Below are 144,179 nucleotides of genomic sequence, written 5' to 3'. Positions count from 1 at the left end.
AAGTTGTCTGGGGCGGGAAGGTGTTGGGGGGCTTGCCCTGTTAGAAGGAGGAGGATATAATGCCATTCTGTTGCAGCAAAACAAAATACTTTATGGTTCTCAAAGTTCCCAGGGGGATCACCATTAAACCCTGGAAATTATGTTTTATCTACATCACGAGAGGGGAGTAAGGGCAGGATGGTGTTTAATGCTTTCCCTTTCAGGAAATTTTGTAGCATTTCAAAGCCTTTGGTGTCTCCAGCTTAAACTAAATCAGTACAGCCATAAAAGTGTACCTCCTCCCCCACAAACCTTCACACTGCCTATTTTAAAACCTACTGCAGTGTGTAACATGGAGAATTTAAGACATTTTATGTGTTTGGACAATGAGCTTGAATGCAGAGCTTTGTAAGACTAGAAAGGTACATGAATTAATAACCTTATAGTTTTATCGACTAGGTAAAGAAGGTGGAGGTATGGACCATGGCAAGAAAATTCATGACTGAACTTTAAATCACTGATTAAGGGCTGTCGCTCTCATGTGAAAGCAAAGCACAGACATAACCTATGGAGAAAAGAATACGTTGGTGTTATTTGTGGATTGACCTCAGCAAAAAATTCCTAAAATACTGTTATCTTAAACAGATAACACAGTTCCCCCTGAGTTACTTCACACCAGTGACACAAGAGATAAGTTTGAAGGAATAGTGAAATGTGGTCTTTCCTTTTAATTAGGAAATATTTCCAACATCTCTGAAAAAAAGGGTTCTGTCTGAGAGAAGCTAAGCTGCTTTCTGTTTTCCCTCCTGACAACCTGCCTTGCTGTCCCATTTAGGTGTGTCTACCCTTCTCTTACCCTGCCCTGCCATGCAACACACTCCGTGATCAAATACTATGTCTGAGTTCTCACCTTATCTTCTCATACACTCCTTACATTGGTTCCCCTCCATGGAAATCCCTTCTTCCTTAAATTCAACTCACCCTTCACTTCTCTCTGAGGTTTTCTTAATCATAATCAAAGGTGCACATATCCAATATCCATTGACTACATTCTATATGTAAGCCACAAGTGTTTATGGTATAATAATAATATAGCTCTTGTAAAACAAAACTTCAAATACATATTATGTATGTATATTATACATATATACATTATGCATAATATAGGATAGATATACATACAGAAAGAAAGAGACAGCCAGAAAGACAATTCTTCCTTTGTATTCTTCATAGCACTAAGTCTAAGAAAGACCATGCTATTATACAAGTAATGCCCCTGTTTCCAAGCCAGGGGCTCCTCATAATTAAGGATTAAAGGCATTGGTATATTTAGATGACCCAAAAAATGAAACAAAAATCTAGCAAATTCAAGCACACATACACACGCACATACACACACACACACACACACCAAACATATTTTCTGTGATACATTATTATTTGAAAATTGAAATAGGAAGAGTATTTAAGGTTAAATTATATTGAAATTATGTTGTTAATGTATTGTTTCAAACATTAGAAGGCTATAGTATTATATGTACTGGTCATCACCACTAAATCACAATGGCAAGAAGTTACTAGGAGGAGGGAAACATTGTGAGTATGGGTGTGAGCCTTTCTTTGTATGTAGCTCAGCTGATGCCACAAAATGATAGAAAAGGTATACATGCTGACATTTATAAATCGGTTAGTTTTTCTATCACCATTGTATCAAATAACACAATAGTGCTTCTCGTGTTGCAACATCCATACCAAAGGAAGTATGTAGCTAATAAATATGCTTATCTTCCTCTTTACCCTGCACTAGATGGTGTGCATATGTGTGTGTGTGTGTGTGTGTGTGTGTGTGTGTGTGTGCATGTGTATATGCATGTGTTTGTGGTGGGGAGTGAATTTTTATTTCTAAAATTTTTATTTAAACAAACTTGAATTTACCCAAAAACAAACAAAGCAAAACCTCATTGTGCAGTATCTTAGACTGCTAATCTTATTGGCAAGAAAAGAAGCCATGTAGAATTGGAATAATCTTGGGGGGAAGTATGGAGCTTGAAAATTATCAAGCTGGTCTGTGACTCAAAGCAGAGGAAGACAACGTAAGCAGCGCTTCTGTCAGATGATATCTTCCACTTCATGGAACATGTTATTTAGTTCAATTTTTTGAAGCAAATTATGGAGAAATTGTCAAATATGCCATTTGCCTTCATTTTGTAACAGTATAAAACCACTGTGAGATCAGATGGTTTCTATTCACATGCTTTAGTCACCACCACAAATATCCTAAGAGAAAAATATCCATTTCCTTTTGAAAAAGATGCTTTACTGGAAGGGTATATTGGAAGTGGAATTCTAATGGAACAGTGTTAGAAAAGTGTTTCTTTTTATTTTCTCTGCAGGCAGGAAATCCAGACACCTGTCAACACTGAAGAACATTTGGGCATTTCTGTTCAGACGACCCTAATGGCGTTCTTTGACATCGACCTAGCCTCATTTTGCAAAGTGAGATATGAGGACTCTTTCTTACCTTAGTTTTGTAAATCCTGAATTTACCAAATCAGTTCATCAAAATGTGCTGTCATCAAAGGTAAGGTTGGCATGAATTGTCTAAGGTGACATGTCAATTTGTATGTCAAAGATAATATAAAAATTTCAACTTTTTTATTTTGGCAAATTTAAAAGTAATTTAAATTCACTTTTAGTGTAATTGCATCTGAAATTTTATTTTATTTGCATAATTTTGTCATATGCCTTTCTTCAAAAACTTTCCATTTTTTTTTTACAAAAATAAGAGTGAGAGAGAATATATGTACAAAACCAAAAGTAAAAAAGATAACATTTATAACATAAAATAAGTTTGAGTGCATACTCACTCATATCATGTCATAAGTTCATATCATATCATAAATGCAGGCTCCAGGCTCAGAGCTGTCAGCACAGAGCCCGACGTGGGGCTCAAACTCACAAACCGTGAGATCATGACCTGAGCCGAAGTCGGTTGCTCAAATGACTGAGCCACCCAGACACCCCTGTATTATTATTTTTTAATTTTTTTTTTAATTTATGTATTTTTGAGAGAGAGAGATAGCATGAACAGGGGGGCGGGAAGACAGAGAGAGGGATGGACAGAGGATCTGAAACAGGCTCTGTGCTGACAACAGACAGCCCAATGCGAGGCTCGAACTCACAAACCTTGAGATCATGATCTGAGCTGAAATCAGGCACTTAACCAACTGAGCCACCCAGGTGACCCCCACCCTCCATTTGGTATTCTTAAAGACAAACTAAGTCAGGCACAGAATTAATTAAGGATGAAAAGAATTTCTAATCACTCTTCAGGTACATTTGGCAATGTTTGGTTGACTGAAAGAGGACAAGCAAGCAGTATGAGAATATGTCAAAAGAGGAAGGATGTTTAACTTCAGGGTTAAGTTTTCCGTGGCCAATCTGTTCCTACAACAAGTAGGGGTGATTTGAGTGCTTTGATGTGGCCAAAGTGTCGTAATGACCCTTATGGAAATGGCTGCCATGGCAGGTAGTGTCTTAAAAGAAACTTAAAAAGACCCTTTTGGTCTTTTTCTATATAAGAATCAAGAAACTGACCTAGACTCAGGCTATAATGTCATCATCACTAGATCATCATCACTAAATCTGTTGGGTGTTATCACTGGTAGTCTCCTTGAAGATTTTATCCTTATAGGCTACTTTGTTGTCTGGCCAAGTAGTAGATGATCATCTATTATACAGTCCATTAAGACTGCCCTATGGCATTTAACACGCTGCAAATACAAACTTGATGACTTATACAGGCTCTTCCAGTGAGGTTTAAGAGCAGCCTTTCTTTGACGTCTTTTCCAGTACACAAAATCTCCTGTTCGAAGATCATGAAAAGGCTATTCAGGAAGATGTTGTGGGAGGGTAGCTTTGACCTTTCAGTGATAATACTGGTATAATGCATGATTCTTTTGCATTATTTTGCCATGTCTGCATGTAAAAAGTACAATCTAGGATAAGAGGTGAAATACCCACATGCATCTATCTTCTAGTCGCAGATTCAAAGGGAGGTAACTCACATGCCTCCAAAGGGGTGGGCTGGGTGGCCGTTACAACAGCTAGGGGCCATGTTTTTGTCCAGAGTAGTTCAAGAGTTTCTGAGTTTTGCTGGTCTTAACTCAAGAATGTCACTGGTTCTTATTAGTCTTTCTAGAATATTGTGGGCAGTAAGGGTTTTGAGTGTAGATTTTGAGTAACAAGTAAAACTACAAATTTATTATATAGTAGTTCCTCAATAATATGTGCCTCCATTAGTTTAATAATAGTTTGTATGTACCAAGTTGAATTACAAAAGGAAGCAGCAATTTAGTGTTGGTGAGGGCTATAGCTTTTCAGCAAGGAAATGCTTCAACTTGGCCACAGCTTGGCATTTGAGGTTCTTACTAATATGTGGATTATGATAAAAGTCAGGTAAGCCAAAGTCATAGACCCTGTGGAGGAGTTTAAGTTTTCCACTGACTAGTTGTCTGTCTTTCTGAGGCTTAGGAAAATCCCCAAAAATGGTTCTTAACTATTTCTAGGACCAACGTTTAAATTCAATTGTGAGGACATTCTAGGCTCATGACCTGAGTGGATCTATCCATAAAGGGAATTGGCAGATGGAAGTGGTAGGAAGCTTGTGAGAGAAATTCTCAGGAAACAGAAAGGGAAACTATAGTCCTGAGGGGTTAAGAACAAGCACAGGGTACAAGGAAGTTTGAGGTATACAAAGGCGTGTGGTTTTAATGGGGAAAGCTATCCCTTATTTAATATCATCAAAATCTTTTCTAGGGGCGCCTGGGTGGCGCAGTCGGTTAAGCGTCCGACTTCAGCCAGGTCACGATCTCGCGGTCCGTGAGTTCGAGCCCCGCGTCAGGCTCTGGGCTGATGGCTCAGAGCCTGGAGCCTGTTTCCGATTCTGTGTCTCCCTCTCTCTCTGCCCCTCCCCTGTTCATGCTCTGTCTCTCTCTGTTCCAAAAATAAATAAACGTTGGAAAAAAATTAAAAAAAAATCTTTTCTAACATCAGCCAACGAATATTATAGGGAAGCTAATTTGGAGTTGGGATTTTACTTAGAAGCTTCAATATACCAATTAATAATTAGGCCACTGGGCCACCTAAGCAACTTGATTCCCCTTCTCCTAGGACATCTCTCAAATGAATAATATTTGCTCAATCAAATGCTCCCCAAAGTGGCATTGAAGATCCACTTCACTGGCATTCTCTAAATGGCACAGGTGAAATTGTGCCATTTAGAGAAATAGGCACAAGAGTTAGCATTGCAATATTGCATATAGAAAGCAGGAGTTTTCTCAGAGGTGGAGGAGGTTTACATTAAGAAGAACCCATGACAGCTGTTCATAGTCAGTGGGAAGTAGTTGCTTGGTGTGTTTTTCCTCTCAAGCCCCTGAACTAAAAGTTAGTTGCCTCTAAACACAGATTTGGCAATTTATATCTCACCATACCCCCACCAGGGGAAAATCAAAGAGAACACTCTCTGTGGATTGACACTAAGCTCCTGGGATGAATAGTCAGAATCTCATCCAGTTTTATCAGTATTCAACAGCAAAGTGGTGTTTGTATGTTTGTTTGTTTTTTCCCTCAGAGGACACAGATGTGGAGAAAAATCACAAAACCCTCAGCCTGGAAGTTGGTTGGAACAACAGACTCAGACCTTGAGACTCTCTCCTCCTTATGACTGTACAACATTTAAAGATATAGCAAACAGAGGCAAGTTACCAAGGATGTAAATGAAAACAGGAAACTTCCAACAAATGCAAATACCCAGGAAGGAACAAAGAAATAAAACAGCAGAGGAACTCTTATTCAAAGAGAGTGGACCCAGTGAAGAAGACTTACTGTTTTGGGTGACAAGCAGCAGTTGCAGCTTAAGGGACCTGGGTGGGACTGCTCCTGCTTAAGAGCCCCCAAGTCTGCAGCACAGGTAGATCTGGCAGGATCTAAGTGTGGCACTGAGACAACTGTCAAAGACAAAAGTAAGACAGCAACAAAATTAACAAAGGCTATATACTTATGAACTTACTGCCAGAGTACCTGTCTCCATCATTTTCATTTCAGCAGGGATTCCAAAGTGTTAGAAGGGACCGTAAGTTTTTCAAAGCCAAAAAGAAGAAATACTGAGATGATCTCTGATTGGCAAGTGCTCTTGGCAGTTGGATTTTTAGAAGTGGGCAGATTTTTTGATTAGTGTTCTGGAATACCTAGTTGCCAGGTTGCCATGGTTGGCTGCAAGAGGGCAAGTAAACAGTTTGGGAACATCTCAAAAGAAGAAACATGGTTCAGTGTTAGGGCAGAGGGTTTTCTGTAGCCAACCATTTCTCGGAACTAGTAGGGGTTGATGGGATGCTTTTTAGCACTGTCATAATTGTCTTTATGGGGTGGGAGGTGGTTGTGATGCCTTGTAGTTTCTCCATATCCTATTACTGTAATATATATAGTTACAGAGGAGAAGTACACATTCATAATCTCAACTCCTTCACTGAGGATAATTAGAAAATACATATTTCTCCTTCTTTTGGCCATATTCTTTTTATCTGATGAACTTTTACATCCTCCCTAAATTAAAGTTGTCCTTTGGATTAGATTTTATATGAAAAGAAAATGCTGATCTGATTTTTAAGACATCTGATTAGATCTTGCCCATATCTAGGAGTTTGTACAGACTTTTCAAAGAGCAATATTACAGAGTTCTAAGAAATTCAATGGCCACAGCTACTTGCCTGGATGCCTTCCAGCCCACTTCCAATTAAAACCAACCCGATCATAAATAAGAGACTAAGCTTTGCTAATGTGCTCACTAAATACTCCATCTTAAAATGATGTACTCTGGGGGCTATATTTCTTGGACAGCATATGCCTTTCCTGAATGATGAAGCCCCCAAGTATAATGTCACAAAATGATTTATTCATAATACTATTTTACATTTATTATCATTTTACATATCTCCTTCCCCCCCCACTGTTTTCCTAAATAAACTGAGACTTGCTTAAACCACTTCCTTTCACAGTGTTTTACATAATACCATCTATCCCTGGAAAAGAACAATATATGAGGAGAAAAACAGTATTGTTTAAATTTTTTTCTTATTTTTTTCCCATACAAATTTGATGTGATAATTGGCTTTTTTTTTTTCTCTTATTCAACCTGGCAAAACAGATGACTACCTTTAGGATTATTTGTTTTCTTCTTTTCTTTTCTTTCCTTTTCTTTTCTCTCTTTTCTTTTGTTCTCTTTTATTTTTCCTCCCTCCCTTCCTTCCTTCCTTCCTTCCTTTCTGTTCTTTCTTCCTTTCTTTTCTTTCTTTCCTTTTCTTTCTTTCTTCCTTTCTTTTCTTTCTTTCTCTTTTTCTATTTCTTTCTTCCTTTCTTTTTCTTTATTTCTGATTATTTGTTTTATTTAACATATTCCAATACATCATGCTTTTTATATTTTAACAGTTGAATTCTATTTTTCTATTCTGTGTCTGGGAACTAAGTTTTACAACCAAGATTGAGCAGAAACTTCCTCTGTGGCAGGATTTTATTGAAAATTGGCAGGTGCTTATAGCCATCATATTTTTCCTCACAGAGAACCACAACTTTCTATTTGCTAGCATTTAATTTTTTTTTTTTAGTTTAAGGTTTTGTTTCCTTTTAAAATACAAATACTACTTGGAGAAGTAACGGTTTAAGAGTAGTCATAATTAAGGGATACACTCTGCAGCCATATTGTCTAGGAACATAATCAATTTTCTCTTTGCACTAGTAGAACACTATTCAATATCTCTTTAAGTTTCCTCATCTGGAGAGAGTGCACACAATTTGTCCTTATGTAAAAGAATGGCTGTGCTAATTGATGCATGTAAATATACATGATTCACATGAGTTTCTTACAACAGTGGCTGACATGTAATAAGTGTTAATGGTGGACATGAATACAATTCACCAGTATATTTCTAGTTCTCCTTCTTCTTCTAGTAAGATTGTACTTCCCCTCCTTGAATTTAGGTGTGGCTGCATAACTTTCTTTGGCTAATGAAATATAAATTCAAGTGGAGTGTGTCTTTTACGAGCAGATATATCTTTCTTTTTAATTTTTTTTAACGTTTATTCATTTTTGAGAGACAGAGACAGAGCGTGAGCGGGGAAGGGGCAGAGAGAGAGGGAGACACAGAATCTGAAGCAGGCTCCAGGCTCTAAGCTGTCAGCACAGAGCCTGACGCAGGGCTCGAACTCATGGACTGTGAGATCATGACCTGAGCTGAAGTTGGATGCTCAACCGACCGAGCCACCTAGGTGCCCCACAAGCAGACATATCTTAGAGCCAATCTAAGAATCTCTCTTTTCAGAGTAATAATTGGAATATATATATATATATATATACATATATATATATATGTGTGTGTGTGTGTGTGTATGTGTGTGTGTATATATATGTATATGTATGTATATATACATGTATATACACATATATGTATGTGTATATATATATGTATATACACATACATATGTATATATACATATGTATGTATATATAGGCATACACTATGCTATAGGACCAAAGTAACCTGGAATGCTGGGGCAAGATCTGGTTGTTGGCTACCCTAAAGAGTTACACAGTCCCACAGCAAAATTGGAGTGATGAAGAATTTTTTTTTTTTTTAGTTAGGTCACTAATATTCAGGATTATTTGTTACCACAGCATAACCCAGTCTGTCATAACTAATATTCTAACAAGTATAAGCTACTATTTTTATTTATATAATAAGTCTTGGAAGGAGAGAGTAAATAGAAAGGGAAGGACTTGTGGATAAGAAAAAATAACAAAAGGAGAATTTAAAGTCTAGGACTTCAAACATGAATCTCCTTGATATCAAAATAGTTTCAAATGCTTACGTCACTTCTCTTTTTAAATTATGTCATTTAGTTATAAATCAATCAATCAATCAACAGAAATTACTGGTTTTGCTATGTGCAGCAGTTTCCTCTATCCTTACTAGATTTTTTTTTCCTCTACTATGTTCACTAAAATTTACTTCTTCTATCAGATTATTTCACTGCTTCCTCTCTATCCTTTCTTCACCAAAATCGTATTTGTAGGGTAAATCTACATTTATTTGCAGTTGAATAAAATAATGTCCTATTCATAAAACAGTAATAGCTTAGTAGTAACAATAACACAAATTCCACACTCTTTAACCTGTTACATAAAGTCTTGCAAAATCAGACTCCCCACCCCCCGCGCCCGGCTTGCCTTTCAAACCCTATTTCCAATTCCACCCATTCCAAGTATTTTCACTAGAAATCACAACACTTGGTGCATCTTATCAATGATAGCCAAGTATATTCCACTTTGTGCTGTCACTTGTACTAACACTTTATGTGGCCACATATTTAATTTTACTATCCAAGTCAACTGTATTACTATAATATCATTTTCCATGTCTCATCATGCCTAACACACTGTTTGGTATTTAATAATTTTTCTTTAATTTAAAAATATATGCTATACATTAACTAATTGAGTGAACACATGAATATTAATTTATAAATAAGAGAATGAACGGATTTAAAGTTTTTAAGAAAGTCTTCTGATCACGATTAAAATAGCCATACATTGTTACCAAGTTTTCTCTCAGTTTTGAAATTTAAAACATCATATTCCTCCCTTTTCAAATCATAAATGATTATGGGGCAATATTTAAATAAAAGACACTGCTGAGATGGCCTAAGGTAGGGAGATTAATAAGTAAAAAAAAAAAATCACCTTAAGTTTCAACTACTAAAATCGCAGTGATTCAAAGTGAGTCAAATACTTGTGTGTTCAGTAGCACGGCACGTAGAGTCTAAGGGTTTTTACCCCAGGCTTGTGTTCTCTCAGTGATATAATATCTTCTTCTGTAATTGTTTTTCCTTAAATTTGTGGTATGGATTATATTTGACAAAGCCAATAACTCCTTTGATTTAAAACAGCCCTGAGCAGTTAACAGGGAAGAATTTTATTCCCATTCTACAGATAAAGAAATAGACACAAAGAGATCAAAGCTACTTATCTAAATATTCACAGGCAATTTCCATCAAATATCTTAATAGATGCTACCATTCTTCTGCAACTGGCCCATTTTGTGTTCTAAACTGTCATTTTGCTTGACTTTCCATGAGGAATTATAACTATTTCAGGGCCAAAGAGAAAAGATTCAGCTAATAGAAGAGCAAAAACTAAGCATGAAGGTTGTCTTCATGACCATTGTTACACTATTTCAGAAATTAACTAGAGGAAAGGTAAAAGTTAAAGTATTATATTTTATGTTTGTAGTCCTTTTGGTTTATTTGTGAAAAATGTTTAATTTCCAGCTTAGGTCACCTAGCAGAACCACCATAAATGCCCCCCCACCCACCCACCCACCTCACAATGAACCAGTGTAAGCTCACTGAATAACTGGAGCAAGACAGAATGAGTAAGGCAATTCTGCTGCAGCAAAAAGTGATAAAATACAATCTGAAGACAATTGTGAATAATCTCTTTTTCTTTGAATCAATCATGCAACTGTTCCTCTCTATTAGCTCATGTAATTGAGAGTCAAATGTATATGCAAAGAATGACTATTTCAACACTGAAATTCAGATTTTCTCAAGTCACACTGTTTTGGATCGAATAAAATAACCACATATAGTCACCAACACATGCATAATAAAAAACGGTCAAATACCAATTAGACTTAATGACTTAACTTGGCCTTCCAGCAACCTTTCAATCCAAAGTATTTAATCACTGTTTCCAAAATCACATGAAGGAGCTAGAAGTATCCAGTCCATAATAGTATTACAAACTAAAGAAGAAAACATTTTACGCTGAATGTGTTCTAAAAATATGAACTTCAGGCCAGAAGCATTTAAAAATATTTATGATCATGGGGTGCCTGGGTGGCTCAGTTGGTTGAGCGTCTATCTTCAGCTCAGGTCATGATCTCACACTCCGTGAGTTCAAGCCCTGCATCGGGCTCTGTGCTGACAGCTCAGAGCCTGGAGCCCACTTCAGATTCTGTGTCTCCCCCTCTCTCTGCCCCTCCCCTGCCCATGCTCTGTCTCCCTCTGTATCAAAAATAATAATAAAAACATTTTTAAAAAATTTAAAAATATTTATTGACCCATTTTTTTTCACAACTTTTCTAGCCCTCTATCTGGTCCCTTATCTTCAGGTTATGGGAGTTCAACTTCCTGTTTTTTTTTTTTTTAATTTATTAAGACCAGGTTAATACTCTTTTAGTCAAGCACATTGTGGGTAAAAACAATAAAAACCCTCATAATACATGAAAATGATTAACTATAATTTAGTCAAGAGAACTATGCCTTCAACAAAGATTCTTCTATCTGTTTCAAATTCAGAGAGATTTATTTATGCTTTCTTGATTTAATTGGCAAGTTCCATAGTGCTTCAAAAGTTTAAAAATGAAAGGAGGAAAAAAAAGAAAAAGCAACAGCTCAAGGATGATTTTGCATAACTTCACACAACAAGCAGGTGTTTGTAAGATCAATTTACAACAGGGACCACAGTACCCACCTAGCTTGGATGACTTCCAACCTATTTCCAATTAAAACTTACCTGATCATAAATAAGAGATAAAAGCTTGCTAACCAGTACAGTAAATAATAGATCTTAAAATAATGTATTTGGGGCTATGTTTAGAGATAGTAAATTAATTCCCTTTAGGTCAGAAAATGTTAGAAGGGGATTTGAGGTCAGGATTCCCAGGAAGGCAACAGAGTATTGTCTTTTTCAGCATTGACTCTGATATTTTACAATGTGAACTGCTGAATCACTAACAAGTTTACAGTGTGGGCTGTACCTGCCAGACACTGCAATGAGGTGGCTATTTTTCAGCCACTATGAAAGGTTCAATAAATGTAGTTGCCTGGCAGTAAACAGGTTTGGAGTGGGCAGTATGATACAGTATGGTCAAGCTGGGCAGGAGGGCTGCTCGCATTGACTGCTATAGGCCAGGGTGTCCTTGTATTTTTGATTCCCTATTCAAAATACCAGTTCTTACAATTTTCATGGAGGAATTTCAGGGAGTGCTTATTAATGACAAAGACCTAGAGAAGAAATATAGGGGAAAACCTGCCTTCTTCCATACACTGGACAATAGTTTTGGAAGCTGGAAGACCAAGGAGTATCGCAAGGAAGGAACAGAAGGAAAGGAAGCTCTTACAACATCCACATCCTTCCTCTTATAGATTGAATTGTATTCTCCCAAAAGACAGGTTGAAATCTTCTTTAGAATCTAGAAAGACTGGTGTCAAGACCCACTCTATTTGGCTGGAACATTTCAAACCATATTTCAGACCATAAGACTTGGTTCGTTCACATGGTGACACACTTTAGAAGCATTGTAATAACAGGTCAGCATCAAACAACATTCCCACACTGATATCTTTACTGAAAGACTTGTTGCTCTTTCATCTCTTTTCCAACAGAACTTGACAACTGAAGGCAAAGAACCCAGTATTCCTGTATCAGCCAGAGTGTTATCTCGGAGACAAACTTGTATGTGTTTCAAATCAAGGGAATTTAAGATGAGAAACATGTTAGGAGAGCTCACATGCAAATCACATGCAAATCAGAGGACAGCAGGGCAATCCAGAGACTGGCAACAGGTGGAAAACTGCTATGTACTCTAGCCCAGAGGAGTCAGTTGATGAGCTGGTGTTACTGAAGCTGATGCTATCCAGTTGAAGCCAGAACCACTAAGTAGAGCAGATTACTTGCTCTAATGTGGGTGAGCCTCATCCCATCACTTGAAAGTTTGAATAGAACAAAACGCTGCCCCTCCCCTGAATAAAAGGAAATTCCTCCTGGTTACTTACCTTGGAGCTGGGATGGCAGTTTGCTCCTGCCCATCAGACTTAAGTGGGAACAGTGGCTCCTCCTGGGTTTCAAGCTTGCTGGCCTTCAGATGGAACTTACACCATTAGTTTTCCTAGCCTCCAACTTGCTGACTGCGGATGTTGGGAATTCTCATCCCCCATAATCATGTGGGCCAATTCATTATTTTACATATATGAAGCCAGCAGCATGGCTTAAGTGTGTGACAAAAGCACTCAGAGGCACAAGATGATACTGATGCAGTAAGTAGGGCCAAATCATGCAGGATCTGTGGGTGGTGGTTGGCAGTCTGGATTATATTCTACCTGTAACGGGGAAATAATTTAATAATGTAAGCAGGGGAGTGAGGTGACCTGAAATCAATTTTTAAGAAACAATTCTGGATGCATTAAGGAAAGAGAATTATACAGGAAGGAGGTAGGAGTTGAAACAAACAAATCAAATAAGAAGTATTGCAATTGCCCAGGTAGAAAAGGATGGTGAGTAAAACCAAATGGACTTCATATAATTAAATTCATATAGTCAGAGTCAATATATACTAAAATTTTTCACATTTCTGCAAAGATTCTTGGATTACCAGCTCCCCAGTTGATCCAGTCTACTTAATCAAATCATTAGTCTTAGCAGTTGCTTTTCTTGGATCAACCACCCATTTGACTGCAGTTAGTTTGCAAAAAGGAGACTTTTAAATAAATATTTACTGAATATCAGTTTTTGATATAAATCATGGTATTTAAAGTAATATATTTTACATGTAATGAAATTCTCTGTTCCACTGTTATATGAGGAAATACACATTCCCATGTAACTTGACCTGAGAGGTAATAGAAAATATACACTTCTATAGTTCAATGGAAAAAAAAAATTAAGATTAGTATAGTCTACATAAGAAAAAATAAAAGTTGGGGCACCTGGGTGGGTCAGTCAGGTAAGCATCTGACTCTTGATCTTGGCTCAGGTCATGATCTCATGGTTCGTGAGATTGAGTCCTGCATGGGTCTCAGGGCTGACAGAGTGGAGCTTTTTGGAGATTCTCTCTCCCTCTCTCTCTGCCCCTCTCCTCCTCATGTTCTCTCACTTTCTCTCTCTCTCAAAATAAACAAATAAACATGAGAAAGAACTTAAAAATAAATAAGTAAAACTTTAGAATTCCTGTTAGACAAATTACCCTTAATTTTTTTAACCTTCTTATATTGATTGATATATTTTCAATTGGATGTCTTTTTAAAATCTATCATTTTGCTAAATATTTTCTATTCCATCTATTTTTGTTTCAATTTTCTTCTTTACTATATTTTCTGAGGTCAATTGAACATTCTTTATATTATTAAGTTTTACGTTTTTATTGACATTTATTTATGTTTGTATGTATGTATGTAGTATGTATGTATTTTACTCTAGGGCTTACACATTTTTAAATTAATCTAAGATTGGGGCACCTGGGTGGCTCAGTCAGTTAAGCGTCTGACTCGGTTTTGACTCAGGTCATGATTTCACAGTTTCGTGAGTTTGAGCCCCAGTGAGCTCTGTGCTGACAGTGAAGAAAGAGCCTGCCTGGGTTTCTCTCTCTCTCTCTCTCCCTCTCTCTGCCTCTTCCTCCCTCACACTGTCTCTATCTCTCAGTATAAATAAATAAATAAATTAAACAATTTATCTCTCAGAATAAATACATTAAATTAAAAAAATTAATCTAAAATTACCTTCAAGTAATATGGTTTCATGTGTAATGTAAGGATTTTGGGACAGTGTATTCCGAATTCCAACTTTCAGTTTCAGGTACTATAGCTGTCACATATTTTGCTTTTCCATAGGCTCAAACAATAATACTTATTATTTTTGCCTTAGATGGTTAAGTTTTAGGGTATTTATGTAAGAAAATGAATTTTATTCCACTTCCAATGCTCTTTATTTTATTTGTGTGTAGTTCTCTTTCATATTTCATCTTCTTGAGGAACTTAGTTTAACATTTCTGACAGAGTAAGACTCTTGGCAATGAACTCCCTCAGTTTTTGTTTCTCTGAGCAAGTTTGCATTTCTTCTTTACTTTTGATAGATACTTACTTTTGATATTTTTGCTGTGCTTAGAATTCTGGGTTGATGGGTTTTTGTTGTGTTTTCCTTTTCATTTCAACATTTTAATACGTTGCTTCATCATCTTCATATTTGCGTGGTTTCTGATGAATTTCTGACAATTCTTTGTGTGGTTCCTCTGCAATGTGACCTTTTCCCTTGGTTTTCTTTTAAGATTTTCTTTCCATGTTTGGATTTTAGCAATTTGAACATGACATGTCTAGTAACGTGTGGAAGAGAGAGGAAACATTTACTCTGCTTGTAGGTCTCTGAATTCTTGGATCTGTGGTTTGGTTTGATATAGTCATTAGTTTTAGAAAACTTTTTGGTCATTATTTATTCAAATATTTCTCTGTTTTCTACCTCTCCCTCCTATAGAATTATATATATATATATATATATATATATATATATATATATTAGACAATTTGATATTGAACCACAATTCTGGGATGATTTCTTCTATTTGTTTTTATTCTCCCCCCACCCCCACCCCCCCACCTTCTGTGTTTCAGTTTGGGTAGTTTATAGTGACTCATCTTCAAATTCATTAGTTCTTTCATTAGCTGTGTTGAATCTACTGATAAAGCCACCAAACATATTCTTTGTCTCTGTTAATATGGTTTTCATTTTAAGTTAATTAATTTATTCTGAGAGAAAGACAGAGCATGAGTGGGGTAGGGGCAGAGACAGAGGGAGAGAGATAATCCCAAGCAGGCTCTGCACTGTCAGTGTAGAGCCCAATGCAGGGTTTGAACTCCCCCAACTGTGAGATCATGACCTGAGTCGAAATTAAGAGTTGGACACAACTAACTGAGCCACCCAGGTGCCCCAATATGGTTTTCATTCTTAGCACGATCATTTGATTCTTTCTTAAAGTTTCCATCTCTCTGCTGTAGTCACCCACCTGATGTTGTATGTTATCTACCTTCTGCATTAGAACTTTTTTAAAAAAAAATTATAACATTTACTTAAAATGTGCCTGTCTGATTATTTTAACATCTGAGACATATCTGATTCTGGTTCTGGTGATTATTTTGTCTCTTGAGATTGTTTTTATTTTCTGCTTCTTTGTATGGATTACGTGTTTTTGTTTTTGTTTTTTTATTGAAAGTCAGAGATCTTATGTAAGATAGAAGACACTCAGGTAAATCTTTTTCTAATGTTTGGAGATGAGCATGACTTTCCTAGTGTTACATCTTTTGTGTGGGGGTTTATTTTAATATAGTCAGGAGTTATGTTGTGTTTGAGTTGTGCTGGTCTTATTAGTACCCTCAGAGACCATGGATTTTATATATCTCTAGCAATTACTTATGTTTTAGGGTGCTGAATGCATTCCCAAAGGTTATTTTCTCAATGTCTGAACCCTACTTTTGCTTTGTGTGTTATCCTTTGTGCTTTGACCCTGAGATAGTTTGTATCTTGTATCTCTCCCAACTGTATTCTACTGCTGTCTTTATTCTATGCTTGTTAGTCTGGTAGAGGAGTGTGGGAGAGGGGGATGTTCTATAATGTTCTGATTAAGCACTGGTCTTAGACAAACACTATGTCAGGGTGAGGCTCTCACAATTTTTCCTGCCCCTTCATCCCTGTGGAGCTAAGCTAACACATATCCTTGTTCACTCTCTAGGAGCAGAGTTTTTCTCTCATTCCTCTTCTACAGCTCTTGCGAGTTTCCACCAATGTCTTGAGACTTTTTCCGTCAGGAGAGATAGGAATGATGGTCCAGGCAGTGTTTCCTCAGTGGCTGCTGTTCCTCTTCCCCAGCCAACCTCACAAATTCCAGGAGAGCTATCTCCATATTCTTCCTGGTGCTCCTGGTGACTTCCTGGTTGGATACATGGAATAAAAAGTCTTCAAAATGAAACAAAACACCCCTATGTATGTAATCCACAGGGACTTCATACTCTCACTCTCTCTCACACCCAGTCTTCCACAATTCACTAAAAGTTGTTAGCTGAATTGGCCTATTTCATCCCAAGTAAGCAAATACTCAAGATCTGTCTCTCCTGAGGCACCTGTCTTTCTTAGATTTAGGGTTAGTGAGGTGCCCTACCACTGAATTGTCCAATGGATTCAGAAAAGCTGTTACTTTGCACTTTGCTCAGCTTTTTTCTTGTGTGAGGGTGGGAATGAGGATCTTTCTAACTTTCCATACCTTCAAACTAAAACCAGAATACCAGATACGTGTTTTAATATCAATTTAGAGGACAAATGAAAGGGTCTGTAGGGTCTATTTTCAAATAAAGAATTGTTGGTACCCAAAAGATTCATGTTTCTAGCATTTTTCCCACACCCCTTCTTTGTGTTCATATTTGAGAAAGCCAGAAATCACACAGCCAGGTACTAAAATCTTCCCCAAACACTTGCTTTTTCCCTGATCCCTGATTGCTTATCTCTCTCCTCTCTGAGATGATGCAATGCTTGTCAGTCACTATAATGGGGAAGAGAGGAACTGAGGAAGATTGTTTATCTAATGAGGGCAGAACTGCTTTTGCTTTGGCATCTTTCTTCTCTCAGATACTGTTTTGCTTTCTGTCACTGCCTGATGACCTTGCATTTTCCTCTGATTTTCATTCATGTGCCACACACACAATTCTGAAGTGAAGGCCAGAAAGCGTCAAGAGGTCAAGAGCAGTTTTAGTAATAAAAAAAAATTATTTCTACTAATAGTTTTCTCGCTTAGTCACAGACTGGAACTCAAGGGATACTGTAGATTTGCCCAAATAAGCATAAAGGGCTTTGTTTTATATTATTTCTCATGAATAGGAAGTGGAGACACTGATTCTGTATGGGTATGGGCTTTGAGAGCTTTGTCTAGTAGTGAGGACAGACTGACTCTCTGTCTCTACATTTTCTCAACTTCTCTGCTATTGGATCTCTGAAAACTCAGGGGTTCAGGTAATATTTTGGTTTGTATTTCTGAAAGAGACTGGACTCTGGCTATTACTTAATTAGGCTCATTACAAGTTTCTCTAAAAATGGTTATTGAAATAGAAACATTTTCTTTAATGCAAAATGCAAATCTGGTCAGAGTTGAAGGCAATTTACCCAGACCCTGATTTTACCTTTGGTTTAGCCAGCTATATGACCTCAGAAATTAAATTTAATCTTTCATTAACTCTGCTTCAAAACTTATCAAATGAAAAGAAAATATTTATCCTCTCTTTTATGTCTCATACATCTTATTTCCATGATGCTAGAAATCTGGTTGAAGAGTAAAATGTGAAAAACACATCCACTTTACACACAGACACTCCCTGATTTGCCAATCCAAATGTCTATTCAGTGAATCTTTAAGCTATGGGATTTTTTTGGTGTGTGTGTGGTATAGGGACACAATTTGTACTGGATTATCAGACTGAATTCCCAGTTTGTTTCTTAAAATTTTTTTTTTCAACGTTTATTTTTGGGACAGAGAGAGACAGAGCATGAACAGGGGAGGGGCAGAGAGAGAGGGAGACACAGAATCGGAAACAGGCTCCAGGCTCTGAGCCATCAGCCCAGAGCCCGACGCGGGGCTCGAACTCACGGACCGCGAGATCGTGACCTGGCTGAAGTCGGACGCTTAACCGACTGCGCCACCCAGGCGCCCCTCCCAGTTTGTTTCTTAAAAATTTTAGAGACTAATAGTAAGGAAACTTAACTACTTGTTGAACATCGTAATCCAAGCCAAAGGAAAAGAGAGAAAAGTAATATAAATGCACAAAAGGCGGGGCGCCTGTGTGGCTCAGTCGGTTAAGCGTCCGACTTCGGCTCAGGTCACGATCTCGCGATATGTGAGTTCGAGCCCCGCGTCGGGCTCTGGGCTGATGGCTCAGAGCCTGGAGCCTGTTTCAGATTCTGTGTCTCCCTCTCTCTCTGACCCTCCCCCGTTCATGCTTTGTCTCTCTCTGTCTCAAAAATAAATAAACGTTAAAAAAATTTTTTTTAAATGCACAAAAGGCAATTCTCTTATTATCAAAAAATAGAAGTTTGGAAAAACTCAATGAAAACTTATAGTTGGAAATACAAATTGCTACACTGTGGTATTTCACACCTATACTGAATTTTCATAAGCAATTCAGAAACAAAGGCCAATTAACCCTAAAATAATCCCGCCATATTGAACACAATCATTCCAAAAGTATTATCAGGATGATTACCTTCTGGTCTAAAACCTAGTTGTACCACTTAATATTTTGTTATCTTCGATGGAGCAAACTAACATTCAGAAGAAAGAAAAGTGAATAACGGGTGGAAGTCATTTACGTTCACAGTATTAAGGACTGGCATTTACAGATAAACTTACCGAGATAACTATGTTTTCCCTCTCCCCTCTCGTACATCCACCATAAAGAACCACCTCCCTTTCACTTTGTACCCAAGCTATGATTGACGGGCAGTGTCAATCACTTCATGGAGCTTGTTGATGTTTGCTGTCAGGGCTGAAGCTCCATGAAGTTTGTAATAAAGTGACAGGAAGAATTTCAGTTTGTTGGTGGTTTTCCTTAAATAAGGTGGGATCTAGAGACAAATGGGACTTAAACTAGAGAAACCACCATAAACTCCAATAGGAATCCCTTCAAAACAAACTATACTAAGGCCAAGTTCTTAGGATAAGGAAAATTTTGGCGTCTTTGGCCAAGGTGAAATATTTTCTTTGTATTTTAAGAAATTTGATTCAGAAGCAAGTACCCTATGACCTTTTTGTATTCCAGGAGACTTATTTACTTGACTGCCCATGCCCATTACCTATTGTACCAACATTAAATTAAAAAGTTATTTATACTTACTTATCAACCCATTCTTAACTGAATATTTGCAATCTATCAGGGACGATGACAGGTACCTTGGTAAATGCAAATAAGACATTATCATGTTGTATTTACTTTCCAATAGTTATAACTTGTATACAAATATGTGATATGATACAAACACACTTCTCTGAGACTATACAACAGGATCCATTATTCTTCCAAGGCAAGTATAAAAGTTTCCATGATTGGTCAATATTTGAGATAAACTGTAAAGGTTTGGGAGAGTTTTCTATATAGCACAGGAGTGTGTATATTTGACCTGAAAAAAAATCATAACTTAAAATGTGGAGGCCAAAATTTGCATGAGTGAGGAATGGGAAGCCCGATGTGATAGGTACATATGGAACATAAAGGTTTACTGATCATACATAACTATGCTTTTCTAGATTTAAGTGTTAAATTTCATTGTCAAGTCAAATGTCACATTCTTTGTTCAGAGTGGGGTATGAAAAAATAATAGGATGAGCAATGAGGATGAAAATATAGTCTAGAATTAGACTGTGACACATCTTGATGCTAATCCCAGTAAGTTTTTAACATAATTCTTCAGTTACAGGCAGAATCATTGAAGAAACATTTTCATCTTAATTGCTACTCTTTCCTAATATGAACTCCCTGCTCTTGTAAGTACCATCAATGAAAAACAAACAAACAAAAAACAAACAAACAAACAAAAAAACCCAGCACCTACAACTCCAACATCTAATATAATTTCTTTCCCCAGGGGTTTGATTATTTTTTGTCCTGTTTACAATGGACTTTACCTCTTCCCAGCAAATCTCAAGTGCTATTCAAATCTGGGGCCCAGTTCACCATCTGGTTCAGCTAGGAAGCTGGTATCTTCTTACATTCCCGGACATGTGGACGAGGTAACCCCATGCCTGCAGGAGACGTGTCACTTGCAGCACAGTCCAGGGCCAGAGGTGCACAGGAAAAGGAGCAGGCTGCTATTAAAGATGGGCTGGTGTGGGCTCTCTCTGAGACTAGTATTCCAGCACAACAACAGGGACTCTGAGAATCCTAAACTCAAACTCACCCTTTCAGTCTCTTATAAATGCTTAAAACTTCTAAATACTTAGATACATGATACATGGGTCTTCATTTACATGATTGTTCTAGGTCCTGAAAATATTAGGTTGTTTCTGTGCACAACTAATAATGTATAACATTTATTCTTACCCTGTTTATATGATAATTTAGCTGATTCTATTATAATGTCTATTTTCCTCAGATAGAGTTGATGTTCTTTGAAGATGGAAACTATACTGCTCAGAACCCAGCAAAATAGTATGCACACGATTCTTAATCAATAACTATTTTTACTGAACTGAGAAAAGTATTTTACTAGTCAAGAGCCTAAATTGTACAATTGTAGACTATGTGGATGCTCTATTGTACTGGGAATTTTCCTTCTGTTTCATAAATATTTTGGAACATTTCCTATACAGACTGCATCCAGAAAAATTACCTATTTGTTCAAAAAATAAACACAGCTTCTCTATTATCTTAGGGCACTGCAAGAGTGGAGAAGAATCTTAATAGAATGAATCAAGGCTTCTAAGTGTCAGGAGAATAGCACTTAGATTAACATTCTTTTCATTTTGATGGAATGAACATTTAGATTAGTAAAGACATGGTTTTTATTAAAATTCAGCCTCATTATTCATAATACATCCTCAGTTTCTATTAGTTCCATTTTATATAAAATAAGAGGAGCTAGGTACCTTTGTGGGGTCATTTCAGGAGCATTTTGAAGGACTCTTTTCAGCAATATGCCATGCAGTCTAAAACTTTACCATTACATTCTTCAGTCAGTCTTTACCTTTTCTCTGCTGTCTTCCTTAAAAATACAAACAGAACAGAGAAAAATACACCCTGATGTTATTCTTCACTTGTCTTGGGGGTGCTTATCATATGTTCTCAGTATATTGAGGAAATTGGAGAGCAGTGTGCTTGAGTTGTGGTATACAAATGCATTGGCATCACAGGATATAAGCAAATGTCGTGGTTAAGTCCAGTTCATCACGGTGTGTCTGGTTTCAATATCTGAGACATAAATGAATAAGTGATTTATATGTCAACAATCAGCGGTAATTTTCTACAGCTATGACACAAACCCTATCATATGTGGATGATGATATTGTAGCAACTCAAAATAAAGATAGTGTCTTACAATTAATACAACTAAAATATTTCACAAGTGTGAACAAAATAGAGCAGTTGCCTTTGTTGTTCTAGGGCATACACTTCTGCTCCTGCAGTAAGGTCAGAATTCTCTTTTTTCATCTTGTCTCCTTGCTACCATAATTACCTGACCCTCCAGTTTTTTTCACCAATGCATCCAAGTAAAGATTGGCTCTGCTCCAGTTCCTAAGATAACTGTGTTTAAGTCAGTTTTTCAGTGATTTTTCTGCTTCTCATTTGTCCAAAAAGGCTTCATGTGGTCTCTCTTTCATATCTAGGATTATAAGTGATCAACTATAAAGGATTTTCAAGTTTAAGACAAAATCACATACACATATATTTTATTCTCTCACATACATTATATTCCATTCCTTTTTAATGATGATTCTTTAATGTTTCACTTAAAATTCATTGACATATTTTGATCGGCATTATGATGGCTAATTTTATATGTGAATTTGTATAGGTGGTGAAGCCCATGTTCCCTGGAATAGTAATGTTTTTCACCATGGTTGATAGTTTTATAGTAAAGTCTGTAAGCCTTGATACACATGTACTCAGCCAGTTATCCTAGATGGCTTCAAACACTGGAAATTTACTACAAGTACCCCTGAGTGATAAGGAGACTTGCCATTCTGACTTATTTTGCCCATCATTCTAGCTTGAGGACTTTTTCATATGCTCTTCTTAATGGTTTGGAGATAAGGGGTATGTTGTTTCTCTAAGAAGATATTTGCATAATCCCATCTCCTGATTCAAACTGCTGCCTGGAGCATCATTTCCATGACCAGAGACCTACATGTTGACTCTTTCCTGAATCATGTTTCACGTTCATCTTTTCCATGTTAATAGTAGACCTCTCCTACCCAGATGTGTCACTATAGTTAGTTTCAAAATTTGACTCATTGCCTATATCACTACCTTGTCCCAGGTGGCAGGTACCATGTCAGGTCTTAACTACATTCCCATACTTCCCTGACCTATCCTCTGAGAAACAAGTTTAGAATCAAGCATAATGCTTTGTGGGTAAATCTAGAGAGCAGTATATATGTGTTTTTAGACTTTATTTTTTTTAAAAGAAGTTTTAAGTTCACAACAAAATTAAGAGGAAGGTACTGAGATTTCCCATTTACTCCTTGCCCCCGCACATGCATAGCTCTTCCCCTTATCACCAGCCCCTACCAGATGGTATATTTTTTACCAAAGATGAGCCTACATTGACACATCATAATTATCCAAAGTCCATAGTTTGCATTACAGTTCACTCTTGGTGTTGTACATTTTATGGGTTTGAACAAATATATAATGACATGTATCTATCATTACAGTATCATACAGAGTATTTTCAGTGCCCTAAAAATCATCTGTACTCTGTCCATTCATCCCTCTACACACAATCCCTGGCAATCACTGATCTTTTTACTGTCTCCATAGTTTTACGTTCTTTAGAATGTCATAGAAATTGAAATGATATAGTATGTAGCCTTTCCAATTGGCTTCATATTCTTAAGTTTCCTTCATGTCTTCATGGCTTGATAGCTCATTTTGTTTTACTGCTTAATAATATTCCATTGTCTGGATGTATCATTGTTTATCCATTCACCTACTGAAGGGCCTCTTGATTCCTTCTAAGTTTTGGCAATTATAAATAAAGCTACTATAAACAAACATGTGGGGGTTTTGGTGTGGACATACATTTTCCAGCTCTTTGAGTAAATTACTCAATTACTGGATTATATAGTAAGAGTATGTTTAGCTTGTAAGAAAGTGCCATATTGTCTTCCAAAGTTTCATTTTTCATTCTGACCAAAAATGAATGAGAGAGTTCCTGTGGTTCCACATCCTTTCCAGTGTTTGATGTTGTCAACATTTCTGATTTTGGCTATTCTGATGGGGATAGCTGTATACTTTCTGATAAGTATGTTTTATAAGTCATGTTACACATTTGGCATTATAAGGCATGTACACATTGTACACATTGAGCATGTAGTAAACTAAAGGCTTTTTTTTGACACATTGGCTTTATGATGTGTTTTTATAATTTATATTTGTATTTTAACTAAACACATTTGCTGTGGCTATGTTTTGGCCAAGAGTTCCCACCCCTCAAGAAGTTTTCTTTACCTGCGCTTCTACTTATCCCTCCTAGCAGGGCCCACACCTGGAGAAAGAATACAATACTTGGACTTAGACTCGAGTTACATGTTTGCCATTGTGAGCTGTGAGCCTTCAAGAAGTTACTTCTCTGTTAAATGGGTTTTCTTTTATGTAAAAGAGGACTAATCCCACAAACTCCACAGGGCCTGTATCAAGGGTCTTATGAGACAACATATTGATAACACTGAACAGAATCCCTACTTAATGACCATAAAAAGAATAATGAACCAACAAAGTTTTAACAATCAAAATAGCCTGTTTCCAAAACTACACAATCCTACAAAATATGCATTATTCTCTTGATTTTATACATATAACTTTATGCTTCAGAATGAAGGGGACCATAATAGGCCACCCCAAATCATACCACTTTTGCATAGGATTAATTTGAGCTGAAAGTAACTGAGAAACAGCAGACATAGGAAAAGCTCTCGAGCCTCTCCTAAATGCCTAAAAATAGGGCATTAATTTCCATTTCGTAAAGGAATTTTCCATTTATAAAGGTGTCCTCTGCTCCTGTTTCAGGAAAAGAAGAATGAGCAGAAGACAACTTTCATCTCCTGGGAAGATGCAATCTGCATGATGAACTTAACTGAACTACCCTATTTATCATCAATCTACTATTACCATCTACTTCTTACAGCTTCTTCCTTTTCTACAGTTTGTTCAACTGGTATATATTTCTCTGGGTCAATGGCCTCTTTGGGTTTTCAATCACTTTATTTATTTATTTATTTATTTATTTATTTATTTAATTTATGAAGCTCCTGTATGCAGATGTAATAAATCATTTTCTCCTATTAATCTTTCACAAGTTTGATTCATGGAGCCCACCCACTGAACCAAAGACGGATAAGAGTGCTTTCAGTTTCCTATAGTCACTAGGACTTGTTCTTTTCTTTATGAGCTGTGTGGTTTCTGTTTCCTTCCCAATATCCAGGCTCTCTCCTTGGACTTCAGTGCTTGCCTTTAACTACTCAACCACTGTTATCCAGAAAATTCCTGTGCTTTTCAGAATAAATAGCAGGCCTTGTCCACTCTGGATTTCTTCCCCCATTAGTCTGGACTTAGTTAGGTACCCTTCATCTAGTATTAGAACACAAGGTTACTAATTTATGCAAGGAGGGAAAAGAGTTGGGAACGGGTGCCAAAGGGGTCTCAGAAAGAAGATTTCAGGGCCGTAAAACCATAGATTAGGTACCTTATTTTTATGAAAGTCTGGTCTTATTTTGAGTCTTCTTATGACTTCTCTAATAAACACTAAGTTTACAGTATCAACATTTCCCATATTTTTGATTCTTAATGTACTTTCTAGCACTCATTATTGAGAATCCTACATGACACCTGTCTGTAATAAACAGATATAGGTGTGTCTGTAAGAAATATGAACCTGACTCTTCCTCCACCCTGCCTTGTCATCATTCAGAGGTTTTGATCAATTCTGCATAAATGGCTTTGTCTTTTCCTCATGTATATCTTTTTTTCTTTTGTTAAGAGTATACAGTGTGCCTACTCAGCCTTTGAAGATTAAGAATTATTTTCTTAAGTGAGCATTAATGAAAGGAGAATGCATCATTCTTCATCAGCCGATGGGCTGAAAATTGCTGATGGCAAATGTGGTTAATAAAAACATATTAAATGGAAGGAATGAATTTGGCAGTTAAGTGAATGATTCTTAGTGGAAGGGAGGACTTATTTGTTGGATGATTGGAGAAATTAACATTTATCATATACAGACTGGCATTAGAAATGAACCCAAAGAGAGCTGCTTTTTTTATCCCCCTTCATTATACTTATAGATGGAGAACAAACATATCACCTGGGAAACAGCTAACTCAAATCTCATTTTTTGTCATTGTTGTAGCTATTTGTTTCAAAATGTTTTCCCCAGGAGAGCCAGCAATCCCTCCCTACCCTGAACTATCAAGTTGCAGACTACAAGTTTTCAATGGCAGCCAATCTGGAGAGTTGCATATATCTACCCCTAGACAGCTGCATTATGGAACTAAAAGAACTGCATCTAAATTCATGAGCCGATAAAAAGTAATCTGGCTAAAGTCTTTTTTTATACCAGAATATACAATGATAATCACACCCCCTTGAATTACAAATGTTCCATAACCATTCAAACTGGTACTGAGTTACTGACATTATTTGAAGTAATGACATAATAAAACACATTTTAAAAGACAAACCCATAATTTACTTACTTCTCACTTAAAAAATGTTTCAGAAGTCTTTTGAGATCATAATTGATAGAATACCATGATTTCATAGACCATCAAAGACTTGAATAGGTTTTAATAAACCAGAATTAAAGTAGCTTTAGCTTGCTTGCTAGCTATATTTATTCTCTACCTTCTTCTAGCCTTTTTAACAATCTGAAATTACAGCTAAAAATTAATTAAAATGTATAGTGACCTGAAGCTTTTTTAATTAACTACGTTTTTTTTCTAGAGGCAATTCAATAAATCACAAATATCTCTATTCTATATTTAAAGTATTTTTTTAGAGTAACATTGTAGAGGGTACCTAGTCTAGACAAATTAAGCATCACAGTACACAGAAGCATGCATTCAATAAATTGGAATGCAAGAGAGCTGACAAAATGCATTTATAATTCCTCTTATGTTCGTATTTTCATAGTTAGAAATTCAAACTTCAGTGTTAAATCATCTTTGGAAATGGTAAGTTATGATTTTGTATCACTTGCCAAAGATTGTTTGGGGAATCTTTCAATGGCTACGTCGATTTCACTCTCAGGTTGAGATAGTTAATTCTGTTTAAATATACTTAATAATTGTGATTTCCAGGGATTTATTTTATAGTTTTGAGCTGATAATTTAATTTCAAACATTTATTTTCTGTCATTTCAAATAAACCCAACTGAGCAAAATTATCTTCACAAAGTTTTTAATCTTTGAAGCATAGATATGGTTGTAGTGAATATGAGTCATGTTCATGCAGTGGAAGGTAAGCACTTGCCATAGATGAACCTCCAAATTAAAACCAATGATGTTAGAACTCCAGAATCAAAGATAAGTCATTAAAAAATAATAGATATATATGAACAAAATAAATATATTGGGAAAGGCAGCAGGTCTTTTGAGCACGGACAATTCACATATGAAAGACCAAATTTCTGCTTAAGCTCTTCTTTGAGTAGTGCCAAAGGAATAACTAACACTTAAGAATGCTCAAAGGCACCTGGTTAAATATGCCCTTAGAGAGGAAGGAAATGGGAATCAAGATAAAGAAACAAGGAGTAAGGAATTTAGAGCCAAATGAAATGAATGAAATATGAACTTAATGGGGAGCAAGAAAACAGGCAAGATATAGCACAGACCTCAGAAGGGGCAACTATCAATGGTGTCATTTACTTTAAGGAAGATAAGCTTTCAACTTCCAAGGATTATATATTAACTTCCTTCCCAAGGATTATATGTTCTATGGACTGGACAAAGACCATTTGAAAGAGCCAAGCAGAAAACTGACCCTTTTCACCTAAGTAAGTAATTAGAAAAGATTAATTTCAGCCATAAAGTAGTAGACCATTTACTCTAGATTTCTTTGAGGAATACCACTTTACCAAGAATATTTAAGCATTACTTACCATAAGTAATGTAAGTAATATAACTGAAGAATGGAGGCCTCTAAGATCTAACCAAAACTGGAAGGCATAGGTATATATACTAGGAAGAGGTCTTAGAGACAAACCAGTCCAACTCTCCCATTTTACAAATAGAGTACTTGAATCTCAGCCAGTGAAGTGTGTCTCAATATCAGAGATAGGACTAGAAGTCATTTGGGTCACTAACAATCATGGACTTTACAAATAACATCACACTCAAGTTTTCATACCATAATGCAACTGCCCTCTTGTGCAAGTTTCTCCCTATAAATAAATCATAAAATTTGTGAATTTCTTAAGCACCTGTTTCTTATTTATTTTGCATTCATCATAGCTAGTAGTGAGTAAAGTGATGGGCATACAATGGAATTATTAATTTCATTTCTGTTAATGATTCAAAGGAAGATAGAGGACACCAAGAGATAGGTGAAAACAGACCTAGGATGTACTGAGCAGGAAACAAAACACCAATTGAGAAAGAATAAGGAGAATAAATGTGCTCGTTAAATATAAACATCAGTCTCTGGTCTAGTGTCCCAATGTTCCAAGCAGAGGTTTTTTTTGTTGTTGTTGTTTGTTTGTTTGTTTTTGTTTTGTTTTGTTTTGTTTTTAAATCAACCACATTGATTTTAAACCAAACACTTTGCATCACAACCTTCTACCTTCCAACCCACCTTCTAGCTCTATATTTATCAATTGGAACATGTTCTTACATTGCAATTGTTTTTCTTCATGTGGGAGTAGAAGTTTGTAGGTCTCCCTGATCTCCTTTTGCTGGCATGAACACATGGGCTCTATGGAGACTGTCCCTGAGAGACAGAAGCAATAGTTAAGAGCACAGGCTTAGGAATCTGAATCTGCCTGCAAAGCACAGCTTGTAGCAAGCTTGCTGTGCACTCTGGGACATGTTACTTTAAACCCAGTGCTTCAGATCTGTCACCTATAAAATGGGCATAATAACGGTGCTTACCTCATAGAACTGTTGTGCAAAATAAGCAATTTAATACTGATGAAGCTCACAATACATTGTGAGCCTTCAACAAACGTTAGCTGTTATCTTCCAAGAAGTCTTAAAATCTTCTGGCCCTCTAATGGCAACATTAATCCCTGAAAGCTTAGATTTACAAAATAGCTTTTCTATACTTGATAATTTAAAATATATTATAAATAAATTTATATAATAAATTACATAAATATTTAAATTATATGTAAATGTATAATTAAATATAATAAATTATTATAGTTTTATAATTTATAATCATAATTTTCAAAAATTTAATCAATTGAAAAGGCAAACTCATATATCTTCCAATATCTTGGTCCACTTATCAAAAGAGAGAAAGAGCAGAAATCATTTAATCAAATACTTTTGCTTCTATGTATTCATTTGTTTTTGCCAGATGAAGGAACAATTCCAAGGACATTCAGGACTTGGTTAAAACCACCTAGTGGATCAGTGGCAGTGCTTCCTCCCGTAATATACAGTTTCTTCTCGTGATCATAGTAATTGTTGAATCCAGTATCCAGTCTTATTAAACAAGAGGGATCAAGTAAAGCAAAATTCACAAATCAAGCCAAAATCAGGTCTCTAGATTTTTAGGAGTCACAGATATTAAGTTTTAATTTTATGGTACTCATATAGGTGAGTTCTGGCTAACAAGTGCATTGACATGCTATAGATATTTCAGACTTTACCACGGACTTCCCTTTATAAAGAGTCATAATATTTCTTGTATAGGATTTTGCATATGGAATACAGAAAATAAGAATTCTTTACACGTAAGCAGAAAACATTGGGTAGGGATAAATTGAAACTCCAACCCAATCCTACACAGATTGAGAGTTCTGTGGAATATAGATCTGGCATGCACAGACTCCAGAAAACCTTACAGGGCAGGAGGCAGGGTTTTTTTCCCCCCCCTACAAATAGAGTATTCCCAAATATATCCATTTTATTTTTATTTTATTTTATTTTTTATGTGAAATTTATTGTCAAATTGGTTTCCATACAACACCCAAATATATCCATTTTTATACACAATTCTCCTAAAATAGAATGTTATACAGAAAAAGACTAATGAGAAAGGCCAGAGTCAAACTTTGAAATTTATTATTTCTCAATTTCCATTGAAATGCCAGATTCCAGGGTTCTGTATTGGAGATATTTATATTTTTGTGTATAAAGCTTAACAGACGCTTAATAGTTATTTACTCTGTACACAGAACTTGCAGAATATAGAGGAGGAAAGGAGTTTAGGTCAGTGGGCAAAGCACTGTGCAAATAGTCAGGAAATCTGAATTGTTGTCCTGGGACTACTAGAATTAACTCAATAAATGACGTTGGCAACAATTTCACAGCTTCTCTGGGCTTCAGTTTCTCACTCTAGAAATTGAGGAGGTTGGATTACTAATGCCCATTTCAACTCTAATATGTTATGAAAGTTATAGTGGATGGAGCACACTGTAAGAGCAGTGTATTTCAAGCTAGGAACTCTATTTCGGGCCTTCTAACCAAATTATTGTTTGACCTTAAATCAGTTATTTCACTTCTACCAGACTCTCTCTTTCTCAATTATAAAATGAGCTACTGGACTGTTTGATCTCTAAAGTTTCTTGTAAGTGTAAAAAATCTATGATTCAATTCATGACCCTGTCCTCAAGGAGCATTCTATCCAGTTAAGGAGACAAGATATGTACATAAAAAGGTCAACAGCAATATCAGCCAAAAATAGAACAGATGTCACAAGGCAATGGATGCCTTAATGCCAAATAAATGGGGTAGATAGTAAGTAAGATAAATGTGAGTGAGGTAGGAGAGATCATTCTAGGTTGGAACAGTAAGACAGTTATTCATAGAGGAGTCAATCTAGCAGATCTTTAGGGGGTAGATTAGGTCCACTACAGGCAAAAGCTGATGTGGGGCTGGGCGTTACAGTGAGCAGAAGCCTAAAGGTAAAAAAAGTACATACTAAGAGTGGAAACAAAAAGACAATGGGGTGTCAAAAAGGGAATGGTAATGTGGCCAAGGTAGTTTTGAAATTGGTGCTTTAGAAGGAATCATCTCAAAGTAATATGCAGGATGAATACTTCTTTTCACTTCTTGATTAAACAATTATCTATTGAGTAACTATAAGAAACTGGATTTTGCGTGAGACTGGATATAAAAGGTGGAAGTCAGAACTTCACTTGTCAGTATTATTGATGACACCTCTAATGTGCTTCATGCATTATTTCTTCAAAATATTTAAAATTAATTTTACCACAAGGATTATTCAATCCAAATATAATTTCCAGACAATTTCAGACCAATACAAATGACAGACTTTTTGAAGCTGGAGAAGTCTGTCTTTTGAAGCAAACTGCACTAGGAATTTAAATGCAAGTATTTGTATGACAAACCCTGTATGACAGCCCTGAGGTTTATGGTTGTGACTTCAGAGCCCTTGGACCTGAAGCTTTACATAACAGGGAATGGTATACAGCAGGGTTTTATAATGTTGGTAGAAAATCACAGTGTCTGCACTTGATTTCTTGAAAACAGTTTCTCAAACCCCATCTGGGAAGAGTGCAACATATTCTTTGAATGCCATATGCTGTAACAAGGTTGTAGCTTGGGCAGATGCTTCATAAGATAAAAGCCTTTTATTCACTCCTCTCAGATAATTTGTCTAATACATCTCTGGCTCCAAACCAGGTCCTTGATTCAATAACCAATCTCAATCAGAGATATCAAAAGTTTCCCCTTGCCCTAGAGTATAAATTGAACTTTCAACCTCAGAAGCTGTCCACTCTGTTAACAATGTATTCAAATTGCAAGCAAGCACTTAATGAATGCTGAGTTTCAGAGCAACAGCATGAAGACTGGGAGAGCCTTAGGAGTTGCTGAAATGAAAGGGCTCTTCTCTTAATTTCAGATATCAGAAGACTTGAACAGAACATGGCATCTTAGCCATCTGAGCTTTTTAAATGTGACATTGGCAGACATACAATGCTCAGCTCTGTGGTACCTGAATAATTGAGGCTTTGAAACATCAAAGTGATGATACCTTCAAACGCTCAAGTAGCTTTATTTGAAAGATTCTTCTCACAAAAGAAGACTAACTCTGCCATTTGAGATCAATGCATTTCTCTGAAACACAGTGTACCCACTTTATATTGAAATAAACTTGTTCGCCACATATTGACTAGCTGTGTCCCATGTGCAGAAGATATTTGATTAAATACATTTCTTTGTGATAACATAATATCCAGCAGAATTAAGAATGACTTGGGGGGGGGCACGATAAAAACATAACTTCTTTTCCAAGCTGTGAACTTTCTCAGATCTTATGTTATTCAAGAAGTCAGAATGAGAATTGGAGGATGATTAAGTTCACATCAACTATTATATATTCAACAAAAACAACAACAGTAAGAACAGCATGATTCTATTTATTCACTTTTTCAATGATATTTTGTGAGAAATAAAGAAAAACAAGATGAAGCAGGTGTTGCTCAAACTGAGCTTGGACTCTATTAAGGGATGTTAAAAAGTACATAGAACACATCACCCGGCATAGTAGTTTTCCTAAGTAGCTGGGTTACAGTGATGGGGTAGCTACTTGGTTCCATAAGCGCCACAAAGAAACCCCACAGATAAGGGCATCGGATAGGCTTCCCAGGAAGTAAAATCAAAGCTGCAGTACAAGGATGAGAAAAAACTAGCTAGTCAAAGAGAAAAGGGATAATTAGGTGGTGGCCCAGTAAGACTTACAATCTTATGAGAATGTGCAGAGTTGGTAGAGAGATGAAACACTGAGCCATAAAATATCAGAAGGGTTAGGCCCTCTATTTCAAAGACCTGAAGCTAGAGATGGGGCTGGAGAAGAAAGGAAGGGTACATCAGAAATGGTTTTGTATACCATGATTAAAATTTATACTGAGTGAATCATTATAGTGTTTTAATCAAGGACATCAAGGAAGGAACTGTTCCCCTGTATTTTTAAAATGGGGGACCCTAGGACATGTAAATGTTTGTGTTTAGAATTTGGCAAAGAGGGAGAAAGAAAACCTGTAGAAAATAGTGGGAGTACTGGATGAAACCAGATGTGAAAGAGGAGAGAAGGCAGAAGTGGAGGTAAGAAAGTAGGGAAAGGAGGAAATCCATCTGAAAGTGTTTTCTCCAGAGCAAAGGCCTCAAATGCACAGCTGTTCATTAATTCCTTCTGCAAATATTCTTCACATTCACCATGTGTTGAGCTCTATCCTAAGTGCTGAGAATACAGTAGTTAACAAAGCACACAAACTGGCCTCCCTCTTGGAGTTTTTTTTTCTAGTTACACTCAAATGTAGATGGTCAAAACCTTTGTGGACATATTGCAGAGGGACAAGGTCATATCTTTTCAACGCGAACAATGGTAATTTTTACAATGAACTCTTGGGAGAACACTTCTACTACAATTATCCAACATACAGGATACCCGAAGGATTTGGAAGAAGTCTCACTGCTTGCTCCACACAACAGTTAAAACCCATTTTCATTTTGTGAGTTAGTATATGGACAAATATGCATCAGCGCAAATATCTAACAAATGCTTTGATAAACTTCAGAAAGTTGTACCGAGAAAACTGAACATTCAAACAATATTTTGCATATTTCACAGGCACCTTGAAGCTAATGATGAGACTCCAAGGGGCCTATTGATCCCAAGTTAAGAATTCTAGACCTATTGCATGGTTGCTGTTTTTGGAAGTAGCAAAGAAAAAGATAAACTAATTACAACAGGATCAGATGTAAGCAAGAATGGATAACAGAGAATGTGAGAAATGAAAAATGCAGTAACAGAATTCAAATCTATTGCCAACATAATAGAGCACATTTTCATCTAAATAACTCAAGGTATTGCAAATTCATCATTCCCTATTCCTTCTTTAGGAACATAGCCAGTTTCTCTTTTCGGTTCCCTAATTGTTTTGATTAGCACAATGATAAGCTGCTCAGCTCTTACTGTTACAGGGAGACTTCTTGATGTCGAAGATACACTTTCTTAGAATGCAGCAACACAATGAAATCCTGAATTGATGAGAGCATGTTTCCAACATAGTAAACACACAAACTAAAATCGCAAATAATGGTTTTCTTCTCAATGCAAAGATCATTTTCATCAGTGTTTAAAAATAAAAATAATAAAGACAGAAGAAGTTATAGTTCACCTTGAATTTCAACTCTCCAGCACAGAGATGTTTATACTGTTTTCTTAATTCTAATCTAAATCACAATTCAGCTGTTCATAAAAATAAAGTTTTATTCACACAGGTCATCTAACTTCTTTATAGTTTTTCATTCATGAATCTAATCTCTTCTTATGCCTCCACAGTTTGCTAATAATTGTTGCTCTGAAATAACTCTTGCTTCCCTTTGTTTTTTTTCAATTTCTGTCACCAATACTTTGGTTCAATTAAAATATGGTCTCATTCACAGAAGACTGAGTGAAATTAGTCATAGAAAGACAAAAATCATATGACTTCACTCATATGAGGACTTTAAGAGACAAAACAGATGAACATAAGGGAAACAAAAATAATATAAAAACAGGGAGGGGGACAAAACAAAAGACACTCATAAATATGGAGAACAAACTGAGGGTTGCTGGAGGGGTTGTGGGAGGAAGGATGGGCTAAATGGGTAAGGGGCATTAAGGAATCTACTGAAATCATTGCTTCACTATATACTAACTAATTTGGATGTAAATTTTAAAAAATAAAAAATAAAGTTAAATAAAAAAAATATGGTCTCATTCACAGAAGACTGAAATAGGGTCCTAATTTCCCTTTTCAGTCAGCTTACCCATTGAAACTAACCTTCCTATAGTACTGAAGAGATTAATTCTATGTGTGTGTGTGTGTGTGTGTGTGTGTGTGTGTGTACATATGTTTTTATTCTCTTGGTTAAGTATGTGGGAGTGGAACTGCTAGATAACATGGTAAATGTATGTTTGACTATATAAGAACCTGTTAAACAATTTTTATGCTCCCTATAGCATTATGGAAGAGTTCCAGTTGCTCTATATCACAATGAACATGCATTATTGTCAGTCTTACTAGTGTTTGGTAGTATCTTATTGTGACCTTAATTGGCATTTCCCTGAAATTATGTTGCACATTTTTCATATGCTTATTAGTCCTTTTGTGACATATCTGTTCACATCTCTTCTTTTTTATTAAAGAGTAATTGACACACAATATTATGTAAGTCTCAGGTATACAATGCAGTGATTCCATTATATGCATTACAAAATTATCATCTTGATAGGTCTGTTACCATCTGTTACCAAAGTTACTGCAATGTTATTGACTACATTCCCTATGCTGTGTATTACATCCCCATGTCTTATTTACTTTATAACTAGAAGGTTGTACCTTCACTATTTCATCCATCACACCCATCCCCCACTCCTCTGGAAATCATCAGTTTGTTCTCTGTGTCTATGAGTCTATTTCTGTTTTGTTTGTTTGTATTGTTTTTTAGATTCCAAATAGAAGTGAAGTCATATGCTATTTATCTTTCTCTGTCTGACTTATTTCATTTAGCATAATACCCTCTAGGTTCATCCAGGCAAGATTTAATTCATTTTTGTGGCTTAATAATATCCCATTGTATATATATATATATATATATATATATATATATATATGCCAACTTTTTAGATTCTTTTTGTCAAAAAATATGAATGCTGCCAAATAACTGGCCCTTCACTATCATTCCAGAGCAACTCTTTAAGCCTCTTTTACTTCTAATCAAAATTGACCCTCTGAATAAGATTGCATGCACCTATTTATTTACATTTCTACAAGAGACAGAGCTCTCCTACTCCGATTATAAGAATAACTGCTTAGAATGTACTTCCTCCACCTCCCATACAAACATATGCAGGTTTCACCGACATATACTGTCATTTCTGCTTTCTAAAACATCAAAATTTACCTTTTCCATGAGCCCTCCTTGAGTTGTACCAGCTGAAACAACTCCTCTATTCCTAAGCCATTTATTAAATACCACCTTGCCTTGAGATACAGAAAACAAGTGACTATTTTTATATATTATTGCAATTTTCAATCTATAATTTTTATATGTTGCATGTTTCACTGACAGAATGTTCTTATGTATATGCTTCTTGCGGCCCTTTCACCTTCCATGTGAATATGCTGATGATAATTCAGACTACTACAAAGCAATCATCAGGCTAGATGCTAGGTCTCTGGCAAGCTTTCTCAAGAAATAAGAGCCTATCAGATGACTCTGGCCCTTTAGACTCCAATTCTTCCCCACTGGGTTTTAAGAGCTGAGTTCAAAGAACTTTTCTTGTTGACCTACAGTAATAATGGAAGCACAGAAGCTTTCTGTTTTTTACTATAGAGTCCTACTCCAAGGATGCTATTGGCAAACAGATGGAATACCAGTAGATATGCCAAGAGTGGAATGGGTTGTAATTGTAACACCAGTGTGCTATTACATACTGTCTAGATAAACTGACTGTTCTTTTCATTGTGGTGGTAAATTGGATGGTAAGACTTTTTTTCTTTCTTCTTTTGGTAATAACTGTTCCCAAGTACACATTATATTATAGTTCATGGGATAAGCAGTGACATTAATCAACAGTTTCATTTAACTGGGATGAAAACTATTCACTTAAAGGATTGGCTTTGGAATACTAGAGGTTACGGACCACATTAAGTCACATTTGGTGACTTACTGTATCTTTAGGGTTGGGTGATTTTGTCATTATGGTATTTTACTTCCATTCATGGCAAGCTGAAAATGATATTATGTCAGTATTATTTTAAAATTAGAAAGATCTCTGAATAAATAATATGTTTTACTAACTACGTCTAAAAGTTAAAACTGATTTAAAACAACTTGTATGCCTTGTGGACAATTTTTTTAAATAAATTGAATTTCAACAATTACAAATGTTTGTGTTTTCTTTCTTCTAGTAACTCTTTTCTCCTAAACAGGATCAAACCTGAAGTGGAAAAGAAGTATTAAATTCAGCCATTTTTGATAGACATGTGAAATCCAGAATATTTTTCTCTGTAACATTTTAAGACTCCACACTGTCTAACTTGAATATGAGTTAACTGTGTAGTCATGTATGGCCTTTCTTTTATGGATGTCAAGGGTGTAGTGTTGTCACCTGAATGATGTCAAGGTCAGATTGAAGATGTGGATATCATGGGAAGGCTGGCTGCACAGTAAAACCCTAATATGGGAGACCTCACTGTAAGCAAAATTTACAAAAGACCTGTCCAAGAAAATGTCACTGAAGGGAACAGGGTTTAGGCAACAGCACATTTTCTTAAAGGATAAGTACTTGTGCGTCTGTTTGGAGTTCTGACCCCTACTTTTTAAATTCGAAATGGGTCATAGAACCACCACCAAAAACAACATTCTCAACAATCAATTCATTAAATTGCTAACTGAATGGAACTCTTTCTTTCCTTCTTTCTTCCTTTCTGCCTTCCTTCCCTCCCTCCCTTCTTCCTCTTTCTTCCTCCCTCCCTTCCTTCCTTCCTCTCTGTCTCTCTCTTTCCCTTTCTTTTCTTTTCTTTTCTTTTCTTTTCTTTTCTTTCTTTCTTTCTTTCTTTCTTTCTCTCTCTTTCTTTCTCTTTCTTTCTTTCTTTCTCTTTCTTTCTTCTTTCTTTTTCTCTCTCTTCCTCCCTCCCTCCTTCCCTTCCTTTCTCTCTCATCCCCCCCTCACTATTTCTTTCTCCTTTATATACAGATTAGTCCATATGGTAGAGATGGGGGAATTGAAAAGGTGTCAAAGATATGTCCCTCTGTGTTTTTTCCAAGCTTTCATTTACTCATTTAGATTCTCTTTATAAACTTTGGAAGACATATCAGGAAGAATGCTTTAGGGAACCTGAAGTACACAAAAGTGCCCTCTCCCAGATACCTCCAAACACAGTTCAACAGCAGAATCTGGAAGAGCAAGAGTTAAGTTAAACATATCTGCATAGTGGAATCTTTGTCTTTATGCATTTGAGAATTAAATTTTTCTCTGGAAGCATTAGTTTCTGTAGGTAAGGAGAAACTTTCAGGAAAAAAAATTGTGTAAGGCATCTAATATCCCAGTAACTATGATCTTTCATGGTCTCCTTTTGTGAGGGAGATGAAACTGACTGATATGATCACTGTCTGCTTTTCCTCAGTGGGGGTTCACCAAGGACCTATGTTGAAGGCTTGTGTCTATGAGAATGGACTGGAAGATGCATTTACCAATAAGCAGCTATACGTCTCCTTGCTTAGAAACATTTGGAGTATTTTGGCTATAATTTTTTAAAATATTAAGGAAAAAAACCTTCCTTTTAGGTATTAAAGAATAGTTAAAACTGGCCAACAAAAATAATATTTCATTACAGGTTTCCGTTTGAGATAATAAAAGAGCCAGAACCTTCCCTTCCACCTCCATCCTCTCCCCACCAATTCTGTTGATTCCTCCGGTCCTTGCAGAGGCTCAGTTACATCAAGACAACTACTAAGTCATATTCCTGAGTAAGTAAGCAGTGTTAATCTTGGGGGCCCTGGGTCTGAGTCTATTAAGACACTTAAAGCATACTACCATCATGGCAAAGGCCAAAGAAGTGTGGGTATTAGCTAGGTATCATTTGGTGGCACATTTGAGAAAGAATAAAAGATGACTGCAACACTGTGACCAATCAATATTGTTTAAGCATCCTGAAATTTACATTTAACTGCATTTTAAAAAGCATGTGATACTATCTTGCCCACAGAGACTACGCATTCCTGATCTAGACTGAGCCTTACATATTACCTATCCACTGGGAGTAAACTCAGTTCATCTTGAAGCTGTGCTCCACACATTAAGTACCCATTATTTTTATCAGACAATACTGATATGGAAAAACGCAAAGAGAATATTAGACAACAAACAAAATTCCCGAGACCATCACCAGGGAATGATTAGAATGTTTTTCATGGGAGATGCTGTTTTTTAAATGTCACTTTTATATGAAATTGGAGGAAATGGTACTTCAGCTCAATCTTATGGTAATTGTTAATTCAATCACTGCAAATAGCAATCTGAAGATACATCTTACCTGAAATTATTATATTTTCCTCTAGCAGAAGTAACAGCCTCCACCTTTGTGTTTCCATAGTATTGATTTGCTAACTTTCTCATGGTATATATAAAAATATTACCTTGCTGTAGTTATTTTCTATTTGATGGCATAGGCCATTCCCTGTTTTTATTATTCTCCACTGTGAATAACTTTAAACATAATTACATGTTAACATTTTGTTGCATGTAGTTGAACTGCACTAGACTAGGTTTTCCCACCTCAAAGTGAGGTGGAGACATAAAGACTAAGATATATGCTAACATTTCATCTTAGGCAATAAATCTTCCCACAGAAGATGTACACCTAGGTTTGCTAAGAAATATTTTCACTTATTTGGCTGGGAAGATGTGATGGTGGTCAGTGGAAAAAAATCTTAATCTAGAGTGGAGTGCTGTCTACCATGCGTTCAGCAGATGTCCAGCCAGTGTGCTTTCCTACAATTAAAAGAAGACAGAAAGAGGCAAGATTTCAACTGGGGGAAAAAAAGCTTCTGTGGGAAACTGAACTGGGCTGTTTAGTAGACAGATAGGATAATTATGCCATAATCTAATAAGGGAAGCAGTTGAAGTCATCTATGGGAATTTGTTAACCAGAACAGGCTGGGCAGAAAGAGAGGCTGGGCTATTCTGTCAAGTTTTGAGACCAAGTGAGGATAAAGTGAGATATAAGAAGATCTGGAAGCCAGTGGCTTCCAGGTGAGCTGCTACTGCTAATCAGTTGAATGTCATTTAGGAAAATTATCTACTTTTCATAGGCTTATGAAAAGTTAACTTGTTCATATATAGATGGCTTCCAAAATCACTTTTAGCTTTAAAATTATTTGAGTCTATAACAAAGGCAAGATATTTTCTATATCCTTTAAAATTCATTCTGAGAAATAGTACAATCTCAGATAAGTCAATTAGTTGAGTTTCTGGGAGAAAAAAATTATTTCTGGGGACTAATTTGCAAATCATACTTTATAAGAAAATGAAAGTTATGCATCATAATGTGTTTCCCTTTTTTATTTTATTTTCTAGAACTTAGAAATTAGATTAGATGTTAGAAATTGTATAGCCACATGAAGCTTCCAGTAACAGTAGGAACCACTTCTCAAGAGCTTTCTTTTGCTTCTGGAGATAGGATTTTTGTATTCCCGGTATATATATTTTTCATTTTCTATTTTGTTTAGCTGTAAAATGCCTCAATTCTTATTAAAAATGCATAAATATAAGTAAATTAATTGTTAGCATTTAATAATTGGTTACAGGAAAAGAATGAATAGAAAATACTGTCACATATCTAACGTTGATTTCTACAACTTTTCTATATTCTGCCATTATTCATTGAGATGCATTGTCTAATGTACTAACAAAGTTATGCTTTTGTAAAGGATCTTAAATCCACTATCTAACTCACGACCATTTATCTCCAAGACACCATCTGTTAAGTCAAAGCTCTAAATCTACAATGCCATGCATCACCTGATGGTAACTTCTTAGAAGTGTAGGGTTCAAAATACAAGACAAACAATCTTCAGATGAGCATTTTGTAAATTTAAGTCATTTTGAAAATGGGAAAATTTGGTATTTGCTACAGCCCCAGGTCCTTGGAAGCAGCCTTTCTTGCATATGATAGTATTCTACACTATAGCTCTATTTGGTTATTTGGTTAAGAATTGAAGTTAGCATGTGCAACAGGGACTAAGAGTCCCTGTTGCAGGTTCTTGTGCTGGATGTATATCTTTTTCTTTTCTTAATTGGGCAATTTGGCTTACAACCTACAAAGAGATTCTACTCATTTAGCAACTATTCTTTTACTTGGAAATGGCTACCTTCTTTGGCATATGCCTGAATTGAAGAAACTGCATGCTAAGAAGATTATTTTGCTGGATTAGAATTTTTATTTCATTCCTAATGACTTCTTGTCAGAATTTTGGGTTATTTTAAATACCCTGATATTTAAAAATTGTATTTCTGGCCCATTTGCCATTTTGATCATTTTGTTAGACAATGCATAAATTATTTTTTAAGCTAACTTTCTTAGAAAATATTATTTTAATGAAATTATTTTAATTTCTTAGAAAATATTATTTAATAATTTATTCAATATATTTTCACCTAAGTGATATGTGTGCACATATATAGGCAACTGGATTTATTAAACACCTAATAATTGGTCTTATTGGGTATGGCACAGGAACCAATGTTATAACGCTAAACATGTAAGATGAAATGAACATGGCTACATTAGGGACAAGGTCAGATTAAATTTATCATTTCATATACTTAGCATAGATTTTTTAATGATAAAATTATAGTAGAACTTACCTAATTTTCACAAGTAAAACAGAAATGCCAGAATCAGAAGCATGCTTTTCCAGTCTGCAGTGAGAAGGGAAGCCTCTAAGTCTAGGATTTTTAACCTTAGTAGGACTTTTAAAACTCAACTCACAGGCAGTGCATTTGGCCTTAAAAATGTCAGGTGACTGATTAGTACAAAGGTTTTGAAAAACCAATAAAACTGGTGGACTTATCAAATCAATCAAAAGGGTGATTGAGAATTCCCAAAATGGCTTATCTAACTATAATCTTACTTTCTAAATTTCAATTTCACCTACAAAAAGGTAAAACCATATGAAATGTACTAATTGAAATTATTGGACAATCTGAAATGCCCAAATACATATATACGGGCATATAAACATACATATATATATATATATACATACGTATATGTATATGTATACATATATGTATACATATACGTATGTATACATATATGTATGTATATATGTATATATACACATTTCTATGCATCCAGAGAAGATAAGCAGATCTGCATCAGATGAAGGGGAGCTCCGGGATATAACATGTGTTGGAAATGGTGGGATGTAGGTATCAAAGTAATCTACAATAAAATCTTCCTGAGAAGTATTTCTCAATATTATATATATATATAATTATATATATTATATATATATAATTATATATATATAATATATATATGGTTCCTCTCCCCAAATAGAAGAGTGCCCACTAAAATAAAAACTTTCTTTTCCATCCTGTTAATTTCAAGAACATTCATTGGATTTTCATGTTTCTCAGATTTAAGGGAGATCTACAAAAAAGAAACAGAAGGTGCTCATTTTCAACACAGTTGATATTATTGATTAGCTGATAGTGAGTCCTGAGGCATTATTTTCTTTGTGCAAAATAAGCATAAAAATACTACAAGCAATTAATTGCCTGCTTTTCGTATCATGCTTTGCAATGGCCTATCAGCCTTTTATTAATATTAATGAGGAGAATTAGCACGGAAGATCAGGGAGCCACGATAGCGCCAAGAACCTGTGAGGACCCTACGGCTCTCATGCTTTATTATTTTTTAATCAAAGTAGCTAACTTGAAGGCACAAAATTAAAGAACTGAGTCTTTTATGATTCCACAATGATTCAAATTAAAATGATCTATACTTGCATAATTCCCGTGAACCATTTTGTGCTTGTTAAAAACAGTTAAAAATTGCATAAATTCATGATTTAAGAGCTATGGTTTTCTTTTCTTAATGAACAGTCCACTTTATGTATTTCTCCCAACTCACACATGTGGACATAATAAAGCAAAAGAGGGTGGGCAGAGTGAGCAAGAGAGAATTTAAGCTTATGATTTACATTAAAAGAGAAAGGCTCATTTGTTACTTCTTCCACCTCACTAGAAATTCTTGGCATTAATACACAGCATCACTGAATGTCCTTGAAAAACCTGTGCAAAAGAAAAGTGCTGGGAAAGCCCACTTTTCAGAAAGAAGCACAGAAGCTATGCAATTGAAGACAACGATTTCAAATCCATTCTACTCAGAAACTTAGGGCCCACCAGCGGAGCTTAGCTCATTTACAAAAATTATTCTTTTCCTTTCAACTCTAAAGAATTTATATATGGTTTAAAATATTAAGGAGCACCTCATCAGTTAAGTGACTGACTCTTGATTTTGGCTCAGGTCACGATCTCACAGTCTGTGAGTTCGAACTGGCATTGGGTTATGCGCTGACGCACGATGTCTGCTTGGAATTCTCTCTCTCCTTCTCTCTCTGCTTCTCTCCTGCTCACACTTTCTGTCTCTTTCTCAATATCAAAATAAATAAAAACGTAAAAAAATTAAAATCAATAAAAAATAAAATACTAAGGCTCTCATACACTTTTGTGTTAAAAATTATCATGCTGTACATAAGTTTTAAAACCACTGACTACATGAGACAAACACATTACTGGAAACACAGAAAACCACTTATTCTTTCAAAATTATCATAGCAATGTGGATATGTGAAAATGAACCCTATGAAATATGATATATTCATTTTAAAAGGCTATAGGTCCAATCTCTATTAATGGAATTCAGAATTCAAAAACATTCATGAGCAAAGTCTCTTTCTCATCATAATGAAGCAAGTAACAAATTTCAGGGAGATAGATTTCTCATATTGTTAAAATGGAAGGAGTCGGTGTTGAGTTCAGAGTCACCAAAAGGAAGTTTCTATGCATCCTGAGAAGACAAGAAGATCTGCACTAGATGAAGGGGAGTTCTGGGATATAAGGTGTGATGGAAATGGTGGGAGGTTAGCAACAAAGTAATCTACAATAAAATCTTCCTGAGAAGTATTTCTCAAAGTGTGGTCTGGGACCACATTTATCACTGTCAACCCAAGAGCTTATTTAAACAAAACAACAAAACAAAATAGATTCTTGGACCCCCACTTCAGACTTACGAACTATAATCTCCGGAAATCCTGCCTTTGCATTCTAAAAGATTTTAGATGGGAAATCAGGATGATAGTGTTCACTTTTTTTTTTAAGTGATGGTTTGCTTTGTTTTCTCTTTTTTTAAAATATATTTTAATGTAGTCATAGGAGACCTCAAAGAGAAAAATAAAATTGGAGTTGCTCTATTAAAAGTAGTGGGTAAGGGGATTGATTTCAACCTTGTCCTCTTCAAACAGCTGTACTCCAAAAGCCCTGAAAAATTTTCCAGGAGCCCTTCACCTCAGGATTTATCTTTCTCCTCCTTGAAACCCTTCCAGTTTTCTTTATCTTGCACAGGAGTCCAAAGAGAACAGAGCTACAATGTCTGATTGATCTTGACTTGGTTCTATGTCATTATTTTTATATAACTTGTTATGTCATTATTTGCACTAGCATTATAGATGCCATTCAAAATATTCTTGGGTGGAAGTTTAGTATGTGGACACTAGATTGGCAAAGAGATTTGTGTTGTCCAAGACACCTAGTTGTTAGACATCTCCAAGGATAAACTATATTTTCACCTGAAGTTCCTTCTCTTTTTCCTGTCAAAATTGCATCTACTTTATCAGCAGCTCATTTCCTCTTGGTGAGTTCCATACAAAATAAAACTTCATTTTGATATTTTACATTTATTTAAGAAAAATGAAAGATATGTAAGATATCTTGTCCTGTGAGAACAAAGCTTATGAAGAATTACACTCAATGAGAAATATCTGTCCTAACTGGAATCCCTGCTCAGTCCTTCTTCAACAAACATGCTCCGGAAATTTGTTCTATTTTTCTTGTTCCAAAAGGCACTACCCACTTTCTGGTTTAGATCACTTTTCAATTGTGCTGATTGAGAAGTAAATAGAACCATTAAATAATGAGTCTAATTCTGCAGTACTTTGTGTGCAAAAATTATAAGTGAAACTTAAAGCAAAAAAAAAAAAAATAAACAAATAAAAGGTTTTTACTGCTAATAGGAAAAAAAATGTTAACAACCGTATATAAATGAGTTGATGTGAATGGTAGTCAATGGTATATAGACCAAGGGCAGCTACTAGGAATAAAGAGTAGATACCAAACTGCCCAGAGTTGGCACCATTATACAGAAGGAATTTATATTTGTAAAAGCTTATCATAGTGTCTTTGTCCTTTATTATTACAATTTATCTTTTCATTAGTAATTCCACCTTCTAAATTAACCAATGCTTCTCACAGCCATCCATCAAACCTATAGACTAATGTCCATCACCTACAGAATTACTGTGGCCAGTGGGCCACAGAATTACTGTGCTCTAATACTGTCTGCCTGATCCCATCAGGTGTGTTTTACACTGACCAAGATTAATTTGTGTTGGTCTCCGAAAGTATTTATGTCATTCAATATTCATTTATTTAAAAGTTTTGTAATGTGTGTTTGAAAAATAACTCTAGTTAGAATCTTTAGAAGGGCTGGATCAAGTTAGGAAAATAAAACAAAAAAATCTTAGAAGTAACAGAAACATTCCAAGATATTTTAAACATATATATCAAAAATAGATTTCCAGCCCAAACTATCTTTTGCAATTAATTAATGAACACTACCATGAGAGGATGCCCATTATATTATCATCATCATGAGGGCATTGAAACTCTGGATGAAGTAACATCACAACAGAGAAGGGAACTAGATGGAAGGAGACTAGAAACAAACGCAGATTTGTGTGCATGGCCCACCTTGACCTTGCAAAACCCCACTTTAAGAAAAATAAAATTTGTTTGATTTTAATTATTCTCAAAGTTATCATTGTTCAGTTCTTTTCCTTAGATACTTTTCCAGATACTTTTTTCAGAGTTCATTGGTCCTAACGAAGAATCACATTGCAAAAACCAAAAAAAAAATTTAAGTTTGTTTTTAACATTGCAGACAAAAAAAGATTTAAAACATAGTTTCCTTGTTAAACTTTTTCTTTGTTAAACCTAGGAAAGGTATTGCATTATGCTGTGTTGTACCGTACTATATTGTATGATATTGTATTGTAGCATATCCTATTGGATTTTCTCACTCAGAATTCTTATCTAAAGTCACAAATGAAAACATGCCTCAGGACTGATTCTGAGATGGGAATATTCATGGTCCCTCCCTATAGAATTGGTAGTTGAACTGGAGGGGTGAAAGAACCACCAGTCAATCCCAAGCGCAAAATTTTAATGTGTCAATGTTATTACACTTAAGATTTAAAACCATCTACATTTTAATTAGAAGTAGAAAACTGCCGTGGGTATTCACAGAGCTTCCGTTGCAGGGAGAGTTTGGTACATTCTGTCCACTCCCAATGTGCTGGGTAATCTACATAGACTGAGGGGTCTGCTCAGACTAGGCCAACTGCCTAATGCATCTGAGGGCTGACAATACAAGTAAACTTCATGATAAACAGGCAGGGCCTAGCTTAATTTTTCAAACTGTATTTTGCATTTTGATGAGGAAAAAAAATCTGAAACTGAGGGCAAAGCAGGGAGAGCAATGGTGGTGTGAATGCTACATTTTTCATCTTAAACAGCATGATTTACTTTAGCCATTTCTGGAGTAACAAATCCTGTAACTGAAATTCATGCTTGGAATGCCTTAAAGGGTTGCAAAGGCAAGTGGATTTTTTATCTTAAAATGCTATTCTGGTTAATTTGGTCTTAATATGGGACAGAGGAAAGGTAGGATATCGAGTGTGGATAAAATACACTCATGTCTCTATTTGAGGTTCCAAACTTGAATTTCATTGTGTTCAAGAAACTCACATGTATTTTTCATATGGCTTGCAGAATTCTCTTTGGTGGCATAGACTTTTTCTTTTACTCACTGTTTATAGCAAGGACTTCTTAGTGTTTAAGTAACAAGTTATACTCTGGGAAACACTGCACCAAAATCAGAATTGCACCATTTCTACCAATTAGCAGTGGTGGTGGTGATATTAATAATGATGATGATCATTGTTAAAATAATAGTAAAATGTGAGTAAAAACCACCCCAACTCCTGTCACTCTAGAGTTTACCATAAACATCTTCATAATATCTGTTTCATACAACCTCATCAACCTCATAAATGAGATTATATACCATTATTATATAGATTAGTTGGCTTTATATCTTTGCTTACCCTCACAGATATTATCTTCATCTGCCAGGTAACCATCATTTACTGTTATATGTTCTCCACACAATTTTTATTTGTGTACTTATGTATGCAGATAAATTCACATGCACACATATACAGATGTTTTCTTTGTTATTGTTTATTCTATCAAAATGGAATCTCCTACTTGCATCTTTATTTCTTTTCTGAATAACAAAATGTAAAATTTTCTCTCAAGTCAACAGGTTGAAATCTAATTCTTTCATTTAGGTGACTGAATATTACTCCTTGGTAAGGATTTGCCACAATTTACTCAATTTTTTTTTCTTTTATAAACCTAAATAGTGGCAAAATATTGTCATTAATGGAACTTTTTATTTTCAGGAAATAAATTTCCAGGAATGAAAATCTAGGTTGAAGGATATCTGTATATTAGTTTTAAGAAACGTTGCAAGGTTGCATTCGCTGTCCTAGTTTTCTCCATAGCACTATCATCACCTTGTATCTTCTGTCTGTATTTGTTTTCTGTTTCTCCCACCGGGAGAAATAATTCTGTGAGAACTAAGGTGTGTCCCTTGTTCACTGTTGTATCTTCAGTGCCTGGTATATTAAGTATTCATTTAGCGTTTGTTGAATGAATAAATAATTATTTTAGAACTACTGAAACCATGACGATTAAATATCATATTTAATGGAGGTCCTCTCCTTTTAATTTCTGATTTAATGAAAATGGCATTGGTCCTCCATTTAAAAAATAACATTTAAATCATATAATTAAGATCTCTTTATATAAACCAGCATGCTTTTCTTCTGTTCCTCTTTGCTTACAGTTTTTGTTGTTGTTGATGATGTTTTAATGAGGAATGACTGATGGATATCATGGAATAAGTTTTCAGCATTAACTAATTAATTACATTTTTTATATTTTAATTTCTTTTTTAATTTTATTTTTTATTTTTAAAAATTTACATACAAATTAGTTAGCATATAAATTACATTTTTTATTTACTTATGTATTGCACACAGTGATTGAGTTCCTAATACTGAGTCATCCTTGTGTTCCTGGAATAAATATCATTGAAATACAGTATTTTTATATACTAATGCATTATATTAATAATTCTGAAGAATAATTCCCTCTATACTTAAAATTATTCTATAGGCTTTTGTTTATTTGATTTGGAGTTTTATTTTTATTATATTTTTAGATTAGAATTGTACTGCCTTAACAAAATGACTTGGCAAGATATCCATCATTTTATAACACCTAGAATATTTTAGGTATTGTTAGAATTGTATACTCATTAAGGCTTCATAGAATTCACAGGGAGACCACCCGATCTTTGGCTGTTTTAATAGTTGACCTTAAATCAAGATTCCAGTCTCTACTAAGGTAAACTGCTCTATGTAAGTTACTTATTTTACTGAGGTTAATTTTGCTAATTTTTATGTTACTAGAAAGTTGTTGACATTTCAAAAGTTTTCAAAGTCATCGCCATAGAATTGTATGTATTCTATTTAATAAATTCAATTTTGTATCCTTTTACATTTCAAATTACATTACGTCTGACATTTCTCTTTCTCTTTTTTCACAAACTAGGCTAGAGAGGGTTATCTGTTGAATTATTCTTCTCAAGGACCTACATTTAAATTTATACACACAGACCTATGTGTATGTATATATAAATTTATGATTCTAAATAAAACTTTTAATGTATCAAAATCAGTTTCTAAAGCCTAACCTGCATTTTGAACACTGGTTCTATGTCCCTATGTATACAGCCTATAGGGAAAACAAGAAGTCTGGACCATTAGAAGTTCAAAGATAATATTATATGAGTGTTTAATGTGAACAGAGCTGACGTATATCCTTGTGTAAAGTACTTTGAAATCACTTGGCCAGCATTTACATCAATGGGAGAGAAACATTCCCTATATAGTATTATCTTTTATATATCCCAGACAAATTAACCTATTCACAAACTCGGCTTTATGATTCTTTTATGCCAAGAATGCTAAAGAAGATAGGGCATAAGTGACATAAATTCACCCAAAGCTGGGTGAAAATACTATACACTTAAATTTGCCTAAAGCTGGGTGAAATACTATAGGTGTTTTTACTATACATAATCTCAAAGCAAACATCATCCTTCTACATACCCTATTAAATAAGAAGTAACACCACACATACCCTTAAAAATTATCATCTCATTGGATGTGTGAACCTTGATATGATGGCTCCTAAGGTCATGTGTCAACAACTATAAGTGACAGGATTTACAAAACTTACTGCAGTGAATTACTTCCTATCTAGTTTTAATTTTGTCAAGAGATGACTATATATTCCAAATGATGTGCAGGGTTTATTTTGGGGTGGAAGAAAGCAGCATTTAATTGACAGATAAAAAGGGTATAGAAAAGGTAATTTCATTTTCCATCAGAAGTAAGGTTTTATTGTTGAGAATTAAATTAACAGTACATGAAATTGGCTTTTCTTGAGTTCATATTTTTTGACCAATAAATAAATAAAGAAAGAGAGAAAGAAAAGAAAGAAAGAAAGGAGCACCCCCTAACCAAAGTAGAGCTATAAAGCTTCCATTAATGAACATAGTTATTGCATTTTCTTTATTTAATAAAAAGGGAAAACAATAAACCTCCTATAATCCTATGTGTTTGTAGGGTTTCTTTTTAGGGTCTGGTTAATTTCTACTTCCGTAATAGTAGGAGGTCCTGCTTGTGAATGCAGCCTGATTTCTTCTTTCCATTATTCATCACTCATCTTCAGCTGTTTTTTGTAAGCTTTGCTCCTTCGTTAGTTGAAACATGTTGCTTATTCTATGCTATGGTTTTCTAAGCAGGTGATTTGTTTACCATACTCCCCCCACCCTTACTTAGGGGGATATCTCTTTGGTCCTGAAAAGGTCTATGAGAATATCAATGTGTGAGTATTTCTATACAATGGTTACCACCAATATAGCCAACCAGGAACTGAGGCAATGTAACCCGTTAGGAGCACAATGCTTTAAAAATGTGAAAATAGGGGCACCTGGATGGTTCAGTCCATTAAGTGTCATGATCTCACAGCTTGTGAGTTTGAGCCCTAGCCTTGGGCTCTGTGCTGACAGCTCAGAACCTGGAGCCTGCTTCAAATTCTATGTCTCCCTCTCACTCTATCCCTCCCCCGCTCGCACTCTGTCTCTCCTTCAAAAATAAATAAATGTTAAAAAAAATGTGAAAATATATTGTGGAAAGTATTGTGGTGCTTTGTTTTTTGTTTTTTACTTATACTATAAATTTTGAAAACAAAATTGTTTTTACAATGCTAATTTTTACACGCTTAATAGCTGTTCCTTGATATTAAAGTTGAGGTGGGTGTTTATTTTTTTTTTAATGTTTATTTTATTTTTGAGAAAGACAGCATGAGCAGGGGAGGGGCAGAGAGAGAGGGGGACTGAGAAGAGTTGGATGCTCAACAGACTGAGCCACCCAGGAGCTCCTTATTTGTTTAAAAAAGCAACAGGGTGGGGTGCCTGGGTGGCTCAGTTGGTTAAGCATCCCACTTAGGCTCAAGTCATGATCTCAAGGGTTGTGAGTTCAAGCCCCACATCGGGCTCTGTGCTGACAGCTCTGAGCCTGGAGCCTGCTTCAGATTCTGGGTCTCCCTCTCTCTGCCCCTCCCCCACTCATGCTCTTTCTCTCTCTCTCTCTCAAAGAATACATAAACATTAATTTTTTTTTTTTTAAAGGAACAGGGTATGGTCAGTGGAAATGGCCAATTAGGACCTCCAAAAATTCTTTTCTCCACAAAAATGAGAAAACTGACAAAAATATCAGAATTAACGTTTTTCAGAACTCTAGAAATCGACCAAAGTCTCACAACAATCTCAGGAACAGAATTCAGACACCCACTGATTCTTATCAAGAACAGCAAGCATTGTATCATTTCAACATGCCTTCCGCTATTCCCTTTCCCCTTATCCAGATCACTGTAACTTTGAGAATCAATAACCTGTAATCATGGTGAAAAACAGCAGTAACCAGCAGGGAGTAGAATTGGCATTAAAGTTCTTTCAAAGCTTCATTTTCAGAAATTACCATTCTTTGACCTGGCTGGTGGTTCCCTGAAAGACAAAACTTGCAACTTTGTCTTTACTAACCTAAAATGGAGCTCTCCCACTGTGAAAATCTTTTTCCCTATGCAACTGTCAAAAACAATTAGAGGCAACTGATTCACTTTGAAAAGGTCCAAAATATTTTTGGGCATTCAGAAGGCTATGCACATACATGTGCATGCCCAGAGCTGTGTGTGTGCTCAGAGAAGACCTGAGAGGGCCCTAGACTCTCAAAAGTCTTACCTCCTAATAAATACTATCACCTTTTTACCACCTTAAGGGTTAGGATTTGAATATAAACTTCAGGTATAAATTTGGGGGACAAATATTCATATATATATATGAACATGAATATATATATATTCATATGAATATATATTAATGAATATATATTCATGAATATATATGAATATGAATATATATATGAATATTCTCTATTCTCTATATCTATCTATCTATCTAATTTATGTATGTATATAAGTAATTGGCTCATGTGATTATGGAAGCGGAGAAATCTAATACCAATAGTCAGCAAGCTGAAAACCCAAGAAAGTCAATGGTGTAGGCCCAGTCCAACTGCAGGAGAAGACTGATGCCCCAGCTCCATCAGTCAGGCAGAAATTCCCCCCTCACTCCATCTTTTTTGTTCTATTAGGCCCCTCAACTGATTGGATGAGGGTCACTCATATTTGGGAGGGAAACATGCGTTACTCCATCTACCAGGTGAAAAGTTCATCTCAACCAAAAACACCTTCACAGACATACCCAGAATAATGTTTGACCAAATGTTTGGGCACCCTATGGCCCAATCAAGGTAATGCATAAAATTAACCATCACAAGCTCCATACCTAGTCACATCATAATCAAAGTGTTAAAATACAAAGAGTCAAAAATCAAATATAAAGAATTTTGAAAGAATCAAGAGAAAAGTGAAATACATTCTGAAGAAAATTACCAACTATTTATTTATCAGAAACCATGGAGATCAGAATGCAGTGGGATGACACCAAGTGCTTATAGACATATTCAAAGTGTTAGAAAGTGAACTGTATGTTAGGTAAGACAAAACAATGCATAACTGCAAATATACATTGTCTACTAAAAGAACCTCATCCTTTGCCTTTCTGATGGCATTCGGCAAGCAAAGCAAACTTTAAGGTGTTAAGGGAAATGGGGAATTTCCATCTAGAAGTATGTATTATTCATCTTTACACATGATAAAACCAACAACATATTCACTTTATTATAATATGTCCATTTTCTTTGTCCATACGAGACCCTAATAGTGCAAATAATTTAGATCCAGAATTGTGTTATCTTTATTTACTAAAATTAGATCATGACAGGTAAGTAAATCCTTCTTTAGCTTTATTCTACAATCCTAATTTGGTGAAATAGTACCAAAGTTGAGTCTTAGACCTTTTTAAAAATTCATGAAGAGTTACTTTATGCTGTGTTAATTGAATTTTTTTTCAATTATGATTTCTTTTCCTCTTTGATTTAGCACAGTGATTCTTACATTCACATCAGTTATAAAGTTATCCCCCCAGCCCGTAGCCCAGTTCTCATCTTCAAAGTTAGATCAGAAGGAGAACGGATGTTCTTCAAGATGCAATCTCAAATTTACACAGATCATCAAAGCATCTTATTTTCCTGTATTTTACTCCATTAACTCATCAAACTCACTTTTAATCTATTCACATTTTCTGAATATAATTTTAGCATTGTGCTCCACTGTGCTAAGACAAATATTATTTAATCTGTAAAAAAAAATCTCTCATCTTTAAGAGTCAGCAGTGTCTGTTCTTAGATTTGTTATTCCATGGTGAATTGATCCTTCTAGTCTGTACATTTTCCCTATAGTCATTATATCCACATTCATTCCCTTCCAATAAACAGGTTCAGGTACTGACATAAAATAAGAGCTGTGGTGTGGGTCTATCCTCTTGGAGTTATAGTCTAATTAGAGAGAAAACAACCAGTATACTCAAACTAGTGAGTGTTGATAAGCACTAAGAGGGAAAATGACAGAGTGCTGTAAGGCATAGTAATAAGGAACTCACTTTCGATTGGGTAAAAGGGAAAGTCCTCTAGAGGCAAAAAATGAGCTGAGATTTAAAGGATAAGAAAGATCCAATTAGGCAAGCAGTGAAGGATGCTAGGATTGACTAGCATGACATAGGACTTCAATGTTTACTAGTATGAGCTTCAACCATCTCCATGTTATTTTAAAGTCAAAACTCCTAGAAGTGCTACTGCTGGGTCATAGGGTAGGTCCATTTTTAATTTTTTGAGGAAACTCCACACTGTTTTCCAGAGTGGCTGCACCAGTTTGCATTCCCACCAACAGTGCAAGAGGGTTCCCGTCTCATACCCCAATGTTTATAGCAGCCCTCACAACAATAGCCAAATTGTGGAAAGAGCCTAAATGTCCATCAACTGTTGAATGGATAAAGAAATTGTGGTTTATATACACAATGGAGTACTATGTGGCAATGAGAAAGAATGAAATAAGGCCCTTTGTAGCAACGTGGATGGAACTGGAGAGTGTGATGCTAAGTGAAATAAGCCATACAGAGAAAGACAGATACCAAATGGTTTCACTCTTATGTGGATCCTGAGAAACTTAACAGACACCCATGGGGGAGGGGAAGGAAAAAAAAAGAGGTTAGAGTGGGAGACAGCCAAAGCATAGGAGACTCTTAAAAACTGAGAACAAACTGAGGGTTGATGGAGAGTGGGAGGGTGGGGTGGGTGGTTGATGGGTATTGAAGAGGGCATCTTTTGGGATGAGCACTGGGTGTTGTATGGAAACCAATTTGACAACAAATTTCATATATTAAAAAAAATTTAAAAAAGTCAAAACTAAATGCTGATTTGCTAATGTACTTACAGATCAGGATCTTACTATTGGACATATCATTGGCAGGGAACCAGGTTCCCTGGTGCTAGTGAGAAAGTGAGAAGGGACATCTTAATATTCTCTTTAAGAAAATGAGGCTACTTCCATCTTCAAAGTGAAATACAGATATCTCAAATCTCTAGAAAGATTACAAAGGTATTCTGTCAATGTTGTCAAAGAAGAGATCTGAATTTTTTTTAGGAAGTCACTATTAATCATTATTTACCTATTATTGTTGTTTTCCAGATAGCTGACATTCAAAAACAAAACAAAAAACAAAACATTTTTTTTCCTAATTGTAAGTTGATGAAGTGTTTTCTTTGTACCAATATACAATAAGTTATATAATATTTTTTGAGAGGGTAAGAGAGGAATGATTTGAGGGGCAAAGTTTTCAGTTCTCACACAAGAATAAATTGAAGCAATTTGTTATTTCATCTTTATATTCAAAGGTATGAGATTTAGATACTTATATGCTGAAGCAAGTAGGCACAAGTTCCAAATTTACAGTTCCTCCTAAAGTCATGTAAATTTGAAAAATATTACTATAAAAATTACTTTTTAATACGTATTTGCATATCTTTGGAACATTAAAAATGGGTTAAAAAAGTAGTACAAGTTCCAAAGCTAAAATATCTGAAAAGCTACATTAAAATTAGATGCAATTTATCCCCTAACAGTCAAATATTTTTTTAGTAATGATTAAATATCAAGTCCAAAGAAAAAGACAACTTTCATGCATTGGTGGTAAGAAGCTAAAGTGGTACATCTTTTCAGGAGAGGAAATAATTAAGTTTAAAATGGGTATTCCTTTTGACCCATAATCATATTTTTAGAAACTTATTCTTAGGACATTGTAGAGATTGATGAAAAAATGTGTGCAAAGATATTTATAAATGTGTGCGTTATAGTCTCATAAACTTGGGAATGAATTGTATCCAAATTAGAAACTGCTTAAATACATTATGGTATATTCATATAATGTTATGCGAGTGTTACAATAATATAATTAAAGGTGTTTATTTTTGTTTAAAATATTTATAACATATGTTGGGAGACATTTAGTTCATAAATCATGTTAAGATGGACATAGGAGGATCCTAAATGCACCTTCTCCCATAAATCTACAGCTATATATGGAAGAATTCTCTCTGAAAGAAACCCAAAAACTAGTTGAGCAATTCTTCCACATTGGGCAAATGAGAAAACAAACAACAACAACAAAAAAAGCAAACCTCACATTGAAATGAGTAAGAAAGGCTGAGACACAATCCTACCATAAACCCCAAACCCCGCAGGGTGACCCACAAGTAGAAGGAAACACAAATCCCAGATTCCCCCTGAGGAGCAAAGGGTTTGAAACTTACATCTGACACTCCATCTTTTAAGACCTACATCTGAGAGATGGGCCTCCAAAACATCCAGCTTTGAAAAACAAAAAAACTTGCATCCAGGAGACTCACCAGGCTTCAGTAAACTTAGAAACAATTCTTAAAGTGTTCATGTGGCCTCACTGTGACTACCCCCAGGACCAGAACAGAGGCAGCTGAAACCTAACTCAGTCTTTCCGTGAAAAAGGACAATTTGATTATGTTAAAAGCTTTAGGCTGAGGGGCAGGGATTTAATTTTACACACACCTAAGGTACAAATGAAACATCCTACGGAGATTGCAGAGATCGGTCTATGCCATCTTTGCACTCTCCCTCTACAGGATGCCAGGTTGCCAGTATTTCCCAGAATGAAATGCGTGCATACATCTGGGGCCCTGGTTTTTGCAGCTGCCTCTCAGGGGACACCGCTTGATCTCCTGGTTCTCATAACCAGCAGGGCTATGTTTATAGGTTCACAGGTATGTAAAAATGACAAAAATAGTTCTTAACTAGCTACTCTCCACCCTGCCAGAGCACAGTACAGAGGCAGCAGACAGAAATACTTAGTCTTTCCATAAAAGAAAGCTAGTAGTTTATTTTCATAGCTGTGACTTGAGGCACAGGTTTCTAATTAAAAACACATTTAGGGTCTGACTGCCATCTTCTCAAGAGGAGAAGCCTGCAGGGGATTGTGGGAGCCACCTTCATGCTCTCTCTCTACCCCACCTGGGTGTCTCTGAGAAAGAAACCTGTGTGTACTTCTAGTGCCCTGATTTTAATGGCTGTCACCTAGAGGATGCCCCTTGATAGCCTTGGTCTGGTGGCCAGTGGATTTGTGTTCACAGATTCAGCAGGATGATAGCAAACAAAGAAATAATTCTTAACTGTCAATCACCCCAGGACTCAGTGCAGTGGGAGCAGAAGAAACACCCATCTTCCAGTCTTCCCCGGGAAGAGGTATATTTGTATACTTCATTATTTTTTTTTATATCTGCATACTTTAAGTTGTTACCTGGCAGCGTGCTTTCCAATCAGCCTGAATCTAGGTGCTGAAGGAAATAATCCCCTTTGGAGCACTGACAAGTCTTGGCACATCCTCTACTATTGGACATTGGCACATCCTCTACTAAGAACAAAGTAGGTTTCTTGGAAAATCACACAGGTTTGTGAGACAACCAAAAACTAAGGCAGGATTAAACAATAAGTTTCATCTCTTATATGAAGCCACTACTTCAAGACTAGGAGAGGTGGCTGTTTTATCTAATGCACAGAAACTAATAAAGAGTACCAAGGAAAATAAAGAAGCAGGGGAATAATTTTCCAAATGAAAGAACAAGATAAAGCCTGAACAAAAATAAAAAGATATTAATGAAATGGAGATAAGTCATTTGCCCACTACAGTTCAAAATAATGGTTATAAAGTTACTTACCAAGCTCAGGAAAACAATACATGAACAAACTTAGAATTTCAACAGGGATAGAAAATGCAAGAAAGTACCAAATAGAAATCATAGAGTTGAAAAATATAACTGAACTGAAAACCTAATAGAAAAGTTCAACAACAGACTAGATAAAGCAGAATAAAAGATCAACAAGTAGAAAACAGAGGAGTGGAATTCATCCAAAGAAGCAAAAGGAAAAAAAAAAGAATAAAAACAAGACAGTTTAAGGTACTTGTAGAACATCAAGTGGGTCAATATTCTCATGATAGGAATCCCATAAGGTAAAAAGAGAGTGGCACCAAACTTATTTGAAGAAATAACAGCTGAAAACTTCTCAAATCTGTGAAAGGAAATAAATATTCGATCCAGGAAACAGAGAGTTCCACAAAACATGGACCCTAAGAAATTCCCACCAGACACACTATAATACAATTGTAAAAATTTAAAGATGAGAAAATCTTAAAAGTAGCAAGAATAAAACAACTTGCTATATAAAAAAGGGAAGCCCCAGAAGGATATCAGCATACTTTTCAGCGGAAATTTTGTAGGTCAGAAGAAAGTGGCACAATACACACAAAATGTCGAAAGGAAAAGAAATTGTCAACAAAGAATACTCTACCTAGCAAAGTTATCATTCAGAATTGGAAAAATAAAGAGTTATCCACACAAGCAAGACCTTAAGGAGTTAATCACCACTCAACCAGCCTTAAAAAAAAAATGTTAAGAGATTTCTTTAGGGTGAAACAGAAGGCCCTAATTAGTAACAAAAACATATGCAATTATATATATATCTGGTAAAGGTAAATATATAATAAAATTTGGAATTATCTCATGTTTTAAAGGTGGTGGTTAATTATAGATTTAGCATAAAAATTGAAAGGCAAAAGCAGTAAAAATAACTATAAATAAAATAATTTGTTAATGGATACATAGGATAAAATATAAATCGTGACATCAAAAGCATAAAACATGAGGGGGTATAAAATAATGTAGAACTTTAGAATGCATTCAAAATTAAGTAATCAATTTAATATAGACTGTTATAAATATAAGTAGTTTCATGTAAGCCTCATGGTAATGACAAAGCAAAAATCTATAGTTGATATCCAAAAGATAAAGAGAAAGGAATCTAAGTATACCACTACAGAAAATCATCTAATCATAAAAAGAAGAGAGTAAGAGAATAAAGGAACAAAGGATTGCAAAATATCCAGAAAACAACTAACAGAATGGCAATAAGTCCATACTTATCAATAATTGCTTTGATATAAACAGACTAAATTCTCTAATCAAAGGATATTGAGTGGCCAAATAGGTTGAGAGAGAGAGAGAGAGAGAGAGAGAAAGAGGGAAAGAGAAAGAAAGAAAGAAGATTCATTTAAATGATGCCTCCAAGTGACTCACTTTAGATATAAGTATACATATATGTATATACATATATGTATATATGTGTATACACATATACATATATACATATATAAAGTGAAGGGATGGAAATAGATATTCCATACAAATGTAAACCAAAAGAAAGCCAGTATAGCCACATTTATATCAGACAAAATAGACTTTCAAATAATAATAGATAAGGAAGGCATCACATAATGATAGAGGTCAAACCAACAAGAGGATATAATATTTGCAAATATTTATGCAACAATATAGGAGTACCTAAATATATACAGCCAATATTACAGACCTAACGGGAGGAATAGAAAGCAATACAATAATACTGGAGGATTTTAATACCCACTTTCATCAACAGATAAATCATTCAAGCAGAAAATTCACAAGGAAACATTCGCCTTAAATAACATGCTAGACCAGAAAGACTTAAAAGACAATTATAGAACATTCCACCCAAAAAGAACAGAATACAAATTCCTCTCAAGAGCACATGGAACAATATCCAGGACATTCCATATGTCGGACCACAAAATAAGTCTTAATAAATAGAAGAAGACTGAAATCATATCAAGCATTTTTTTCCTAACCACAGTGGTATGAAACTAGAAATCAATTATAAAAAGAAAAGTGGAAAATTCACAAATATGTGGAGATAAAACAACATGCTACTGAACAACCAATGGGTCAAAAAAGAAATCAAAAGAAATTTAAAAAAACATGAAACAAATAAAAAATAGAAATACAACATACCAAAACTTATGGGATCCAACAAAACCAGTTTTAAGAAGGAAGTTCATAGTGTTAAATGCCTACATCAAGAAACAAAAAAGATCCTAAAAAACTTAATTTTACAGCTGAAAGAACTAGAAAGAAGGGCAAATGAAGCCTAAAATTAGTAAAAAGAAGGAAATAAATACTAGAATGGGGAAAAAAATGAACTATAGAGACTAAAAAGACAATAGGTGAAACTAAGAGCTGGTGTTTTGAAAAGATAAACAAAATAAAAAATTATTTGACTCACAAAGAAAAAAATGAGATAAAACTCAAAATCAGAAATAAAAGACATGTTATAACTGATGCCACAGAAATACAAAGGATAAGGGACTATTATGTACATTTATATGCCAGCATATTGGACTACCTACAAGAAATGGATTTGAACACAGATGCAAACTCCTTAACAAAATATTAGCAAACCAAATTCAACAATACATTAAAAAATCATGTACCATGCAAGGATGGTTCAACATGTGTAAATCAACCAATGATGCACCACAATTATAGAATTAAGGATAAAAATAGGGGCACCTGGGTGACTCAGTCAGTTAAGCCTCCGACTTTGGCTCAGGTCATGATCTCACAGTTTCTGGGTATGAGCCCTGTGTCAGGCTTTGTGCTGACAGCTCAGAGCCTGGAGCCTGCTTCGGATTCTGTCTCTCCCTCTGTCTTCCCCTCCCTCGCTGTCTCTCTCTTTGTCTCTCTCCCTCTCTCTCTCAAAAATAAATAAACATTAAAAAAAAGAAAAGAGTGGGGCGCCTGGGTGGCGCAGTCGGTTAAGCGTCCGACTTCAGCCAGGTCACGATCTCGCGGTCCGTGAGTTCAAGCCCCGCGTCGGGCTCTGGGCTGATGGCTCAGAGCCTGGAGCCTGTTTCCGATTCTGTGTCTCCCTCTCTCTCTGCCCCTCCCCCGTTCATGCTCTGTCTCTCTCTGTCCCAAAAATAAATAAACGTTGAAAAAAAAATTAAAAAAAAAAAAAAGAGTAAGGCAAGGAGGCCCATTCTTATCCCCTTCACTCAACATAGTATTGGAAGTCCTAGCCAGAGGAATTAGTCAAGAAAAATAAAGGGAATCCAAACTGGAAGAGAATTAAAAATGTCTCTGTTTGCAGATGAGATATATATATATATATATATATATATATATATCTAGAAAATCCTAAACACTCCACCTAAAAAATGTTAGAGCTAATACATTCAGTAAATTTGCAGGATAGAAAATCCATATACAAAAATCAGTTGTGTTTCTATATACTAATGAATATCAGAAAGAGAAATTAAGAATGAATATCATTTACAATTGCATCAAAAAGTATAAAACACCTGAAAATATATTTAACCAAGGTAGTGAATACATATACACAAGAAACTATAATACATTGATGAGAGTAAACATGAAAAAATGGAAATATATTGCACTCATGGGCTGGAAAAATTAATACTGTTAAAAAGTCCATGCTATCCAAAGAAATATGCAGATTCAATGCAATCACTGTCAAAACTCCAATGGAATTTTTCACAGAAATAGAACAAATAATCCTAAAGTTTGTATGGAACCATAAAAGACCCAAATAACCAAAACAATCTTGAGAAAGAACAATGTTGGAGGAATCATGTTTCTTGACTTCAAACCATATTATAAAGCTGCATTAACTAAAATAATGTAGTACTGACACAAAAATAGACAACACAGATCAACAGAACACAACAGACATCCAAGAAATAAACTCATCATATATAGTCAAATAATTTATGACAAAAAAGCCAATAATATGCAATGGGGAAAATATGAGCTCTTCAATAAATGGCACTAGAAAAACTGGACAGCCACATGCAAAGAACTGAAACTGGACCACTATCTTACACCATACTCAAAAATCAAAATGAATTAAACACTTTAACATAATACCTGAAACCATAAAACTCCTAAAAGAAAACATAGGCAGTAAGCTTCTTGACATCAGTCCTGGCAATGATTTTTTTGGGATTTGAGACCAAAAGCAAAGAAAAAAATAACAAGTGGGACTACATCAAACTAAAAAGCTTCTAAATACCAAATAGAACTATTAACAAAATGAAAAGGCAACCTACTAAATGGGAGAAAATTTAGTAGGTGGTCTCTGCTCTTTACCTGAATGTTTAGACTGGAGGCTGGACAGATCAATGAGGCACTTTCTTCTAAATACATTTTCATGGAAGTAGAAAATCTTCCAGATGAGAGACTGCAGGTAAAATACTGTTTATCTTCTCTTAATCCAAAATGTCTCTGTTATCTCAATACAGCATTTCCTTATTATTTTTACCATTGTTTGAGGGCTATTAAATGAGATTATACAATTTCTAAAGCTAACAATGGAAACTAACAAGTTTAGGTGCTCCAAATCCTTCATGTACCTAATATGTACCTTAACACTTAAGGCAAACTCTGAAGGGTGTTGAGGAAATAGCATTTCATTTGTTGCTGAGGAAACTTTGACTTTTCCAAGGTGAGTCACATTGAGAAAGTCGGAAGATGAAACTTTAACTCAATAGACTATTTTTCCTCCATTATTTTACGTCTGTCTGCCTATCTATCTGAAAAATCAAATTCCCTTCTGAAAATAGAAATTATCTTCTTCATTAGTGTTCATAAGTCCCTAAGGGATTATTTTTGCTTTAGTGGTAGAAAGTTGGAGGGAACATTCTTGAGATCAGAGAGAGAGAGGGAGGGACCAGCACATTGAAATTCTTTGCTGGCACTTTTCAATCTATTTACAGTTGCTTTTCCCCTTGAACTGTCTGGCAAATTGTTGATTTTATTGTCATTGATATTTATTTCATTTTCCCCCTCTGATTCTTGTTGTAAACTGCACATGAAATAAGAAGCAAGCAAACAAATAGCTTTGGTGGATGGTCTATTCTTTAGTCAAAATGATTCATACCAGAAAATTTTGGATGAGACCATGGTTTTAATCAGTGCTGAACTGACATTCATGTATAATTCTAACTTCCTTATTTTCTCATTTGTGTTTTATTCACACCGAATAAGGTAGGAACCCTTGTCAGAAGGGTGGATTTTTCTTCCTGATAGAATTTCATAGAAGAGGATTACCAGATTGAAGCAGATGGATGCTTAAGCTGAATCACAGGGGAACCTATGACACTTCTGAGGGTCACTTATTTGGTAAATAGAAAAAAGAGAATATACCTCACATGTTGGTATAAATTATTGTAATTGTTTATATTTTTAGCTAATATATTAGCTAAAATTGGACATATTTTTTAATGTTGCAGTTGATTAAATATAGTCATATTGTTGGACTATTAAATTGTTCAAGATTGGATGTGCCATTAAAAATCATGGACCAGGGGCGCCTGGGTGGCGCAGTCGGTTAAGCGTCCGACTTCAGCCAGGTCACGATCTCGCGGTCCGTGAGTTCGAGCCCCGCGTCGGGCTCTGGGCTGATGGCTCAGAGCCTGGAGCCTGTTTCCGATTCTGTGTCTCCCTCTCTCTCTGCCCCTCCCCCGTTCATGCTCTGTCTCTCTCTGTCCCAAAAATAAATAAACGTTGAAAAAAAAATTAAAAAAAAAAAAATCATGGACCAAATCATCAAATTCCATCTTGATAACTTTTCATGAAGTCTTCTTGCTAGATCCTACGAATGTTGGATAAGCAATTAAAACATAGTTAACATGAGCAGGAAAAGCAGGAAATAGCTGGGAAAATGTTCAATTTTAGATCTGAAGTGAACTTTGAAAATGACATGGCTCAACATGATATCTTTTCATAAAAGAGAGAAGCTCAGAAAGTTCAAGTGACTTATTGAGGTCAGAGACATTGTTTGTGGAACGGGTGGGCATAAAGCACTCTCCATTGTTTTTCATACCGTAGAGCTTCCTGCCACTTCCTTCAAATGACTGGCATTCCTATCTATTTTCATGTATGAGTAAACCTCTGGGCATGACATTTTATCATGTTATATTGATCCAAAAAGGAGCTTAAATAATTTCATTGTTTCACACTCATAATCACTAGCTCTATGACCTTGAAGATCTAACTTTTCTGCCCTTCTGTTTCCTCATTATTGGTATCCATGAGTATAAGTATCCACCTCATAGGATTTTTTAAAAAATTCAATGAGAGAGTTCCTCAAAACGGCTTGGCAATTCAACTGGCACTGAACTTCATATTGTTTATTGTTTTTATTATTAATGATTACTTTTAGACTGATAGAAGAGGAACATTATGATGAGGAACTGTCCATAAGGAAAAAAAAACATATATACATATATATGTATATATATAAAACATTATATATATAAAACATTATATATATATTATATATATATATAAAGGAGAACATTATATATATAAATATATATATTCTTTATATATATATATATATAAGGAGAGTAAGTCTGTCCAGAAAATGATCTTTTTGAAAGGGTCCATAACTTTGAATTTATATGATTAACACAATGTCCATGGATGAATGCTTAAAACATAAAGAATAGCCAAAAAATAGAAATAACCCAAACGTCTATCAAGTGACACATGGACAAACAAAATGTGTTATATAAATAAAATGATATGCTATTCAACCTGAGGTAGATATATTAAACAGTAAGAATAAAATGAAGAATAATGAACAACATGAATAATGAAGACATTATGCTAAGTGAAATAAGTCAATCACAAAAGGATAAATTCTGTGTGATTCTATGGTAACTGGAGTAGTCAAATTCATAGAGACAGAAAGTAGAATGGTGGTTTCCTGATGATGGAAGGAGGATAAAATGGGGAATTGTTTAATTATTATGGAATTTCAGTTTTGAAAGATGAAAAAGTGCTAGATATGAATAGCGGTGATGTTATACTACAATATGAATATTTTAAAATGTGTAAAATGGTAAATTTTATGTTTATTTTATCACCACTAAAACAAACAAAAGAACAAGGAAAGGGGGTTGCACTGAAGTGAAAAAAATCGAAGATGTGTAGTCTCTATAAATACTGATTAAAGGGCTGCAGCATTCAGTGGCAACATAATGTGTGAATGAGAGAAATGTGTATTTGCAACCACATACTGGTTACAACACAGGGAGAAGTGATCATGCCTCAAGAAATGCTAGGGATTCCCATATTTTCCAAGCCAGGAACAAGGAAAGAGGTGGCTAGATCAGTGGTTGTCACCTAACTAAAAATGAAAAAAAAAATAAAATAAAATAAAAAATAAAATAAATAAATAAATAAATAAATAAATAAATATCATAGAATTTGAAAGAGCGGAGAAATTATGGCTGCTCATTTTTATTTAGGTATTGAACAAGAAGAGTTGAAATAAACTATTTTGAAAGTTTTCTATTTGTCAGGATTATGGTGGTTACTTTATATAATCTCATGTTTAAGATATATTCAAGAATATGGAATATTTTCAGGAATGGAATAGATTATCTATAAGGAGCAAATATTCACCCCCAAATTTCTACCCTTACAGCCTAATACACAGGCTAAAAATAACTTGAAGTGTGTGTGTGTGTGTGTGTGTGTGTGTGTGTGTGAGTGTGTAGCAATATCTTCTGAAAGTACGCTAGAATTTAAGAATTTATTTATAAATAGTGGCCCCTTACAGGCATGAGTTTCTGAAAGAGTTAAAAAACAGCTACCTAAGTCCTTCTAGAGGGCTGAGAAATGACACCTTAACATTACTTTTCCTATGCCTTTAGACTGAGAGCCAGCAAAATTGGGTAAGCCAGATATTAAAGGACATAGCTCTGGAAATTAGATAGGTTCACTAATGTGGTCCACAATTCTAGGTGGAGAGGCAAGTGTGGATTATTATGAGGGGCAGGCTAACCAGAGAGAACTCAAAGGAAGACAAGACAGAGGAGAATTTATGAATAGATCTGAGATTTACCATTTACTCTTTAACCTTGTACACTTTACTTAATTTCTTTATACTTCAATTATCTCATGTCTAGTATTTAACTCGGAGGGTTCAAGGGAAGATTAGTTAAAATAATATCAGTAAAATAAATAATACATAGAAATTCATATAATGTAAAAAAAAATCTGAAAGACAGTAACAGTTATTGATAATAGTAGCTAATGACAAAAAATCAATAATATAATTATTAATACCAAGTATACAATATATTTAATAACATTAATAATTATGTTGATTATATAACATTAATATTATAGTTATGAATAAAGGTAATTCATATTGCTTTGGCATCAGGCATAGTGCTAAATATATTACAAGTATCACAGTATTAAATATTCCCAACAACTTATAAGTTCTGTATTATTGTTTTTATCCCCTTCTATACTGTGAATAGGACATAAGACACAATGAAGATAAATAATTGAAGGCATTAAGTGGCACAGTGAGGACTCCAACCCAAGTGGTCTGGCTTCAGAGCTCATGTTCCTAACAGAGACATACATGTTCAATGAATGATAGTCGATAAGACTAGTTGTGTATTAGCATATCAGCAAGTCATTAATTTAAAGGGGAAGGAGCATAGGGCACATTAGCATATGCAAAATGTCACCAATTGATTACTTTCTTCTACTTCTAATCTTAGTTTTAAAAAATGCTGTATTTTAGTTCTATTAGTCCTTTTTTAAAAGAACAGTAGCTCTTTTATACTACTACTGAAAACAGACCTGTTTTAGTATCTCCTAAAACAGGATTTCTCTTAAATACATACCACATTTAACTTGTAAATTCAGGTATCAAAACCAGGAAAAATTGGGGAATTGGTGAAAGAAACAAGGTAGAGGACAAGTTACTAGAACAGAAGAATGGGATGGGAAGCAAGGGAAATGACATGATTTTACCTGCTTCAAAGTCATCTAAATTGTTAAAATAGATAGACTTACAGCACATTCCCTAGACTGAAAAACTACAGATGGGCAAAATATTTCTAGCATTGAGAAAGAAAGGTTATGGCATGGCTTTTGATTTGGAGAAGACCATCATTCCATGTCGTTTGAACTATGATTCTCACCCCAAATCCCTACTCCTATAGTGGGATTGAGGCTTAGCTCCAGGAAGGGTTTCAGTTTTCATTTGGCTTCCCAGGAAAGGGTGGGATTAGTGTTTGAAGAAATCTTCATGGTTAGATAATACTACAAAACAACACAAGAATGAGACCCAAGGTGTTAAATGATCTGTCCCAAGTCACAGAGCCCATGAGTGTGGTCTTAATTGTCCCCATCTGCTTTTCCTTCTACATATCTGCTTTTATTGTACATTTCATTTCCACTTTACCAGTTTACCAGGAAGCAGACATCAATCATTGAAAGGTGCCTCCTGCTTAATTTTCTATTTCAGAAGACTTATTAAACTATAATCAACTGAGCTGGCTGTATTTTTGTTTCCCATAAACAATTACATTTTTTATGTATGGGAATTGAATCTACATTATAGCTCTCCCTCTGTTCCTGTTACTTAAGCCAGAGTGTTGGCAACTAGAATCTGGATGCACCATCTATGGGCAGTCCTCTTTATTTTATTTTAATTATTTTTGGTTGCCAGCTCTCTTTATTTCATCTTAATTTAAAGATGCCCCAGAAATAGTCACCTCATGGACTACTGCAGTGTTCTGGTATTCTGTTAAGTGCATCCCTGCTAATAATATTGTGGGGTCTTCTCTTTATTTTATTTTGGGTTTCTCTCTGTGTAAAGAGATTTCACAGGAAAATCTAGCAAATGTCCCTATCAACTTACAAATCACTATGTTAAAGAAGTAGAACCTATTAATGTAAGAATGCACAAGACAGTCTTAAGATGATCTCAGGAATGCAGAAAGGGAAAAGGGGGGAAAAACAATATCGTGAAAACTTTTGGCAAAGCCTACTTCTATGTAAAGCTGAAGTTACTATGAAGAGTTATTAAGAAACAGAAAACACATCTTTGGGAAAATATTGCTTATATTGTTGAATTGCCTTACATTTTAAAGTGTAATTTGTTTTTGGCTTTTTCATTCAAAAGAAACCATTTGGCATTCTGTGTAAAACATAAATGTATTAAAAACATGCAGCAGCATTTATTAAAATATATAAGGGGACAAAGCCTAGGATTAATTTCCTCCTCTCTTTTTATTTGAGACCTATCACTAGGGCATTTCATATGGGTTAAACCAGATTCAAAAAGCTTTCACTAGACAGTTAACACAAATGACTAAGAGCTTAATCAGCACATATCGTTTAAATACATTCAATAGAGGAATTGGACTGTTCATTGCATTATAATTTATAGGGTTTTGTTTTTGATTACATAAGGGAAATGCATTTTTTATGCCTTAAAAGCATTCTTTTGTGATGTCAAAAATGTATTACATTATTGTTCAGAAAATGGTGTTTCAATTTGGTGGGGGAGTCTAAAATCACCAGAGTGGAAAAGATAACAACTAGATTCTTCAAAGTCTTGCCATTTGTGTTTTTTTTTTTCTTCCAAAGTTCTTTTCTTTTGGTTAGATAATGAGTGCAGCTTTGCTCAATGGCATCTTCCAATTCTTTCTAAGTGTTTAAGTCTTATATTTAGTATATTTATGGAAAGCCAGTTTAAACAGGATTAAAATAAGTAGTTACTATTCCAAACAGGCATAAGGAAATAAAATGATGTTGCAAATAAAGGTTTTGTATTTTTTCTTTTATTTTTTTTACATTTGTTGGTAGTTTAAAAGTAATTCAATCTCCACTTAGATAATACCTGAGGTAACTATGTGGATCAGCTGTTCCATCAAAGATGATTACAGGAAATAAACTGCTAGAGAAGGAAAGCAGCTTTTCTTATAGTCAAGTTTATCAACATACTAAAGAAGGATCATTTTCTGAAGAGAAGGTCCTTTGTAACTATTTTCCCCCTTCCTCAAATGGCAGCCCATTTCTCTCCTAAGCAAGTCCCTGTGGCCCTGTCTCTTCTGTTTATTCGTCTTCTTAAAGCCCTACACGCGTTTATCATACGCTTAACGAAGACAATAAAGAACCACCGCTTATTCTGAAAATATTGTGAATTCCTTATCAGTCAAAAGGAAAAGGACACTTTCCTTTCACTGGGAGTTTGCTGCAGTGACTCTTTTTGTAGGTCAGCCTAAGAGGGAAAAGCTTTCTTTTAGATCATATCCTTCATTGTTCCAAGGAGAGCTCAAAATCAAGATAGAGTTATCATTCGGAGAACAGAGATACCCAAGCCATACATATCCCCTCCCTTGCTCTCTTCTCCAAAGAAAAAGATTTGCATACACATGTTTCCTTCTGAGCTTTGTCCAAGGCTGCTTTTGACAGATGCTATCTGGAAAAGTGACTAGAGAGGGAAAAAGAGTACATTAAGCAGGCATTGCCAATGCAGGTTGGGCAAAGCAGAACTCTTCACTTCTGAAGGGAAGATGTCCCTGGGGAAATAGCTGCCCCATTCCAGCTCCTGAGGACTTTTCTACATGTCTTTAGAAAGAAAATCGCTGTGTAAACTCTGGTAAGCAATGTATATTTTCTATAGCTGTACTTACTCATCCAAAATTAATTTAATTATAAATATTCTACATATTGTGGGGTTTTGAGGAACAGAAGAAATAATATGTGGGAATTGTTTTGAGATGTAATTATGAATCCACCAACACAAAAATTTGTTGCCCTTAGCAAATCAACTAGAACTAATCTCAAAAGTCCTACCTACCTAAGTAGCCCCACTTCCAATTGATCTTTAATGTCAAAATACTCATATACCACATATTTTATATGTATATTATTTGTTTAGATAATAATGTCTCTAAATTCATATTTTATTATCTTGACCTGTGTAAACACAGAGGTAGATGTTCTCTTTTTATTTAAAATTACACAAAGAAGTGTACTTATGCCTTGCTTTAATGTCACACTCTGTGCACACACATTTCTAGTACAGTAATTGTATTGTGTGGTAAATACATTAGTCTTTACACTAGTGTTTTTCAAATATTTTAAACTATGCCATCTTCAAATGATATCTCGTTCAAAACTCCAAAACATAAATAAAATTCTTTCATTAGCAACAAATAGATTTTATATATTAAAACATGGCATTCATTTTTTAAAGATTCGGCCACTGAAGCAATGCTACTGTTTAGGTGAAAACAATAACTGCAACTTTTTTAAATCAGCTACTATGAATGGCCTCTTTTTTATTCTATCTCTTGAACTAATAATTTCTAGACAGATCTACTGAAAAGCAACAACTCATTTGCCTATTTGTCTTCCAAAATCTGGCCTTTTTCCTCATTTACACTCCAATATGAAGCTTTTAGGTCCCTACATGCCATTTGATGGGTAGCTCTATGGAGCATACTCAGCTCTTGCTCAGTCTCTCTGCTCAGCATTTTCCTGAATATAGAGAAAGCAAAACATTTAGATTTGACCTTTTTGATATGGCTAATGCGGTGCCTCATAATATTAATAAAACAAAAACAAACGCTTGCTGAACTCTTACTGTGTGCCAGGAACAATGCTAATTTACAAATTACTAATTTTTCAAATTAAAAAAAGTTACATCAGAATATAAAATGCTTATTTTATTACAAGCGTATTACATTTTTTATTCTATTAATAAATGTGCACTAGACATCAGTGACCTATTTATAGATAGTATGAGATGTGAACCAGGGAAACCATATTCACAAGGTAAATCAAAAAGCCCTCTAAGAAGGATCATTTGTTGGGTGGAGAAGTAATTGGCCTTCATTGGGTGTAATCCATCAATTCCCTCAAAGGAGTGGTTAATTGAAGGAAATGACAATTTGTCAATCTTATGAAGTCAGCCATACTTAAAGGCATGAAAATCACACCAGAGTTCTGCTCTTTGCCCCTCTGTATCCATTTAGGAATGCTAAAAAGGGGGTATAGAGATATTGTCATAGAAATCTATGTAAAACCTTCAGATTAGTCATATACTTAGAACTAGAGTCATGTTACTTAATAAGATAGCATTTTTGTACATAGTTACAGAGTACACATGTGTCTTTATATGCCTGTATGCATATACACAGTATTTGACTATACGTATTATATATATATATATATGTATTATATATATTATATATATATACCCTGTTACCTGATTGGATGCCTTAGGACACATTTTGCTAAATGGATTTATATCATATTTACATTAATATTTAAAACATATTAATATATGGAATTTCCCTCAAAATATATCATAGAATTTGAAATGGCAACTAATAGATTAAATGAATACCTAGCATCTATTCATTGGCAGAAGTAAGTATCTATTTATTAATGTTCTTCCTGGTAAGCAAAAGTGGGGGAAATTTTTATGGAGGATAGCTGTAACTTTCAAAGTATCCAGCTGTCAACATGCACTGGAAAATTAAGAAGCTTTTATTAAAGGTAGGGAATGCTAAGCAAAGTTCTCAGCCAGGTGATTCAGTTATGCTGTTAAAAGCTGATAGGCAACTGATGAATGGATAAAGAAACTGTGGTTTATATACACAATGGAGTACTACGTGGCAATGAGAAAGAATGAAATATGGCCCTTTGTAGCAACGTGGATGGAACTGGAGAGTGTGATGCTAAGTGAAATAAGCCATACAGAGAAAGACAGATACCATATGGTTTCACTCTTATGTGGATCCTGAGAAACTTAACAGAAACCCATGGGAGAGGGGAAGGAAAAAAAAAAAAGAGGTTAGAGTGGAAGACAGCCAAAGCATAAGAGACTCTTAAAAACTGAGAACAAACTGAGGGTTGATGGGGGGTGGGAGGGAGGGGAGGGTGGGTGATGGGTATTGAGGAGGGCACCTTTTGGGATGAGCACTGGGTGTTGTATGGAAACCAATTTGACAATAAACTTCATATATTGAAAAAAAAACAAGGACAAAAAAAAATTAAAGCTGATAGGAAGAACCCCCAAAGACAAGGTAATTATTTTATACTCTGATGTCCTCATATGTCCAGAAGTTGAGGGAAAAGCAGAAATGTACTCCTTATGAGAAAATCTTCTCACAGATAAAGTTTTCTTCCTAAGAAGTGACTTTTCCAAGCTACCTTGATCCAAACAACTGGCATGTGGTGCATTTTGAAGATGGATTGTCAGCTGTGCCCCCACAGCTGTGAGAGTCTGGCACACTAGCTCTCCAGCCAGCTAGCAGGAAGACATATACTGTCATTTTGGGGTGGGGGGAATGGATCACCCACAGATGTTTGGAGGAGGAGAAGTCTCTACGTCCTTTGGCAAGCTCATCAAAATCAACCTCTTATGCCCAGGCAGAGAAAGAACTGGAATCACTGCCTAGTCTGTCATCACATTACCCAGAAAACTTTTAAACCACTCCCTCATTCATCCTTAAGTGGAAAATAAATAGCTTGAGATGAAATTCTTTGGTCCTGGAACAGATGGTACCATATAGCTCCATGTGAAGGAAACTCAACACACCTGGATTTTGGAACCCCAAAGTTCCTTAAGAGTAACTTTCTTCTATAGAAAGCCAAGACCTAATTTTTTTCATTCTAGAAGTATTCCAAATGTAGAGTTCATGCTTGCTTATGAGTAAATTTTTGTTCTCTCCTTGTTCTACTGTGGCAGTACAAAATATATTTGATACACATGTACATACTTGAAATATTTTTGTTTGGTGAGGATGGTTTTGTCACCATTCACAGGAATGACACCGTGAACCAAGAGATTCAATCCTAGAGATATTGTGGAAAATTCTTCATTAAAAAAAAAAATAAAACAAAAACAAAAAACCAAAAAAACAAAAACCAAACAGCTAGAGAAGCATTATTTCCACAGCCTGCTTAAGTTCATTAATAACATTTAATGGTCACAGGTAATAACACTATGCACACAGTATCCAGCACCAGATTTTCTTTCTCTCTTGACTGCAGACTTAACTACCCTTTCTTTATATGTTTGAACTAACAATGACTTAAAGGCCAGAGGCCATTTTGACTACCAGAAATATGGCTTTGTAGAAACATGCCTTCTCAGTCACTTTTGTTTGTATTCTTTGTTCCTATAGAGTATTTGCTCTTACACTTTACCATAACCCAAGCATGACTATTCAATTCTCAACTCTACTATTCTCATAAGTTTCTTGCCATAGCTAACTGAGCTATTTCTTGGGCTCAATAGAAATTCCTAGAAGAGAGAATTTGACTGACTCAGCCTATCTAATGGATTAGCTTTTTCTATGTCAGGTGTCCTTGTCCAGTCTAATCAGATATGGCCAAGAAAGGACAGTCAAATTGTCCACATTGCAACAGGAGTCTGTTTTATGGGTTGAAATGGGTAGTTTGCAAAGAAATAATGTGAATCTTGGGTAGGCATCCCAAAGGTTTCGTTGTAAGCTACTTCTCAAGCTAGGTCAGTAAGTAGCTGGACAAGCAAATAATAAAATTTCTATTGTTTGTTTCTGCAGATTAAGGACAGAGTTGTCATTATTGTATGTATGTCCAATTCATTCATCTATGTCTTGTCACTAAAAATCTGGACACTTCTTGGTGTCTTAGTAGGTCAGTCGGTTAAGTGCCCAACTCTTGATCTTGGCTCACGTCATGATCTCATGGTTCATGAGTTAGAGCCCCATGTCGGGCTCTGGGCTGACAGTGTGGAACCTGCTTGGGATTCTTTCTCTCTCTTTCTCTCTCTCTCTCTCTCTCTCTCTCTGCCCCTCCCCCATTCATGTGTGCATGCTCTCTCTCTCAAAATAAATAAATAAACTTTAAAAATCTAGACATTTCTGACCATAGGATTTAATTATTCAGAATTTACACCCTAGTCAAAGTTCAGATAAATGGTATTTTATCCTTGTATCCTCACACCTTGTGCAATGCCTGAGACATAGTGTTTAATTCATATTTGAATACATGAGTTAACAAAATTCTTGAATGAGTATATGTGGTTATACAGGCATTGAACCATGATATTCTAGAAAATTTGAAGGAAATTCTCTTCAAAATGGAATATTAGAGACATCTCTCTCGTTGTTCCATCTAGCAATAGCCATGTATTTTTATTTTGTCTACTCTGAATTTAATTAGAATTTTCTTTTATTTTATAAGAGAATCCACGTTACTCTTTAATTTTCACTTTTTGAATTTGTGTTGTTGAAAGATGGACCATCCACACAAGTGGATTTTTTACTTAAGTTTTCATTTAGATATTGAATATGTAGAGATACAGTATGATTTCAGTTCTGTTCTTTTTGTTATTGGTATCTGAATTCTAAGCCTGACCTGTTGCCTCAAATAGCAACTGGTGATCTGGGCTTCAATAGAGATATTTAAATTGAATTTTCAGATGTGTCTGAATTAACTTTTTATGTAAATGATTATGACTTGGGTCTGTGTTGCCTGTTACTAATTATACTTTGCAAGGTCAAGAATACACTGTTTAATATTATATTTGAAAATATACCTCGATGCTTTTAAGTGCTCAACTTGGTCAAAATATTGTAAGCAAAATAAATGAAGTGGAAACTTCCTGTCAATAGAGCCATTTTATTCCCAAACTGAGGAATTTATTGAGTACAAAGTTCTCATCCAAGGATAAAATGATGGCCAAAGGAGTTTATTTTAGAAGCATAACTTTTCCTGTAAAGTTTAATGGATAATGAAGAGAAGAATGTTTCTGCTTTGAGAAATAAGCAGTACATTAAACTAGCTTCAGGGTAAATGCTACTTTGTACATGTCACTTCATATATAAGTCTTTCTTCTTACCTAAAAGATAAATCCCAAACTATTCAGATTGTTGTGACATTCCTCAAATTGGTCCTACGCTACATTTCCAACTATGTAGAGAAGCCAGTCTTTTCATTATCTCACATTTCCAACTCATTCCAGATCTGGGACATTGCTCACTCACTCTGTTCCTTGTCCTCCACTGGAATCCCGTAAATGATCCCCCCTAAATGATTTCAGATTTCAGAGTCTATCTATATGATCAAGTCTCTCTGTGAATTTATTTTTATTTTATTTTATTTTATTTTATTTTATTTTATTTTATTTTATTTTTTATTTTATTTATGTTTGCCTTTCCAGAGACGTAACCGAGCACCATCAATTCATAGAATCAGTAAAAGAGTGGCCACATATCAGTGAATCTTTTGTTGTGATTGTTATCAGTATCAAGGCCCTTTTTAGAGGCAAACATGGGTTCTAATTGGACAATGATATACTAGAAGAATTAGCCTTTTAAAATGGACACAACAGGGGCGCCTGGGTGGCGCAGTCGGTTAAGCGTCCGACTTCAGCCAGGTCACGATCTTGCGGTCCATGAGTTCGAGCCCCGCATCAGGCTCTGGGCTGATGGCTCAGAGCCTGGAGCCTGTTTCCGATTCTGTGTCTCCCTCTCTCTCTGCCCCTCCCCCATTCATTCTCTGTCTCTCTCTGTCCCAAAAATAAATAAACGTTGAAAAAAAAATTTATAAAAAAAAATAAAATGGACACAACAAAAGGCAAGTTTCCCCTCTACACATCCCCCACAGCATTGAATGCAATTTACTACATAGAGTTTATATCAGATAAAGGTTTTAAATAATATGCAATATAGAACACTAGCATGTTTTAATATAAGTGATCATTTCTCTTCAACTGATAACTTCTGTTTATAATGTTTTTGGCAAATGAAAAGTGCTCACTAACTCAGTTACTAATACAGTGAGGAATGCTTTAAGGGTGATCAATAAAGTTTTTTAGAAATAATTTTCCTTGCCTGAAGTGTACCCTATAAGGACCTTATTGTTTTTGTTACTGTGACTTGTTAACTACCACTCCTTTGCTTGAGATTATCTCTTGTCTTCTATTCACGTAGACAAAATTCTCCCATCTTTCAAAGTCATATTTACTTCCCACATCTTCTGTGAACATTTTTGTAAATATTTAAATCACTTCTAGAGTTCTCCACAGTAATTTTGGGTTTATTTATTTTATAATTTTAGAACTAAAAGGCATATTAGAGATCATCTACTTCCATTTGTAATTTTATAATGAAAAAACCGAGACCCCCCCCCAAATTCCCTTCTGTTCTATGCTTGCTCTGCAAAGTTCAATTTTATTAATATACCTCAGCTGGAATTTTTAGAAATTATTATCTACTGTTTTTTTTGGAAAATGCTTTTTAATGAATAGTGTTGTCATTCTCTTTATAATATATATTATACATATATAAGGTTTACATATATATGCATATATATATATATATATATATGTACAATATATGTTATTTATATACATGTAAAACTTCTACTATATTAAGAATTTTCCCTATCAACTTGGGGCTCCCATCTGATTATTGGCAATGAAGGTCTCACATCTCACGAAACCTCTCAGTCTCAGGAAAAATGGGATTGTTGGTCATCCTCCATCAGTTTACTTTGTCTTCTTTGCAAACAGTTTTAATGTCCATAATATCTCCCAAAGATGTTGTACAATATTTTACTTCACCATTCCTCCAATGCCAAATACTCAGGTTGTTTCTAAGTGTCAAATACACTGAGCTTTTTATATTTCCCTGAATCTAAAACCTCTACATTGAATGACATGGACAATTCAAGGGCAAACATTTATCCCTGAGGCCTGAGCTAATACAGTAGGCACGAGATACATGTGGCTACTGAACAATCAAAATGTCACTAGTGCAAATTGATATGTTCTGTAAGTATAAAATGCACCTGAGATTTCAAAGACTTACTATTACATGAAGAATATAGAATATCTCATTTATATTTTTATATTGATTATACATTGAAATGGTAATAGTTTAGATATATTACAATAAATAAAATGTCATTAAAACTAATTTTACCAAGCAAAATTATAGAAATGGAAAATAGATTACTGGTTACAAGTGGTTAGGAATGTGGGACACAGGAGTTAGGGGGAGATGGTTATGGTTATAAAAAGGCAGTAGGAGGGATCCTGTTGGTGATCTAATTGTTGTAGGTTGATTCTGCAAAAATCTAAATTGTCTCTCTCTCTCTCTCTCTCTCTCACACACACACACACACACACACATATATATGAATAAAAGTAAAACTGGGAAATTAATAATAAGATTGATGAATTGTATCAATGTTAATATCCCAGTTGTGATATTGTACTCAAGGTTTATAAGATCTTATCTGTGGGGAAAATGGGTAAAGGGTAGAGAGATCTCAATGCAATATTGTTTTTTGTTTTGTTTTGTTTTTTGTTTTTTTGAGAGAGGGAGAGCTCATGCACACACACTCACAAGCATGCACGAGCAGGAGAGGGGCAGAGGGAGAAGGAGAGAGAGAATTTTAAGCAGGCTCCATGCATAGCATGGAGCCTAATGTGGGGCTTGATCTCACAACCATGAGATCATGACTTAAGCTGATATTAAGAGTCAGATGCTTAACTATACAGGTGCCCCTCAATGCAGTATTATTTCTTAAAACAGAATGTAAACTTACTATCATCTCAACAGAGATTGTTTAACTGTAAAATTATTTTGCTTGTTTCTTTGGATATTTTTGATGTTACTGCTAGAAAATTTAGAATTTCACACGTACCATGCATCACATTTTTGTTGGATACATGGTGCCTCAGAAAAATTGTATATTTGCTAACCAGCAATTACTCAAATATTTTATGGGAATAAGTCAGTCTTTATTCTTTGCCATACCATTCAACCCAATCTATGAAGCAATATATAGTAATTTCCCTCCTTATTAACATATAACTATACATTGTGAGGGGGGATATCATAAATATTATGTTCTGAGTATATTTGACATAGTCAGACCTAAGCTTTTATGCCAATAAATCAATAATTTTTGATGTGTTTTTCTCCTAAAAATTCTAGAAAAGGGGGAATCTGAAATGATCCCTGTGGACTTATAACTAACTTTCATATAGGCTATCTTACACCCTTACCATTTTAGATCCTCATTCCTGCTGAAGAGTCTTATGTTGACCTCATCTAGAAGAGTTCTCAGGATTACCTGAGTGAACGCTGAACTTCAGAGGTACTTCATTCCTCTTTCATTAGAAAAAAGAACAGGACACTATTCTGAGAAGGCTCAAGCCCAGATTTGTGAGCTGACTTATTTATCTAACCTGATGGCATTTCTGCCCCAAAGCTTCATGTTGGAGGACCTATCACTATGAAAAACTAATTTCTTTGGTGTATAGAGTCCAAATGCCTTCCTCATTAAATGGCCATATGTCTTAAAATTATCTCACAATATGATCCTTTCCAAATTTCCATCTATTAAGACCTCAGATGCTTTCATTTTTTCTTATCAATGTTCCTATGAGAACTGAACTGAACGGGCTTATCTCTGCAAGTAAACTATCTTTCCTATCAAAGAAAGGTCTGGGCACCTCATTTATATACTTTGGTTGAAGTGGACTAGCTCAACTCTGTGAATACCACTTAGGCATAATCCATGTTTTTACATAGTCTCAAAATGTTTAAAAATTGCTTCCTTTCAGACCTTATATAAAGATAGTTCACAGTGAGTAAAATCATTTCAAACAGCACTATAGCCTCTTAAATGCAAAGATTCTGACCTATTATATTACTTGACTATAAGAAATGGTAAACATTATTCATTAATATTCTCATCTTTAAGATATTTTAATCAATTTTCATTTTAACAATTGTAAGGCAAACCCAAACAACACAAAATAAAATAAAACATATCAAGAACATACAGAATAACAAAGACAAAACACTTTTGACAAGAGAAAGGACAGACAGATTATATTTACATCAGTTAATGAGATCACAGGTTTAGAAAGTACCAGTTTGTATTAACTCTACAATAAAATGGAAATGACATGGATTAAAGTTTATATTACTCCTGAAAAGTTATAAACAAAATTTCAAGGTATATACAAATTGTCAAAGCTGTCTTAACTTCTCAGATTTCTGACTTTTAAATCCCATTTGTGTCCAACAACTGATTAATTTATTTTAGGTATTCAATAATCTGGGTTGGTGATGACACCCCAGTTAAATGGAATTTTTTCCCCATGAGTCACAAATAGGCACCCACTTTGCCAGCCTAGAGTATAATAAGTCCAATTACATGTATTGTGCTTGAAGGTAAGATGCTAAGGGAGCCACAAAAATGAGTACATAAACAGGAAGAAGGTGAATGTCATGAATCCCTAAATAAGAGAAAGATAAAGATGAGATGTGATGCAGTGGAGAAAATTCATAAGTGTTGAGTATTAGCTCGTATACCAGGCATTTGATTTTTTTTTGTTTGTTTCTTATTTAATCATCTCAGTAACTCCACAAGTTAGACAATGCTATATTGGTTTAGAGATAAATAACCAAACCTCAGGTTACATACAAGACACAACAGCATTTAAGTATTTTAACTCAGTTTTTGCCTGACTCCAGAAGTTGTGGTTTATCTACTCTGCCACAAAGCTTTGTGGGAATATTGCTTTCAAATACACTCTTTAAGAAAGAAGATTCTTCTCCATTCTGGCTGTTAAGGAAGTCATAACAAGATTATATACTTATGACTGGGAAGAAGTAATGTTACAACACACGGGACTGTCTATGCTAGTAGTCAGGCAGAAAGGAGTCAGGTAGTTCCATGAGCAGAAAGAAACAGAGGCAATGACCTCAAAAAAGTGGCGGTATGTTCTGTCAAACTTTGCCTTACTCATCCTGTTAGTTATACTGATGAATGTTTCCACCATCCCAGCTAGTAGGAACTGGGCAAAACAGATATCAGCAAGCTCTAAACAGTAGCCTCTAGATCTAGCCCACCATGCCAGTGGTAAAACCTTGGCACCTGTGAGTATGTAAGTCACAACCTTCAACTTTCCTGTCACTATGTCCCAATTATTTTTATTCAGCTTTTGTCCTTGTTTTCTGTGTATACTTCTCTTCTAAGAGTAGAGGTTTTGTCATTCTGCTTAATTTTCATAAGAATCTCATCAAATTTGATCATACCCAGTCCCTGAACAAAGTCATTATTTATACTCATAATAGAATACAGTATCAAGATTGGTTTAAGTATTACTTACCATTTGGACTACACTATCTGTATTCAGTCCTCTCAGACATTAACACTTTATCTAATCAAGAAAAAAATCACAGAATTTGTATATTAGTTGGCTACAATTAAGGGGCCACATCTATAACTAGATTAATTTCCCTATTCATCATTCTGTCCAATTCAACCTCCTTGAACAGGACCCCTTCAACAGGACCCCTTCCCTGTTCATATGATTGAGGTCCTAACAGTTCACACAGCTAAGCCTAAGTAAAAAAGGAAGGGTCAAATGGGTTGGCTCTAAGTATTATGTTCAAAGTGACAAGAAAGAAGACTGACAACAGTTAGATGTAACCCCCCTTCTGTGTCCCCTGATATAATACAGTAGATAGACTGCCATTGGCAAAGCCACAGGCAATGTTGTTAAACTTTTGTTTTTAAGTTTTTAGGTGAATTGATCTTAAAGTCTTCCCGATGAATACTACTCAATGATCTAAAGGTTTCTCTCTTTCCCTCTCTCTCTTTCTCATATATTTAAGTGTAGCCTTCAGCCAAGAGACATGCAATAACTTTGTGAATTCAGAATTCTTTGATTATAGGCTTCACTGATATTCAACTTTTCGTGGGGAAACACTATCTCCAAGAAAACTACGTGTTTAATTCTGTAAGAACCTCATAGATGCCTCATGCTTTCATTTTAGTGCATTCCCTTTCCCTTTTCTCTTGATATTTGTAGTCAGAGTTCTCCAGAGGCACAAAACCAATAGATGGATGGATAGATGGATGGATGGATGGAAAGATAGATAAAGAGATCTATTATAGGAAGTGGCTCATTCAATTCTGGAGCTTGAAAAGTGCCATGATATGCCTTCTGCAAGCTTTAGAACCAGGAAAGCTAGTAGTATAATTCAGTCTAAGTCCAACGACCTAAGAACCAAGGAGCTGATGTGTATCTCCCAGCCTAACCAAGACTAAAAACCTAAGAACATAAGTACTGGAGTCCAAAGGCCTGAGAACCAGAAGATCCAATGTCTGAGAGCAGAAAATGACGAATGTCTCAGGTCAAGAAGAGAGAGAGTGAGTTTGCTTTCCACCATTTTGTTCTATTTGGGCCCTCAATGGATTGGATAATACACATCCACATTGGTAATGGAAAACATTCTTTTTTTTTTTAAGTTTATTTATTTTTGAGAGAGCGAGCATGTGAGCACAAGCAGGGGAGGGGCAGAGAGAGAGAGGGAAAGAGAGAATGCCAAGTGGGCTCCATGCTGACAGCATGGAGCCTAAAGCAGGGCTTTAACTCATGAATCATGAGATCATGACTTAAGCCAAAATCAAGAGTCGGATGCTTAACTAACTAAGCCACCCAGGCATCCTCGTATATTTATTCTTTAATTCAGTCAACTGATTCAAATGCTAATCTCATCCTCAAACACCCTCACAAACACATCAAGAAATAATGTTTTACCAGCTATCTGGAGACTCCCTAGGGTAGTCAAATTGATACATAAAGTTAACTGTCCAGTTCCCATGCTATTACCTCTGTTTCTTATTGCTGCTTCTCCTGATTTCCCATGTGCAATTCTTATACTCTTTCACCTGCTTTCTCACTTTCTGCTTTGTCTTAACCCCCTTGATATGATAACACACCTGCAAAAACATATATGGTTGTATTTATCTTAGTCCATCCACTTCATCACCCAATTATTTCTCCTATTGCAATGGACAAGCTGAGGTAAATATAGCAAGGAATGGTTGAGGGCAAAAATGCATTGAAGGCCTAGGCTCTTTTCTTCCCACTAATTTGTGCTTTCCATTGATATTTTCTTTTTCCTCTTCCTTTTTCTCTTCCTCTTCCCCTTCTTCTTCTTGCTTCTTTTCTGTCTTTGAAATAAAGATAGTTATAAAGTTCCCAGGCTTGAATTTATTTTCTTCAATCATTGAGGACAGTCTTCCTATCCTAAAAAAATAGATAGTGGTGTTTTTTTTTTTTTTTTGCTCTGTAAAATGAATTATTTGAATGAGAGTCCATAATGAATTTTTCTTGGTCTTAATTAGATCATTAAACCAGGGGTTGAGATCATAACATGTCATCCTAATGATATCTATTTAATCAAAATGTCCATTTGTTTTCATTACACCAAGTTTAGAAAGCAATTCCAAAGTGCTTTCCAGGGTGTTAATTGGTCTTTTAGGTTTCTTTCTTTATGTGGAAATGAAGAATGTGCTGCAATGGACAAGAAAAGAATGGTTTTATTAGGCCACTCAATGACTCTCCTTCTCTGTCTCTCAAAATCCTTCTGCTCTTCAATGTTCCTCCAAAGTGTCAATTTTTCTGAGAACTCTAGACAGGGGTTGTCTACAATTTTTTAGCACCCTACAAAATCCCTGGATCCCCATTTGTCTACCAATCTATAAAGGAGCTAGTAAAGAAAAAAACCTCCCAGCAGAAGAAACCTTCTTAATGTCTTTTTCAGAAATGGCCACACATGACAACAGATATAGTAGTTATCCCAGCAGGGAAAAGGAGGACTGCCAGATTGGCTAACAAATGAACTTATGGTAAGAAGTGAGTTTTGGTTATCCTTGTGCAGTAAATCATGTTATATCCTCTAAAATAGGATTTCTCAAAGTTTGATCCCAAACCAGCAGCAACATGATCAGCTGAGGGCTTGTTATAAAGTCCCACATCAGACCTGCTGAATCAGAAATTCTAGGGAGTTTTCCAGAATGCAGGTTAGAGTTTGAGAATGCTTTACAAGAATGGTTCTATTAAGCACTCTCTGGCCACTTATTTTACAAATGCTACACCAATATGTATAGTGATAGGCAACTTCTGGCATGGCTCCCAGTGGTCAACAATTCCTGGCATTCATATTCTTGTATAATCAAACCCCCACTTTGCAAATTGGCTGCATCTAGCCACTTAGAATAAATAAGAGTATGGCTATGACTTTGTAATATAAGAGTTTGTAACTTCCATCTTGCTAGTACTCTCTCCCTGGTTTTTCCTCACTTTCTTATTCTGATAAAGCTGGTGAATCACACCTAGTGAGCAGCTGAAGGCAGCCTCTGGACCATCACCAGCCAGGAACTGAAGCCCTCAATCCAATAGTCTATGACGAACTGAATCTTGCCAGCAAGTATATGAATGAGTTTAGAAGTTAGTCCTTTCAAAACTGGCCTTCAGATGGGTCTGCAGCCCTATACAAGACCTTAATTGCGGGGCGCCTGGGTGGCGCAGTCGGTTAAGCGTCCGACTTCAGCCAGGTCACGATCTCGGGGTCCGTGAGTTCGAGCCCCGCGTCAGGCTCTGGGCTGATGGCTCAGAGCCTGGAGCCTGTTTCCCATTCTGTGTCTCCCTCTCTCTCTGCCCCTCCCCCGTTCATGCTCTGTTTCTCTCTGTCCCCAAAATAAATAAACGTTGAAAAAAAAATTAAAAAAAAAAAAATAAAAAAAAAATAAAAAAAAAAAAAGACCTTAATTGCAACCTTGTGATTGATCTTAAAGCAGAGGACCTGGCTTATCTGTGTCAAGATTACTAACCCACAGAAATGGCCAGATCATAAGTGCACATGTTATTTAAAGCTGCTCAATTGTGAGACAATTTCTAGTATGCAATAGGTAATACATACAGACATAAACACAGATATATAAATATTCTATATTATGATTTATTTGATTTATAATGTAATTCAGCTTAATAGATATTTAATAAGACATATAGCTTTAAGCATTTGGCTCTCCAGTAACTAAGACAAAGATATTAAAAACTATTATCTATCCTTAAAGAGGAAACATTTCTTTTGAAAAAATATAAATTTTTACTTATATGGCACACTTAGGATAGTAAAATGTAAAACACTAAGCAAAGTTAAATATCAAAAATATAATGGAATAAACAGTAAAAACAGTTATGTGAGAGAATAATTGTATCTGTTTATCAGTAAACAGTCATATAGAACAATATTTATGAGCCAAGGATTTAGTCTTTATGCCAATCTTAGTACCTATGTATCAATATTCACTATTTCCAGATGAAAAAGCAGTAAGTTGTTATATAGCAGAGACAGATTTCAGATGCAGGATGTCAGACTCCAGAACTTGCACCCTTAACTACTATAACACTTTGACTCCATAATGTAGAAGTGGCATTTATCGTATTCCCTACATATGTTGGGACAGAAGCTGGGAACAAGATATGTATATGTATATGTGTGTGTGTGTGTGTGTGTGTGTGTGTGTGTGTAAATGATAGACACTTCGTATTTTTTAAAAGAATGAATGAAAGAATAGGACCAATTTGAGACCAGCATAGACAGTAAGCGAAAAGTAATTCTTGTCTCTTTGCTTATATATCCAGAACAGTTTTCACCGACTTTTTATGGGATTCCTATGTTAGAAAAGAGTCCTGTTACTACACCACAGAAATGGATAATAAGGTCAAAGTTACGATGCTTTATTCAAGGTTGGTTCTAGGTGTCCTCTAAATATAAGTTCATTTGTATGGTTCAGGTGTGGGTCTACATCTGAATCACCTGACGGACTTGTTAAAGTTCCAATAGCCAGCCTACATCCTTGAGGTCTACATCTGAATCACCTTGCCAATTTATTAAAACCATAAACATCTAGGATCCAGCCTTGAAGATTCTCATTTCATAGTTCTGAGGTGGGACCTGGGATCTGGAATTTTCTCTTTTTTTTAAGTTTATTTATTTTGAGAGAGACACAGAGAGCGAGAGAGCAAGAGAGTGAGAGAGAGAGAGAGAGGGAGAAAGGGAGAGGGAGAGAGAGAGAAGGGGAAGGGCAGAGAGAGAGGGAGACAGAGAACACCAAGCAGGGTCTGCCCCAATGCAGGGCTTGAACTCACAAACTGTGAGCTGAAATAAGAGTCAGATGCTTAACTGCCTGAGCCACCCAGGTGTTCCTGGAATTCTTTTTTAAACGATCCCTCAGAAATTTCTGATGGACACCAAAGTTTGACATTTTTTTTTAACATAAAGAAAATGCTTTAACAGATCTACACAGGTAATTGTTTTAGCCCTAAGGCAAATAAATATAAGCAAATTAAATAAATGTGGAAATAAAGTGGGGGAAGGTTATAGTCCTTCCCATTGTAGTCATTATACATACATTTTTCAGGGCCAAGTTACAGGTTCTTCATAATTTTTCACTGAGATATAAAATATACCAAAGATTAGGATGAGAACATCAGATTGCAAGATTGAAAGAAAAATGCCCAGTATTAATTAGGGGTTGATTACATTTGGTATCACTTGCACTAATTGAAGTACACTGGTCTTTGTTACCAGGGTCAGCCAGAGGTCAGATAACAGGTGGTTGAGCACAATTTCATAACCACCTGTTTAATATTTGGCTCTGCAATTTCCCTGAAGTTGATCAAAGTGGGGATATGATCATTACCCAAAGATTGTTTAGAGAGATTGAGCCTTGACTGATGAAAAAGAAACTAATTAGAAACTCACCTTTCCAATCTGGAAAGTGATAGTTTAAATAAGAATGGAAAGCAATGGATTGACCTGATGAAACTGGTCTCTTGACACTCTTCTTGCCCATCCTACTTCCAACTTTTTGTCTGTTTCCTTAATTTAATTATCTCCTGGCTCTATTCGAATATACACTTTTGTTTCCTATTCCCTTTTTTCTCTTCCTTTTTGAATAAGTTGACTTGAATAACTGTTACAATTTTTTTAAGTTAACTTATTTTGAGAGAGAGAACACAAGAGGGGAGGGGCAGAGAGAGAAAGGGAGAGAGAGAAAATCCCAAGGAGGCTCCATGTTGTCAGCGCAGAGCTCAATGTAGGGCTTGATCTCACAAACTATGAGAGTTTGAAATCAAGAGTCAGACACTTAACCGTCTGAGCCACCCAGGTGCCCCCCCCCAATTTTTTTATTTGAGAGAGAGAGAGAGCAAGAGAAGGGCAGAGGGGGAGAGAGAGAATCTTAAGTAGTCTCCACCCGGAGTGTGGAACCCAATATAGAGCTCTATCCCATGACCCTGGGATCATGACCTGAGGCAAAATCAAGAGTCAGAGTCTCAACCCACTGAGCCATCCAGGAGCCCTGAATTTTTTTAAAAATTCAAATAGATTGTATACATTGTTTGTCTTTACCCAGATTGTTTGTCCTTACCCACATTCTTTAATATCTTTAGTAGGTTATTTCCACAATTTTTTTCTTTATAAAACTCATACACGGGGCGCCTGGGTGGCGCAGTCGGTTAAGCATCCAACTTCAGCCAGGTCACGATCTCGCGGTCCGGGAGTTCGAGCCCCGCGTCGGGCTCTGGGCTGATGGCTCAGAGCCTGGAGCCTGTTTCCGATTCTGTGTCTCCCTCTCTCTCTGCCCCTCGCCTGTTCATGCTCTGTCTCTCTCTGTCCCAAAAATAAATAAACGTTGAAAAAAAATTTTTTTAAAAACTCATACAGCTTTGATTGCAACAGGTATTGGGAAGATCTAGTCTAGAATTCAATATATAATGCAAACTAGTAAAATTATCTCTTTTTTAGTTTCAATAACTACATAGGGAAACATTTTGAGAATGAAATATTATGAAAGTTAGGCATATAGATATCTCGGCATCAGTTTGAAAATTAGGTAAAGAAATAGGTGACGGAAGAATATATTGAAGATTTGCATCTTTTCAAACTGGAATTAATATATACTAAAAAAACATTACATAACATATGATTTAAAGTAGCAAGTTAAAATATTTTTTTCTAAAAAATGAGAATAAATTGCAGAGATGATAATACTATTTTGCTTTCATCAGCTCCTGAATAAGATTTTTAAAAAATCACCATATTTCATCAAAAATTGCTAGGCTCTCAGGAGAGATACCACCTGAAAAAAGAAGTAAACCTAAAAAAAAAAAAACAAAAACAAAAAACTAAATAGAAAACTATTAGAAAAAACTAATAGAAAATCTTATGGTAAATTCCCATAATGGGAAATTGGAAATAACAGACAAGAGTAAAGAAGAAAATCATAACCACAGGGTTACATTCTTAAATAACAACTTCAGCATCTGGCATCACATCTCAGGGCTGTAGGTAGATGACTACTATAGGAGATCCAAACATAAATATAAATTTTTCACCTTATTTTTTCCTTTATTGCTGATATAATTCATTGAACACATATTTATTGACATCAGCCAATGAAGCTATTTAAGGGAACCAATAGTAAAAACCCAGCCTTCTAATGAATTAAATGTAGTAAATTTTATGTGGGTGAGGATGAAATATTTTCTTAATAGATTCCCTTACTCATCATGTAGGCAAACACTCAGAAGCAGAGTAACCAGCCTGGCCAAGGAAAAAGTAGTATATCAAACTAGTATACCAAGAAGATGGCTCAAGAGACCCTGATATTGGCCAAGCTCATGAAATTCATATGAAGAAAGGGTATATTTATGGTAAATAATGAAAAGATAGTATATGCATTCAAACACACTAAAAGAAATCTTAACAGGTATGGAAGAGCTTATATGGCTTTTCCATGCCAAAGATATAAATTAAACAGCATTTATATGAAGAAAATTATGATTTATCTGCTGCCAAATAATACTAATGTACATTCAACTAACAAGTATTTTGTGGCAATGTATTATGAGGTCTGGATTAAAATGAAGGACTGTGGGGAATTCAAGTGGAATATAGAATGTGTTCTCTGAATAGAAATAGTGTACACTTGCACTTTGGTTCAATGTATAGGCATACTCATGGACCAACATTTTTTTCTGTTTGTTTAAGGAGCAATTAAAAGGCCAATTGCACTGGTCAGACAAGCCCCACATGTTTTAGAAAAGGGGTTGTTGTAAGCTTGTAAGGTTGATGAAGTCACAAGTGGTGAAGAAAAACAATTCTTGGCTTTGTTGATGAGAGCAGAAACAGGAAACTCTAGAATACATGCTTTAGAACTCTTCCTGTTAAAGGAGAGAGAGAGAGAGAGAGAGAGAGAGAGAGAGAAGAAAAGAAGAAGGAGGAGGAGGAGGAGGAGGAGGAGGAGAAGGAGAAGGAGAGGAGGAGGAAGTAGAAGAGGAGGAGGAGGAGGAGGAGAGAGAGAGAGGAACAATACTTTTTATTCTACCTAAACAGAGTGTGGCAGTTATGAATTCAGATATAAAAGACTGTCTCTAAAGGATTCTCTTGGAGGTTGGTTGACTTATTGGAGGTTATGGGTCTGGAAACAACTTTCTAATAATTTTATTTTTCATTTTTGGTCCTCATACGCAGACACTTATCATCACTGGTTTTTACAAGGTATTTATTTTATTACTTTGATCTATTATGCCTGATCTGTCTACCAATTTTTTTTTCCAATACAAAAATACGTACTTACTCTTCACTTTCCTCCCTAGTCTGTATAGGGTATATCTGTGTATATTTTTTGAAATATGGTGTATATTGACTTTTCAATGTATATAAATGATATTATATGTCAGATCTCACTGTAATTTGTGTTTCTAATACTCAGTCTATGCTTTTATATATATCCTTGATCTTGTATATAACTCTATTTTGGGAGTTCATAAACGTTTCTGTCCTATAGACCCCTTTGGCAGTCTAGACTCTCAGAATAATCTTTTATGAAATCCTATGTCTTTCAGAGACCCAGTAAAAAAAAGAGAACTACAGGCCAATATCCCTGATGAATATGGATGCCAAAATTCTCAATAAGATACTAGCAAATCGAATTCAACAGCATATAAAAAGCATTATTCACCATGATCAAGTGGGATTCATTCCTGGGATGCAGGGCTGGTTCAACATTCGCAAATCAATCAACGTGATACATCACATTAACAAAAAAAAAGAGAAGAACCATATGATCCTGTCAATCGATGCAGAAAAGGCCTTTGACAAAATCCAGCACCCTTTCTTAATAAAAACCCTGGAGAAAGTCGGGATAGAAGGAACATACTTAAAGATCATAAAAGCCATTTATGAAAAGCCCACAGCTAACATCATCCTCAACGGGGAAAAACTGAGAGCTTTTTCCCTGAGATCAGGAACACGACAGGGATGCCCACTCTCACCGTTGTTGTTTAACATAGTGCTGGAAGTGCTAGCATCAGCAATCAGACAACAAAAGGAAATCAAAGGCATCAAAATTGGCAAAGATGAAGTCAAGCTTTCGCTTTTTGCAGATGACATGATATTATACATGGAAAATCCGATAGACTCCACCAAAAGTCTGCTAGAACTGATACATGAATTCATCAAAGTTGCAGGATACAAAATCAATGTACAGAAATCAGTTGCATTCTTATACACTAACAATGAAGCCACAGAAAGACAAATAAAGAAACTGATCCCATTCACAATTGCACCAAGAAGCATAAAATACCTAGGAATAAATCTAACCAAAGATGTAAAGGATCTGTATGCTGAAAACTATAGAAAGCTTATGAAGGTAATTGAAGAAGATTTAAAGAAATGGAAAGACATTCCCTGCTCATGGATTGGAAAAATAAATATTGTCAAAATGTCAATACTACCCAAAGCTATCTACACATTCAATGCAATCCCAATCAAAATTGCACCAGCATTCTTCTCGAAACTAGAACAAGCAATCCTAAAATTCATCTGGAACCACAAAAGGCCCCGAATAGCCAAAGGAATTTTGAAGAAGAAGACCAAAGCAGGAGGCATCACAATCCCAGACTTTAGCCTCTACTACAAAGCTGTCATCATCAAGACAGCATGGTATTGGCACAAAAACAGACACACAGACCAATGGAATAGAATAGAAACCCCAGAACTAGACCCACAAACATATGGCCAACTCATCTTTGACAAAGCAGGAAAGAACATCCAATGGAAAAAAGACAGCCTCTTTAACAAATGGTGCTGGGAGAACTGGACAGCAACATGCAGAAGGTTGAAACTAGACCACTTTCTCACACCATTTACAAAAATAAACTCAAAATGGATAAAGGACCTAAATGTGAGACAGGAAACCATCAGAACCTTAGAGGAGAAAGCAGGAAAAGACCTCTCTGACCTCAGCCGTAGCAATCTCTTACTCGACACATCCCCAAAGGCAAGGGAATTAAAAGCAAAAGTGAATTACTGGGACCTTATGAAGATAAAAAGCTTCTGCACAGCAAAGGAAACAACCAACAAAACTAAAAGGCAACCAACGGAATGGGAAAAGATATTTGCAAATGACATATCGGACAAAGGGCTAGTATCTAAAATCTATAAAGAGCTCACCAAACTCCACACACGAAAAACAAATAACCCAGTGAAGAAATGGGCAGAAAACATGAATAGACACTTCTCTAAAGAAGACATCCAGATGGCCAACAGGCACATGAAAAGATGTTCAGCGTCGCTCCTTATCAGGGAAATACAAATCAAAACCACACTCAGGTATCACCTCACGCCAGTCAGAGTGGCCAAAATGAACAAATCAGGAGACTATAGATGCTGGAGAGGATGTGGAGAAACGGGAACCCTCTTGCACTGTTGGTGGGAATGCAAATTGGTGCAGCCGCTCTGGAAAGCAGTGTGGAGGTTCCTCAGAAAATTAAAAATAGACCTACCCTATGACCCAGCAATAGCGCTGCTAGGAATCTACCCAAGGGATACAGGAGTACTGATGCATAGGGGCACTTGTACCCCAATGTTCATAGCAGCACTCTCAACAATAGCCAAATTATGGAAAGAGCCTAAATGTCCATCAACTGATGAATGGATAAAGAAATTGTGGTTTATATACACAATGGAATACTACGTGGCAATGAGAAAAAATGAAATATGGCCTTTTGTAGCAACGTGGATGGAACTGGAGAGTGTGATGCTAAGTGAAATAAGTCATACAGAGAAAGACAGATACCATATGGTTTCACTCTTATGTGGATCCTGAGAAACTTAACAGGAACCCATGGGGGAGGGGAAGGAAAAAAAAAAAAAAAAAAAAGGACGTTAGAGTGGGAGAGAGCCAAAGCATAAGAGACTGTTAAAAACTGAGAACAAACTGAGGGTTGATGGGGGGTGGGAGGGAGGGGCGGGTGGGTGATGGGTATTGAGGAGGGCACCTTTTGGGATGAGCACTGGGTGTTGTATGGAAACCAATTTGTCAATAAACTTCATAAAAAAAAAAAAAAAAAGAAATCCTATGTCTTTAATATTTGTGGCAAACATAGTCAAATACACTGGATTATAAAATGAATCAATTAAACTGAAATACAGTTACCAAATTACTAAAACAACACATGTGTAGCACAGCAATATATGTGGTTATTTATTCACACATTAAATAATACAATCTAGTTGCCAGTTTAATAATAACCATCATTCCACGTTGGTGATTAGCATATGAATTGTTTTGAAATGTATGAAACAAGTTTACTTTCTGAATATATGGGACTTGTGTTAGTAATAAAGTCAAGGTACTGCTAATAGAACTGTGGTTTGTTGACGTCATTCTTAATTAAATAAAATGTTAAATGTCAGAGATTTGTAAAGATAAGGATGTATTTTTTCCCCACCTAAATTAATTGGCTCCTCAAATTCTATCTTCTTTACCTTGCATTAACAATTCCTGTTCCAATTTACTGATTCTATTCGTACATAACCCATTTTATGGATTCATTCACTTATTGATGAGCACCTATGTTGTTTCTGACTTCCCAAGTCCACAAATGATAACAGATTTTATTCATCACAGTTAAGAGATGTAGTTATATATCACGGTTAGGTAATGCTTATTTTTATATGAGATGTCCAGTTTCTCAACATCCTCTCCAAACTTGGTATAGTCAGCTTTTAAAATTTTAGCCCTTCCAATAGGTATGTAGTAGTATCCCATTATGGTTTTCATTTGCATTCTCCTAAGGACTAATGATGTCAAGCATCTTTTCCTGTGCTTATTTGCCATTCATATATGTTATCCGATGAAATACTGGTTTATATCTTTTGTCTGTGTTTTAAATTGTTTTGTTTTCTTTCTAATTGAATTTTGAGAGTTCATTACATATATACTCACTTTGTATTTTATAAAATAATTACACATATAAATCCAGTTCAATATATATTATATATCATCATATTTAATTTTCCCCATAACTCTAAGAGTGAATTACCTTGACCATTCAGAAAACGGACATTCAGACTTCATGTATCAAAACCACAAAATTCCAACAGTCTAAAGGCACTAATGTGGGCATATCTCTGTGCATAATGGTGTATTAATGACTTTATTGAAATATGTACATATAGTATTTTAGAATTCTAATTCTTATCTCTGGAAGCAACATTTGTGTGTGTGTATCAAGTTGACAATTATTGACTTTAGCATAATACCAAAAATGGCAAATCAAGTTTATATATATAGTGCATATATATGATATAATATACTACATTTAAAAAATAATGGTAATGGAACTTGACAATCTTTATTTGGTGAAATTGGGACTTCTGTTTTTCTTATTCAAAACCCCAAGATTAATAAGTGGTGTTGAATACTGAATATCTATATATAAAATAATAATGATAATTACATCTCACACCATATAAAAAAATTAAATTTGTGTTTTCTAAAATATGCTGTAAAAAAAATGAAAAGACCATCCACTGCCTCAAAGAGAATGATAAATAATATATAATAATGTATTTAATTAGATTAATATGTGAAAATTTTTATAAAATATGAAGTGCTATATACAAGTTAGAAAATACCATTTCCTTTCTTCTGAAGTCAGAATTTGGGAAGATAAAAATCTTGTATTCTGGAAAAATAGAAAAAAAACCTTTCAATACAGCCATCATGCAGTCTCTGCATTGAAGCCTTATATTGTCTTTGGAAGGCTGATGATTGACATTTGCATATGCTGTGTACTATTAACCTTTGAGGATCTGAAATCCCAACCTAGAAAATATAATTCAGGACTACACTAATGGTAAGAATGTAACATGGTACATCCACTTTGACAAATACTTTGACAGATTCTTAAAAAGTTAAATATATATTATATTGATCTAGCCATTCTGTTCCTAAATATTTAACAAAAAAAAGCACATGTTCATAAAAATATTTGTACATGAATGCTCATAGAAGCTTTATTTATAATAACCCCAAACTGGAAACTTAATGTCTTTCAAGAGGTGAATGAATAAACAAAATTTGGTATATACATGTAATACTAATCAGCAATAAAAATAACTCTTCATATACACAACTCAGATGCATCTCAAAATAATTACACTGAATGAAAGAAGCCAAGCAAAAAAAGAACACATACTGTATTCTTTCATTTTTATAAAACTCTAGAAAATGAAAACTAATCTATAGTGACAGAAAGTAAATGAGGGGTTGTCTGGGGAGGGCACTTTTCTCAGACCACTAATCTTACCAGTCCGATTAAGAGCACAGACAGGAAAGGTTTCAGCCAAGTTTGGTGCAATTAATACAATAAACCTCCTTCCCTTTCCTATTCCTCTAATTCATGATTCTTCTATGATCCAAAGGTCATAAAAACATATTATTTACATGAATAGTCTAAGTATTTCTTGATTTCTATGTCACTGTTTCAGATGAGAGATGGGAAAAAAACCTTACCATTAAACCCCATGTACCAAATGTCAGTGGACTTGAACAATTCATTTCTGGGAACAGAACTTACTAAGAGTGAATCTGTGTCTATACACAAAATATAAAAGTGAGAAATAAATGCAGTCATATTAGAAAGACAATGAAAGCATATTTGCTTTTATCTATGTAAAAGTTGTCCCAAAGATAATGATGCTTCATTGCACCCAGGGAGCCATTTTAAGCATCTCAGAACTATGGATTAATCTGAACCTTCTTGTCAAAACTTGATAGTGCTCCCTACCTGCAGATAAGGAACCTAAGTGTCAGAGGGAAACTGTCTCATGTGCCTCCCTGCCCATGGAGGATATGAAAGTGAAGTCCAGCTGTTCCAATTCAGTAATCTTTGGACTACGGTATTCTATGTTTAGTATTCAAATATGTTTCCTAAAAGAAATGTACATTAATCCTGTTGCAGGGTTTTTTACCACAATACCTGGGATTTGTTGTCTCACTGCTTGGAATAATGAAAAGGTGAACACAAAATGAGTAGTAGGCAAAAGTTTATTAGGACATAAGATTAGAAAGGAAGAATAGTAGGAAAGCTCTGTTTACAGAGGGGACTTTCAAAAGTGAATACCCATGACCAAGGACTATAGGAAAGGGTCCTTGTTTTATAAGCTTCTGGTCAGCTCTCCCCCTTCCCTTCCTCCTGGTTCCTTCTCAGGTTCTACCCTGGGGTGCTCTAAGGCCATATTTCTGTCTTTTATCAAATTCCTGAGGGAAAACTGAGGGGGAGTAGGTGGGTCTGTTACATTCTTAAGAGGAACCTTATGCTTGAGGGGGTTTGCTGTGGTCAGGCACTCCCAGCACTGTTACAAAATAGGTGTTTTTCCCCCACCCAGGGACCTCAGGTCCTAATCTTTCCCTCTCTGCCTACTGAATCCTATCTTCTCCTATCATAACCCTACATGGTTTACTCTCTTTCTAAGCATTGGGTACTTGTGATATTGTGATATAATAGGAAATATATACTTGGTTTTTGCCCCTGGTTTCTGGCACAGAACTTCTAAAATTTTGAAGTGATGGGGTGAAAGAAGCAGCTTTTGTTATTCATAACAAACCCTTTTTAATCATACCTGACTTTACCCTAATGTGGTGATTTTTGGTGGGCCCTTTGGATAGCTTTAGGTTGGGGGCTGATTGCCAAAGGAACCAGCTATGTCATTAGAAAATTGTAATAGAATTTACTCATTTGTGCTTATGTAACTGAATCTCCATTAAAACCCTACATGAAGGGGTTTGGGGAGCTTGCAGTTGGTGAATGATATCCATGTGCCCAGAGTACAAGGCCCCTCAAATTCCCTAAGGGTAGAAACCCCTGTGCTTAGGACTCTTGCCCTTATATACTTCTTCTATCTGGCTATTTATTTGTATCATTTATAATATCCTTTATAACAAACCTGGTAACAGTATGTAAAGTGTTTCCATGAGTTCTCTGAGTTTTTACAGTAAATTATTGAAACTGAGGGGTGAGGGGCGCCTGGGTGGCTCAGTTGGTTAAGCGTCCGACTTCGGCTCAGGTCATGATCTTCCTGTTCATGGTTCAAGCCCCACATGGGGCTCTGCGCTGACAACTCAGAGCCTGGAGACTGCTTCGGATTCTGTGTCTCCCTCTCTCTCTGCCCCTCCCTCGCTCACGCTCTTTCTCTCTCTCTTTCTCTCTCTCTCAAAAATAAATAAACATTAAAATATTAAAAAAAAGAAAGAAAGAAAGAAAGAAACTGAGGGGTGGGATATGAGAAGCCCCAATTTTTGGTGGAGTTGGACAGAAGTTGTAGGTGTCCTCGGCACCCACTACTTGCAATTAGTATCTGAAGGGTAGCAGTCTGTGGTACTGAGCTCTTAACCTGTATGGTCTGTGCCAGCTCTGGGTAGTTAGGGTCAGAATTGAATTAAATCATAGGACATGCAGTTGATGTCCAAAGAAGACTGGGCAATTTCTTGGTGTGGAAAACCAATACATTTGGTGTCACAAGGATGTGAATAAAGAAGTAGTTTTCCTTGAGTAACCTTTAAGGAATTAGAACACTTGGTTCCTATAAGCCTATGGATATTTGATCCTTTCTTTTCTTTTTTTGAGATATTTAATTTTGAAATAATCTGAAACTTATAGAAAAGTTGCAAAAGTAGCACAAATATTTAATTTTCCTGAACTGCTGGAAGCTAAGCTGTTGATGTGCTCTCCCGTCACCCTGAACTATTTCAGTTGCATTTCCTACAGAGATATGCTCCTAAATAACCACTATAGAACTGTCCAAATCAGGAAACTAATATTGATATATTGCTGTTATAGAATCCAGAGATGCCTATTCAAGTGTTGTGCATTATCCCATTAAAGCCCTTTTCAGCAAAAGGTTCTGATCCAGGATCATGTGTTAGTTTAGTTGTAATGTATCTTTAGTTTTCTTAAATCTGGAAAAAGTTCTTTGACTTTTCCTTGACTCATATCACCTTGATATTTTTGAAGATTATAGACCAGTTATTTTGAATAAAGTCCTTCAATTGGGTTTTCCCAATTTTTCTTCATGAAAATATACAGCTTATGTATTAAAAAAAAATTCTTTGTCAGGGATACCACAGAAAATACATTGCATTCTTCTAATTGCAATCTATCAGTTGGCACATTATTTTCATTTGTCTCATTATTCATGATTTTTAATTTGGTCATAGATTAAGATGGTGTCTTACCAGGTTTTTCCACAGTAAAGATGCTATACTAAAAGTGAGAGAGAAAGGAATAAAAGGCAATATTGCCACGAGGGAACCCCTGTACTAGTTGCAGAAAAGTAGTTCCCCTCAAGTTTCAGACCCTGACACAGATCATAAAGCAGGCCACTGTGCAAAGAGCACAGGGCCTAGGCAACTGTTAGTCAATCTTCAGGGCCTGGTTCAGACAACTTCTAACTCTAATCTTTTAATCAACTTTTAACTTTAGCATAATTTAGAGCTTTCCAGAATGTTGAAGAGATTCTCCCATTCTTGAAGCCACGTTGTCTGATATGAAGAGTTGTCCTAGGTCAGAAATGTTAAACCAACATCTGCACTCTGTTTCCATTTTTCATAGAACCACTAAAGACCTAATTTTCAAAGAGGGTATTCAAACTGATACTTACTGAGAAAGAAGAAATTTTTCTTAGTTCTAGGCTGGTATTCCTATTACTGACTTAAGCATTATATCCTTAAAATAAAATATCAACAAAAAACCTGGAGCTCTAGGTCCCAGGCTTGTCTGCCTACATAGACATCGGTCAGACATTTGCAGAGTAAGGTAGCTTGGTGTGAGAAAGGTGATGTGAGAAAGGTGAATAATCAGGATGATTATTTCTGGTCTAAACTAATCTTGACCTCACCATCCAAACCTGGGTTCAGTGATTTCATGCTACTGGCTTGGAGGAAAAAGGAAAAATTGAGACAATAAGGCAAAGTGTGAGAAAATGAAAGTGAGGCCTGCACATTACCTATTCTCTCTGGCCTCTGGGTCTTCACTTACCACAAAGAGGTGGCTTCAGGAGAGTCTCAGAGATTCCAGCAATGCTGGAGTTGGGACACCTGCTCCAGAAGACCAGACCTACCCAAATTCTTCTGCTTATACACTACAAGACAGTTGTTCTTAAAAGTGGGCCCAAGTGTGATCACAGGAGGTAAATAATCCACTCACTGTGAGAAATAATTCTCTAGTCACAACTTTACCTTCTAGGAAAAAATCCTGTTGTTGTGGATCCCAGACCAGCTGCTGTCTTAACCCTCTCCTGTGTCTTTTCTGTCTGATCCTTGGCTGACACCTGCATTGATTTAGAACCCCACATTTTCCTCCTTGCTGCCTTCTTTGATGAGGATTTGCTTCTTATTTAATGCTTCTTACTTTGAACAAAGTGCTAAGTACCTGGATTATTTGACTTTTTAACCCCTTCTAGGAGGAAAGCCTCACTGGGTTCTTTGAGTCATCCAGACCATCTGATCACCTTCTCCTGGATGCTGGATGACTCTTAGGTCTCTTCCAGCCCAAAGGCATGAAGAGAATATGAAGAAGTGGGACAGATGGATGTGAGCTTGTGACTCAGTGTGTGGTGGCCGAGGAAGAGAAGGAAGATAAATAAAATGAATTAAATATAAAACTGATAGCTCAACAACACAGCAATGGGTCAACTTCACCTTGAGGTCTTTATCTTCAACATAAACTCTAATAACATCCTAAGCCATAAAAGTATATTTTAAAGAGTCTTTAGAGTTCCTGTATATCAATCTTTTAATTTTCAGATTAAAAACAGGTGCAGGTTGAAAGATGTCTAACTTTGAACAAGGAAACCTAGACAGTTTGCAGAGAAAAAAGGGCTCCAGTTCCTGAATCTGAGTTCTTCACTAGGCCATTCCTTGTCTAAGCACAAGAGAAGAGCAGGGTAGGATCACTGAGCTCTAGGAGTGGGAAATAGTATGGAAATGGAAGTGATAAGAGAGCACCGAAGAAGACAGATTGACTTATTTTACAGTTTTGTTACAAGCCAGGCAGGGCCCCACATCTCCCTTCAATTGAAAGTCCATTTTTGTTACACAAGTCAGGAGGGAGCCTGAAAGCCCCCTTGTTGGAATCAGTTATATTTAGGTGCCTTCATATTCCTTCTTGGTAGAAGCCACATAAAAAAGATCTGTCTGTGTCTCCAGTATGGTCACTGAGGGCATGCTATGGGGCATGCAGTGGATTCTAGCACTGCCTCCAGGCTTGGGGCTACACCCACTCCTGTATGAGTAACTTATGCTTAGGGCACTTAGGGCTTCCCATTCATTTAAGAACTATCTCTGCTTCAGCTAAATATTTTATTTTCATGCAGAATTTCCTTCAACATATTTCTCTTCTTCCTCACTGTCTTCTCCCCATGCCAACAGTTGGAAAAGTATGACTAGCAGCTTTCATTTTACTTTGTCTAAAATGGGGAATAAAATTGTTTGTCATATGTCTTGGGGATCAAAATTTTAAGTCCATCCCTTCAAGATTCCCATTCAGAAGTCATCTTATCAACAACGAGACAAAATACAAAAAAAAGAGAGAAAATGTATACATTTTGAAGGTCCTAACTCCTTGGCCTGGTATCAGGATTATTCATGGGCAGCAACCTCCCTTTCTAACTATTTAAATTTACCTTACTACTATGCTAGACAATTCATTCACTTGATCCTTGATGGGAGAGTGTGGGGGTTCTCATTGACCTTTTTTCTGCCATGTGCATTTCTTTCTCCTTTTCATTTTCAATCATATGTTTCCTCTGTTATAGTGCATTTTTACCTCTCCAAACCTACCAATATTTCAAGGCTAGGTTAATTCCTTACATCTGGTAAGTCCACCAAATTCTAATTTGTTTATAAATTGATTTTCTGAAATTGCCGAGTGTTTATTTTCTATATCACTTATATTGTCATTAAAAAAGTAAATGAGAGACAGCATGACAAATTGTAAAGGGAAATATCTCTGGAATAAGAACCACTTCTAATTTGAGCTTTCTTCAAATATGTGACTTCACTTTACTCATCTGAAAGTAGGGATAATACCTTAAAATAATAAGAACCTTAAAACATTATTGTGATTGTGAGATGAAATAAAATGTGTCAGTGGTTGGCATGAAGTAGCCTCAGTTCTCCTCTCTCAAAATGTATTCAAGTTTAATATCACAATGGCACTCCTATATCCAATTATCAGGCACTGCTCTGGATTCTTATTTCTCATGTATCTTGTCTTTCAAATCATATTTTAGCGTCTTAAGGGTAATAACCATGTCTATTGCTTAATATCTCTCTCTATATTATCTAGCTCATAATGAGTTCTAATTAAATATTATTTTTCATTATTAATATATTATATATGAATACCAAGTAGCTACTTGGAATAAAAGCATCATTTCTTCACACACATAAAATGATGTATTTGACATTTTCACTAATACTCTGATAGGAAGTGTCAATCAAACTAGACACAAATCAAGCCTGCTCCCTTTTTTTCTGAAGGCTTTATCTCACTGCTCTCATCTTTTTTTTTTTAAGGTAAAATCATTTTGAGCCCAAATCTGATATTCCCTTTGTTGAATCATGGTTGGGAAATAAAATAGGGTAGCCAGATGGCCAAATCCAGGTGTGACAGAGAGATTTGGAGAGGTTCTGATCAGAATTCAGTTAAGGACCTTCAAATTAGTCTGCTAGCACTTGGGAAATCTTCTAAAATCACTTCATATATATTTTTCCCCTTAACTCTCTATCTTTCTAAAGACCATCTCAATATTGGGTCAGATTATGCATATTAAGGGATCTGTAAAAGCCATGCTAATTTAAGCTGCAAGCACTGTGCATTACAAATGACCCACACCAGTAAAGCCTCTAAATCTATGCATGTGTGACTCATCAACTCCCAGAAAATCAGGTCAGGAAATGCTCAGTTTAGAAATTAAGTCTCTGCAATGTAACAATTGCCCTTTAGATAGAATGCTTAGTGGTATCATAGGACTGCAACAGATCTTAGAGCTCAAGTCTTTTCCTTAACTTGCATGTAAAATCTTTTTAAGAGATAGTTGCTGTTGTCCTTTTATGGATCATCAGAGAACACTACCTCTGACCCTTGGTTTATTATGTATTATTCTGTTATTATTCTAGCTCTATATTCTTTCATTGATTAATGCTATCAAATATTATTCATTAACTGGTGAAGACAAGAATACATTAGGACCTCTAATCTGACATTGAAGGTCTTTGGCAATGGGACCCCAAAGCATCTTTACAATTTCACTCATTAAATATTTAACTGGCAGATATTGCATGCCAACCAGTTGCTACAAGTTGCTTAGAGTCCAGTAGAGAAGACAGATGAGTACTCAGGTGAATACAATACAATGTCAGCACAAACAGATAAAAGATATAATTGAAAACAGTGTTAAAAGAACCCAGAGGAGGGAGCCTAATGAAAGCTAGGGCTTTAGGGAGAGCGTTTAAGATGAGATGTCAGCTGAATCAAATCTTGAAGGATGAATAAGAGATTAAAAAAAAAAAAAAAGCAGTAATTGGCATACATTCCACCCAGAGAAGAACATGTACAGAAGAAAACATACAAACATATTATCTATTTTGGCAATTGCAATTAAATCAGAAGGGTTATAATATAGATTACAATGGCCAGTGTGTCAAATGATGGAAACTCAGCCTGAAACAACAATAAGTGTTTGTTATCTCACAATTTGCAGGTTAGGAATTTGGGAGCAGTTTAGCTGGTTGGTTTTGATTCTGGATCTTCTTACAATGTTGTGGACAAGGTATTGTCTGGGATTGTTGTCATCTAAAAGCTTACATAGAGTTGGAGAATTTGCTTCCAAGATGACTTACTAATATGGCTATAATCAAGAAAGCCTCAGTTGCTCACCTAATGGCCTTCTCCATAGAGAAGATGCACAGCATGGCAGCTGAATTCCCCAGGAGTGAGTGATCCAAGAGAGCAGGGAAAAAGCCATAATATCATTATGATCTCAGACTCTCAGAAGTCACATATTACCATTTCTGCAAAATCCTGTTAGTTATACAAGTCAGGCCCCTTTACTGGGACAAGGGACAACAAAAACCACAAATACCAGAAGGTAGACCATCTTGGAAGATAACTGCCACACCAGGATAGGTCACTCATCTAAAGAAGTGGGTGGTTCTCAGTATAAAATAAAAATATTATTTGACATGACTACACATTATTTTTCCATTCCAAATAGTCTGACTTTCCTTGACTAAACCATGCACTCTTTTTTGAACTATTATTTTTTTCTATTTCTCTCAACTAAAAGTTCTTTTTCCTCTTCCTCCCCACTTCTACTCTCCAAATCCTTCTTATACTCCCCAGTTCATCTGGTAAACAAATTCCTCTTGGTTATTTAATTTGAGAAGTCACTGTGACCTCCACTATCTCTGAGCCACCCTGGCACTTTGCATTTCACTTATCATGCATTTATTCACAGTTATTAAGCAGTGGCTATAATGTCAAGCACTAAGGGATAGTGCACTAGGAAGTAGGGATATAGCACTAAACAAAAAGAAAATCGCTCTACTTATGAATCTTATACGTTAGTGATGCAGAGAAAAATTGATAATAGATTTATGTAATAATTGAGTTAGAAATATATGCTATAACAAAAAATAAAGCAAGGTTATGGGAAATACTTGGGTAGTAAAGTGTTTAGGTAGAGTTGACAGGGAAGATACCTCTGAATAGGTAAGTTCTGAGAAAAGTCCCAACAAACTTATGGAGAGAAAAATGTTTAGAAAAAATTGCAACAAAACAAACAAAACCTGGTGTTGTATATATCTATTGTTACCTAACAAACATCTCCCAACTTAATGCATTTACATTTTAAACAATCATTTTTTGCTCACAGAGCTGTAATTTGGGCGGAGTTTTGCTAGTGGCTTATCTGTGCTCCACCAGTGTCAATTCAAACACTCCTACTGAGGCTAGAAAATCCAATTACAAGATGGCTTACTCTCATGGTTAGCAAACCGGTGGTTACTGTCAGTTGAACCTTTCTGTCGGGAACCTTAGTTCCTTTCTACATAAGCCTATCAGTGGGACTAGTTAGGCTTCCTCACAGAATGTTGGTTAGGTTTCAAATTCAAGTATTTAAAGAGATAAGAAATGTAACCTTCCAGTCTCTTAAAATCCATGCCCCCAAACTGGCAGTGTCACTTCCACTAAATCCTTTTGGTCAAACAGATGCTACCCAGATTCCAGGGGACATGACATTTGATCATTTTTAAGCTGTTACAATTAATTTTTGTATATTGTAATTTATCATTTTTTATCAAGAGTAGTTCCCAAACTAAACTGCAAATTTCTTTTTTTAAATATAATTTATTGTTAAATGGGCTTCCATACAACACCCAGTGCTCATCCCAACAAGTACCCTCCTCAATGCCCATCACCCACTTTCCCCTCTCCCCTACCCCCCATCAACCCTCAGTTTGCTCTCTGTTTTTAAGAGTCTCTTATGCTTTGGCTCTCTCCCTCTCTAACGTCCTTTTTTTTTTTTTTTTTTTCCTTCCCCTCCCCCATGGGTTCCTGTTAAGTTTCTCAGGATCCACATAAGAGTGAAACATATGGTATCTGTCTTTCTCTCTATGACTTATTTCACTTAGCAAAACAGTCTCCGGTTCCACCCACGTTGCTACAAAAGGCCATATTTTATTCTTTCTCAATGCCATGTATAATTCCATTGTGTATATAAACCATAATTTCTTTATCCATTCATCAATTGATGGACATTTAGGCTCTTTCCATAATTTGACTATTGTTGAAAGTGCTGCTATAAACATTGGGGTACAAGTGCCCCTATGCATCAGTACTCCTGTATCCCTTGGGTAAATTCCTAGCAGTGCTATTGCTGGGTCATAGGGTAGATCTATTTTTAATTTTTTGAGGAACCTCCACACTGTTTTCTAGAGCAGCTGCACCAGTTTGCATTCCCACCAACAGTACAAGAGGGTTCCCATTTCTCCACATCCTCTCCAGCATCCATAGTCTCCTGATTTGTTCATTTTAGCCACTCTGACCAGTGTGAGGTGGTATCTCAGTGTGGCTTTGATTTGTATTTCCCTGATGATGTAAACTGCAAATTTCTTGAAGGTAAGCACTGTCTTATATTCTCTTTAATAGAGCACCGAAATAGCTTGGAAATAATAAACACTTGTTTAAATGAGTATAAGAGTGTTATAAGCTTCAAAGGGATATAGGCATCAAACATGACTATATTGACATGAACATTCTTAGAAGTATTTATTCATATCTCCATATGATGGAGGCAAACAAAAATAGGCATTTTTAAAATAGAAATTTTAGTTATATAGTTGCAAAATATCTCTGCTAAATCTGCTTTTATTTTTAAACAAAAGATTTGTGAATCATATGTTTTGTCAAAGTAGTACTTACTTATTAGGCATGCCTGGGTGGCTCAGTTGGTTGAGCATCCAACTACTGGTTTCAGTTCAGGTCATGATCTCACAGTTCATGGGTTTGAGCCTCATGTCAAGCAACACATAGTCTGCTTGGGATTCTCTCTCTCTCTCTCTCTGCCCCTCCCCTGCTTGCGCTGTCTCTGTCCTTCTCAAAATAAATAAATAAAACTTAGAAAAAAAAGTAGCAATGTACCTGGAGTCTTAAACTGAATGACTTATTATGATGTTATTTTAGCTTTAAAAGTCTGTTTGTGAGATTTGGGTTCAAGTTCTGACTGTACCATTTAACTTCTTTGAGGTATGGGGAAAAGATCCTCCCAATCTTTGGTCTACAATTTTTTATCTGTGAAGCTGAAATAATAATAGAATGCTGTCAGGGCGTAGTATGAGAGACAGATTGGTAAAAGAATGCTTTCTCCATTCTTTCAGATTCATCTTCAACAGAGTCCATTGTATGCTAATTTGTCGAGGACGAAATGAAATGCACCAAGTCAGAATTCCCACTCCAAGATTTAGCGTTCTTCAAAGATTGGCCCAACCTTACCTATGTAACCTCATCTTCTACATTCTCAAATTAAATGTCCCATTGTGTTTATGTACCCTGTGCATATGGGATGATGTCCCTCTTCAATCTAAAATATTGTACCAAACAATTTAATTCTTAATTATAGGTAGTTGAAAAATTTAGGATTGAAAAGGTCCACAGAGATCACTGTCATATCTCCCCTTATTTCACACATTAAAACAAACAAAGGAAACCAAAACAGAAGCCCAGAGATATTGACTTGTGCAAGGCCAGAAGTTTAGAATTTAAATCTCCTAATTCCAGGAAGAGTGCTTTTTCTTCTTCTCCTTCTCCTATTTCTTTTTCTTCTTCTTCTTTTTTAATGTTTATTTATTTTTGAGAGAGAGCACAAGTGGGGGAGGGATGGGGAGAGAGGGGGGCATAGGATCAAAGCAGGCACTGACAGCAGCAAGCTAGATGCAGGCCTCTAACTCAGGAACCATGAAATCATGAGATCATGACCTGAGCTGATGTCAGACACTCAACCAACTGAGCCACCCAGGCACCCCAGCAGTGCTTTTTCTATTCTATCATACTACCAATCTTTATTTCTTGTTAGCGTTCTATGTAAACCCTTCCAGATAACATAAAACAGTAAAGTAAAAAGGAAAGTAAAAACTAAACTAAACTAAACTAAAATACAATAAAATACAATACAATGAAATACAATACGATAAAATAAAATAAAAAATAAAATAAAATAAAAAGTACATTATGACTAATTCGTATTTGACCTTTTAGTTAGAACCAACTTGTGACAAAATTATGGTGATGATGCTTCAGCTTCAAGCATATAAACATTTATGGTATTACCTACTCCTTTACCACTCCTCTTCAAATTGACCTCAGATAATATTTGGCTATCTTTTATTTACACTGTAGCATGAGTATGAGCTATGTGATATTGCATGAATACGGAATGTGATATTGGGAAGAAAATGTTTGCCCCGTGGTAAAGTAGTTCCTTTGAGAAGGTCAACAAAGTATATTCTAGGGGGGACCCTTTCCTAGAAAACCGACAGTCACACCACTGTGGTGGCCATATGTTTGGTATTCCTTTCATAATTACTCTCACCAAATAAGAAACTATTTGGTTTTGAATAAATCTCTGTTCCAAGCTGTATACTAAAATTTTACTTAGTCTGTCTATGAAGATATGTGCCTGATGCACACAAGCCTCCTGAGTGGGCAGATAAAGTAGGAAATGGAGAGAGAGACTTAGGGGAATTTTATTTCTGACAAGTGATCTTGCAGATATGAAACAAACAAACACATAAGCTGTAAGACCTACTAAACTCACCCAAAGCTATTATGCTCTCTCAACCCTGCTCCTGCTTGAGGCTCTCATTTCGTCAAGGCAGATTTACAGGCAAAATCATATACTGCTTGGGTTTAAAAATAAATTCTCAATCATGTTAATGTTAATGAAGAGTCAGGGATATGTTTTATAATAGCTCACTTCCCCCCATGGACAAGTGACCTCATTGATGCTTGAATTTCCAATTTCAATTGTTGCATTTATGTATTATTTTTAATCACATTTTAACACACTCCATCTGCCTTCTCTCCCTGAGCATCTGCCATTTTGAAAGTCTCTCTAAGAAAAAAAGTAATAATAATACAGTATCAGGCCTGGAAGTTATGATTAATCATTGAACGATTCGATCATTCTTTGTTGTTATTTTGTTGTTGTTGTTTAGCAGAGGAAGATATTAAGCTCTGGAGAAGCTACCTGGACTTTCAAAATCACATGGTCAGATACAGCAAAGGTGGAACTAGAAGCCAGGCCTGTGCTCCAGTATTCAAGACAAATGGGAACTACCTGCACAACTTATCACCCAATTTAATTAAGCTTACTTGTGCCCTCCCAGTCCAGTCTGTCTCCAATTGGATTCTATTCCATCTTTTTAATTAATATTCAATATTTATAACTCTATGCCTGACAGTGGAGTCACACCAGTGGGTTAACAGGCATGATCCCTGTTTCCACAATTACTAGGATTTTGCTATGTCCTCTATGAAGATTAAAGAGCAGATTTCCTGGTTTCCTGAGACACTCACATTCCTGCAGCTACCCCCATTCACCTTGTTCTCACCATTTCTCCATCACCAGAAGGCCCACCTATTGCCTCACCTGGCTCAGACAGTCAACCTCTCTTTCTGTCATTTCTACAACCCTCCCTTGATGGCAGTTGCTGGCAGCTTCTTTTGCTCAAGGTATTTCAGTCTGGAAAAAATTAAAGCATGGAAGAGTGCCTTGAGCAACAGTGGCTGCTGTTAAGTGCTTTGGCAGTTTGTCAAGATTTAGCCACCTGCCTGGAAGAAGTTTTATTCACTGGCAAATGCCACCCCTCTGTCACCTCTCTGCTTCCCTCCTCCAGAACTCAAACACTCATAAACACTGAATCATTTCTGTATTTACTCATTATGATCTTCATGAAAGTCAAAGGCATTTGACTCAAAAAACCACTATGGCAAAAAACCAGACATTTTTAATCTCCAATTTATTTTCTTCCGGATGACTGCTTTCCAGCATTCCTTCAAACTCGGTATCGTCGTTTGCCAGAACACCTGATGGTTATGTAAGGACAAATCCAAGTGCAAACAGACTCATCCTCCTTTCTAATTCTTCTCTGCTCCCCATTGGAGGTAAAGAGATAAATATATTAAAATAAAAATACACTAATGGAAAATAAGTACACTGAAGCTCAAGATATTTTGGAAAGAAATAATTTTGACCAATGATAAAAAATCCTCCCCTCTTGCCGAACTCCACACAATCCTTTTGTTTGTTTATTTTTTGAAAAACAAATTACAGAACAGAAAGGTGGTACTCTTTTTAAAGATGTAGATTCTTGAAGGAAGCTATATGAAATTTCAAAGAAAAAGCCAGATACAGTTTGAAGCCTAGAACTCTTGGATTTTATTGAGAGCTAAACAGAGGAGCACAATGTCTGAGGAAAGTGCAAGTAAATATCTTAGAACTAGGCCACTCTGGAACTCTAGAAAATTAATTTTGGCTGTGTAGAGACACCATAACTGTTCTAATCCAATGCTTCTGTACTAATAGAATTGGTTCATTAGTACAGCCACACGAGCTATACCAGCTCTTCACTGGGTCATCTACACACTTGTACTCATGGCCAGGGTCTCACTGGGACTCATTTTACAGAGATGAGAAAGAGGAACAAAGAGAGAGGTGCAGTCAAAAAAATAAGTTGCATGACTTATTCAAAGAATAAAAGAAGGGAAATCAGGCCAGAGAAGCAAAGAAAAGAATATTTTGCTTCCTTCAATGTTTACATTTAATGGTGACTAAATTCCTTAAGAGAAGGGAGCACACAGTATGCTCATTTCATAATTCCCAAACAAACTGATAACTTCCATGCCCAACATCTGGGTGGGGGGTCAAATTTTTCAGTATCACATACAGAACTGCATAAGCACAGGAAGCAAACTGATAGCAATCAACTCCCTTATTCTCCAGGAGAAACTTAACCTCCATGTGGAAGGTCTCATGGCCAGTGTGTGGCAGAGAAAGAACAGCTACATGAGCCTGAACTTCGTGCTTGCCCAGTGCTAGTCTGATTCTGTTTCTTTCATTGTGGGCTATACTTGACTCCACATGCTTATAGTTACAAGTGTTTATATTTAACTAGGTAGTCTTCTATCTCATGTGTCTTCTTTCATGTTCCTGCTTTTCCCAGTCTTACTCATCTTTCAAAACTCAGAGAAAGCCCCATGTCCTTCCTCCATAATTCCATCATCCAGTTTTTTCCATTCCAGTCATCCTTTATCTAATGGCTAGGGATGGCCAATGCTCCCAGATAGAAATTAGGATTGCAGAAATCCCCATTACCCACTGGTTGCTGCCAGTGATTGGCTTCCCTTACAACTTTCTTTTCCCTGCCTTTTTACCTTTTCCTAGAGATCCCTCCTTATTCTTGCTATGATTGGAAAACATTTTGAAATATCAAGAAAACATGTTTTATTTGTCTTCCACATTGCTTCCTTTTCTTTCCCTTCATTCAACTAGTTCTCTGATTTTATTATTGTCCTGCTCCAGGTGAAGAGCTGAGGTAGCCTATACCTGTTTCTGATTTTTTTTTTTCTTAAAAGATTAAATCCTGCAGAGAAGGTAGAATGTTTTCCAAGATAAGTGATGTAAGGGTATGGTCTAAAAGGAGCACAAGAAGGAATGTGAAAAGAGAATCTTTCCTCATAATAGAAAGTTTTTCCAAGCTCGTTTGGAACTTGTGGAAGAAAATCTGGAGGTCCCAGAGCAATGAGGCTCTGGTCTTTAAATCCAGGCAGCACTGCTAGTTAATAGCAAGACGCCCCCCCCCCCGCCCCCGCCCAACACACACAATTAAAAAGGCAAGAGAGTATGTGGGCTCCAGGCACAGAATTCTCCAACTTATTAAAAATTCCTAAATCCCAAGTATGAATTGGAGGTAACATAGAACCTGAAAACCTAAGAGATCATATACCCAGGAATAATGGATGTCTCTGAGTTAACCTATATAGATAGATGATGGGGTGTCGGCATCTATTCAAACCTTCAATCTACACATAAGATCCTAGAATCCTATATTGCACTAGGGAAATTTTAAGAGCAACTAAACTAAATTTTCCAAAACCTAGTGGAATGGAGAATCATATTTAGAAATGAAGGTGAGTTAAAGAAAAATAAGAAACTATATTTTCTTATATACTGGAGGTGGTACTCTGAAATGTATCCCTCTGTTTTACCTTGCTAGATTCTAGAGTCAATTCAGAATTGTAGGGGCTGAACTAACTTCTGTGGATGATTAGGACCAAAAGGAGGCTAGAGGTAAATAACATCCCCTAACCCAGGCCTTTCTTAGCCCAGTGGCTTTGTAGTATCCTGGTGTCAACACTGGTCTTAGCAGCATTCTGGGGCCTCATTCATTCCCTTTGAAGAAACCATCATCACCTCATCACCCATAAAGCTCTGTGATCTTGGGTAGTGTCTCCATTTTCTCATCTGTACATAAGAGTTAATAATTGTACTTACTATTTAGAATGTTTTTGAATATCCAATGAGTTAATACATGCAAATTATCTAAAACACCATGTGGTAATCAGTAAATATGACTTATTATTATTATTTTTTATATTAGTGTTCTATCCTCTCAATGCTCTCATTGCCTGGATAGAGATGGCATAAGTGTTCAGTTAGTTCTTTGAAATGTAAATTATTCTGCATATATTTTGGCTTTTTCTCTAGGGTTTAAGCTACAACATGAGAAAATACACTGAGGGAAAAGGAGATGGGTATGGAAGTAGAAAAAGAAAAAGCCTTTTCTTCTGTATCTTCCTTGCCTTCAAATAAGCATTAAAAAAAAAAGCAAACAAATCTTAAGAATTCTTAAAAGAACTATGCAGTCCTTTCAGGGATGTGCTAAAAGGAGAGAAAAGTTGTGAGGCCAATCCTGGGATACAGCAAGATGAGAATCCCATCCTTTTCTTAGCATACATAAATGAAAAACAACTTTGTAACCGGGGACTGGCCAGGCCAAACCATATCCCCAAGCATTCATACAGACCAGAACCCTCAATTTCTCAAAATTCATCACCATCATGCTCTGATACTTCCCTATTGTGCCTCAGTACCTACTTCTACACGTCTACAGGCCCTGCCCTGCTGAAGCTCTGAGTAGAAATGAAAGTGGCCCTACGGACTTGGAGTTCAGATAACTTCCTACCCACAACAGCAGGCAGAGACCCATTCCTGGAGATGCAAATTTAAATTCTGAATGCATTACCCCACAGAAACATTGCTTCGCTTTGTATTTAGTTTCCATAGTGTTATTAGGACATTACTGTAGTTCAGCTACATTATGACTTAAATAGGCTTCTGTGAGTGGCTTGGGAACTAAAACACCCTATCTAAAACACAATTCTACAGGAAAAATGCCTCCCAACTTCAAAAATGGACTTGTAAATCAAACTTCCTTTCAATGTATGGAAAGGAAACTATTGGTAATAGCATGTGTTATGTTTTTATTTAAATGTGTCTTATAACTCCATGTAAAATACTAAGACGTAGATTTCTCCAGCATTTCTTTATAATACTCTACCTATAAACATCCTCCAGCATATATACACATGGTCAACATAGTATTTTTTACATAGGTATTCAATTAATTTTGGCTGAAACTGACTTATTAGGCCTGCCAGAGCTGGCTGTTCTAAGGGATTGCTCTCTGAATCACCAAAACAAATTCCCTTGTTAACCAAATTGTTTTGATTGAAATTTATTTTTCCCCAAGTTATTCTTATTTCTAATATCCCAAAGGAGACAAACACACACACACACACACACACACACACACACACACACACTGTGTACCACACTTGCTAGGAACTACTTGCTTAAATAAAAGCAAAGGGCATGAGCAGTACCAAGCACTGTGTAATCTGAGTATTGGCTGGTATGAGAGACCACTAAGAATTACCTCTAATGATATTTCATTTCCTGTTCTTTTGAGAAAGGGCAAAACCATCATGGAGGTCATTTTCGACAAACCTGTTTGTTTTTCCCTTCCTGGTGTTTATCTCCACAATTGAGACCCAACCTCCTCTCATTTCCTTGGCTTAACACCACCTCTCCACCTTACCCTTTTCCTCCTCCTCTTTCTTTCTTTCTTTTTTTTTCTTTTTTCCCCCCTTTTAAAACTCTAATGACTAGAATAAACCAAAATGTCAACATTTGCAATTCTGGAGCTTCATTTAAGCAATAAAAATAATAATTAAAAGGGTAAAACCTTAGAGAGATTTCTTCATTTTATATGGTTTGCCAGCGATGATACACATTCAAAAAGCCAGTAAAAGAATTAATTAGAAACAGCCAAAGCTCAACAAGCTCTGCAAGTTAATGAAGCAGAGAGGAAAATGTCATCTTTGAGACCCAGAGCTGCATTGGCTTGGATAATATCCACTCCTGCCTTACTCTCCTAACTAAACCTCTTTTAATCTCTCCTTGAGAAATCAATGCTAATGACACGGATTTACCAAGAAATGACAGCAGATAATACCACGAGAGCTGCTCCTGTTTAATGTAACTTAGTTCTGATGGGAACACTCAGAGTTTCATTCTGACAGCAAGTTGTTGTTTGGCATGCTCCTTATGGGACTGAAAATAATGGAAGAGCTTTGTTTTATTTTATTTTCATTCCTTCCATTGTGAGTTTGTTTTTTTTATATTGCTCCCTCTATCCCTCTTTCCAAATCAGCTCTTTCTTCTCTAGCCATGAGATTCCCACTCCTGCCATCCCTGTCCACGATCTCCAATCCAGTTTGATTTCGTCTATCATCTTTGGAATGCTTCTCTGATGGCCACAGGTCTCACAGCTGTATACGTGGTTGCTTCCCCATGTCTCATACAAAAGGTGGTTTGTGTGCATACACCTACTTATTTGTGTTTCTCTTTCATTTGTCTGTTTCTTTGGTTTGCTGTGATCAAAATACATAGGGTATCTTAAAAATATGTGTAGAATACACAACTCATTTACATTTAAGGAATATCATTATTTTATTTTTAAAAGCATACATATAATGTTCATATTACACAGTAATGCTGGTCTTAAGCACATCATACTAACAGAGACAAATACCCTATATTCCACAGGGTATTTATTGTACCTCTAAAGAACTGGGAGCCATAAGGAAGTAAGTGCATCTATTTGGCCACTTACTAGATAAGTGACCTTGGGAAGGAAATTCACTCCTTCTGAGGTTTTCTATTCTGTAAAGAGATGTGAATCATATCTGTTATGCATTCATCATTCATCTGTCCATAAGAAATAATAAGAAAATGTAAAGTGCTTGGCATATATTTGGTCCCCAATAAACTTGCTTTATTCCTTATTCCCTTTTCTAGTTCCTGCTGTTGGAATTAACAAAATAATTCTGTATTACACCTTTGTGTGAGAATCTATCAGTCTTTTAATTTTAAACATGGCCACTGTGGCTACATAGGCTTCTTTTGGGGGGTATAAATGTGGTAGCAGTGTCAAACACCCCTCCAATGACAGAGATATCAGAGCAAGCAATTTGTCCCTCTTCCTCTTAATCTGAGGCTCCCCAAGTGAAAATGATACTTGCATGGAAGGATTAACTAATGAAAATACAGCATTTAGTTCTATGGGCTTTCTAAAGGTATTATCAGGAGCAGATTTAGGTTTTGGGGAACTTAAAGCTTACACAACTGGGGGCTTCTCTTTTAGTACAAAGAATACAAAACTGGATACAAGACAATGGATGGGGTCCTGAAGCTCAAAGTTCATTTAGTCTCACAGAAAAGAACACATCACAGGATTACCTCCCCACCACACACATACCACACCTTACCACCTATTAACGGGCATTAGGTGAACCCCTAAAATTTAGTGACAACTCAGAATCTGGTGACAGAGCAAGAGGCTGGGGTGTCCTTAATGTACTGAGATCAAGTGTCTGTCACCTCATGAAATGTGACCTAGGACTTTCTTAACACGAAATTCAGTTCGGTTTTAGAAAAACAAAGCAGAAAGCTTCATTTCTGGAACAACTGAATACGTAAATATTTAGCCAGATATTTATGACTGTGTAATAATTTCTTATGTTTATATAAATGCAAAGAGGAAACAAATAGAATGTCACTGATGGAAAATTCTAGAGAAATGGTGGGGTTGGGAGCATGTAACTTTAGATTGTAGGATCAGGGAGAGCAAAGTTGAGACCAGAAGGATGAGATGAGTCGGCGATGCCAAGAGGTAGGGGATGAGAAAGCCCAACAGAGGAAATAGGTAGCACAGCACCCAGAAGCCTGGAAAGACTGAGGAATGCATACAGGAAAAAAGGTCAAATGGTATCAGGTGAGTTTAGAAGAGTTGTATCTCAGCTATTTAACAAAATGAAAATTGCAATGTAAGCATCAGAAGGCAAAAATGTCCTTTGTTTATTATCTTCACTCCTTCATTGAATTCTGTTAGAGTCTATACACTGCCTGCCTTTCCATTACAAAGTGAGTTAAGGGAAAACATGATAGTGGATTCTGAAATTTAGGTGCACAGCTATATTTATAGTGAATACAATGATTATCTAAAGTCTAAAAACTCTGAAACTCTAAACCAATTAGTTATTCCAAGAAATACATGCTAGCTTAAATAAATTCACTGAAAATAGTTGTGATACCTTTCACTGTTTCTCAGAAAATTGAAACAACTAGATTGTTGGTGGACATCAGCGTTGTTCAATTTCTCTCTTTCAGCCTTTTAATTACACCTTCTTTCATCAGCCTATAATTCAAGATTCAAATGCCATGTTCTCTTAAAATCTTACATGAGGCTGGGTACCCTTCAAGCCACATGACTAGTAGTTATTTTCTATCAGCCAAATTTGGAATCAGGGGTTTGACTCTTGGGACATCAACACAGGAGAACACAGGAGTTGCAAGGGTGAGTGCTGGCTTTATACTGGAACAGAATTTAAAGAGCTTAGAGGGTGGTAGCATAGATATAATGTGGCAGAAATACTTTGCTGTCCTTCTTCCCTTGTATTTTATTGTGTTGTTATCAGTTAGCAATGATCTAGCCAAGGACTACATTCCCCAGTCTTCTTACTCCTACCTCATAGATCGAAGGAGGGGTTGACTGGTTTTTATCAATAAAATATGAACCCAGGTGATGTAACTTCTGAAGCAAGTTAAATAGCCAATATTCTTTCTCTGCCCTAATTTACTGGCAGAAAATGCAGGCCCACTGGATGCTGGAGCCAGTTTGGACAGTTACCTAAGGAAGAGAGAAGCATCTATGGTGTTAAGCTGCTTAAATTCTAGGGTTTGTTTGTTATAGCATCTTGCATTGCTCAATTAATATATGGAGTCTTCAAAATTATTGATCTATAGCAAACTCTGTTGACTATGTAGCCTACTAGAGGGGTAAAATTAAATTTAAGAATTTCGTTTTGTCCTTGTTTTCTCTTCTTGAATGAAGGAGGTGGCAGAAAATCTTCTGGAGATGGATGAAAGTGGCTTTCCCTGAAAGGTAGGTATGGAATTTATTGGAATGATTTTAGAAGACATTCATAGAAAAATTAATTGCTCCAAATTCAAATTCATTTAGCCTCCCACAGAATGACAAGGAAGTACATACACAGCACAAGAACTTTAGAAGGATATCTTGCTCTTCTTGAGAGCATGGATTGATTGGCAGGCAAAGGATGACTATTAATGGTTTCCTGACGTGGTTGTTAGTGGTCCTGAAACAAATGGAGTTCCAAGAGCCTGTTTGTGCCCTGGCAGATACAGAAATGGAAATATAAACAATGTAAACAAAATATTAGAACTTTCTAAGAGCTGCCACCAATGCAGAACCCTTGGCTGAGTTTCGCATGAGTAGGACTGTCCTCTCTGCAAAGCCATGGCAGCCTGATTGGAGTATCTGTAGTGACCCAGCATAAGCTGGTGAACTGTGTATGATCCATTTTTAACAACAATGTCATGTGACAGCAATAAATTGTGGCAGTGGTAGACTGATTAGACTCTAGCTCTCTACCAATCATAAAGTGAAAACCAAACACAGCCTCCTCTTAGGACTGTGTGTCCCCCTTGAGTGTTACTGATAGTCAATAGGGAGACACTAGACTTTCTGCCAGTAAGGTAGCTGGGCAATTGAGCCATTTGTATATTTCTTTTATAAAGAAAATGTGGGAAGAATCCTTACTATTTTATCCATTTGGAAAATTTTCAATGCATAATATTCCTAATATTTGTATAACTTCTTATAATTTAAAAAGGATTTTCACGGGCTTTATTTTATTTGACCTTCTTGGCAACTCAATAAGGTAGATATTATCATTTCAATTTTATTGATAAAGAAACTATGGTTCTTTGAGATAAAGTAACTTGCTCAAGATTACACTAAATTAAGAGGTGAAGGCACAATTCAAATTGTGAATCTTATCTAACCTATAATCTTAAACTTTCTCCTTAAAACTATGATGTAACCAACTATAATCCAGATAAACAATGTATCAAAATTTATTCTTAAATCATTTCGTAACTTCCTATAGCTCTCTCTGTGGATCCGTTTCTCCACTATCTCCTCTGATTCCTAGCAAAGAAGAAGCTATAACATCTTTACTCCCCTTTCCTGTTCTATTTATTTCTTTCCAAAATATGGCTAACATCTAACTGCAATTGATTTAAGAATTTTAGTTAAGGTGAAAAGTGTCTTCTACATACACTCACCCCCACATATACACCACAGAGATACCTGATTTAATGCAAAATAAGCTCATTGTTTGAATTCTAGTTTGATAAATGATTGATAAGTTTGGACCCTTGAATAAACTGAAAATGAACAATGACTAAATACTTATGTCCAGCTCCTATTATACCAGATTCAGATAAAGTTCATGGAGCTGAACATGGTGGCAGATGAGATAGAAAGCAAAAACATTTTTTTTTAAATCACAGAGTTTCGTTTATCCATGCATGAAGGAGAAGTCAAATATGCACAGGAGTTTTGGGTCATTTCACCCTGAAAAATCACAATAATTTGCAATATTCAAGTTTACTCATTTGGTGGTTTAGCCACTGTCATGAATTCTGAAATTTTCCTCTCAAGGCTTACCTTCTAATTCCTTCACAAACAAAATAGTTAACTAGTATGTATTTTTCCCATGGGATATGGGTGGCCCACCCAGGATATATACAGAAATGCTGGATTCCTTCTATGCCAAAGGGCTGATGGGATATTTTTTTCCTTACTGAAAAAAAAAATTATTCCATATCAGCATCAGAGAATGGTCCCCATGCAGCAATTTCCTCAAATAGTGACCCTTTGGGAAATGATGGTCATGAAACTAATTTACGAAAGCTTGAAATAAATATTAAAATAGAAACACTGAAGGTTTTAGCCTCCTGCAGGTTCTCAGAAAGTTGGAGTAAATATTTACCTTGACTTTTCTGCCATGGAATTACTTTGTGAATCTTACCATGAAGAAGATGACTTTTTTCCAGTTATTCTCAATAGCATTTCTCTCAGGGTGATCACTGCCTTTTCTTTTTCACACTCTAATGTTATATTGAAAATGCTGTAAGCGTGCTCACATACTGTTGTGAATTCAAAAGGGTACTTATGCCAAGAAACAAAAGACATTCTCTTTCCCTATGGCTTCACTACCCTTACTTGGGAAACTGGTAAATTGGTCCTTTATGAGAGTTTCAAGATGAGAAAAATTAAAATGTGGGGATTTATACATTGGGGGTTGGGAAGAAGTCTTGGTTTTATAAAATGAATCTTTTCATCTGAGTCTACAGGACAACAACCCCATAAACTACAAGTGAAAAGTCCACGTTTGTCAGAATTCTTTGTCTATGTGTATAAGTTGACAGACACCTGCATTAATGGATTTTTTACACTGAGTAGAGGGGTTGTCTTGAAGTTAGGGGCAGCTGTGTACTGTCTTTGGAAATTTGATCAACCTGTTCATATGCTTATACCTCTGCTCATAAATGTACAAGATTATGGGTCTACTGTATATTTGCTTATATGAGTAATATTTAATCTGCTCTGTGTGTGTGTGTGTGTGTGTGTGTGTGTGCATGAGTGTGTGTAAAGGCCTTCCTTTTGGCCTTTACACTTTATTCCTCAATGGTTCCTCAAGTTGTGTCTCCTATGGAACTGAGTTTTTGAGGCATTTCAAAGAAATGGTCACTTTCTAAACCAAACCAAGCATTTAGTACTACTGCTTAATATTTAAGCTAGTCAGTTATTAGGTATAACATATCCAAATATGTATCGCTTTTCTGCAGAGAGAAGAGAAACTTCCTCCGGAAGAAGTTAACTCTTCAGATAATCCTTCTTCAATCCTCCATGCTTTGTTATTTTTAGCTTCTTATCTATAGGTTCCTAATAACAGCATTGAAATGAGCCAAAATAACCTAACACAGACAAGTTTCTCAACACAGCTGTCCTTCGTTTTTGCCTAATATCCCACTCAGAGATCAGAGCAAAGCAATATGGCATTTAACTGAATGACTCCACAAAAATTGCTTTCACAAAATCTTTCAATGGATTCATATTTAGTATATCCAGTATATTTATTTGTATTTTATTCTTTCATGCATTTGACACTATTGACACCTTTCTTTTTCTTGAAGGGTTTTTCTCCCTTTGGCACCTATGTCTCCAAACTTTTTTTTTTTTCCTTCTATCTCTCTGGCTTCTACTTCTCGGTTTCCTCCATTTTCTCTATTAATCTGCTTTTTGTTTGTATGTTACATCCTTCAGAGTTTTTCCTCTCCTCCTCTCACTCTAAATGTTTTTCCTAGATAATCTCAATTCTACTCCCACTGAGTCAAATATTACCTTTATTACTACCTAAATATCTTCTCTGAAATCCAATCACATAAATATCCAACTTCCAGCTAAATCTACCCTCATGAATATTCCATGAAACTTCAAACTCTACTTGGGTGTACTAGAAAGCACTATATTCTCATCCTTTCTTCCCGATATGTTACATATTGAATGTTATGTCCTCTCAAAATTCATTTATTGAAACCCTATCTGCCAAGGTGATAATATTAGAATGTGGTGCCTTTGAGAGGTGATTAGAATTAGATAGGATCACAAGGGTGAAGCCCTCCTAATAGGATTATTGTAAGAGTCGCAAGACAGCCTCTGCAGTCTCTGCTGTCCATCATGTGAGAATATAATGAGAAGTTGGCAGTCTACAATTGTCACAGGGCCCTCACCAGAACTTGACCATACTATAGCACACCGATCTCAAATGTCCAGCCTCTAGAATTGTGAGAAATAAATTTCTGTTGTTTATAAGCTCCTAGTCTATGGTACTTTGTTATAGCACCCCAAGGAGACCAAGACACTATCCCAGTGAATGGCCCTTTATCCATTTAGGTGTCCCAGAAAAAATCCTGATGACATCTTTATCCCCATTCCCTACCAATCACACAATCTTGTTTCTCATGCCTGTTTAGAATTCTACCATATATCTAACTTTCTCCATCTCTACAATCAAACCTTTAATTCAGATCTCCATCATCATTCACCTGGATTGTCATATGATCCCCTTCACTTTATGTTCCATAAAATGACTTTATAACAAACTCCATAAAGTGACAACTCAAACTTGACTAAGACAACCTCTGCCAAAACCTACTATTAGCAAGGCACACTAGCCTTATGAGAATTTTCTCTCCCCAATTTTCTCTTTGTTCTTAACCCTACAACCTCACTCAATTCTCCATCCGAACTGTCCTACATGAATTACCATATATGCAATATGCTTTTCCTCCCTTCTAGGCCTTTGGGTTATTTTTGTTCAAAACTTGGATTACTTTCTATCCCCCCAACACATACCATTTCTTGACTATTCATCTTTAAGATATAGCTTACATATCACCTCTTCTGGGAAGATTCTTCTGTTTCCTCCAAATAAATGCCCCTGTATAAGAATACCTTAACTCTGTGTTGACCAAGTTTATTTACTTGGCTATTTTCTCAACTGAGATGCAAGTTTTAGAGGGAAGGTCCTAGTGCCCAGCAGAAAACGTGCATAAAATAGGTATTGAAACAATCTGTATAAATGAATGTTTAATATGTATTTATAATTCCATTGCATGTCTATAAATATCCTTTTTGTACAGGTCAGGAAAGTGAGGTTTACCATGGTTTAATGTGGCTTAATACTGTACATTGCATGGGTCTCTTATTATATTGTCTTTTATCTTCTAATGCTTGTAAACAAAATTAATGTATCTCTTTGATAGCTTTCTTTAAAGCTGCTAGTTCTGCAGATTTTCACACTAGACTTATGTACATATGTCTGAGATTGGTGATTACTTTGGTAACAAACTAGCATTTACCACAATCTAGAGTATCATTCTTTTTTTTGTCCTCCTCTCCCACTCTCATAATTGTTATTTCCACAAAATTCCCCAAATAGCTGTGTTACTACTAGAGGATCTACTTATATGTGTAATTTTCCAGGTGATTCCAATGAGAATAGATGGGCTTTCCTTTTCCAGGTCTGTTTTCTTCTTAATCATTGAAAGGAAGGCTGTCTGCAAATATCTGCAGTTTATTCATTTCATAGTTTTCCAAATGGAGCACTCAACCACTTTTATCTTCTGGGCTTAGATGTAATCAGGTTATTATTAAAGAATGGTTACTACTAGAGTAGGTGCTGTTTCACAGAAATCATTTCAGTGAGTACCAACATTCTTTTGATATCCATACTTTCTTTTTCTGTATGTTAATGAGTTTAATTGTTATCACAGAACTTTCACACTAGGAAGAACTCCAGAGATCACATATTTTAATTATCTTTTCTTCTTAGTTTTTTTTATTTTAAAAGCAAATAAGCTAAAACTTCAGAATATAAATTGCATACCTGTTAGTGCTTGAATCAAATTTAGAACTCTCAACACATTCAGTAAGACTGAAAGTTGTATGTGGATGTCTATGACACCATATCAAGTCTATTTGTCATCTTTTTTTTGACTTCTGAGTAACATTCTATGTTGACTATGTACCTCTCCCTTCTTAAATTTTTCTTTAACCTCTATTGAGTACACTTTGATTTTTTTGCAGTCTTCCTAATGACTGCACCCTAACTCCTCTCACAGGATTCTTCTCTACTGTCTTACCAGGATTCTTCTCTACTGTAACACCAGGAGTTGGTATTACACATTATGTAAGGCTCAGTTTAGTGTCCTTTTGTCACTCACTATTGCCCTAGGCTTATTATTCTTCCAGTGCTTTTGAACTTGGTAATGGAAATATGGTCTATGCAGTTACACAAAGAAAAACTGTAAGGTTTTCTTCTACATCTTCATTTTCCTATTTCCTCACATCTAGTATATCACTGATCCAGTTTATTCTGAGTCCTGAAAAACATTGCTGAACAGATTCTCTTCTCTTTATCTCCACCATCACAACCCTATTCCAACTCACCAAAGTGTATTTCTAGGACTACTGCAACCTCCTGGTTGACACTATTTCACCTCCACTTTTGGCCCCTGGCCACCCATTCCCAATATAGAGCTCAGAATAATCTTTAAAGCACCAGCTCCCTTCACATGCACAAATAATATATACTCCCTCCCCCCCACACAAACATACTCATATACCACATAAACTTAAAATCCTTAAATGGTTTTTCATTATCTCCATAATATAAATCAAAATCTTCATATATATTACAGTCAATTCAGTTTACTCCCCACATCCCTCTCTTGTCTCACTTAAATTTTCTCCATATTTCAGCTGCTGTATTCTTCTTCTATGTTTTAATAATACATGCTACCTTCTGCATGATTCAACTTTTTTTACATGTTGTTCCCAGTGTTTGCAACAGCTTTCCTCAGCTTTATTTCTACCATCCTTTATTTCTATATTTGGCAGTACAGCCATTATGGTCATTAAAAAGTTGGTGTGAATCAGGTAGACAATATACAAATTTCAGTTTCACCATTTGATAGCTGTACAACTACAAATTATTACATTTTGTTTTTTTAATCTCCTCACTCAAAATATCAGAATAATAATACTAACTAGTTTTTAGGGTTATTATGAGAATTAAATGGATGAATTCACAGAAAGTGCTCAGAAGAGTGCTTGATACTCATAAGCACTCAATAAAAATATACATTATCATCACATTCAGTACCATTGTTTATCATCATTTGAGCATCATCATCTTCATCATTCGGGTGTAAGAATTTCCATTAGAAACCTTTCTTGACCTCTAAACTCAATCAGGCTTTCCACTTTGTGTCTCTGCTTCATAGCTTTTATCACAGTTGATGAAAGGAAAGGCATATTTCTCCCTTATCAACCTATATCTTGTATGAAGTCAATAATCATGTCTTAGCACATTTATAGCATCTACTGGACATTCAATAAATATGTTAAATGAATGAATAAATAAATGTCATACTATCTAAACACTAATAGTGATATACATTGTTAAACCAATGCTTTATATATGTCTGTATACCTAATACAGTAAAACATTCTGGTTAACATACCTCTAGGAAGTTCAAACAAGGTTAAGTGTCAAATATCAAATGGAGAATCACTGATAATATGAGAACTAATTATCTTAAAAAGGGTTTATGCTCATAATTCATCAAATTAAAAAAGTAACAGAAGAAAAAAAGCCTGGAAATTTCAATCAAACCAGACTACTAGAATGGGAAGAAGCACTAAATCTTGAAATAAAAATATAGTAGATGATGGAAGTACTACTTTTCAGGGTCTAATAAGCATGTAAAACTCAGTCCAAGAAGTCATATATAATTCATATATGATCAAAACACAGATTTAAAAAACTTTCAGGTATATCCATGTATGGTAAGTAACCATAGATAAATGACAGAAAACACGAATATTTACAAAGGTATTCCCATTATCAAGAACAGTCTCACATGCTCACAAATCATACTGGTTTAGTCTGCCAGTGTTCATCAAAATTTCCTCATCACATATGTATCTCAATTTTTAAAAACTGCTGCATGCACTCCCGATAGATAGATAGATAGATAGACAGATAGATAGATTTAGGAAATTTGTAACACAATCCATTAAGGCTTAAAAATAAATTATTAAAACTTACTAGTTCATTTTTTTCTCACTCCAGTTTTGGGGGATCTGTTTTATAATGTGTATAATATTTTACACTAAGATTTGTGTAAATAGATAAATATTGATAGATTTAGATTTATCTACGTAGATAAATATTAATATTTATTAAATATTAATCTAAATATTATTTAGATCTATCTAGTAAGTTTTAATAATTTATTTTTATGCCCTAATGGATCATGTTACAAATTTCCTAGGCTTGGTATGCCACATTTTGAAGACTCCTGGAGAAGCACGTTGGCAGTGGACTAGAATGTGCCCCAACATGATCCAGAATGACATTTTTTTTTACCTTTATCATTGCCACTTCTCAGCAGAATCTTTTCCAAAGATGTTAATTCCTTCATTTCTTTCTTAGCTCTTTTTCCACTTTCTACACGTCTCTGATGAAAAAAGTCATTTAAACTTGAGAGCTGTGGTACGTTGCATTCAATATCAGGAATTTATTAAAAAGTATCAAGCCTGTACTTTCCTCAAATTAAGATACTCCTTGTGGTTCATTTCCAGTGATAGGTAATCCCCATCTCAAATCACTTTGCTGGGAACATTGGTATTTGATAAATACATTTGCAGGGAGCAGTTATCTTCAAACTCCACTCTCATCAAGCATTGTCCCACCACAAAATATGATCAAAGATTAAGGACTCTGGGGACTCATGGGCTCTGAACTCATCAGCCTGGAATCCTACTATAAATTATCCAAATGAGGCACTTGGCAAGATTCTTAACTTATTGTACTATTCGGAACACCTCCATTTCAATTAGAGGTAACCATGATACATGACAGCAGAGAACAAAACTAATAATTTTCACTGATGTCAGGAAAGGTTATAGGACTTGAGGGAATTACAGCAAGTGTTTCAAGAAATGCATGTTCACGGCAGCGTTTCTTATCCATGTGTCTGCTTCTTGAATGAGATTTTATTTTAGTTTTCTGGTTCCTACCAGATGGGTTCAAAGAATAACCACACATAAAAGACTTGATGGCAGGGAACACTGGTATGCTAAGGACTAGAAAAGTAAATACTGGACCCCCAAATTCTGAATCTCTTAGGAGACCAGATGTGTCTCAATCCTGACTCTGGGCAAACAACGTGTAAGCAGAGGAAGCAGCTAACTATAATATAAAGTCAGAAAAAGTAAAAAGATTCAAGGGTCACAAATATCTACTCCTCCTGGACAAGTAGAAATCTTGAAACCCTCACTTAATGTTATATCATGAAGCTGATTTTAACTGAGTGTATCTGAGCAGTATACCACATTAGCTAACATAATAGTTTCCTAACTTTTCAAATTGTCCTGAAGATTAGCTTAGCTTCCCTGCATTTTTGAGATTTCCCTGAACAGAAAATGAATCAATTCCTTTCTTCTTAAAGAACAAAAAAGTTTATTTATTTATTTTGAGACAGAGAGCAAGCAAGGGAGGGACACAGAGAGGGAGACAGAGAATCCCAAGCAGGCTCCGTGCTGTCAGCACAGAGCCTGACCCAGGGCCTGAACTCCAAACTATGGGATCATGACCTCAGCCAAAATCAAGAGTCAGATCCTTAACCAACTGAGCTTCCCAGGCACCCCAGATCAATTTATTTCTAAGAGAAAACTCTGGGATTTGAGAATCTAGGCATACCAAATATTAATAGAAAGCAGTCTGATTCATTAGTTTGGCACAAAAATGAAAGTCATAAAAATCTGTTTTCTTGTCCTAACTGGATTAATTACCAACTTTATGACGTGGGCCTCCCTTTTCTTGACTCTAATTAAAATATTATATTCCCTTCTCTTCCCTCCAAATAGTGAATACTATAAGAATTTATTCATTTTTAATTAATTTCAGTAAATACATACTCAGTACCTGCTATCTAGAAAACATTTTATTAACCAGTACAGAATAATAAAAAAATGAAAAAGACATTCTTCCTCCTTACCTTGAAGAGCTTTTGTATAGTCTAGCATAAGAGATATTATAACAAACAAAAACTAGCATCCCCTGATATGACATGATGAAAAAGGCACTTCACCTCTATCATATTCCTCCCAAAACTCCGTAACTTGAGCCTAACCATGAGAACTGTATCAGACAAACTGAAATTGAAAGACATTCTATAAAATATCTGACGAGTTCTCCTCAAATTGTCAAGGTCACAGAAAACAAGGAAAGATTGAGAAACTGTCACAGACCAGAGGAGACTAAGGAGACATGATGAATAAATGCAATGTGGTATTCTGGTTTGGATGCCGCAAGAGAATATTTTTTAAAAGGCAAAAGTGAAAAAAAAAACCTGGTAAAATAAAATAAAGTCTGAAGTTTAATACACCAATAATGGTTTCCTAGTTTTGATAAAATACCATAGTACTGTCAACGTTTGACATTAGGGAAATGAGGTAAGGGTTATATAGGAACTCTGTGTACTGCTTTTGCACTCTTCTAGAAATGTAAAATTATCCCGTAATAAAAAGTTTACCAAAAAATTAAAATCACAAAAATAACTATAATATAATAAAAGGTATGACAGTTTCTGTAAGATAAGAACAAATTTCTGTCAGGCTTTGCAAATGAGGGATATTACCTCAGAGTGAATGGAAGATGGATCCTTTTGCAGAGTCTGCAACATCTATTTTGGAAATTTACCCCAATGCTCTGCCAACACCCTCTGCAAACTCAAACCCCCTCGGGGATCAATTCTGAGTGTCTCAACCTTAGAAATAATGGGTAACTGTTTTTGTAGAATGAAAGACACAGAGATTTTGTATTCCTCTAGCTACAACTGGGATACTGAGGTAGTGGGGAGAGAATGCTATGGGAGTGTACACTGTGCAGACAGTAAGGGAGTACTCTCTTTCCAAAACAAAGTTTTTAAATAATAAAAGCATAATTAAAAATTGATGTGCTTTTTATCACCAGCATCCACCAGCAATCTGAAACAATATCCATGATAAAATGTTTCTCCCCTTTGGGGTGGACCACTTGCACCACCAGCCTCCCACCTTTGATATTCCACTGCCAGACAGTTATGTTTCTGTAATAAAGAGTCTGGCTCCCTTTTCTGATGTTTTCCTGCTGACAGTTATTACGCTTCACTCTTCCCTTTCCCCTTATGTACCACATTTGGGCAAGCTGATGTAGAAGTCTAGGCACTCCCTTCTTTGGCACAGGTGGGAAGTTAAAATCATGCAATCTTCTGCACATTCTCATAAACCCTCATCCCAGCTCACTTTTCCTAAACAACACAAAAACCTAAAACCAAATTTTTTTGATCTCTCAATTTTCATATCTTGTTGAGAGCCACTTTGTTCTCCCCAGAAAGCCTCATTATGTGGGAAATAAACCTTTTCATACTTTCTTGGGATATGTCTGTATTTGTGCATGTGTGGTATCATCAGTCTTGAGAGTGAGGCAAATTTCATTCAGGAGTTTATCTTGTGTATATAAAGTGGCCACAACAAGCCCACAGACTCAAGACCTGGAAATACCATTTAAGACATAATTACTAGACAGATCTCTTAAAGTGGAGATTATGTTGAGAAAAAAAAAAATCTACTATTCCCATCAGCCTCCTCCTCCTCTTTCACTTAGCGTTTGCTTCCCATAAGTGCTCTGGGCCTTCATCCTTCCTTAGGTAGGCTACTCTCTCTTTTTATTTAATCTTCTCAGGGTCCCTGTCTCATCAAATCTCATATTCCTCAAAACAAACAAAACTTTTCTTTACCTAGCTAAAATTGATTGCTTGTTATAATATTATCCATTGGCTTATCGTGGAAAAACATTGTGTCCTCTGTGTTAAGATATGAAGGTAAAAGACTAAGAAAGTGGCAGAGTGCTGCTCTATACCCCACTTGCAGAGTATATGCCATTGCAACTGATTATATTTCTTTTAGTTCCATTTGGCTTACAATACCAATCAAAATTACCAGAGTGGCAGTGAGTTCAACTCACCTCTGGACCCTTATTGGGAATCTGAGGAATGATTCACGTACATGTTTACACCTGCCAATGTCAGGTAGAGAAAGAGACCATTTTTAGTGTCACTCACTACTTCTTCGGAAATTATAAATAAGTCCAATAACACAGGTATTGGAGACAGAGAAAAAAGGAGTAAAGAAAGGTAGAAAAGAGTACATATACCTTAAAATTCAGTTTCAACCCTGAATCAGATGATTTAGGTAGAAAATGATGGAGGTATAATTCCTGAAAGGTTGATTCCATCTACTTTCAGAGATTGACTAGTAATACGAACTTTATAGACAATGAAGGTGTACTATTTTGGAGTAGGACAATCACCCTGCTGAAAATAAGTTCTATCCTCTTAAGATATTTTTGTTGTTGTCGTTAAATGAGTGAATAATAATGGGAGAAGACTAAGGAAATTTTTATAGTAATAAAAGGAATAATAGCTGTAAAAATAGAAACATAATTCCAGGTATAAGAAACATTGTATAGGCAGAAAAAAATAGAACTTGAGAACTAATCAACATGGCTGCCAGGGTTTAAGCATGACTAACTAAAACAAGGAAAAAGGCAAGGGAAGGGACTGCTTTGAATATTGGAACACTGGAAGTGAAAAATGGGATAAGTTAGATAATAAATGTCAAAGTCCTCTAACAAATCAGAAGCATTTCCAAATGTGAGTTATCATTCTTGCATCTGTCTCATCTATTTATTATGCATGACCATTGTATATACCCTACCCAGGGAAAAGATTTGACTTCACAACAAATAGGTGGACTAGAAGTACATTAATGGCATTACATTCGATATGGTAACTGCTAAGGAAGTTGCAGTTTTGCTTCCCATAATGCTCACTGTGACACTTAAAATGCCCTACCAAACTGAGACGTCCATGCCCAACTTACAGAAGCATTAGCAGTTTTTGTCCTCTCAGGCTCCGGTCCTCGAGGACTATGACTTTTGTTACAATCCTAAAAATATGAAAGAGCACATTTTAGCATAAAAATAGCTCTTCTTCTTTGCCCACCAGCATCACAAAATATGGTGGAAGAAAAAGTGAAAAGGAGATTAATCCCTGGTTCTTAGAGTTGTGATGTTAGGTCTTTCATGCCACTTTTCAGAAGTCCATCAATGATTTGGTCATCAAAACACTCAGGGAATTATGTGACTCTTTTATTGGATAGACACAGATCAACTGACCTGGAGGGAAGACAGTGTCTTCGAGTAAAGTCAACACAAGGAAGTTTTACCGTTTAGTTAAACAGTCAAAATACATGTACGTGCATTCTGCGCCTTGAATGTAAGGTTGATTACTTTCTTGTACACATAAATAACTAAAACATTTTTTGATAGTTATGGCATAAGGAAGGTAATTATGTGTTTCATATTTTTACCCTAGCTATGGAAAAAGAGATTAAATCTCCTATCATGTGACTAGGGAAATATATTACACTACATAGTACTTAAAGACACATTGTTTACACAATTAAGCATCTTAGTTTTATGAGTATTAGGACAGATATCTTGCTTTATAATTCTCTTAAACACTTAAACACAGTACCCTCCCCTACTATCCTGGGACAGGACAAGGTAACTTTTCACTACATGTTTAGTAGAGAAGACGGATTAGGTAGTCAATTAGCCTCTTTTCCAAATTATTACCATTTCAGTAGCAAGAACAGTAGATCTGAGAACTTCTTATATTCATACAGTTTATAGAAAAAATAGTAATAGTACAATTTTATTGATTAAAGTTGCCCCAATTGTCATCTTGTCATTGAGACAACTTTAGGCAATGAACTGAGATGTTAGTAGTTACCAGCTTTGAACTGCTAGTATGAGATGATATCTAAAGAGGTTCTGGGAGAAGGAAATATAGATAGCTTTGCAAGTCTATTTTAAAATGGATCTGATATCAATAGATAAGTGTCTTATCTACCTTAAGGCATCACAGAATTTAAGAGACACTATCAATTTATTAATAATTCTTCAAGGAAAAGAGAAACACCAACACATAAAACAACTATATCAACTTTAAGAGACTGCTTGTGTTTAGACTTCTTGTCATTCCAAAATGTCTTTGAACAAGTTTTTCATGTTATATTGGCTCAACTACCTTGTCTAGGAGGATAATACCAACACATTGCCAGCTAGTAACAAACTTAATTTTTAAAAAACTTTTTCAAAGCCCACTCCATTTTTTTCCTACAAATATTGAGCATATTTGAGTGTCTGAAATCTACTGGATTTGTAAGACAAATTCAAGTTTGTAACTGATGGTTTTGACCTTGGTGATGGCCTTGTGTTAGACTTCACAAAGCTAACTAGACTCCAGAGCCAGCGCTATTAAACCTTACATTCACAGCACAGATGAGCAAAAATAAATAAATGAATGAAGGCCCGAGGCAGGCACAGGGCAGGGGTGGGGGTTTGGGGAAGGCGTAAGTTGATGGCATGCTTTTCTGCGTCTGGGCTACATTCAAACTCTGCTTAGTTCTGCTCACTGCCACATGCCACTGTGCCTTCTCATCCCCCGTTCACACAACTATTGCAAATGGTATCATTTTGCAACTAATTTACTCGCTTAGTTTTGGCCATTAGTCATTCCCAATATCCTCAATCTGCAGGTAATTTTCCACATTATTAGTTACCCACCTGTCTTATTAAAGTGGACTTTCTGAAACCCTGTGTGCCTGCATTTTCTGCACCTTTAGATCAAGCAAATAATTGCCCGTACCTGGATGGAAGAATTTAATAGGAAGATTATAGTTGATTCCAAAAGTTAATAACTATAGCATCTGGTTTCCCTTTTTAACATTTAAATGATAAATTCAGTGTTCATGGAGAGAGAGAGAGAGAGAGAGAGAGAGAGAGAGAGAGAATAAGAATGAGTCAGCTCACTAGAGTCTAAAATCTTCTTAATCTTTCAGGTCAGGTTAAATATAGATGGGCAGAAGGTAGGTTTTAATCTCTCCGCTAACGTACTTCATCTTTGACCTTAAGGGACCCATCTTGATCACGTTAAAAGAAAGAAGCTCTTTTCATTGATAGGAAACTTAGCTCCCTGATAAGGAAGATGGCCAAGTCCTCTGTTTTCATGCAGCGTCTCTGATGTCTTTGGTTGCTCTGAATGAGAGACTACAGCTGCTTTGAGACGTCTTCAACTCATTTTCATTCACATCTCCATAAAACCATCTGCACAGGATGCCTTTTTAAATATTGCTGGGTGAAACTCAGAACATTATTTTCTAAACCAGGTCAGGAAAATCCAGCACGAAAACCCAAACTTTCAGCACTGAGGGCCAGGATTGCAATTTGCCATGAGTCTAAGGAGAGTGCCTCATTTGCAATTAAATTGACATTCATTTTTATCAAAAATAAATGTACCCGGACACAATATTTGCTTGGAGTTATAAGTTAGATTTTTAGCCTAAAAAGAGCTCCATATTTGCCCATAATGAAAACAGAAAGCCAATGTATTTCCAAGAATTGTCATACATGTTTTTCTTAAACAACACAATCATCAAATTCTGAGGCTCACAGGCCCCAATCTGGAATGGGTAAAATAGAGAATTTAACAATTACACAAACTTTTCATATTAAGGTACTTTTAAGTCTATTTAATCATCACCTAAAATTTCAGAAGTCTTTGATTTTCCATACCCCTCTTCTAGAACTTTTCCTCCTACTCTTCTCAGCAAAAATGTACCCTCCTCTCCTAGTGAGGGATACTTACCAGGAAAGGGAACAACTTAACAGAGGAGAACTTATAATGACACTGCCTTTTAGGATTACAGAATTTAAATAAACACCAGTAAGCCTATCCATGACTGATGTAAAATATATTTATTCTCTCCTTACAGAAAAAAAAAAAAGTTTGTTAATCTTTGGTCTAGACTAGTATTCTTTCAGAGACTAGTGTAACACTCTACCCCCAGACACTCAACATGTTCTAAAAACACTCACATTTGAAGGACAGCTAGATCCTAACACACCCACATTCTAAGACATATCCATGGCCACATAATAGTAAATATTTTATTATGCTGAGAAATTGCCTCCAATGTTTAGGAAATATAGGAAAGTTTTAAACCTAAAGTTGGGGCAATAGTTCCCAGTGTCAGAAGTGTCAATATCAGATTAACTTCCCAAACCACTTTCCCTAAGTCAGATATCCATGCGATACAGGGAGGACCAAGGAACATTATCAGGATGGCTTATAATATTAACCTTCAATCCTAGAAGATCTCTAATCTTGTCCTTGTAAATTTTTGACACTTCATCAACTCAGTCTCTGTACATGAACATTAAAAAAAAAAAAATAAAGAGGCACCTGGATGGCTCAGTCAGTTAAGCCTCAGACCCTTAATTTTATCTCAGGTCATGATCTCACAATTCGTTAGATCTAATCCTACATCAGGTTCCACGCTAACAGCATGGAGCCTGCTTGGGATTCTCTTTCTCCCTCTCTCTCTGTCTCCCCTACTCACATGAACACACGTGCACGTCTCCACTCTTTCTCTCTCTTTCAAAATAAAAAAATAAACTTAAAAAGTCTTTCGTGAGACATCTTGTCCTCTCTTCCAAACCCCTTCATAATATGTCCCTTAAGACTTCAACATGTGCATAGAGGGTAGATTGACACACAGTGCGGAGTCACACCCAGTGCCTTCTTTATAAAAATCGAGTAGCATTTTGTTTGTTTGTTTGTTTGCTTGTTTGTTTCCTCAGAGATACTCTAACTCCACTGGGATGGAAAGAGAAAGAAACACACACGTTTCATCATTCAGATCCCTTTCATCCAAAGAATCTGTAAAGTGAATGTGGACATTTTTCCAACTAGATTCAAATTACCTGTGCGGGCCTCTCTGGAATAAAATTCCAAAAGTGAGATTAAGCATAGCCCTTATGGCACTAATTGCCACACCCCAGGGAAAGCAGCTGCAATGTTCCTGATGCCAAGGAAGATATGGGGAATAGAAATATTGAATTTTAGCCTACATTTAAAAAAATGTGTATTTATTTATTTTGAGAGAGAATGAGCAGGGGAGAGGCAGAGAGAGGGAAAAAGAGAATCCTAAGCAGGCTCTACACTGTGAGTACAGAGCCTGAATCTGGGCTCAATCCAATGACTGTAAGTAAGATCATGACCTAAGCCAAAATCAAGAGTCAGATGCTTAACCGACTGAGCCACCCAGGTACCACTACCTACATTTTTTTTTTTTTTACATCTGATTAGTGGCCTCCATTCATTCTAATCCATAAAGCATCAAAGTGTGAGTTTTCTGACTCACATAGGTTTATGGCTAATTCTTTTTTAATTATTAGACTTCAACACAACTAATATAACTTAACACATTTGAGGTTGTTGGGGCATCTGATTACTTGGCTGAATGCATAACAGAAAAATCATTAGTTACAGGGCATTGTTTAGATGTTGTTACACGGTATGGTTTTGTTAATTGATGGGTATGGACATATGCCTACAGTTTACAGGTCTAAGCTTCCCCTCCCCATGTTCATAGGCTCATGGTAAAATGTGAGAATGAAGGAAAACCTAAAGTCTGCTTGTCTTCCCAAATGTGCCTATGTAGAAGTCTCCTTCTTTAAAATAATGCCATCCTTATTTCTGGTTCTCATTCCTAGAAATCTGTTTTTTTTCCAACTTCTTAAACTGAAGCAACCTGTAGCAAAGCGGCCTCTGACATCCTGCCAGCAGCCAAAACTGAGCAACTGTCAGCCAAAAACTGGGAGAAAAAGAACAGAACTTCAAATGAGAAAGCAGTTGTCTGGAGCCGCTGGGAATCCACTGGCATGGAACCAGAGGAACTAAAATCCACAGGTCTGTTTCCTGCATAAACAGGTGAAGACAGGGCTGGGAGAGGTGTGAAAATAGTTCTTCAGCCACACTTTATAATGTATGGTTCCCAAGGTGCCCTCCTACATCTGTTCTGCATTTTGGCAGGAAGGCATGCCAGGCGTTGACATTCTGCAGTACAACAGGCAGTTTATATAAGGAAAAAGTAGTTAAATCTTGGTTATTTCCTTCTTCAACATTAAAAGGATATATTTCTTTTGAATTATTTCATTTCATTTCATTTTCAAATGAATTTAAACATAGAAAAAGTAAATTATTACCACCAAGCTTCTATTGGGTGGGGATTTTCAACTTAAAAAAAATGTGTGCTTCAAAAAGGAAATTAAATTTACACATAAAGCCTTGCATTTACATATGCCCTAATATCTATAGTCTTTGGGGAAAATATTGTAATTTGATGAGAAAATTCTTTCCACTCTTTCATTTATTTCAGTGGGAGAGAAGAGACAAACATAGAAACAGAAACAGATACAATATCCTGTGCTAGAGTTATGCAAAAGGTTATACAAAGAGAGTAGTTCATGGCCTACATATAGAGAGTAGTTCAAGGCCTATGTTCTCCAGAATTATACAGTTACAGAGTTGCCACTAGAAGATCTCAAGGAAATCACTACATGGAAGAGAGTCATCAAAGGAGCTACTCCAATAATGTGGCTGAAAAATGATAAACAAACAAAGAAACAAAAAACCATGATCAAAGGCATTAGTAATAATTTGGAGGAGGAGGAAAACATTTCAAGAGTATTTTGTTTTGTTTTCCCATAGTAGAAACAATACATGTTAACATATGTTCATTGTAGAAAAAGTAGATGTTAGACATAAGCCCTAACAAGGGGGAATTTCCACATTTCACCACCTGGTGTGTGATATGTCTATATGTATCTATTTTAGAATCAGTGTCTAAAATATAAATATATATGAACAGGAATTTATAAACTTAGAATTAGATACACAGATTGAGGTAGAAAGAATTATCAAGATTATTTGTTATTATCATCTCAATCTGATGAGATTAAGATGGCTCAGTCAGTCAATTAAGCATCGTACTTTAGCTCAGGTCATGATCTCACAGTTTGTGAGTTCGAGTCCCATCTCGGGCCCTGGGCTGACAACTCAGAGCCTGGAGCCTGCTCTGTCTCTGCCCCTCCCCTACTCGTGCTCTGTCTCTGTTTCTGTCTCACCCTCTGAAAAATAAACATTAATTTTTTTTAAACAATATAGATAAAATAAGTAGGATTTACAAGCATGTTTTGTCCTTAGTATTATAGCACCACAATATCTATAACACATTTTGTGTTAACAAATAATAATACTATTAATGCCAATAACATCTAATACATTTGAATATGTTCTATGTACCAGGTGCTTGGTTAAACACTTTCCTACATTGTTCCATTTAATATTCACAATAACCCCACGATTTTGATGCTGTTTTCTTCACTCTATAGTTGAGATGAAAAACCCAGGGCTCAAAGTAATTTATACAAGGACATATGACTAGTAAGTGGAAAGTCTTTATTATTATGTGGTTAATACTGCTTTAGGGTCCAAATTCTGAACTGCTAAGCTCTATGGCCTAAAATCAGTATTATTTATATTGTTTCCTTTTATTTTCCTTTCTTTCTTATTTTTTCATGTAATTGAGTAACTTCTCCATAGCTACACTCTAAATTCCTGCATTTCAGTGCCATATTATATATCTTTTCTCTTCTATACTTCTACCATGCCCAGGAACAGAGATTTTGAAGGACTGCTCTGTTATTGGCAAAACTTTAAACATGGGTGGGAGATCTACAGAAAATCTAAAATTTCAACTTTGACATTTTAACTACTAGACAAATGCTATCATTAGTTAGCATTTTACTCCTATCACTATGCAGCACATACTGCAACAGAAATCCAAATTTTCTGGCAAATTCAATCACTAGAAATGTTCAGAATATTTAATTCAAAGAATGGAAACCAAAGAATTTTGAAAAGAATTTGCTGTCACTGATATATTTTAGACTTTATTTTGTGTTGGCCCACATAACCCAAAACTCATGAGACTGAAATGAAAGCATTATCTCTCTTCTCTGAGTCTGATAATGCCTTTAAGGCATATAGGCACAGAGAGGCTTCTGTCCAAAGCAGGGTTAGTGTTTAACCTTCCCCAATCTATTCTGAAACATATGGGAATACAGCCAAAAGGGTGAGACTATATGAGGTCAAATATCCCATTCTGCTGATAATCACATTGGTGGTCTTGCTATCTATTCACCCAGTGATTCTCAAACAAGCTATGATTAGGTATATGAGGAAGACAAGCAAATTTCCCAGATCCTTTAAGCACATATTTATTTTTTGCATAATCTGTCTGTGAGTCTCTCCTTCTTGGATGCCAGCTGACATAGGTGGGCCCTTCCCTTTGACTCATTACCCCGAAAATAAAATTGCCATGGCTAAATTCCCCCACAGGTTACTCATGTCAGTGCCTTGACTACTCCACGTCTAAAAACACGTCTTGCCATCCAAGAGCCTGTCACCTCCTACCTTGACAGCAGCTGCTTATGTTGGGAGCACACTATTTAGTGGTGAGATTCTGATGAACACTGGGAAGAACAGTGACAAGCCTAAGTGCTGTTTTACACCCCATTTAACCAGGGGAGACACATCTGTTTATTTTCTTTCAGTGGAAGCACAAGGCTTAGTCTTTGTGACAAGGTCACGAGTCCAGCCCTAGGATTCCTTGTGGAGAGATAACCAAACTTCTCTAGACACTCAATAACAAAATGCCAACTGCGAGTTCTTCAAATCTCTATTTGTGTCCAAGGACACAATTGTGTCTGGCTAAGATGGAACAGGCCCAAATACAGAACAAGCATGAACAGTCCTCTTTTGTCTGCAGGCTCACAGTCTGTCCTGCTGTTAGCCCTAAAGTTCTCATTTGGCAGGAAGCCACGCTCCTACTTCATGGGACCACTATTTTTCAAATGCAGAGATGTATACTACTGACTATAGGGAGCAAAATAATACATTTCCTTTTTCCATATTTTGTTTAACTATGTGCTCCTCAAGAGTCATCTCTTTACAAAGTGCATATGATTCTTCATATTCAGAGCTTAGTTATCAAATGGACCTTCATGATGCTTCACAGTAAGCATCTTATAGGCACTTGTAGGGACTCTGAAATCAATGGCCTGAATTTAAATCTAACTTCCATTATTCCAGTCTCTCATCTCTAGCAAGTCACTCCATTTTCTGTTCCTTAATTTCTTCATCTGTAAAGCAATAAAAATAATAGCACCTACCTCTCAGGTAAGTATGAGAATTAAACAAGAAAGTATTGATGAAGAGCTTAGAACCATTCCTGAGATAAAATTAGCTTATAAATCCTAGTTTGATTTTTATTATTATTGATAAATTTATGTCTATTATGTTTACCTTTACAAATTCCTATGAGTAAATATAGTAGCCCAATCTATATCTATTACAATTTGAAATAAAGACCGGCTTAAATTAGTCAAAACTTGTTTTAGTAGAGAGAAAAAAATATAAGTTCCAATTAGCTTTTTCTGCCACTAAATCTGTCTTACCTGGTTTTCTGTAATGGGAGATGATGTATTCCGAATTTAGAGAGGGCAGCAAGACTACCTTAACCAACCAAAATCTTCCTTATTTGAGAATTTCCCCATTCACCTGCATATTTCCTTTGGGGTATGGAGTTTTATGGTATGAATTACTACTAAGAGTGTAGTATCTAAGAGTGTCAGTTTAAACTTTACCAGTTTTTATACTAATATGTGAATGATTAAAATTTTCTGCTATCAAATTTTGAAAGAAAAATAAAAAAGAGTATGTCCTTGGTATTTATATTTAGAGAAGAAACAGTATCCACCAATGAAAGGAAGCACACAGAAATGGGAAATTCTCCTGTGAAAGAAAATCGTACAATCCAACTTTTGCATGCAGTCAATTTTTCCCTGAAAATACCTAGTAAATGCCTTTTTCCAGACACTGATCAGACTACACTTCCCTCACAGAGTTAAAGCTGGTTATGGTACCAATGAAAGGACTATTTTGGTCTGCCTGTTTCACCACAGGATTAGATGATGCAATAATATCACATTCAAGTGAGAAAATTCTTCAGGGCCCTTTCATCCAAGGATCTGAGGTGCTTCATAAACATTAACTAATTCTCCTAGCACCTATGTGAGGAAAAAAGTTCTATTTTTTGTACTGGTTAGACATGCTACAGAAATTCCACCATTTGGACAGAATCCAGGCTACAGAATACACCCAATCCTTTTGTATTAAGTAAAAAAAATTCCCTAATTGGGTCCATGTTAAGGAAGATGAGGAAAGGGATAGAAATATTAAATGTGTCACAGAAAGAAGCCACAGCAAGACTCACAAACCCAAGGATGCAGCAACTGAGCTGAGTCTTCTCTGGGCACCCTCAGTCAAATGTATCCTACTGTGTGGCAGGATCATAAACAACAAAAAGAAAGTAAAAAGAACAAAATTAAAGCCCATTACAAGGCACATTATAAAACAGCTTTTCTATAACCACCAACAGTCCCTATGCTTCACGAATCCTGATTATTGTATTGAATATAGCCAGATATGTTTTTAATATTTTAATTCATTTCATCAGAAAATAAGGATTTGGTGATGGGGATGGGGTGGGGGTGGAGGAATTCTCTTGTCCTCTTTTTCTTCATTTTCTTACTCCTGTTACTGAACTATACCATTTGGCATCTCTGTAGTTAATCTTTTCTGTTGGTAGTATCTTATCAGTTCTTAAGACTTTTAGAAGTTTTCCTTAGAATCTTTTATGTATTTTAAGACACACTCTCTTAAATGAGATGTTTGATTTTACAGGAAATACAAATAACTTTCTTTCTAACTGTGACAGAGGTGGCAATTACTTGTATATGAATTGATGTCTCCTTAATGAACAAATAGAAGTGTTGTGTTCAGAACTATCACCTAAGTCTTTGTTTGTACCAATTTTTTTTTCTTTTGATAGAGATAGCGAGAGCCAGGGACAGGAAGAGGAGAGAGAGAATCCCAAGCAGGCTCCACACCTAGAGTGGAGCCCGATGTGGGGCTCGATCCCACAACCCTGAGATGATGACCCAAGAGGAAATCAAGAGTCAGATGCTGAAATGACTGAGCCACCCAGGTGCCCCTGCTTATACCCATTTCTACATTAGCAACCAGGCAGGAGTGGAAGGAGTCCACTACTCCAAGAATGAATGAATAGGCCTAGAAGGAGATAAACCTACATATATACATTTTTCTTTGAAGAAAATGAGAAATAATATTATGTTTTTATTTTCATTATTTTTAATATATATGTGTGTGTGTATATATGTATATATATATGTGTGTGTGTATATATATGTGTGTGTTTGTATATATATATAACATATATATATAACATACATATATATTATATATATATATATAAAATATATATATATATATATATCTTACTTTCATTTGAGGAACAGTAAAAATTTTCAGAAAACATCAGACTAAGAATAGAGACCCCTAAGTTCCAGCTCATGCTGTCCATAACTAGCTATATCTACGCTTCCCCAATTTGTTTAATATGTTATTTCATATATGTGTTATAATTTCAGCATAAAAACTATATTTTGAAGTATTTATATAAGAATAAATGTCTTATTAATATATGTAGAAGGCAGAATTAGATGGTACAGTCATGAATTAAGCCCATAACATGAATTTCCAAAAATTAGGAGTGTGTCTGAGATAAATATAAATTTCAGTATTCATCCTAAGGGCAAGAATTTATTGTAAAAAATAACCTTTGAAAATCCAGTTGCTGTTATCCAGCTTGGAAAAAAAATCTTAAACAAACTGTACCATTTATTGAGCATAAACTATATGCCAGACATTGTGCTAAACGCTTTCTTTACATTTTAACTATCACAATTGCACTACAAAATTTACATGACAATTCAATTACATAAATTATATTGAATAAATCCAGAAATGTTTAATGTCTCCAAAATTACCAGAAATAAGTTGCAATGTCAGATTTAGAATCTAACTCCTTTCATGTTTTTTTTTTTTTTACAAATACTATGAATGACTACCATACTTATTTTCCAGATGAAATGTGGAGTTGTACATTCATGTTCTTAAAAAGCAAAATAAGCAAACAATATATTTGACTTTGGTGAAAATTTCCATTCACTTTTAAATAACTGGGAAGAATTCTGCTCTTTATACAATTTAACTGTTCCACTTAAAAACATGATGGACTTATCCATTTACTCATTTTTTTTCTTTAAATATATTCAAAATTGACTTTTAAAATTTGTTGAGCTTTACTTTTTGGTCTATGATACGGTCTATCATGATCTATGTTGTGTGGGCACCTCAAAATAATTTATATTCTGAATTTGGTGGGATGGTCTACAAATGCCAATATACTATTATGAATTGATATTGTTTTGTCCTATATTTTTGCTGATCTTCTAGAGCTGTTGTTGAATTGTTGAGAGATGTTGATATTATATATATATATATATATATATATGTATACACAGATATATTCTGATATAAATGTAATGTTACATATATGTGTATGTGTATTTAATTACGAACTCTTCTATTTTTCCTTTTAATTCTATCAGTTTTAGTTTTACATATATTGCAACTATGTTGATTGGTGTGTACACATTCAGAATTGCTATTTCCTCTTTGTGGTGTATATGTAACAGCATTCCAACCAGTCTTAAGGGTTAAATTCCTCCAAACTCCTTGCTTGCTGACCTCAGCCACTTGGTTTGTAGCAGAACTTCCTTTCCTTGAGATTTTGCAGACCACTAGCTTTAAAGAGTCAAGCACCAGATTCTCCCAGAAGATAAATCCTGAACCTTTTGAAAATAGCTGTCACTGATGCCAGTAAGTGTTTTCAGGGTCATGTGGACATAGGATTAATGGCCTCAGTACCAGCTTCTTTTAGCCCCCATAATTTCCCACTCTTTCCTCTGTTAAACACTCTGGCTTTGCCTGGGCTGGGTGGATGGTCTTTGGGACATTAGTCTATCATCTACCCAGGTTGCCATCTTCCTGAATAAAGCAACTTTTCCTTATCTTTCAAGTACTTATTTTCCAACAGCAAGCAGCCAAACCCAAGTTCAGAATCAGTTCTCTGGTAACATATGCATTTAGGATTGCTATATCTTCTTTGTAGACTGACACTATTATCATTCTATAATGTTTCCCTCTTTCTCTGGTAAATTTATCTACCTTATTAGATGATAATAAAGCCACTCTTACTTTTTTTGATTAATGTTTGCATAACAAATCTTTTCTCATTCTTTTACTCTCAATCTGCATATATTCTTATATTTAAAGTGAGTTTCCTCTAACTCACATATAATCAAGTCTTGCTTATTAATCCACTCTGCCAATCTCTGTCTTTTAATTGGTGTATTTAGACCATTTGCATTTAATATAATTATTTGTATTTTGGGACTTAATTTTGCCATTTTGTTTTGTTTTATTTTCTGTTATTTTCCCCCCTCTGTTTTTTTTTCTGTTTTATTTTTCCTGTCTTCCTGTGAGTAACTTGAACAATTCTTAGAACAAAATTTGAAGAAAATTTAGAAATTTATAGATTTATATCTTTTGCCAAATATGGGAAGCTTCAGCCCTTATTTTTTCAATGCAGTTTCCAGCCTTAGTCTCTTCTCATTTTATGAAACTCTGATAACATGAATATTATATATTTTTTAATAATCCCACATGTCCATGAGACTCAATCTATATTTTTATTCAGTGTATTTTATTTCTCTTATTTAGACTGGGCAATTTCTGTTGTTTTATTTTCTACTTCTTTCATTCTTTCTTTCCTTTCTGTTGCCTCCATTATCCTGTTGAGATCATACACTGAGTTTTTTATTTAAACTATTATATTTTCAGTTTAAAATTCCCATTTTTTTATATACATCTTCTATTTCTTTGCTGAGGCTTTTATTTTTTTTTCATTTTTTTTCAAGCATGCTCATAATTGCTTGTTTAAGTATTTTTATCATGACCACTTTAAGATCTTTTTCTGATATGCTAAAATCTCTGTTATCTTTTTGTTGGAATCTATTGATTGTTTTTCTTTTTTTTTTTTAATTCCCCATCAGTTTGAGATTTCCCTTTTTCTTTGTATGATGAGTAATGATTTTTTGGTTGAAATCTGGACATTTTTGTATAATATCTAAAGACTCTGGTTTTAGGTGAAAATCTCTGACACTGCTCTCATAGAAGCATGGGGTCATTGTCTCATTTCTGACAGGAAAAGCAGAAGTAAAGGTTCCCTCTTCAGCCTCTGATGAATTATTGATCATTTGATTCTAGTTTGGTGTCTTTTTAAATTCCTGCCTGGCACAATTCTTGATGTGTACGATTGCTTACTAGACTCTCAAATACTAACAAATACTCATCTACTGTGGTTGTACTGAAATGACAGAGGATCATATTCTAATCTAACTTCCATGTTTTGTTGCAATCTGAATCAATAAATTATGCAAAAAATGGTATCTCCTACATGCAGTATTAACAGGCTTTTCATATCCCTCCATTTCCTTTAACAATCTATTTATGGGACTACATATTTCCTGGGATGATATATTTTATCCTCTTTTCCCACACTGCTACCTGTGATGGTTTTCAACTTATTTCCTCTGAATGGAGAGTAAAAGGTGACAGCAGGGGAGGAGCACAATGGGCACTCAGAAAAGCAAGTACCAGAAATAACACCTGCCAATTTTTCTGTTTGGCACAAACCTTGCCTTTCTGGACTAGGGACAATGAGTTTGTGAAATATTATTTTACTTCATATCTTCTTACTGGCAGACATAGATACTTTATTTAAGAAACATATCATAGGTAGCCCCTAACTATTATTCTTAATCCAGTTTTTCAATCTTTAGCAATTTCCTACTCTATGTGTTTATCTGTAATGCAAACTTTTACATTAAAAAAATAATTTGAGTATAGTTGACATAAAATGTCACATTAGTTTCAGGTGTACAACACAGTATTTTGACTTCTCTCTATTACATTATGCTATGCTTACCACAAGTGTAGATACCATCTGTCACCATACAATGCTATTATATTATCATTGACTATAACCTCTATGTTGTGTCTTTTATTCCCATGATTTGTTCATTTCATACCTGGAAACCTGTATCTACCACTCCTCTTCACCAATTTTGTCCATCCCACCACCCTCTTCCCCTCTGGCAACTACAAGTTTGTTCTCTGTATATATAGGACTGATTCTGCTTTTCATTTGTTTCATCATTTTTTTTTGATTACACATGTGAATTAAAACATATGATATTTGTATTTTTTTAGATTACACATATGAGTTAAAACATACAGAATTTGTAATAAGTGACTCATTTCACTTAGCAAAATACCCTCTAGGTCCATCCATGTTATTTCAAATGGTACAATCTCATCCTTTTAAATGGCTGCTTAATATTCCTGTGTGTGTGTGTATGTGTGTGTGTGTGTGTCTGTCACATATTCCTTATCCACCTGTCTACCACAAACTTTTACATTTTTTCCCCTAACTGGATTCTACAGTTTTTGTTTTATTTTGTTTTAAGAAGTTAAGAGCAGCTGCACCAGGCACAATTAACTAAATGCCATTTTTAATTTAAATAATTGCTGATACAAGAAAATATCATGGAATGTTGATAAGGAAAGAGTGATTTAAATGTCATCATATTTATAAATGAAAGGGCTCATACCCAGATTAGGCAGAGGGACATTATATTTCACATGAAGATAGTTGTTTTCACAGTGAAGATAGTTGTTCAGGAGAACTTTCTTTTTTTTTTTTTCAGGAGAACTTTCTAATAAAGAAAAATACCACATCATCTTTATCAGATTGAATGTGAAAAAAGAGTATGCAAAAATGAAAATTCTCTGACATAGAGGTTAAATCCTAGGAACATAAAAAACATGTATATGATTAATTGCAAAACTCAAGCACATGTAAAAATCTTCAATAAAGGACTACAAAAAAAACCCCCAAAACATAGAACATGTTTCTTCCCTTAAATTTTCTAATGTTTATTTATTTTTGAGAGACAGAGAGAGAGAGAGAGAGACAAAGCATAAGTGGGGGAGGGGCAGAGAGACAGGGAGACACAGAATCCAAACCAGGCTCCAGGCTCTGAGCTGTCTGCACAGAGCCTGACATGGGGCTCAAACCCACGAATTGTGAGATCATAACCTGAGCCAAAGTTGGACACTCAACCAACTGAGCCACCCAGGTGCTCCTCTTCCCTTTAATTAAAATAAAACATATTTGAGAAAATGGATACAATTATGACTGTGATGCATTCAAGATTGATAAGAGTTTGAGAAAGCTCATATAAAAGTAAATAAGGGGTCCTGGGTGGCTCAGTCAGTTCGTTAAGTATATAGGTATAGATATTGCCTATTTGTAGGTATCACATACCTACTGATTAGGAGCTGAGTATACAGGGATAAATAAAACAGAACATTCCCTGACCTTATAGAGTTTACTGGCAATAAAATAAATGACCAAATGAAAAATCAAATATTATTTCAGGGTGTGAACATCGCTATGAAGGAAAAAAAAAAAAAGCAAGTAAAACAGATGGTGAGAAGTGGAGAAACTGTTTAATGTGATGTGACATAAGGCCTTTCTGATAAGGTAATAGACAAACAAAGACCTGAATAAAATATAGTATATTTTACTATAGGAGAGAGAAATAGACAACAAAGAATGCAAAGGCCCAAAATTAGGAATATGCTTATACTTGGATAGATAAGGACATTGTCCTTATAGGATAGGAATGAAAAAAGGAGAAAGTAGTAGAAAACACTAGCCATGAACTAACTAGATCATGGTGCCTGCAGGGAGGATTTTGGATTTTATTCTATGGTGATGGGAAGCCATTAGAGGTTATCAACAGGGAAATGGCATACCTAATATATTTTTTAAAGGATAGCTCTGACTGAGGCATGAGAAAAAATGTGAAGGAGGAGACTGATTACAACAAAGAAGAACAAAATATTATCGAATTCCAAAGAATACTACTGATATCTTAAGGGGTGTTAGAAGTAGAGGTAAAAAGATGGTGGTGAAGTTAACAAGATATAGCTGAAAGCATCTGTTGATGTTTAGAAGTGTTCTTTAAGAGAAAAAATAGTTAAGGAAATACCTAACATTTTTCACTGGCACACTCAAGAAAAATTAATTCTAGAACATTTGAATCAATGACAAATTACAGCATTATGAACGGCCATTAGGTAAGCCACTGAATACCCAACACTTAACTGTAACAGTAGGGGAAGAAAATAAAAACAAACAAATAAACAATAACAAAATGAAGCCCTGGTGTGTAATAACCATCGGTCTCTAATTTGCAAGGATATTAAAGTATATTGAATGTCTTACCTATTTTGGTGAATGTTACATATGTTTGATTATTTGAGATATGTTGGGTAGACATAGAATAATTTAATTAAAATCTTGCTCTTAAGTAAAATTGATACATTACCTTTTTTGTATATGCCAACTCTCCTTTTTCAATGAATTGATGTGTATAGGAAGCAGAGTAATGCTTTGCATTTGGTGATCTATTAGGATAGTGTTTCTCTTCAAAAAGCCATCTCTAATATGCATAGACAGGACAGTTACGTATACTCACGTAGATACATATCTACATCTATGTAATAGCATCATACATATATAAATTCTACAGTGCCTATGGCTTATTTTGCCTTGATTAAAGTGTTGTGCCAGAAGGCTAATTTCATGGAGTTTGAAAATTTTGTGTGGATCATTTAACCCTCTTATGTACTTGAAAACTCGTCTATAGACCTTATATATATCAGCCGTCACAAAGATATGTTATTTCTAAAATCTCAGTCCACAATGGCAAGACATGGATGACCTCAGGTAAGCCTTCTCTGTGAAACTGCTGAAAGAAGAGTCCCTGGATTTCGCTGATGGTAGGATAATCATGGTATAGAAAGGCAGTATTTTAAAAGTCAATGGCTTTAAATGGTGGAGTGAAAAAATGTAATTTGTCAATTCTGGAATCAATTTCTTATTTTTCATTTCCTGTTTTAAATAAGTGTCATTTGTTGTCTTCCTTAATTAGCTCACAAAATAACGTACACTTCTCAGATTGTGTCATGTAAGTGCAAACATTTGTTATTTATATTTTTTGCAAATGAGCTGAATTTGAGCTCTCTTAGATACAGAGAATAAGTTTCTTAATTAAGACACTAAAGTTATTTAAAATATTTGATAGTAGAAGTATCATGCTTCCTTTACCAAATGATAAGAAAGTGTTAGGTATCTGTATATAACTGGAAAGGAACTTATCTCAGAATCTAACTTCATTTTCCAGAGCATATATTACAAATGCACAGTATGTGTCCAGCTGGATTTTAAAATTTCTGTTTCTTCCCAGATGTAGAAACTGAGGCCCTGTCCAGTTAATTGAATTGTTTAAGTTTACATAATAATTCAGTGGCCAAGTAGGATTATGTTAAATCCTGGACTTTTGAGTCCAACTAAAGTGATCTTTTAAATTTATGCTTCAAATTAATAAATAAACAAGCAAATAAATCCCAAAGATTCCTTTCCAACAAATATCTTACATTTTTATCCATTAAAAAAACAACAAAAATATAAGCAAGAAGAATAGGTACAGATACCTATGGGACAGGTACTGATTTTAATCATCTTTTGGAGATATTTAAGTAATTATCTTTACAAAGGCAAGGGAATAGATAACAGGATAGTCATTCCCTTTGAAGTTTGTACATCCCTGACTGTGTTTTTTTCCCCCTCTGTTTCTGCTCCATCCGGTTGATTAATGCATCTTATATTGTATTGAGACCTTTCAGAAGTAAGAGACAGTGTCTACGTAACTTGTTAATAATTTTTGGGTAACTACAAACTGTATTTGCCAGGACCTATTTCATGCAGCATAAATGATGAGAGATAATTCAAAGATGTAATTATGACCTTCAAAGGACTTTCATTATTATTGAGGTATAAGGCGTGACAAAGAGACAACAGCTAAACAAACAAACAAACAAAAATACACTAAAAGGAAGAACATGTGCAATGACTAGATTATGGTGTAGGTGTACTTAGTTGCAAACTATTTCAGAAAATGGGTTGATTTATCATAGAACATCATGTTATATGGAGATAAACAAACTTATTTCATGTAGCCTTTGAAGCAAGCACAAGGTAGAATCTGAACTGACAGAAAGTGAGGAAGCAGTAGTTCATTAGAAGGAGGGAGTCAGCACAGGATTACAAGAGAATGACTATAACATATGCAGAAAATAAAAGTAAACTATGTACTAATTTTACTTAGGGATACATATTGAACAGCAAATGGGATTTTTATATAGGCATCATATGATCTCAAGAAAACAAAGTCCATTCAAATTTGTTTCACAAAATGGGGTTTTCTTGAAAAAGAAGAGGATATTCTTACAGAGACCAAGAAGAAAAACTCATGCTAATGAACACTGAACTTGCAACTTTCAAAGTAGACAGAAACTTCCTGTGACATTGATCATGGTCCCAAAGGATACTGTTGATGGTACTGATGAATGTGATGACAATGATAGTGATGATGATGATGATAATAAATATTTATTGAAAGTTTTAATTTACTGGCACTTTTGAAAGTATTTAGAAAGGTTTTATTTACTTATACTTTTATAACAGCTTTCTAAAATATATTGCTATTTTCTAATTTTGTATAGAAAAGCAAAATTGGGG

This window comes from Lynx rufus, unplaced genomic scaffold, assembly GCF_022079265.1.
Source record: "Lynx rufus isolate CCGP_SWC_20201006 ecotype Redwood Valley unplaced genomic scaffold, mLynRuf1.p SCAF_22, whole genome shotgun sequence".
Lineage (NCBI taxonomy): Eukaryota > Metazoa > Chordata > Mammalia > Carnivora > Felidae > Lynx > Lynx rufus.
The sequence above is the reverse complement of the archived record's forward strand: the minus strand, read 5'-3'. Positions refer to the sequence as shown.